General features: G+C 45.2%; 5 protein-coding genes across 9 annotated transcripts in view; 2 read left to right on the top strand and 3 right to left on the bottom strand.

Moving 5' to 3' along the window:
* TTC28 (tetratricopeptide repeat domain 28) overlaps nt 1-15,187 on the bottom strand; it is a 654,492-nt gene extending 639,305 nt beyond the window's left edge. Inside the window, exon 1 of the mRNA XM_056820926.1 lies at nt 14,958-15,187. Within this exon, the coding sequence (XP_056676904.1) occupies nt 14,958-15,035 (78 nt within the window). The 5' untranslated portion in view covers nt 15,036-15,187. The remainder of the gene's footprint in view (nt 1-14,957) is intronic.
* A 12,539-nt stretch (nt 15,188-27,726) lies between these two features.
* On the bottom strand, nt 27,727-66,581 carry CHEK2 (checkpoint kinase 2). 4 transcript variants are annotated; one of them, XM_016432524.2, is made up of 15 exons: nt 66,446-66,581; nt 63,031-63,282; nt 58,685-58,809; nt 58,421-58,568; nt 51,287-51,377; nt 46,027-46,135; nt 44,314-44,367; nt 43,391-43,452; nt 41,932-42,031; nt 39,184-39,270; nt 38,100-38,263; nt 37,754-37,869; nt 36,203-36,288; nt 29,701-29,781; nt 27,727-28,547 (listed from the first exon to the last, which is right to left on the bottom strand). In XM_016432524.2, exons 1-15 carry the CDS (start codon nt 66,450-66,452, stop codon nt 28,422-28,424), a joined length of 1,608 nt encoding a protein of 535 aa, XP_016288010.1. In that variant the 5' UTR covers nt 66,453-66,581; the 3' UTR covers nt 27,727-28,421. The 4 variants fall into 4 exon arrangements, with proteins under 4 accessions (XP_016288010.1, XP_016288014.1, XP_016288012.1 ...); XM_016432528.2 differs by lacking the exon at nt 66,446-66,581 and adding an exon at nt 66,311-66,426; XM_016432526.2 differs by lacking the exon at nt 66,446-66,581 and adding an exon at nt 66,311-66,417 and having other exon boundaries at nt 63,031-63,277.
* A 53-nt stretch (nt 66,582-66,634) lies between these two features.
* On the top strand, nt 66,635-79,372 carry HSCB (HscB mitochondrial iron-sulfur cluster cochaperone). Of its 2 annotated transcripts, XM_001380025.4 has the most exons (6): nt 66,635-66,976; nt 67,630-67,726; nt 68,812-68,901; nt 72,301-72,445; nt 75,273-75,320; nt 79,264-79,372. In XM_001380025.4, exons 1-6 carry the CDS (start codon nt 66,756-66,758, stop codon nt 79,353-79,355), a joined length of 693 nt encoding a protein of 230 aa, XP_001380062.2. In that variant the 5' UTR covers nt 66,635-66,755; the 3' UTR covers nt 79,356-79,372. The 2 variants fall into 2 exon arrangements, with proteins under 2 accessions (XP_001380062.2, XP_007490549.2); XM_007490487.3 differs by lacking the exon at nt 75,273-75,320 and having other exon boundaries at nt 66,661-66,976.
* A 36,159-nt stretch (nt 79,373-115,531) lies between these two features.
* On the top strand, nt 115,532-132,991 carry CCDC117 (coiled-coil domain containing 117). Its single transcript, XM_001380033.5, has 5 exons — nt 115,532-115,914; nt 119,409-119,459; nt 122,908-123,132; nt 123,549-123,686; nt 130,400-132,991. The coding sequence occupies exons 1-5, from the start codon at nt 115,745-115,747 to the stop codon at nt 130,644-130,646; spliced, it is 831 nt and encodes a 276-aa protein (XP_001380070.2). The 5' UTR covers nt 115,532-115,744; the 3' UTR covers nt 130,647-132,991.
* A 4,089-nt stretch (nt 132,992-137,080) lies between these two features.
* On the bottom strand, nt 137,081-141,662 carry XBP1 (X-box binding protein 1). The gene is given in 6 exon segments (XM_056821555.1): nt 137,081-138,064; nt 138,303-138,410; nt 138,413-138,448; nt 138,641-138,772; nt 139,535-139,631; nt 141,271-141,662. Coding segments are annotated over 6 exon segments (1,161 nt in total). The 5' UTR covers nt 141,492-141,662; the 3' UTR covers nt 137,081-137,497.
* Nucleotides 141,663-141,985: the final 323 nt, after the last annotated feature.

Genomic DNA, 141,985 nt, shown 5'->3' with positions numbered 1-141,985 from the left:
GTAATGTTTTTCTGAAACTACCTTGATTTCTCCATAAACAAGTATCCCTCTGTAAAAGTGATTGATGTCAGTCAGCTGGTGAAATGATACAAAAACACCAGTCGCTGAGGGCATGAATGAAGGATAATCCTGCTACTGATTCTGAGAGCACAGAGGAATGGGAGCTAAAGAAATACACTCCCAGACCGTCAGGGCTAACCACAGAACTCGGGGTGGGAGATGTAGTGAGGATGCCCCCAGGATGTAAAAGGCCTGGGTAGATATGAAGTTAGGGACCTTCCATTCAGCACGGCTGTGGAAATAAGCCCAGAACACCCTAGAATGCCAGGGAACCCATCAACTTGGAAGCAATAAGCACGTAGCATTTCCCCTTAGCTTGAACCCAACCTATTCTCTCAAAAAGCCACCAGGGCACAAAACTTCATCAGGAACCTTACTGGGGAGCCACCCACTAAACGACCAAGTCCAGCTGAGCAATCATACATTGACATGTCGATTAATCATATATAGAAAACTCTTGTCTTTAGTCACTGAAGTAACCTATATTCGTCTTTACTCTGTGCATCAGTAGCTATCATTGTTTCTGTATGAAGATTACCTACGTCCTTTACCCTATAAAGTGTAGACCCCAACTCAATAAACTTCCCCTCCACTCTGAGAGCCTGTCTGCATAGTCATTAGACGCTTGGTCCTCCTGTAACGCAGCCCCCCACGCTTCTTGCCCCAACTTGATGACCCACAGAACACAACAGGGGACATAATAGCAATGCACAGAGATCAGATTCAATCCAGCCTCAGATGCTTCCTGTAGCATCCCAAGCATATTCACATCTATGAAATATAAATGACTGTGTGGCGACTGTGTCTCCAAGCATAAGGTTATACCAATGAGGCTTGTGAATGTAACCTTGAACTGGCCATGCGGCCCTTGGCTAAGACAAACTCATTAACATGCTCGGACTCAATTCCCCAGGAAAGCTCACTTTGCAATCTACACGCCCAAAGGTGTTCCCTCTACCTTGCCACCCAATCTTGATTGTCTATACTTTGTGATGTGGTTACTATGTCCTTGGGAGTACCGCCCAAGCAGGACATGAATAAAGTCAGAGGCAAACCGATGAACTTCCTCTTGGCTTTTCTCCCCTTCCATGGAGCTCCACTGGGCTCCTCAATGACTATCTCTCTCTCCTCTTGACCTTCTCCTTCCCAGAGGCTGTAACCATCTCGGCCTGCATTTCCTATCTTAATCTCCTCCTCCACCTCGTGTTCCTTTGTACTCATACTCTCCCATCAAAGGGAGTATCATAGGGATTGCCTGCCCTATCCAACCACTGACTTGTCCGTGTCTTTCATTTCCACCCTGGTTCTCGGTTCCTACCTCTCCTCGGGTCCCATCACAAAGGTGAGCCCCTTCCCTTGTGGGACCCTGCTGGTCAGGGAAGTCCATTAAGGAAAACCCCACACTTCCTAGCCATGTAACCTTGAATAAATTACTTAACCTGTTTGCCTCAGTTTGCACAACTGTAAAATGGGGATAATAATATCATTTACCTTCAAGGGTTGTTATAAGGCTCAAATGAGATATTTGTAAAGCACTTAGCACAGTGCCTGACACATAGTAGATGTTACATAAATGCTAGTTATTATCAATATTATTGTGGCAATTTAATTTTTTAACAAAGAGATTTCAAAGGGTTCAAAGGAAAGTATATATAGGTTCTAAAGACACAATGAAGTCTAATAAGGGAGAAAAAGGTAACTTATCTGAGCTGAGACTTTTGTGGATACTCATGGGATTCATCAATCAATTTCGATCATTAGAAGACATGTAGGATCTTACCAGTCTGGCTGATAAAGTGTCTGCAGGTCTATATCAACCAGCTGGCCTAAAAGCTCTTCTTGGCCAAAGAAGTTCCTGGTTACATTCTTTTCCTTGCTCCTATCCAACCACTCTGAAGTGATCACTGCCAATGGAGGTATGAGATAGGCCCTTCCCTCACCATCCCAAAAAACAGGATACTCAAGTGTCCTGGAAGTCAGCTTGAAGGATCTAACCCGAAATCTTGACAACTACAGGATAAGATCTCCACTTTCTTAGCCAAGGCCTTCACATGAATACCCAAATGACCCAAGGAGCTAACATTACAGTTTATTAAACAGTAGCTTTACTCAGGCATCCCAGGGGTCTATGATGCCAAAATCCAAGAAAATGGAAAAAATACTCAATTTGTAGTCAGAGTCCTTTGATGCCCCTTATGGCTGTTGCAGTGGTAAGTCAGACGAGGTGCCCTCCTGACTGGTGATGAGGAATGGAAGTGGTTATCTTTTTCCCTCGTGCAAAAAGACAAATGCAGACCAGTGTTAGAATTCAATGCCTTTGAATGCTAATGGTCTTCATCTAATGGCAGAAGGAAGTGTTCTGAATGGTAAGGAGCCTCTTCTAAACTTCAGGACATTCAATCTCAATGTGACACAAATGTATCCTGCCCTATGGAGTTAGGGCTTTCCTTCTGAATCCATAAGGCCTCTTGTGTACCCCCATTTAAGCTGGGCCCTTGAGTTCTTCTATATCACTGTACCTCAATGGCATGGAAAGAACTGTTTGGTTTTCAATGGCTTAGGGTAAAGTAAATGCAGCTGAAATTTCTGGTGCCTTTCCTATTAAGATGAAGGAAAAAAATGCTAGGACATATAGAGAAGTTGGAAGCAAAAGCAGTTGATGGTAGAAGGATACAAAATCATAACCCATTCCTATAAGAAGGAAATTCTGTAAGCACGGTATCAGGGTTGGCCCTCACCATTCTGCCTTGGAAACAATATTTAATATTGACTTTAGGGCAGAAGGTAAGGGTTTAAAAAATGGGAGAGCTAAAGCTCAAAATGAATTGAGTATATGATTGTTTTTTTCTTACAATCTTGAACTCAGATCCATTCATTGGGAATGCTACTTAGTTACTGATAGGTGAAACTACTTCAGGCAGCACTAAGACCTCAAGTGAGCTGGCTAAATGATGTTTATCCCACAAATGAGGTGGGGGAGCAGCAGAACTTGTATCACCCTATGCAGTCTTCATCTGCATTCTAAATCCCTCACCTTTGACATTTTTTTGTAAATCTTTGAGTTATCTGGTTTTGTCTGATTTGACTGCATATCTTTGGGGACCTAATTCTCATCGTTACTTATTATTATTTTATTTAATTTGCCTCTCAAGATTGTTGTCAGGATCAAAGTAGATAGTATTTGTGGAAGCTCTTAGCACATAGTAGGTACTTAATAAATGCTCATTTCCTTTGATTCCTTTCTTGTTTCCACATGAAACTTCATAAAGATATTTTGAGAAAAAAAAATGAGTTGTGGCTGGTTATCAGAAGAGCTAAGGACAACAGAAAAGGGAGGGATATGCAGAAAGAAGAGAGAGGATCATTGCTCAGGAGGGATCTGAAGATGGAGTAGGGGAGGATGGAAAGGAAACAGTTACTTATTTTACCTCTGTTTTCCCTGCCAAAGGAAAGTCTTTATATTGGAAAGGACTAAACAAAAATGACTAACAGAGAGCTGATATCCAAGATAAGGAGGTAGGAAGAGAGCCCGGCTTCCTGGAATGAGTTCAATTCTCCAAGTCCAGAGGAAATACCTCCCAGGAAACAGGAAAAAAAAAAAAGATTAATAAGACAACATGTTGAGTCAAGGAAGTCTATAAGAGGAAAAAGGGAAAGTAATAAGCATTTCTATAGCACCTATGTGCCAGGCACTGTGCTAAACACTATGTAAACATTATCTCATTTTATTGTGACAATAACTCTGGGAAGTAAGCGCTGTTATTATCCCCATTGTTGAGGAAACTGAGGCAAACAGAGACTCAGTGACTTGCTCTGAGTCACAGAGCTACTAAGTATCAGAGGCAGGATTTGAACTCGGGTGTCCACCTTCTGTGTACACTCCCAAACTGTTCTTGCACTTTAGTGTCTAGGAGAACAAGAAAGCTTCCATCAGAACAGCCAAGGTCAAATCTTATTCCAAGTTTGATCAAAGGAACGAGAAGGCAGCCCCCAAAATGACAGAAAGATCATTTTCAAGACTCATCATTAAAGGGCCAGTCAGTCCACATGTGGAGAAGGAAGCCGAGATCGCAAAGGGCCACCGTACCCTCCCTGGTTTCAGAGAAATCTGCGGAGATTTATACTGATACGGAGTGAAGTGAGCAGGAGCAGGAGGACGATTCCTGGTACAACTGCACAGTTAAGAGTCCTGAAACCCGGGGCCGACGGAATGAATGACCATCCGCAACTGCAAAGGGCTGATGAGGAAGCAGCTTCCTGTCCAGACACAGCCAATGTGGGAAGCGGTTTTTCTTGACTGTCACCTAAGTCTTCTTATTCTTTTTTCAGTGGTGGGGGAAAGGGGAGGGGAGGCAGGAGGGAAAGAGAACACTGCTCTGGGCTAAAAGAGGGTCACCGAATCACTGGTTCAAAACATATAGAAAAGGTCAGAATGAAACAATCAGGATTAAGTTTACATATACATAAAAGGAAAAGCAAGCACATACTAGAGATGCGCAGTTTCACGTACAACCCTTTCTCTACTCTGTTTTGCATCTGGAAGTGTTCCCTTTAGTGGATGCTTGTTCAATTCAGAGTGAGGGCTGCTAGGCGGCGCTGTGGTAGCCTGGGCCTGGAGTCAGGAAGACTTCTACCCAGTTCAGATGTGACCTCAGACACTAGCTGTGGGACCCCGAGCCAATCACTTAATCCTGCGTGTCTCGGTTTCCTCATCTGGAAAATGGGCCGGAGAAGAAAATCACAAACCACTGCAGGATCTTTGCCAAGAAAATCCTAAATGACTGAAATAAGTGAAAAAGAGCAAAAATCCATTTTTAAAAATACTGAATTCTAAGCGGTCACGTTTGGTTACTTTCTTTCCTTGTTCGGAGGGTTGCCAGAATGGCTGTGCGGCGTCTTCAAGGAGGACAAGCGCCTCTGGCGAGGTCAGAGCTGCGCCTCCACCTTTGCTGCCCGCCTGCCACCCGAAGCTGTAGCATGCCAACGGCCAGCTGCTCTCAGGTAAAGCGTCTCGGCAGACAGGCTAAGGCAGCCCAGGCCTCAGCAGTGAGGCAGGGCAGACTTCTCCCCTAGCAGGACGGGCAGACAAGAACACTTGTCGCAGGGGCCGTGAAGGGGGCTGAGGCAGGCCGTGTCAGCCAGTGAAGACGGCCAGGCCATCCACGGCATCCTGGACCATCGCTAGACCTGACTGGTCCTGCCACGGGTCCTCGAGGACTCGGGAAGAGACAGCGAGGCGGACGGCGGTGCAATCCCCACCTCACCTAAATCCAGCTAGAAGTCAAGCCACTGCCCTGTGACGTCACCAAAGGGGCTAGCCTGGCCGACTAAGAGAATGCTTTCGATGCTAAGCATCCCATGGAGTAGCCAAGGCCAGGCCTCAAGAATGCGGGAGACCAGAGACTGTGGGCCTTTCCTCCTATCCCTAGAGGTCAGCACTGTGCCGGGCACAGAGCACACAGTTAAGAATGCCTCGCCCAGAGGAGTATGTCAGACTCCTCTCACTGTCTAGAGGCTTAGAAAGGAAGCCAATCATACTAAAAGTTATCAAAGTATTTTTGAGTCATCGCCTCTGGGTTCAGATAACCCTCAGGGGGCAGCTGGGTAGCTCAGTGGATGGAGAGCCAGACCCAGAGACAGGAGATCCTGGGTTCCAATCTGGCCTCAGACACTTCCCAGCTGTGTGACCCTGGGCAAGTCCCTTGACCCCCATTGCCTAGCCCTGACCACTCTTCTGCCTTGGAGCCAGTACACAGTATTGACTCCAAGACGGAAGGTGAGGGTTTATTTAAAAAAAAAAAAGATAACCCTTAGATGAAATCTGCTGGCCAATATTAGACCACTGATCCAGTGGGTGGGGAGATTCCAAAATGAACCCAACAGGCTATAATCACAAGGTGGAATGGAAAAAAAATCTAAACTCGTACAGTTCAGCTCAAAAGCCCAGCTTCACAAAGACGGGACTGCGGGAAGAGCCAAAGGGAAGCAGTTTGTCCATAGACAAGGGGGGGAGTTGGGCCAGGGTACAGTACAGGCTCCAAAGGAGTCCAGGGCAAACTATCCCCAAAGTCACTGCGATGGCAGTTAGGAGAGGCCCCTGTCACCAAGCAGAGATGAGAGCTCCACTGCCCTGGGCCTTGGCCACCAGCCATGCCACCCCTAGAAGATGGCTTGCAAGACTGAGTAAGTCTTTAAAAAGACCCTGATGGGAGCAGCTAGGTAGCTCAGTGGATAGAAAGCCAGGCCTAGAAATGGAAGATTCTAGGTTCAAATCTCACCTCAGATGTTTCCTAGCTGTGTTACCCTGAACAAATCACTCAATCACCACTGCCTAGACCTTACTGCTCTTCTGTCTTGAAACCGATACACACTATTAATTCTAAAATGGAAGGGAAGTGTAAAAATAAAAAAGGCACCCTGAGCGGGCGCCAAAACAATCCTGATTTCTGTGTAGTTTACCCAACATTTAAGAGGCCTTTAGGTGCAAGTCTTTTTGAGTGTCACCACTATTAGCTCAATTCCACTGATAATATTTCCTCTTTAAAGCTGGGACTCAGAGAGTTCAAGTGACTTGCCTGTAACAACTCAGCTACTAAAGAATGAGCCAGAAATCAAAGACAGATCTCCAGACTCACCTGAATTCAATGCTCTCTCTAGTCACTACATCACAAGCTTCCAAAAAACATGTCCCATAAGCATCCCTTTCAGGAACATTTACCCGTTACCACCTGGTGCCTTATCATATCTTACTGCACTTCCCACCTAGCTCAGCCAGCCCAAATGGTCCCTTCTCTGGGCCTTTGTACAAACTGGTATCATGTCTGGAACTGATGCCCCCCTCCCCTCTGCCTCTTGGAATCTCTGGTTTCCTTTAAGAGTCAGCTCAAAAACCTTGCACAATCCCCCCAGCTCTGGGTGACTTCCCTGACCCTAAATCACCCTGTACCTATTCTGTATATAACTAAATATGGCTTATTGTCTTCCCCAGTTAGACTACCAGCTTCCAGAAGACAAGAAGTCTTTTGTCTGGGTGCCCCCCTGTGCCTAATGTGGCACTTTAATACAAAGTTCCTTAAATAAATGCTTGTTGGTGGATCAGAAGAGATAAGGGCTATACAACCCACAGCTCAATTAAAAGCACTTATTAAGCACCTGCTGGGGATACAAAGTCAAAAGTGAGACATGTCCTAGCCAAAAGGAGCAAGAGGCAACAACATACACTCAAGAATACATCCTGACTCTGTTACAAAGTCAGTGCAAGCTAGTTTGGGAAAGGAGCTCACAAGCATCTTGTAATCAGGGTGATATAGAAGGGGGCACCTGAGCAGAGGCTTGAAAGAAAACAATGGTTCCAAGAGCAGGAGGTGAGGAATGCATTCCAGACATGGGAGACAGCCAGTGGTGGCAAGAGATAGAGTGGCCTACCGTGTGCAGAATAGCAATGAGGCCAATGGGGATGGAATGGAGTGTGCAGAAGGGAGAGGGAGGGATGTGTGAGAAAACTGAAAAAGTAGAAAGCGAATAATAGCAGCATCCTCCCTCCAGGGTTGTTGTGGGGATCAAATATGATATTTCTGTAATGTGCTACAAAGAAGCTAGCTGCTATTCACTTGCTTTATATTCATGCTACATATCTTTTTGTATGGCTTTGCTGTCTCTTCCATTGGAATGAAAACTTCTGGCAAGCGGAGATGGCTTCATCTTTGTGCTTTTATCCTCAGAGTCCTGCACACAGTGCCTGGCACATAGTAGGTGCTTAAAAATGCCGACTGGATTGGATTGGATCCCCAGTCCCGGGCACAGTACCTGGTACATTGTAGGACCTTAATAAATACTTAAGAGATTGATGGACTGCTAAAACAAAGAGTTCTTTCCAATGCAAATATTGCCTTCAACTAATTACTAAGAAGTAATCAATGTACCTGCACCACCTGTTTAGAGCATCACGCTAGCTACTGTATTTCAGCCTTTTCTTCAAGGGGAAAATGACAGTGAAAATGATAACAGTCTTTTAACCAAAGAGAAATTAGGAAGCTTAAATCCCTATGTAACTCTCACAGGCTGTTTCCTACCCGAATTCCCAAGAAGTTCAAAGATTTTGGTTGAAAGAATCTCAATCAGCAGAAACTTTTTCATGAAATACATCGAGCTGTAATGGAAGCAGAGCAAGTTTAATCCAGAATGTTAGCACACTAAGATATGATAACTATGAAGCAGACGAGTATTATTTTAATTAAGAATTATCCCTTAGTTTAGTTGTGAATTAACTGAGAAGCTGGCAAGTAGATAGGTAGATAGAGAGCTGGGCTCAGAGTCAGGAAGCCCCAGGATCTGACCTAAACTGACTATGTGACCCCCCGCAGGAGAATTAACCTAGCGCCCCCCCACCCCACTCTCTAACGTGACAGCTTCTCTGTAAGTTTCCTCTCCTGTGAGTTCCTAATACTACCAAAATCACTGACCTACTCCCTAACCCCCCCATTAACATAACACCAATATATCAAGCAAGGCTTTTGTATACAGTCTGAATATACTAAGAAAGAGTTTAACAAAGGTCCCAACAAGGTTCTTGTCATTTCTGAAGACTCCCTCCTTTGGGGGATGCTTCAAACATAGCCCAGGGATTATAGAAGAAATATTGATGGTGACACGTGCTGGTGTGTCACCTTCAGAAATGACTCTTCCTGTTACATGTGACACCCAGTGGAATCACACGTCGGCTATGGGGGGTGGGGAGGAGGAAAAGAAAATGATCTTTGTCTTTAATGAATAATGCTTGGAAATGATCAAATAAAATATTATTAAAAAAAAAAGAAATGACTTCCTGTTAAAGAGAGCCTTACAGGGACAACTAGGCTCAGTGGATAAAGAGCCAGGCCTAGAGAGGGGAGGTCCTGGGTTCCAATGTGACCTCAGGCACTTCCTAGCTGTGTGACCCTGGGCAAGTCACTTGACCCCCATTGCCTCGCCCTTGCCGCTCTTCTGCCTTGGAGCCAATACACAGCATTGATTCTAAGACAGAAGGTGAGGGTTTTTAAAAGGAGAGAGAAAGAGTTCTACAACAGGACTGTCAAAGAGAACTTCTCATTTCTTCCAGGACGGGGCTGTCCCATTATCCCAACTCAGAACCCAGGCAAGAATCTTAGCTCTAAACTTGTGTTAAGCCCCATCTCAGCCTCCTCACCTAGAAGAGGGGTATCAAGTCTGTATTCCCTGGCTTCCAAGGTGGTTGTGAGGAAAATCCTTAAGCTTTCATGTTCTTATGTTGTTATTATTTAACACTAAGTATCCACAGCAACTTGGTAACTTTTTCTCAAAATTCATTCAGGTGCCAGATCTTACGCAAGCCTTAGAATAAGCTGTAGAAGGGGGCAGCTCGGTGGCTCAGTGGATAGAGAGCCAGACCCAAAGACAGGAGATCCTGGGTTCAAATCTGGATCTAGATACTTCTGAGATGTGTGATTCTGAGCAAGTCACTTAACTCCCATTGCCTAGCCCTTACCACTCTTCTGCCTTGGAACCAATACACAGTATTGATTCTAAGCTGGAATGGGAGGAAGAGAAGGAAGAGGACGAAGAGGAGAGAGCAGGAGGAGGACAAGGAGGAGGAGGAGGAGGAAGAAGAGAAGGCGCTAACAAAGTGCTGGATGTAGCCAGTTATTGCCAATTTAATTTGTTTTAAAACTCTTACCTTCTGTCAGAGAATACATACTAAGTGTCAGTTCCAAAGCAGAAGAGTGGTAAGGGCTAGGCAATAGGGGTTAAGTGGCTTGCCCAGGGTCACACAACTAGGAAGCATCTGAAGCCACATTTGAACCCAGGGCCTCTTATCTCCAGGTCTGGCTCTCTAGTCATTGAGTGACCTCACTGCCCCTGCTAATGCATTTTAGCACTTACTTTGAACCATACACAACCAAATTCCGAAACATCAGTCATATCTAACAGATATTCAGTTCCTTGTAGCTTGAAATTGGTCAAGAACATATCAATATAAATTCCTGTTTCCTCTAAAAGAACAGAAACACTGCCCTGCCTCAAATGAACAAGTTGCTATTATCCACATTTGTTGGGCATCTCAGTTTTAAGCAACTGCCAGACTATTTGGTAGAACCTGGTGGTTTCTTCCAGTGAACACACTATTTTTACATTACTTATGATCTATAAAGCACTGAAAATGAGAATCATTAACAGCATTAACAACAAAAAATTTTAAATTGACAAGTAGAGAAGAACCATAAGAAATAAACCATTTTCAAAAGATGAGCTTTCAGAAATTAAAGGGTCTTCAAATTCTAAAGATCCCTGATAAGGAGGTTCTCCCAACATTCCATGAAAGGGTCTGTGCTGCCTCTCAGGGCTGTCCTGTCCATCACTGTCAAGCTGAACCAATATCAGCACAAATCATTTTGTTCATGGCCCTTTATTCAAGCCAAAGGGTCTTTGATATTCTGTAATTTCCTACAAATTACTTTATCCTCTCCTCAGTTTCCTCACCTGTAAACAGAAAATATAAAATCCCATTTATCTCTAAATCTTATGATTCTAATGATCTCTTTTATACATAAAATTGAATTTTTTCAATTAAGAAGCATTTACTCTCTCCCTCCCTCCCTCCCACCCCCAATTTAAGAGGAAAAAAAAATCCTTGTGATAAATATTCATAGTCAAACAAACAAATTCTCGTACTGTTCATGTTCCAAAATGTATGTCTCACTCTGCATCTTGAATTCATCACTTCTGTCAGAAGGTGAGGAGCATGATTTATCCCAAGTCCTTTGGAATCATAATTAATTACATGGATCAAAGTACTCAGGTTTTTCAAGGTTGTTTGCTTTAAAATGTTGTTGTGATTGGGTTACTTATTCTCCTGGTTCTGCTCACTTCATTCTGCATCAGTTCATACAAATCTTACCAAGTTTCTCTGAATTCATCCTCTCATAATTTCTTTTTTTTTTTAAACCCTTACCTTCTGTCTAGACAAGACAGAAGTCAATACTTTGTATTGGTTCCAAGGCAGAAGAGCAGTAAGGGCTAAGCAATGGGGGTCAAGTGACTTGCCCAGGGTCACACAGCTAGGAAGTATCTGAGGCCAGTTTTGAACCTAGGACCTCCCGTCTCTAGGCCTAGCTCTCAGTCCACTGAGCTATCCCAGCTGCCCCCTCTCTCATAATTCCTTATAGCAAAGCATTCCATTACATTAAAATTGATTCATTTTTGTTCAACTCTACCCTAGCTGATTGACTCCTTTAGTTTCCAGTTCTTTGCTACCCCAGATATAGATGCTCTAAATATTTTTGTCCACATGGGTCCTTTTCCTCTTTGATTTTTCTGCAATAAAGTCTTAGTAAAAATGTCATCAAAGGCTATGCACACTGCAGTGACTTTTTGAGTTTGGTTCCACACTGCTATCCAGAATGGCTGAACCAACCCACAACTTCATCAAAGGTGCCTTAACATTCCTGTTTTCCTTAAGTCCTTCCAACACTTGTCATTTTCCTTTTTTTTTTGTCACCTTTGCCAATCAGATAAATGTGAGGTAGCTGACACCTCAGAGTTGTACTGGATCCTCTTGGCTACTGAAAGGAGTTGGCATGTTATCCATCTGAGTGGCCAGTTTCTCAAAGCTTCTCACCAGGAAACCTGCTGCTCACCATAAAAACTGCCCAGAATGCAGTCCTACTGAAAAGGATTCAAATCTCAAAAGCCTAATTCCCATGAGAAAACTCAGTGTTCTTCAAGAAATGAGGGGGATTTACATCTTTATCCACAAAAGGGCCTGTGAGAGGAAAAGGTAGTATCACAGGATCCTAAAATCAGCTCCACAAGGGACCATGGCGATCATCATGTAACACACACACAGAGAAAGGGGGGGGGGGCAGAGAGAGAGAGAGAGAGAGGAGAGACAGAGAGAGAGACAGACAGAGAGAGACAGAAAGAGAGACAGAGAGACAGAGACAGACAGAGACAGAGACAGACAGAGACAGAGAGAGGCAGAGACAGAGAGAGGCAGAAAGAGAGAGACAGACAGAGACAGACAGAGAGAGAGAGAGAGAGAGAGAGAGAGAGAGAGAGAGAGAGAGAGAGAGAGAGAGAGAGTAGGGGGGGAGAGAGAAGGAAAAGAATCATAGGATTTCAAACTGGAGACTTCAGAGATCACCCAGACCTAATTCCTTCACATTACAATGGAGAAAACAGACCCAGAGAGTTCATAAGGATTTAAAGTTGCAAGAAGCCTTCAAGATCATATATGTAGGCTTGGAAAGGGTCTTAGAGGCTCTCTAGCCCAAACTCTTCATTTTATAGAAAAAGAAACTGAGACCCAGAGAGAGGGAGGGTCACAAGTGCCCAAGGTCACAAAGGTGCTAAATGGTAGAACAAAAATTCAAACCCAGGTCCTTTGGTTCCCAATGGTTCTTTCCTCTAATCAAGTCCAACTCTCACTTAAAAGTGGAAGAAATTGAGACCTAGAAAGAGATTCTACAACTTAAAGGTGCAGTAAACCTTAAGCATCATCAAGTCTGAGCCTCTCACTTCTTGAAGAAGGAAACTGAGACCCTGAGAGGGTTTCTATAGTCCTTAAAGCTAAAAGAGACAAGAGACCAGAGGTCACTTGGTCCAACCTCTTTACTAGACAAAGTAGGACACAGAGATCCAAAGAGGGCCCAATGGGCTCTGAGAGAGAAGAGACCTTAGAGTTCAAGATAATACTTTACTGGGGAGGAAACTCAGACCTAGAGGCAGACTTACAGATTTAAAATTGCAAGAGAATTTATGAGATTATCAAATCCAAAATCCTAACTTTACAGAAGAGGAAACAGGAAGGGAGAGAAACTACAGATTTAAGGCTGCAAAGACCTTCAAGAAGGAAGGAAGGAAGGAAGGAAGGAAGGAAGGAAGGAAGGAAGGAAGGAAGGAAGGAAGGAAGGAAGGAAGGAAGGAAGGAAGGAAGGAAGGAAGGAAGGAAGGAAGGAAGGAAGGAAGGAAGGAAGGAAGGAAGGAAGGAAGGGAATGAGAGATATCATAGTACTTAAATTTGTAAAAGCTTTTAGAGCTCATCTCATCACTTCACTTTATAGAAGAGGAAACAGACCTGGAAAAATCCCACAGAACTTCAGGCTTGAAGAGCTTATCCCTTTCAGTGGAGGGAGTTGTAACTCTGAGAACTCCCAGGATTTAAAGCTGAAAAAAGCAGAACTCTTGCAAGTCCAGGTCCCTTTTCTTTGTCTTTTTTTTTTTGGTCTTTCTTGGATCCTGGACTTGAGTCAGAGCTCCATGCACGGATTCTCTCTACCAAAGCAGACCATATCAGCTTTATCACTCAGAATCCTGAAGTTTCCTGGAGTCAACAAGATACTTCGTTTCTTGCTTCAAAGGCAGCAGTTGGAACTTGAACTCAAGTCTCCCTGACTTCAAGAGGAGGTCTGCTATTCCATGTTGCCCTTCACCCCTTTCTTCATTTTGGAGAAAAGTTATCAGACAGAAAGAACAAAGGACCTACAATTGGAAAAGCCCTAATACATCATCCAGTCCAGCTTCCTCTCACTTAAGAGAACTGGAAATTGAGGCACTGAGTTATATCTATATCTATATATTGAAGAGCTCTAAGCCTCCATCTAGTGCACCCCATGACACTTTACAGAGGAGTCAACAGATCCAGAGGGAATGGGGGATTACATTGGGAGGAACTGTTAGTCTCACTATCCAGTGCATTCCCTTCACATTTTACAGAGGAAGAAACAGAAAACCTCAGACTGGAATCTGGATCTGCCCTGGGGGGGGGGGGGGGCACCCTCTTGGCTTTTTACAGAGGAAACAATTCATTTGTGACTGTGAAAAACCTACACACACACACACACACACACACACACACACACACACACACACACACCATCCCACATACCTCCCCTCACTCTTTACAGATGAGGATAAATAGAGCACAGGGACTTGGCTCTACAGGTCGGAGCGCCCATCCCGTTAGCTCCCTCACTCTACAGAGAAGGAAAGAGGGAACTCAGAACTTGGTTCTGGAAGAGCTGGAGCCCCCATCCTGGCCTCAACCTCCCACTCTACAGAGGAGGGCACACCGGGAGCCCCTAGTCCTTGCAACCCTTTACAGTTACAAAGAAGTTCTGAAGTCGGAGCTTCCAGCCTGGGGAATCCCCACACACAGTCTTTACACCGAGAGCGCACTGGAACTTGGCTCTACCCCTCACTCTGTACAGAACGGGGCACACGGAGTTCCCGGAGCCCCCATCCGGTGCACCCATCACTCTTTACAGAGAACTTCTGGAGAAACTGGAGCCCCCAGCTCATGCACCCCTCACTCTTACAGAACGGGGCACACAGAACGCTCCCGGAGACCTGATCCCGTGCATCCCCCCGCTCTGTACAGAGTTCTGGAGGAACTAGAGTCCCCATCCCATGCACGCCCTTACTCTGTACAGAGGGGGCCCAAAGAACGGTCCCCAGAGCCCCCATCGCGCACACCCCTTTACTCTGTGCAGAGTTCTGGAGGAGCCGGAACCCCCATCCCGCGCACCCCTTTACTCTGTAGAGAGGGGTATACAGAACGCTCCTAGAGCCCCCATCCCGTGCACCCCCTCACTCTGTGCAGAGTTCTGGAAGAGCCGGAGCCCGCATCCGTGCACCCCCTCACTCTGTACAGTGGGGGGCACATAGAGCGTCCTCGGAGCCCTATCCATGCACACCGGCTGGACCCCCGGCCGCGGCGCCCGCAGGTGGCCGCCCTGAGGACCACACCCCCGACCCCCGCCGGCCCCCGGCCCCCAGCCCCCGGCCCCGGCCCCAGCCCATCCCGGCCCGTCCCGCGCCGGAGTTTCCACAAAGAAGTGCCCGCTGGAGTGGCGGCAGCGGCGGCGGCGGCTCCGCCAACTTACCGGGGGCGGCTCGGACTCCCGCTTCCTGCGGCCCCGGCCCGGGGGGGCGGCCGGCGGCTGCGGCGAAGGCGGCTCCATGGTCCCCGCGCCCGCCCGCGCCCGCGCCCGCTCCCTCCGGGGCTCGCGCCTCGTGCCTGCGCCTCGCGCCCGCGCCCGCCCGTCCGCCGGCCTCGAGATAACGGTCCCGCGGCCGCCCAGCCTAGCGAGCCCCGCGCGCCATGTTCCCGCTGTTCCGCGGGTCGCCCCCTCCCCCCTCCCCGGCCCGGCCCGGCCCGCCCGGCGCGAGCCAGGCCGCTGTTCCCGGGGATGACGCCCCTCCCGCCGCGGGGTCCAGCGAGCCTGCAGGTCCCGCCTCGGCCCCCCTCAAGCTCCGCCTCCTTCCCCTCCCTCCGCCTCCTTCGGGATGCTAAGAGCGATCCACGGATACAGCTACAAAGCTAGACCGGGTGATCGCTGCCGAACAGGAGGAGGTAGACAGGAGGTAGGGAAGAGACTGGTGGAGCTTGGGCCGGAGACTCCTCGGAGTCTATCTGGTGCAGCTTCCTCCCCTCCCATTTGGCAGATGAGAAAACTGAGGTCTGTCCAAAATCGCAGAGGCAGTGTGGGGAGAAGGAATGCTGTCCAGCCATAGGATGAGAATGGGGAGACAAAGAGTAGCGGCCGGGGAGTGAGGTCTAAGAGTATGGGCTAGTTGGAAGGGGCAAGTGATAAAAGCCTTTGAATGCTAGACAAATACGTGTTCTTTACTCCTGCAGGCAATAGGGAGCCACTGGAGTTGATTGAGTAGGGGATGCCGTGGTCAAACGTGCACTTTAGAAAGATCCCTTTAGTAGCTGAGTGGAGGATGGTCTGAAGTGGGGGGAGGGGGGACGAGACAGACGGGACCCCGATGCAGCTGTTGCAGAGGTGATGAGGATCTGTACCAGGGCAGGAACGGAGAGCACTGAGCGCCCATCCAATATGGGGGCCGGTGAGAGTGAGACAAGAAGGCATGACAGGTAGCTAGAGCAGCGCCCAGGGCAGCTTCTCCCCACCCACCATTGCCATAACATGATTCTCTAACTGCTTTATGAATATGATCTCGTTTGATCTGACGATAATCTCAAGAGAGAGTTGCTATCATGATCCCCTTTTTACAGAGGAGCAAACAAACAAACCGGGACTAGGTGACTTTCCCAGGTTCCACAGGCAAGTGTCTAAGGCAGGATTTGAACTCAGGTCTTCCCAACTCCTTGTCCAATGCTTTATTCACTGTGCCAAGGAGTAACTGAGACCTGATTTACCCATAGTCCCATAACTAGCACATGGCAGAACCAGGATTAGAACCCATGTCTCCTGCCTTAAGTATATACATGGAGAAAGATGAGTGGAAAGCATAAAATCATAGACTTTTACTTTGCTACCTGCTGTTCCCTGCCTGTAGACACTTAGTCCATTTGGTAGGAGGCTTAGCTGTTTCACCAAACACAGGACCCAGTTGTCCTCACTGATTTCTAAGGTCCCTTTCTAGCTCTAAGTCCTCTGATCCCCTCCCTTTCAGTGGTGAACCCACAGCCCGGCTCCCAAATTGGGACTGGGCTTCTTCCCAAACCCATCCCAAAGTGGGATGGCACCACTGGGAAAGGGGTATCAAGTTCTCCAAGGCGGTTGGAGGAAGGGAGTTTTGGCTGGGAGTCAGGAGACCTGGGTTTCTCCCAATGACTCACTATGGGATTTGGGGCGATTCCTTCTAAATCAGAGGATGTCCAAGGATACCCTGTTCAGTTCATAGGATTTATAGCTAGAAGGAATCAGAGATATCACTTAGTTCAAGCCCCTCTTTGGCAGATAGGGAAACTGAGGAGCTGTAACTCTGCCAGTTCCTGTTGGTCGCCTGGCGCACTAGGATTCCTGTGGACAAGATGGACAGATGTGTGCTAGCAGAGGAAATAGTCAGAAGACTTCAGAACTGGTTCAAAGACGTTCCCTGGGAAGAAGGTCTAAGGAGGAGTTCCCCAGGCATCTGTGCTTGACCCTGTGCTAGGCTGACCTTCATGTGATCAGTGGTTTAGGAAAAACGCATGCATGTTAAATTTGTAGACATCACAAACGTAGGAGGGAGAGCTGACATACCAGATGACAGGATCCCAAGATCAAGCTCAACACATATTGGGCTGGATGTAATAAGATGAAACGTAACACATTCAATGCCAACCTCCCCTTTACAAGATGAAGAAGACATAGGCAGATAGGAGTTTGTTTGTTTGTTTTAGCCCTTACCTTCCTTCTTGGAATCAATACTGTGTATTGGTTCCAAGGCAGAAGAGTGGTAAGGGCTAGGCAATGGGAGTCAAGTGACTTACCCAGGGTCACCCAGCTAGGAAGTGTCTGAGACCAGATTGGAACCCAGGACCTCCCCTCTCTAGGCCTGGCCTTCTATCCACTGAGCCACCCAGCTGCCCCCTGTTTATCATTTTCTTATAGCCCAACAGTATTGCACCATCAACGTGTACCAGAGCTTGTTCAGTCATTCCCTAATTGATGGACATCCCTCAATTTCCAATTCTTTACCACTAAAAAAATAACTTGAAATATTTTTGAACAAGAAGGTCCTTTCCCTTTTTTATGATCTCTTTGGGATACAGACCCAGTGGGCGTAGTACAGGGCCAAAGGGTATGCACAGTTTTATAGCAATTTTGGCAGTTCCCAAACAGGCAGGGCTTTTTTGTCCCTTTTTATACATCCATCTCTTAGCACAATGCCTAACACATAGTAGGCACTTAGTAAATTTTTATTGACTGACTGACTGACATTGTATTGATCTCATTGTGCTCCAGAATATTGCAGAGCCTTCTGAAGGAGATTGATCACCTCTCAGAGCAGTTCTGTTCATATGAATAGGCCTCTTTCCAATACTCAGTGATGCCTGCCTCACCGTCAAAGATGAATTCACCAACTTTCTTAAAGTGAGACTGAACTTCTTCCCAAATATTGGTGTCATCAAGTTGGGGAAAGAGTTACACAGTCCTCTGAGAAGCCTTGAGCTGGAGCGAGCCAATGACAGCTTGACGTCAGGAAACCTGGGTTTCCAGATCCTTGCTCAGACACTCCAAATTGCTGCGGGATCTTGAGTTAGTCATTGACAGGTCAACATTTTAGAATCAGAAAAGGCCTTAGAGGTCATCATTAATAGGCTTTAGAACTGGAAGGGAGCTTAGAGATTCATCAGTTTAGCATCTTTATTTTACAGAGAGGGAAACTGAGGCCCAGCAAAGCTATGCCCTCCTTTTATGGACAAGAAAACATCTCTGGAAAGGACGACATGAACATGTACCACCTAGTAAAGCCTAACTCCATATCTAGGGTTTTTCTCACTGAAACAATCTGACTTCTCTCTGGATCTCAATTTCTTGGACCTTCTGAACTTTCAGTTTCTTAAGGGGTTGAAATGAATGGCCTAGATCACAGGGTCACAGATTTAGATCTGGACATTAGCCATGTGACCCTGGGCAAGTCACTTAACCTTGATTGCTTAGTCCTTTCCACTCTTCTGCCTTGGAACTGATGCTTAGTATGGAATCTAAGACCGAATGTAGGGATTTTAAAAAGACTTAGAGCTGGATGGAACTTTAGAGATCATCTCCTCCTACCCTTTCATTCTATACTTTGCACATAGTAAGCACTGTATAAATGTTAGTTTATTGTTAGTTGACTATTAACTAATAATGAAAGAAATGTTTCAGGTATTAAAAAATAGTCATAGAATGTTAATGATGATTTTAGATCATCTAATCCAGAGGTGCCAAACTTGCAGCCTACCAGGGGGCTGCAAGCAGCCTACAAAATTCCCTAGTGCTGCCTGAACTGGATTAAAATGTAATTGGGGAATGTTTAACAAAATAAATAAAAATACAGTTCAACAGAGATAGTATATTAAATTGTGGTTTTCTAAATTAATCTGTGACCACTAAGGAAGGCACCCTTCTTTCTTTCATTTTTAAAACCCAGACCTTTTTCTTTTAAACCCTTACCTCCCATCTTAGAATTGTTAAGTACAGATTGTAAGGCAGAAGAGTGATAAGGGTTAGGCGATTGAGGTTTAAGTGACCTGCCCAGGATTACACAGCTAGGAAGTGTCTGAAGTCAGATTTAAACTGAGCTTGGCTCTCTAGCTACTGTGCTACCGAGATGTCCCTAGGGCTCCATTTCTATTTCAGTTTGATTCCACTGCTCTAATCTAATAGTTTCATTGAGGAAAATCTAGCAGCATGGTTCAAGAAGAGAAAAGACCCCTGTCATTTAAAAGTCACATTCCTGGGAGCAGCTGAGTAGCTCAGTGGATTGAGAGCCAGGCCTAGAGGCAGGAGGTCCTGGGTTCAAATCTGGCCTCAGATACTTCCCAGCTGTATGACCCTGGATAAGTCACTTTACCCCCATTGCCTAGCCCTTACTGTTCTTTTGCCTTGGAACCAATACACATTATTGATGCCAAGGCGGAAAGTAAGGGTTTAAAAAAAAAGTCACACTCCTTCTCTGGCCCAGTGAGGGAAAATGACCAGGTGCTTGTCTTGTTTTTGTTGTTTGGACAGCCTCACCCAAGCCAGGGGAGTACAGCATCCACTCACAGGTCTGATCCCAATGCTGAATGGCACAGAAACTCTGACCTACTCCATTTCCAACCCAGGTCAGTTTGCCCTCCTTAGTAAGCAGTCTGGTGGTAACCCCACCTTCTCCCAGGAGCTCACTCTATTGGTGCCAGGCTTAGTGTGGACAGCCTTCATATTAACTTTAACCTTACCACAGCTCAGAACTCCCGAGTTCAAAATTTTAAGCCTCCCCAATAGTAGGGATTACAGGTGTGAGCTGCCGCCACACCTGGCCTAAGAACTACAAAGCTGAGGGCAGCAAGGTAGCATAATGGATAGAGCTCCAGGCCTAGTCAGGTCTTGGGTTCAAAACTGGCCTCAGACACTTCCTAGCTATGTTACCCTGGGTAAGTCACTTAACCCCCATTGCCTAGTCCTTGCCCTTCTGTCTTAAATTTGTAACTAAAACAGAAATTATGGGTTTAAAAACAATTTTTTAAATTGATACTGAGGCAGAAGGTAAGAGTTTAAAAAGGAACACTATAAATCAAGTCAATAAAGGTTTTCTTTGGTGGCCAATGAAGAAATAGGAACTTTTAAAGTGGGTAATGGCCTAAACTCTGGTAAAATTTAGATGAGTTAATTTCTAAATTCTGTAATTTCAGAAACTAGCCAATGAGATGGAAAGGTTTAGGAAGGCTGCATAATAGAAGCAAGCTCTCTGATGGATGGATTGGAGAAAGAGAAGAGAAGAGAAGAGGAGAGGAGAGGAGAGGAGAGGAGAGGAGAGGAGAGGAGAGGAGAGGAGAGGAGAGGAGAGGAGAGGAGAGGAGAGGAGAGGAGAGGAGAGGAGAGGAGAGGAGAGGAGAGGAGAGGAGAGGAGAGGAGAGGAGAGGAGAGGAGAGGAGAGGAGAGGAGAGGAGAGGAGAGGAGAGGAGAGGAGAGGAGAGGAGAGGAGAGGAGAGGAGAGGAGAGGAGAGGAGAGGAGAGGAGAGGAGAGGAGAGGAGAGGAGAGGAGAGGAGAGGAGAGGAGAGGAGAGGAGAGGAGAGGAGAGGAGAGGAGAGGAGAGGAGAGGAGAGGAGAGGAGAGGAGAGGAGAGGAGAGGAGAGGAGAGGAGAGGAGAGGAGAGGAGAGGAGAGGAGAGGAGAGGAGAGGAGAGGAGAGGAGAGGAGAGGAGAGGAGAGGAGAGGAGAGGAGAGGAGAGGAGAGGAGAGGAGAGGAGAGGAGAGGAGAAGAAAAAGCAATATGGGGAAAGAGAGGAGGTAGAAGGAGCAGCAAATAGAAAAGGAGAGAAAGGAGGAAAGGAAATAGAGAAGGGAAGACAAAATGTCAAAGGAGAGGGAAGAGACCAGCGTGGCTGGAGTGGAAGGTCTAGGAAAACGAATAGCTGGGATGAAGCTGGAAAGGTAGATTGGATACAGAGTATGAAAAGCCTCAAATGTCACACATATGTCTTTGGACTTAATCCTATAGGCAATGGGGAGGAAGGGAGCTAAGGTTTAAAATTTTTTTTTTATATTTTCTTTTCATAATTGGAGTCGGATGGATGCGGATTAAGACATACTATCATTTACATCAGTGTATTTACCGTTTTATTTTGAGGTTTGGGTTTTGTATGAGCATGCTCATACAACAATGACCAATAGGGAAGTGTGTTTTGCAGGATAATAAAAATAAAATTAAAATAATAGTAATTTTTAACATGTGTTCTCTGAACCGAATTGTTTCCCTCTCTCCCTTTCTTACTCCCTCCCTGAGATGGTAAGCATTTTGATCTGGATTATACATGTATGTTGATGTAAAACATATCTCCAAGTTTAACCAAAAGTATGTTATTCAAGTTCTATGCTTATAAAAATTGTTCTAGGGAGCAGTAGCCTCCAGGGAGGCTCACTGAATTGAGAGCCAGGTTTAGAGATAGAAGGTCCTGGGTTCAAATCTGTTGCTTCTTAGCTATGTGGCCCTGGGCAAATCATTTAACTTCCATTGCCTAGTTCTTACTGCTCTTCTATTTTAGAACTGATACCAAGGAGGATTGAAAGCCAAGCTTGGAGATGGAAGGTCCTAGGTTCAAATCTGGCCTCAGATACTTCCTAGCTGTGTGATCCTGGCCAAGTCATTTAACCCCCATTGCCCAGCCCTTACTGCTCTTCTGCCTTGAAACCAATATACAGTATTGATTCCAAGATGGAAGGTGAGGTTTTAAAAACAAAAAGAATTGGTACTAAGATAGTAAAGGTTTTATTTTTTAATTGTTCCAAACCATTTTTCTAGCTGGCATTCAGAGAATTATAGGATTTTAGGGTTACCTTAAAGACATCTAATCCAGTCATCTAATTTTACAGTGAAGAAAGGTGAAATAAATTGTTTAAAGTCACCTAGGTTGGAGCAGCTAGGTGGCACAGTGGATAGCGTGTCAGGCTTGGAGTCGAGACTTGGGTTCATATCTGGCTTCAGATACTTCCTAGCTCTGTGACCCTGGGCAAGTCACTTAACCTAAATTGCCTAGTCCTTGCTGCTCTTTTATCTTAGAATTCATACTAACACAGGAGTTGACTGTATTAATTGTATTTGACTATTGATCATGAAAAGCCTTCCTTATTTATTGCTGGATCTGTACTATTTTGTTGCAGTGTATTTGGTTGATCCTTGTACTTGAACAAATTGCCCTTGTAGAACAATACATATATTACCTCAAAAAAAGAAAACCTGTATTAGTGACCTATTTTGACTTTATGTGCCTTTTGTAACATTTTGTACCTTTTGTGGACTATTTTTTTTGTATTTTCTTGAATATATTATTGCTTCTATATCTCCATTGCTTTAACTACCCCATTTGCACTCACACTGTGGATCATGACTAAGTTAAGAAAGGTACTTAAGAATTCAAACATTTAGAAATTTAATCAGCTGGGAATCTGTGCATCTTTTTGATGACAACTTTATTTCAGAAGGTAAGAAAGAGTTCCTACAGACACTGCCCCCTGGGCAGTGCTAGACAATTTGGAAACTGTGGTTGGTTCCAGTGAAGAGGGGGACAAGAAGTCACCATAAAAAGAAAGCCCCGAACTCCTTCAGAGCAGATTGTCTTTGAGAAGATAGTCTGAAGAGATTGGCTTTTGGAGATAGACTTAGATAGTCTTCCAGGGAGCTTTGCTGAAGACTACGGCTTGAATCGTGAGCTTGGAGTTTGGCTTCTACTTGGACTCTGACTCTTGGATTACTTCGTTGGGTGAGTAAAAGGCTGACCCCTTTCCTAGCTTCTAGAGAGATTAGCTTTGATCCCAGAAGAGGCTGCATGGTTACTCACTACCAGCCTTCCTGGTTGAGAGCTAATTAATCTCTGCCTGGATTAAGCAGACCTGGAGCAAACCATTTAGATTGATAGGATAGAAACTTCTCTATCCCGTTCACATTTCTCTTCTTTATTGTTTCCTCTCTATTTGTAAATAAATTTCAGATTCAAGATATAATACTGGCAAGCACATAATTTCATATAATCATCATCCAACCATTAATTTTAACCTTACACCTGGGAATAAAAAGGTTAAACCACCAGGTAGTCCCTGTTCTCACGCCCACGGTGAGTCAATAACTATACATAGACACAAGACATGTACATAGGAAGTGGAAGGAGGAAGGCACCAGCAGTGGAAAGGACCCAGAATAGTCCCTTGCAGAAGGTGGGATTTGCAGCTGAACCTTAAAAGAAAATGGGGGTGTCTGGGTGGTGGGTAAAAGAAAGAACATTCCAGGCATGGTGGAAATCCAGTTAAAAGGAACAGGAAATTAGGAGCAGGAATTCTATGATGTCAATGTCCCTGGTACATGGAGGGGAATAAATGATAGAGTACTGTAAAAATGGAGACTTGAATCCAGGACTTCAATTCTTCAAGTCCTTATTCCTCTTTCCCAGAATGCTTTGTAATCTCACTGAATTCTCACCTGGGCTGAGAGCAAATTATTATTTAAAGGAGTTCTCCGCCTACTGAGGGACTCTTTCCTACTTCCGCTGTAGAGCAGATGCGTCTCTCATGATGTAAGTGAAACTAAATTGGGCATCTTGGCCCACCTAGCGTGTGCCTTTCTTACTTGTATTTTCTTAAATTTTCAACCTTTAATAAACCTCTAAAAATATAATACTCCTTGCAGAGAGAAACTAATTTCTACCTGCCTCAGTTTCCCCTAATTTTAATCTTTACAGTACTAGAGAGGGATGAGCAGCTAGATGGCTCAGTGGATAGAACTCCAGGCCTAAATACATGAGGTCTTGGGTTCAAATTTTCTCAGACAGTTCCTAGTTATGTGATCCTGGAAAAGTCAATTAACCCCCATTGCCTATCTCTTACTGCCCTTCTGCCCTGGAACCAATACTTAAAGCTGATTCTAAAACAGAAGGGAAGGGCTAAAAAAAAGAGAGAAATCCTTGTTAATTTGGGAGATGTTTCAGTTGAGTGATGAGGTTTGAAGTCAGATCACTGAGGATTTAGAAGCAAAGGAGAGAAGAGGTAAAAGCATCGATTATAGTCTCCTTTTTAAGGTCAGCCACAAAAGGAGAGCACTAAAAGGATGCTACCTAGAGGATGACAGAGGAGAGATAAAGGATAGGCGAGTCTGATCAAATGCAACATTATTAGGAATGGGGGACACAGGTCATGCCTGGGGACAGCAGGGAAGTAGCCAGGAGGCAGAAGACAGAAGATAAGTGGAAGAAGATGGGTGACAGAGGAGCTAACCTTTACTACAGGAGAGAATGGAATGGAAACGGAGTGGTACCTGGAGAGGGATTTGCCTTGGCAAGAAGGGCCACCTCTTGGGGAAGACATGGAGGTGATGTGAGATGAGGAGAGAAGAACGAGCTCAGTAAATGATCTCAACTTTTTCAGTGAATTTTGAAGCAGGATTTTCAGCAGAGTAAGGAGAGAGATTGAAGGAAGGAGGAAAAGATTTGGAATAGCCACTGTAGTGGGTGGGACAATGACAATTCCAGCAGGATAAAAGGACCATCTTGCTCCAGTGATGGCCCAGGTGAGATGATGAATGCCATAGTATGTAGTAGATCCAGGCAGAAGACTATCATGACCTTCTCCAGATCTATACAGCTGAATGAATAAGAATGGTTGGAGTGATCCTAGGTTTGGGTTTGGCAAGGCATGATTAGCAATAGAATAAGAGAGGAGGGGGAATTCAGTGAAAAGAAGAATTGAACTTCTTCACCCAGGAGTCTAGATGAGGAAGGGAGGACAATGTAGCTAGTGTCTAGAAGAGCTAAATGGTGGAGGGAAATAAGATTATGAAATGAAGAACAAGGTTAGAAGTCATGAGGAAAGGGACAGCTAGGTGGCTCAGTGGATTGAGAACCAGGCCTGGAGATGGGAGGTCTTGGGTTCAAATTTGACTTCAGACACTTTCACCTGTGATCCTGGGCAAATCTCTTAAGCCCCTCCTGCCTACTGCTCTTGTGTCTTGGAACCAATATGCAGTATTGACTTTAAGAGGGAAGTAAGGGTTAAAAACAAAACAAAACAAAAAGATATCAGTGTAAAGTTGGAATGAAATAGTAAGAAATGGGGCTAAAGTAATCATGAAGTGTCATGAAGTCATCTCTATACTAATGAAGGGTGGGTATCCTCAATGAGGGGAACAGAAGCAGATTTTCTCCAGTGCTATTTAACAATGGACCACATCCCAATTACCTGGAACGTGTAGAGAATAAGATCTCATTGGACTCATTTGTTAATTATGAAACCATATTTGACTTGGTAGAACAGAACACTGATTACGACTCATTCACAATGTCTTTAATCCACAGGTTTCACTTCTTCACAGTTCCTTGGAAGATAAAACAGAAATCACCTCATTCACTGACCATCAAGCAAGACATAAAACAGCGAGACAGACGTAGGTTTGCCAAAGCCATTCACCATAGTGATAGAGGTGGGATCCAGGTTGAAAAGGTATTTGGAGATGCTCCTGCTTACAAATGACATTGGGCTGATCACATCAAGCCACACACATGGGAGAGCATCCTGAAAGACATCCAGAATCCCTCAGAGGACATGGTCATGCCCATCCAAACAAGGAGATCCAGAGGTTTTGTGTTGATTTTGTTATAGGGAGGGTTGTCAGAAAGGTTGATCACTAACAAAATATTTAAAAACAGGTTTATTAGCTGAAGGGACAAGGAATTTGGAAGGGGAATCAGGGAGTGACTTATTTCTAACCCACCCAGATATTAAAATCTTAGCCTTTCTAAATAACCATAACCTAACTAAATAAAAGGGGTAATAATAAAAGATTGTGAAGATTGGATTTAGCTATCTCCTGATTGTAACAATGAAGATACTTAGCTCTTCCTTTATTGGGGAGATTGAATTGTAATCCACAATCTATTTTTAGATTTTGATCCCCAAAAGGTGATAACTCAGTATTTTAAGTAGACCTACAAAAAGGTGTTAAGTAACTACAAAAGGTAAACTAACCAAAAAAAAGTGTTAAGTAACTCAAAAAGGTATAATCTGGAAAGTGTGAACTAAAGATTGGGCAGTCCTGGAGAAAAGTATCTGCTGTGATTGGGAGACGTGAAATTTTGGGGAGGTGACACAAGAGAAAAAGATCTTTAAAAGAGAACCAGAGGCCAGAAGAAGGGAGATTCAAGATTGGTGTTGGATGGAGGATCTCTGACTCAGAATTGGACTGGAGGAACTGGACCCCTGGAGGAACCCATGCCGGAGACCTCAGACTGTTTTTCCTTTTAGATGGTCACCGTTGGCGAGTGAAAGGCTGACTTAGTGACCCTGCCTTTGGGCACTTCTTAGAAAGGCCCATCATCTTGAGATTCTTTTCCCTGATTAGCTGATTAGGGCCTTAGTATTTCTACCTGGCTCAGAGGAAGCCGGAGTTTCCTCTCTCCCCCTTTCTCTCTTCCTTAATATCTTCCCTCTATTGTAAATAAACTACCATAAATTCCATTTAATTTAGTGATTCATTTTGGGATTTAGAAATTAAATCCCTGGCGACCACCTATATAAATATTCAGAGTCCAACCACAATTAAAATTAACAAGATAAAGGGGTTAGTAAAGTCCACAGGGCCCAGATTCTCACAACTCCACAGTCCTTGGTTAGGTCAAACTACAGTATCAAGATGAATATAGCCTCACAGGTTCAGGAAGGGAGGATGAATATAGCCTCACAGGTTCAGGAAGGGAGGAGGTTCACACCCACTCACATTGTCCACCAGTGTGAATAGGAACACTCACTCAACCTGTCCTGTTACAGATGATCCAAGTCTCTAGCAGCTCCAAAGTTGGTTTCCTTCATGGAGACATTTCCACACAGCCTCTCCATCTATATCCCAGATTGAGAGTGCCACTTGCCAGTTCCCCAAATGCCTTAGAATGCTGACCCAGCCAGCTCTGTGGAATCTTGGTTTGAAGGCTGTCAGTCAGTTTTACACAATTCCCTGGCTACAAATTCCATATGCATTTGAATGACCACTTCGGATGTATGCATACATCTCTCTCTCTCACACACACTCACACACACACACACACACACACACATCTGAGACAGATGGTCCAAGTGAACAATGAACTGGACCCAGAGCTGAAAAGGAGATCAAGCTGGATTGCTGTGAGGAAATTGTTTAACTGAAGAAAAAGGTCCATCCTTTCAACCCCAATACAATCTGTGAAGAAATGAAAATGACTCTCCCACAGAGGGCAATGGAGAGATACATGGAGGAGGGAGTAGTCTACATTCTAGAATCATCCTGGAACTCCAAAGAAGAACAGAAGTCATGGAAGTTATGAGAACCAAAGATGAACTGGTCATGTAGGAAGAACGAGGAATAGTGGTAGATGACCAGGACTCTAGGAGTACCCTCATGGCGCAAGGAAAGTGTCAACCTCCATCATGTTGGGTAGACCCCTTTAGTGAATTCTTAGAACAGCCACTCACAAGCAATGGGAATGGAGGGCTGAAGGAAGCTTCTTCCATGGGGATCACAGATACATTCAAGAAGCACCCTATTCTTTCCCTTGATACTGGTGAGGAGAGATGGCTTTTGCCAAGAGTAGAAGGAAGAGAACTGAACTGGGTTTGAGCCTTGCCGTGTCATGGGTCACAACCTCTCCTGAATTTATCTTTTATAAAATGCAGATAATATTTGGAATATTTAACCCATAGAGCTGCTGCTAGGTTCAAACAAGAATATACACAAAGCTTTATTTGTACAAAGGGAGTTGGAGAACAGAAGAGATTTTAGGATCCAGACCTTAGAGACTATCATGGTGAATCTCCTCATTTTATAGATAAAGAAACCTGAGACTAAACGAAGTCAAGTTACTTTTCCAAGGAGACAAAGAAAAAGTAGATTTCAACCCTAAGCCCTTGGTTTCCCCAGCCTGTTCCCTTCTCCAATTCTATTCCTATAGAGTTACATGCTCATCTATAAAATAAGGGGATTTGGTCTAGAGGGCAACCAAGGTTTCCCCCTTAGCTTTAGATGCAGATTACACCTAACACCTATTAAAAAAAAAAAACAACCTTCCCTTCCATCTTAGAATCAATACTGTATTGGTTCCAAGACAGAAGAGTGGTAAAGGCTAGGCAGCAAGGTTCAGTGACTTGCCCAGGGTCACACAGCTAGGAAGTGTCTGAGGTCACATTTGAAACCAAGATCTCTAGGTCTGGCTCTCAATCCACTGAGCTACCCAGCTGCCCCCCCCCTCCCCCCAACACCTATTTTTGATTACACCAACTCATGATTAGACTAATTTTTTATCTGTACATCAATGATTGTGTTAAACCATTTTTCCTTTAAAAAAAAAACCACTTTTTTATAAAAAATAGAAATTGTCCCCAAATGCCTAACAAAAAGGCAAGTTATAAAAGTCACTTTCTTTCCCTTTTTTCTGGTAATTGTGTTGTCGACAGGGAGGTAGAGGCTAGACAATGTCCTGAAGAGCTAGCTTCATCCTCTTCTTCCCCTTCATGGGGACGCTTTCGGCTTGTGGAGAGCTGGAAAAAAAAATTTTTTTTTTAACTTTTAGCTAAGAATTTTGTCTTAAGCATTTGAAAGCAAGTTTGACATTTTATCTGACAAATACAAAGACAAGTACAACTGGGATCCTGAGGGGAAAGCACTATCTCTAGGATCAGAGGCCCCAAATTCAAATTTCACTTCCAACAATTACCATATTTGGGGCAGTTAAGTGGCTCAGAGGATAGAGAGCCAGGCCTAGGTGCAGGAGGACCTGGGGTCAAATCCAGTCTCAGATACTTTCTAGCTGTGTGACCCTGAGCAAGTCACTTAACCCCCACTGCCAACCCTTACTGCTCTTCTGTCTTGGAACCAATATGTAATATTGTTTCTGAGATGGAAGGTGAAGGTGGTTTTTATTAAATGAGAAAAAACCCCACAATTTCCATCTGTGTAACTGAACAAGTCAGTTAACATCCTTGATCCTCAGTTCCCCCATCTGTAAAACAAGAGAGATGAACCCCCCTTTCTCTTTGGTAAAAGGAAGAGACTGGAAGCTCAGAGGCTATGGAGGAGAACCCTGCCAGAGGGCATCTAATGGAGACTTGGTGATCGCCTTTGACCTTCCTCACACTATCCCAGAGAGCTGGCTGTTGTTCTTAGAAAGTGTTGTGAAAGCACTTTACAAGCAACATTTGGCTGACAGTGACTCAACGACTGGAATACCCATTGGCATCCCAACAGCATTCTAACAGTTCCCGAAGCCCTCATTCAAAGCCCTCCAATGAGGGATGTCCTTGGCAATGGATCCAGCCTTTCACATTTTGGATGTGACTTTCAGAGGACCATCAATAAATTCCTTTCCTGGGATTCTCATTAACACTCCCTCCCCAAGTCCTAGTTTTCTCTATTAGATTTTAAATTCTTTGAGGTCAAGGAGCCATCTTCTTTATCTCTGGATCTCCCTCGGGCCCAGCTTTAGTGCCTTCCCTAATGGCTGATGCTGACTATTAGTTGGTAATGTATGAATTGTAAAGCCTGGGAAGAAATATGATGTCAACCTTGAAAAAAGTTCTCTTGATGCTGATTTTAAAGTGGTTTTTTAAGCCACTAAATAGACATTGTGCAAAGATTCAAGATGCCACTAACTAGCTCCTCCAACCCGGTCATTTCTTTGACAAAATGTTATACCTGGGCTGGGGGTGGGGGAAGATGCGGTGGCATAGTTTCTTCCATCAACAGGGCATGGAATTTACTTTTCATCTCTTCATCCTATGAGGAGTTAAAAAAAAAGAAAAGTATGACCTTTGTGGGAGGAAAAGATCCAGTTGTAGGACTGTACGCCTTAAAACAGGCACCCAGAGAAAGAAGGCACACTTCTGGCAACTTGCAACCCCTTCCTGAAGCTTGTTCCTAACTAAGCCAGTGGGCAGGAGTAGAGAGACACGCCCTGAGGTTCTCTGTAAGAGGAAAAATGGGTAGCCAGGAGACAAGTATTTTGCTTTAATGGAAAATCTCTAGAGATCCAAAGAGAACCTTCCCTAAGCAGGCCACCTGTCAAGCATTAAATAATTCCAACATACCTACATATTCATATTCATTCTCATTCTCTTTCTCCCCCTCTCTCTGTCTCTCTCTCTCTCTCCCCCTCTTTGTCTCTGTCTGTTTCTCTCTCCCTCTCTGTCTCTCTCTCTGTCTGTCTCTCTCTCCCTCTCTGTCTTTCTCTCTCCCCTCTGTCATTCTCTTCTGTCTCTGTCTCTCTGTTTCTCTCTCTCTCTCTCCCCTCTCTGTCTCTCTCTCCCTCTTTGTCCCTGTCTTCCTCTCTGTCTCTCCCTCTCTCTCTCCCCTCTCTGTCTCTCTCTCCCTCTTTGTCCCTGTCTTCCTCTCTCTGTCTCTCCCTCTGTCTCTCTCTCTCCCCTCTGTCACTCTCTTCTGTCTTTGTCTCTCTGTTTCTCTCTGTCTCTCCCCCTCTCTGTCTCTTTCTCTCCCCTGTCACTCTTCTGTCTCTTTCTCTCTCTCTCCCCTCTGTCACTCTCTTCTGTCTGTCTGTTTCTCTCTCTCTCCTGTCTCTGCCTCTCTCTCCCCTCTGTCACTCTCTTCTGTCTCTGTCTCTCTGTCTGTTTCTCTCTGTCTCTCTCTCCCTCTCTGCCTCTCTCTCTCTCCCCCTCTCTGTCTCTTTCTCTCCCCTGTCACTCTTCTGTCTCTGTCTCTCTCTCCCTCCCCTCTGTCTCTCTCCCTCTCCCTGTCTGTTTCTCTCTCTCCCTCCTTGCCTCTGTCTCCCTCTCTCTCTCTGTCTTTCTCTCTCTCTCCCCTCTGTCTCTCTCTCCCTCTCTGTCTCTCTCTCTCTGTCTGTCTCTGCCTCTCTGTCTGTTTCTCTCTCTCCCTCTTTGGCTCTGTCTCCCTCTCTCTGTCTTTCTCTCTCTCTCCCCTCTGTCTCTCTCTCCCTCTCTGTCTCTCTCTCTCTGTCTGTCTCTGCCTCTGCCTCTCTGTCTGTTTCTCTCTCTCCCTCTTTGGCTCTGTCTCCCTCTCTCTCTGTCTTTCTCTCTCTCTCCCCTCTGTCTCTCTCTCCCTCTCTGTCTCTCTCTCTCTCTGTCTGTCTCTCTCCCTTTCCCTCTCTCTGTCTGTTTCTCTCTCTCCCTCTTTGTCTCTGTCTCCCTCTCTCTCTCTGGGTCACATAGTTAGGAATATTCCCTGACATTCACAGAAAAATTTGGAAAGGGTAGTTTCCTCCCAGACCACCTGGGAAGAGAGGCCCAGTCCCATGAGCCCAAGAGCCTTGGGAATAACAGTGACCCTGAAACTACCAGATGTGCTTCCAGCCCAGATTCCACAGCTAATGTTGAGGGGGAAAATCATTCTAGAGAAGGGACCCAACTTATCACCACTGGCAACTGCTGACCAACTGCCACCAAGAAGGTGATGGACACAAGAACTGCAGGAGGGGCAGCATCTCCCAGGCTACCTGTACTCCTCCTAGCTCTGTCTTCAGGCCATCATCTGGGGAAGCAGCTCCCATGGGGAATAGCCACCAGCCAACTGACTGCTGCCCACAAGCCAGGGAAGCCAGCCTAGAGGAAGCAGTGGGATGCCCAAAGGAGAGTCAGGAGGCAGCATGAGCCAGGCAGCTTTAAGTCCCACCCCAGCTGTGACCACCATCTTCCCTCAGAACCTAATGGGAACAAGCCAGGACCCTGAACCCAAGAGTCCTGGGCAAAGCCATGCCTTTAGCCCAGTGTCCCAGCCATCCTCCCAGGGAGCTCCTATACCTCCCAGGAAGTGACCTTGGAGAGATGCAGCCTGGACCTGCTCCTGAAGGGGCTGCAGCTCCAGCTACCAAAGACCCAGAGCAGACTGTCCTTGATTGGCGGAATGACATTCGAGAAGAGGCATCACCAGCTCTTTTGCTACTGCTCCCCCAAACCCCGGGGCCTTTCTCCCCGACTTGCAGTGGAAGCCTTCCTTCCGTGGCTGCTGTGTAGAGTGTGAGCTCCCTGAGAGCAGCAAGGGACTTTTACATGTGTATCCTTAGCACTAAGGATCAGGATGAAATGCTTTCATCAGAATCTAATAATGAGACTTGAAAGATGCACTGAGAATGATGAGAAACTCAACTCTTGCACCTTTAGAAAGGTAATGAAGCCAACCATCCTGGAGAGATAACTATTTATTCCTTTCAGAAAAGCCTCCAGGGACAGCTAGATGGTGAAGTGGATTGAGTGCTCATTCGTCTTCCCGAGTTCAAATCCAGCCTCAGACAATTCCTAGCTGTGTGACCTTGGGCAAGTCACTTAGCTTGGTTGGCTTCAGTGTCCTCATCTGTCAAATGAGCTAGAGAAGGAAATGGTAAACCACGCCAGTATCTCTGCCAAGTGTAAGGCCAGAAATGTAGGGGGTTAAAATTAAAGGGTTGGATAAGATATTTAAGAGTGGTTGCCAGGAATCATTACTCAATTCCAAATGATTTTTATGGAAATTTATTTACAAAAGGAGAAAGAATGAAAGTAAGGAAACGAGAGAGAGTAGATATTTACTCTGGCTCGGTCCGAACCAGGCAGGGCTTAAGAGACCCAGCAAAGGGGCCCCAGAGGTAAATTAACAAGGGTTTTAGCCACAAGGCCTCCTCCGAGACGAGGGACCTCTCCAGAACAAGCCAGGGAAAGGAGTCAGCCTTTTTCACTCACCCACGTGTAGTTCAAAGGGAAAATAGGAAGCCGGTCCTAGGTCCTCAGTCAGAGCTCCTCCAGGGTCAAGTTGAAGGCGCAAGACCCTTTCACAGGAAGTTCTTGACACTTTTAAAGACCTTCCTTTCGTCACTTGCTGTGCCTTCCTTCCATTTTACGGGGACCAATCACAGCTAAAGCTTTGCTTAGGACTGCCCGGGGGGCGGGCAGTCGGTTCTGATTGGTCACCCACGTTCACACATGTGGGTCACAGACCTCTCCCACTTAAGGATAAGTGGGGTGCATGTGCTTCTGGGGATTAAATCTAAAAATGGGCAGGGGGGAGGTAATCCCATCTTCACATAGGAAAACCCCAAAAGGGGTCATCAAGAGTCGGATATGACTGAAACAACTGACCAACAAAAGCCTCCAAAAACGTAAGCGAGGCAACCTCCTTGGTAGCCTCCATTCTCTGGTGTTTTATCAATTTTATAATAAAGAAGACCATCATGTCTGATGTGAATCAAGTCTAAACTATCGCATGTAAGGTGAGACAACTAATGGATTCATTTCTTTCTACATTTTCTCCTTCATATTCAGCATGGCACTACGGCTTGGCTGGCTTGGGAGCTAAGGATTCTGAAGACAAAGTTTCCCCTCTGACATAGCCTGGCTGTATGGCCCCAGGTGAGTGTTCTAGGTCACTCTACACAGAATGGACCAACCTGCCCTAGAAGAGGGAATTTCCTCCCCAGGGAGTTCTCTATACCGATGAAGTCACAGGTCCCATCCCGAGCCTCTATTCCCAGGTTCAATCATTTCCCAACTTCTGCTAAAGCTAGCTTCAAATTCGGCCAACTCAATCGCCAGTGTTAACGGGAGACAGGAAATTATGAAATCCAAAACTAGTCCCCAGACTCGACTTATTTCCAATTTCCTGATACCAAAAACTTATGTCTGCTCAGTGGATTTCAATTTCATTTCTTCCTTCCCACATCCTGGTACCATCAATAACATTTAGAATCTATTATGTCTATAGCCTGAGAGGTGGTACGACCAGGGAGGAGGGGAAAAAAGGAAAGGCCCATAATAATGATCCCTCCCACTGTATCCTACAGATTTCTCCTAGAATCAGCGGCAGCCTTGAGGCCCATAAACAGGTGAATCATTTCACCTTGTGCCTACCCTGACTATTCCCATCTGAATATACCAAATCCTCTCCTCTCTGTAAATCGGTCTCACCCATTTCCCTACAGTGGGCCTAGCACATATCTCGCACTCAATTGTTATTCATCCTTCATTTGGAAGAAGGCTGATGACATCACAGGGTGATGTTTTGACTTGCTCGTGAATCAGATTTAAGTGATCCAGAGTTGCCCAAAGTTAATAAGCCTCACTCTCTTTCAGAGCCACAGAAGTCCAGTGGCAAGAAAAAAGTGGCATCAAAGAAATGACCAATAAATATTTGTCAAAAACAGCCCATTTCCTCCCCAAAAAGTCCCCTTGGATTTTCCTACTCCTCATGACCCCATTTGGGATTTTCTTGGCAAAGATACTGGAGTCACTGGCCATTTCCTTCTCCAGCTCATTTTATAGAAAAGGAAACTGAGGCCAACGGGGTAAAGTGACTCATCCAGGGTCACCCAGTCAGTACATGTTTGAAACCAGATTTGAACTCATTAAGATGAAGCTTCCTGACTCTAGGCCCAGCTTTCTGTGTACTGTGGTGCCCCCTAACAGTCCACCTCCCATCCCCATAAGCTCTATTCAGGATTAAGGTGATAAAGGTTATAGCCCATCAGAATGGGGATGAAGCCTACATAGCCAACTTACAACCAGAATAGGATAATTCATCATTAGAAAAGAAAGACTAATTTATCCTAAACCCTAGGGAGGCCCAATGAGGATAATCTGATCACCAAAGAGCATTTTGCTATGATCATGGCCTGACACAGGTCGCAATTGTCCCTGGAGGCAGCGTGAGGCCTTCCTCATCCATGGAATGCTCTGACACAGCTCACCCTCCCATGGACTCGGAATACGATCAAGCGAAGTGGAACAGAAATCTGCCAAGTGATAGGCAGTCAGCGATGGGCTCACATCACCTTCATTTTATCTTAATAACAGGCAGCGGCTAAAAGGAAATGCTTTCAAGGGCAAGAACTGATTTCCATTGTGAAGATTAAATTTAACACTCCCCTGATTATAACAATGAAAATACTTGACTCTCCCCTGAGTGTGAAGATTAAATTGTAACCCCTGTCTATTTTTAGAACACAGTACTTAAAAGTTAAGTATGGAGATCTACCCATTTTTATATTTTTCATCACTAAAAGTGCAAACACCCCAATTTCACACATTGAGTGGGGAAGGTCTGTGACCCACATGTGTGATAGTGGATGATGAATCAGAATTGACTGACTGCCTTCTGGGCAGTCCTAAAACAAAGTGTCAACTGTGATTGGTAGATGTAAAATTAGGGGAAGACACAGGAAGTGATGCAAAAGAAGCATCTTGAAAAGGAGCTGTTACTTCCTGTGAAATGCAGTTCTTCATTTTTTGGAAGTGGAGACTGGGGGAATTCTTCATTCTTTCAAGTTGAGGCTAGTGAAGAGGGGCAGAAAGATCTGCTGATTGAACTGACACATGGTGGGTAAAAAAGCTGATTTCACTGCTGGCTTTTCTCTGAAGAGACTGGCCTCAGGAAAGACCTATTCTTTGCCAAGGCTGGCTGACCTTGGCGACCACACTCTTAAATAATCAAGTCCAACCCTTTAAAAATTAACCCCATTTCCCCCTTACACCGTGCCTTTGATAGAGGCTTACCCCTGCCAACCCATATCCCAATGATGTTCCAAACCAAATCCCAGAAATGATATTTATTTACTCTTAGTAAAGTCTGGAAAAAAATCACCTTCTCTGCGTACTCCTGTCCTCTGAAAACTTGGAGTCTTTGCTGTAATGAAGCATCTTGGCTTATTATAAAATAAAGTACTCACATACTAAGGGGACCCATCTGACATTAAAAATGTGCTCATGTGGGCCATTTCCTTCTCCAGCTCATTTTATAGAAAAGGAAACTGAGGCCAATGGCTCAATGGAATGAGAGCCAGGCTTAGAGATAGGAGGTCCTGGGTTCAAATCTGGCCTCAGACCCTTCCTAGCTATGTGACCCTGGGCGAGTCACTTCATCCCCATTGCCTAGCCCTTACTGATCTTCTGCCTTAGATCCAATACACAGTGTTGATTCTAAGACAGAAGGCAAGGGTTTTTTTTTATTTAAGTATTCACTTAGAAAAAAGTCGTACTATAATTACACATGGCCCTGCACTCTGCCCCCAAGGTAAGCGATCTACTAGCCAACTCCCAGTTCCAGCTCAGCTCAGAGTATGCTGGTGAGTTTATTAAACATCTACCAACGAAAGGATTCATTTGAACACAACTGGGACCACCACTGAGAATGCAGATAATGTCAATAATCAGACAGGAAAAATGTGACAGACATTTTGTTGTAGGATCACCTTAATACCTACCTGAAGCCATGGATGGGCCAAGGCTTCTTCTGTCGTATAGCGTTTTTTTGGATCCACTACCAACAACTTCTTAACGAGGTCCAAAGCTAAAATAAATGATAGGGTAGATTACCCATCCATCCATCCACCCATCCATCCATCCACCCATCCATCCATCCACCCATCCACCCATTCATCCATCCACCCATCTACCCATTCATTCACCCAACCACCTATCCATCCACCTATCTATCCATCCATCCACCCACCCATCCATCAGACAGAATGATAAATGGTCTGGCCATTATTACAATGACAGGTTATAGAATCCCCAAGTTAGAAGAGATAGCAGTCCCCATTTGTTCTAATCTCTGTCTAAACAGGAAGTCCTTCTACAACCCAGCCCCCAATCCAAAGGGGCCCTGGAGCCTTTCCTCTTAAGATCTCCAGGAGAAGAGAGGAAAGCCCATCTCGATTTGGGAATCAAGCCGAAATCTCTCTCTTTGCTCCTGATCCTGGCCTCAGGCCAACCAGAGCAAGACTACACACTCTTGTCCCCCACTAAAGCTGAACACCGGTACTTTCTTCAAGTCATGCTCCTATGGCATGAGTACATAATCATGGTGCTTTAATAGTAAAAGGGACCTTGGAATCCATCTCATCTAGGGGTTTTGAGCCTTTTCCAGTGTCAGACCCTTTTGGCAGTTTGGGAAAGCCTCTCGATGCCTTCTTGGAATCGGGAAGGATTTTTTGCCTTCCTTTTTCAGATTTTGAAATTTCGAAATGCTACATTTCAAGTAGATGTCAGCAAAAATGAAGATGTCATTTTCTTTCCTATACAAATTCTCAGGCCTCTTGAAATCTGTCCACAGACCCCAGGCTCAGAACTCCTGATCTAATCCAACCTCAATTTATTTCACAGATGAGCAAAGTGAATCCCAGGGAGGATAAGTGGATTTTCCCCAAGGCCACACTGTTCATTAATGGCTAAAGAAGGCTTGGAACTCAGGGAGACCTCTGGACTCTCTCAATATCCTATTTAAGTACAGAAATGGTGAATCTCATGACGTACTCCCTTATAATCAATTCAACTTTCCTACTCTTCTCCTCTTGGCACATTCTTCAAAATAGATTAAAATGGGGAGAGCTAGATGGCTCAGTGGATAGAGAAGCAGATCTAGAGATGGGAGATGTTGGGTTCAAATGTGATCCCAGACACTTCCTACCTCGGTGACAGTGGGCAGGTCACTTAACCCCCTTGCCTAGCCCTTACTGCTCTTCTGCTCTACCTCAGAAGATAAGTTTAAAAAATAATATGAAGTCAAGTTTCTCTCTCCTCTTACTTCTTATAATCCTTGCAGTGTATACCGTACATCCTTATGTTGTATTTCGTAGCCAGCTCATTCAAACAAAACTCTGCAAACCACCTAAAACATGAACTTTGTTGATAACGTGGCAGCCTCTTCCACAGAATGACAAGGAAACAAAGGGTTCAAAGCCAGGAGACGGCGACCTCCCACCTCTTCTGGTTAGCCCACACACGTTTCGCCCCCTCAGCATGGCCATCCCTACCCGTGTCCGAGACAGCTTTCCAGACTTCTGGAATGAGTTTGTATTTCCCACTGATGATCTGATCCTTCAAAGGGACCTGAGTCTTATGCTCCGAGAAAGGTGGATATCCACTGAGGCTTGGTGGATACGGAAAGGAGAAAAGAACTGTCACGTTTTCAGAATCAGACGATGACATGCAGTTTCTCTGTATCATCAAAACTCAAAGTGCTATTTTTTTAAAGAGTGTCAAATGTAATATTTAAAAGAAGTTAAACCCTACTTTAGACAGTGTTAAAAAAATGGAATGTGAATTAAATAAAACCTACATGCACCTAACCCAAATCCTGAGGCCCAGAAGGTTGCTTACCAAACAAAGAGAATAACGCCTAAACTCCAGCAATCGACGGCCCGGGTATACCCCGCGGATCCCATGGAAAGGACGACCTCTGGAGCCAAGTAGGTGGGCGTGCCGCACAAGGTTCTCATGAGCGAAGTCTCCCCGAGAATCTTCGACTGCCCAAAATCAGTAATCTAAAATGAAAGGGAAGAGGGGCTAATCCAGTGAGGTACACTACAAAAGCTGCTGGTCACACAAAACTGATTTCATTTACGCAGTGGAAACTTTGTTCTTAAGCCCTTACTTTCTATCTTGGTAACAACTCTTAAGTCAGAAGAGTAGTAACGGTGAGTCAACAGGGCTCGGGGTCAAACTTGCCCAGGGTCACACAGCTAGAAAGTATCTACGATCAAATTTGCTCCCAACTCCAGGCCTGGCTCTCTATCCATTGAAGCACCTTACTTGGCCCTAACTTAAACCAACTGCCCTAAATCCATGGTAATTATAATTCGATTGACTAATGTTTCAATACCAGGGAAAATGGGCGTTCATCTTTAGCCTTTAGCAGGTTGCTATGACCAGCTATGCCATGTCATCTGCATATCAGGAACCCTCGGGAGGAATTTCCCCAACGACTGCAGTCTCTGAGAGGCACAGGGATGCTAAGAACTAAGATGCTTTGCCCTTGGTCACTCAGCCTGGACAGGTCAAGCAGCAAGATGGGAAGCAAAGCCAGCTCCTTATCTGCCCAAGCTATGTAGCCTCTTGGAAAGAGTGGGGAAAAGAGATCAAGGAGACAGTGCAAAAGCAAACCACTAAAAACGCTGTCTTCTCATTTACAAAAAAAGATTTCCCACGTCCCAGCTGGGTGACCCTGGGAAAGTCACTTAAGCCCCATGGCTCAGCCCTTACTGCTCTTTTGTCTTGGAACCAACACACAGGATTAATTCTAAAACAGAAGGCAAGGGCTAAAAAACAAATAAAAAAATCCAAGGATCAAGGAGGTTCCTATTCCGAGATGGTTCAACATTTCAGTTCTGATAAAAAACAATTTAAAGAGGTTTCTGATGAACTCTCCAGAATTCACTGGAAAAGAGGAAATAATATTCCTGACCTTTATTAGACAGTCCTCTTGCTGAGACGACAGAAGCACATTCTCCGGCTTTAAATCCCGATGTATGATACCATTTTCATGAAGGTACTACAGAGGCAGAAACAAATGACATTTAAGAGATTGACAGTTAATCTTTCAAAACAATTGAATATTATTTCAAGGTACATTGTTCAGAATAGAGTCCTAAAAATATACATGTTTGCCAGAGTCAAATTTACTTTTCAAATTCTATTTACAAATCTGGCCTCACTTCCTAGCTTTGTGACCATGGGCAAATCATTTAACCCTCCTCAACTGCCACTCTTCTGCCTTAGAATCAATAAACAATATTGATTTATTTTAAATATATGTATATATTTATAAGACCACCTCAAAGGGACAGATAGGTAGCCTAGTGGATAGAGCACCAGGCTAAGAGATAGGAGGTCCTGGATTCAAATCTGGTCTCAGACACTTCCTGGCTGTATGACCCTGGGCAAGTCACTTAACCTTAATTGCCTAGCCCTTACCACTCTTCTTCATTGGAATCTATACTTAATTTTTATTCCAAGACAGAAGTTAAAGGTAAAAAAAAAAGATTGCCTCAAAAAGCAGAACACCAAAATTATTTCATGCTAATTTATCTGAATTTTCAAGAGAACCACCAAACTCCCATTTCACAAAATCATTTTTCCTTCCTAAATAAAGGGAAACATAACATGCCAAGGCTGAGAAATTCTAGAAGTCCTTTGAAGAGAAAGCAAAAATCAAAACTTCCTAATTTCCCTAGCAGAGGCTCAAAACAACTCACAACAAAGGGAGCATACACTGGGATCGTGGTAATCTGGTTTCTAAAAAGGATACGGTCTTTGAGGTATCTCTTTGTTCTGAGACAAAATTCAGGTTTTCTGCTTTTCATTGATTGTACAGGCCACCCATCTCCCAGGAAACCCAGCTCCCTTACCCAAGACTCCCACTCGGGAATGAACGGGGCAGACTGTCCCAGTTGGGACTCTCATGGATCAAGCTCAGGAAAGGGAGAGTAAAGGTACTTCTTATGCCAGTCCCCAAATTCGGGGAGGTATTTGGCTGCTCCCGAAAGACTTTGGAACACTGGAACAAAATGTTTAAAAGGGGGAAAAACAAGAGGGACAGCTTTCTGCTCTCCAGCGGCAAGTTAGTCCAAGAGGGAAAAGGTTCCTTTTACTAATGAGTAGGTCCCAGGATGCTGTCAATCAATTAATAAATGAACAAATCGCCCAATTTAGTGCCTAATAAAAAGGATGTTCTAAAGGGTCGGCATTTTTCAAGTATAGGAAGAATTAAAGTGAAGAAAACAAGGCTAGGGCTGCAAAAAAGAGAAACAAGGCAAACTGTCCTCATAAAATTCTTTTACTCATTTCAAAAAGAAAGCTTTGCTTGATATCTGCTTCATGTAACATGATGCCATTAAAGGTAAAACAAGACTCAAAGAAGTAATGCCAAAGGCAGTAATTCCTGGGGGCCGCTGGGTGGGCTCAGTGGATTGAAAGCCAGGCCCAGAGACAGGAGGTCCTGGGTTCCAATCTGGCCTCAGACACTTCCTAGCTGGGTGACCCTGGGCCAGTCACTTAACCCCTATTGCCTAGTCCTTACCACTCTTCTGTCTTAGAACCAACACAGTATTGATTCTAAGATGGAAGATGAGGGTTAAAAAAAAGAGTGGCAATTCCAGCCTGAATTTCTTTCTACCCCCGGAGTCAGGCTAGAAGGGTCTAAAGTGATCACAGAGTTCAGCCCTGGAGTATGTGACCACATTCAAACCCAGAGCCTCTTATTCCCAAATTCCCAGTAGCTTTTCTACTCTCCGAGCTCTCTCTTTGTGAGGTTTAAGAAAGTTCCAAAACTGTGGCCAAATTATGAACCTGCCGTGGAATGTCTCTACCAGAGAGAGTCAAACCCCATGAGAGAACTAGAGCTGCCATCTGGGTCTGGTGCCAGCGCTGTACAAAGACAGGAGACCTAATGGGAAGTCAAGAAGCTCCCGGCACGCTAAGGAAGGGTGCTTGCTGGTAGCAGCTAAGTTTCAGATTTGGTCTTTGTAACTTTTCAGGGCTGCTTAGAGCGTTCTGTGCCAGCTTAGAACAGGTCAAGCATTTCTTAGCAGGAAAAGGAGGAATGAGCCAGAGAGCAAAAGGGGGAGCCCCACAACAGGTGGGGTTTGGTATCAGGAGACAACGCTCCTGTCCAAGGGCAGGAAACAAGGGGAGGTGACCAAAGACTTTATGATTGTCAAAGTCCATTTAGACAAAACTGTGGGTGTCTCTTATTCAAAAACAACAAACAGCTGTTCCAAGAGGGCAAGAGACCATCTGTTTTGACCAAGTCCTGGCAGTTTGTTCTATTTTATTTCTCCTTTGGCAGTGGTTGGGGTCTTTGTCTATCAAAATATAACAAAATAAAGGGCAGTTAGATGGCTGGATAATGAGCCAGGTCTGAAGATGGGAGGCCCTGGGTTCAAATCTGGTCTCATATATACTTCCTACCTGTGTGACCCTAGACACTTAACCCCCACTGCCTACCTCTTACCAATCTTCTACTTTGGAACTGGTGCTTACTATTGACTCTAAGACAGATGATATGGGTTTTAAAATAAAAAATTAATTAAAAAAGAAGAAAAAAAAGAGCATCTCTCGAGGTCTTTGTTCATTCAAACTTAATTCATCTCCTGGAAATATGAGAGCGAAACAGAATAGTGAGGCTTTTCCCCAAAACTCAGGTCTCATCTACCTTGACAGCAAGGAGCATCTGATAAAAATACAGCTTACAGGTGGCTTCGTTCAGTCTTTTATTCCCCACGACTCTCTCAAACAACTCTCCTCCTTCCATCCTGAAAGAGAATCAGAGGATGTCCTAAGGGAAAAGGGCCTCAGCCTCAGCTCTCCCACTCCCGATGCCAAATTCCTTCAAGGACATACAAGTAGAACAAAAGGTTCAAGCTTCATCGGTCACACTCACTGCCCAGAAAGTCCACTGAATGCTGGAGGAACCGAATGTCAAACAGGACATTAAAACTACAACAAAGTCGGCGCACTTTTAGACATACCTTATTCAAACCGATGAGTGAGGAACCCAGAATGTTAGCGCTAAGCCAACCCCCTCCTTTCCCAGAGGAGGAAACTGAACCCCCCAAAGGACACACGACTAGCTCAAGGCCATTAGAACCCCCTTCTACGTCTCGGTCCAAAGCCATTCTGAAAACGGCGATGAAAGCAACCATCCACATCACATTCATGACCATTTCAAGATGTAGTAAAAAAAAAAGCAATGAGGAAATACATGAGGACTTCTGCCACAGAGAATGTTTTGGGGGAGACGAGGATGATATTCGTAAGTGAGGTAACACTGAATTCTTCTATTTGTGCCATCTGATATTCCTTCCCTCTGGGCCCCCCAAAACTCTCTGGCTAAGTCATGCTGCCTTTCTGAAAGACATCAGCTAGAAATAACGAGGAGGCTCAGAGGATGGAGAGCCAGGCCTAGAGGCAGGAGGTCCTGGGTTCAGATCTGGCCTCAAACACTTCCCAGCTGTGTGACCCTGGGCAAGTCACTTCGCCCCCCTTGCTTAGCCCTTAGCACTCTTCTTCCTTGGAACCAGCACACAGTATGGATTCCATGGCAGAAGATGAGGGGTTAAGAAAGGAAAAAAAAGGCAAAGTCTCTGGAGAGGTTGTAAACATTCGAAATCACTGGTGTTAACCCTGCCTGTGGTCAGGAAAACCACCTTGTCTGGTTTTACAGCAGAGCTGCTCTCCCCCAGGGCCCGGAAGCCCGGGACCACCGAGGGAAGGCTCTGCCTCGGGCGGGGGGCGGGGGGGAGGCTGGAAGCACCGCCATCCCGGGCGGCAGCGTCTCCGAGCATTCGGGGACTCCGCTAGGGTAACTGCCTCGCATCATTGGGCAGGAGCCCCAGGAACACTCCGAGACAGGATGGAAGGGACAGAATCCATTTCGGAGAGACTAAACTGGCTGCTTGTTAAGAGATGCGATTCCGGAGTAACGCTGGCGCGGTGTCTGGACTGGCCTCCTGAAGGGGATGTTGGGGCGGAGTCTTCGGGCCAAAAGCAACTGCTTGTATAAATACGACATGCACCCCCCCCCCCCGGGGGCTGCACCGTAGGCCAGGGAGCTGCTCCCGGGGCTGAGAATCACGCGTGAAGAGAAACGGAGGGAAAAAGGATTTACTTACAGTTCCAGAACAATAAAGTAATCTTCAGCGTCGAAAAAATTCTTAATCTTGATGATACACGGCTTAAAAAATGAAGAGGAAAAGAAGGCCGTCGTAAGGATCACTTCATCCCCGAGCAGCTAGCAGGGGCCAACCCCAAGCCGAGCGGGCACTGAGAGGGGGGCCCTGGGGCACCAGGACCAGAAAGACCCAAGTGGAATGGTGCCTCCTCCCCTTAAGGAGAGGATGGGCAATTGAGCATTTAAGGGAGACTCTACATGTTCACATGCACATGCACACACGAGACATACGAGGGGATGGCTTAGCAGCAGGAGAAGGCTGAGTCTGAGCTCAGGCTTGAAGGGTCAAGGGATCACGCCATCCTGGGGCAGGAGGCACTTAATGCAAACCCTGGCCTGGATAGAGTAGGAAGGTTGCAGCTGGGTGGCTCAGTGGTTGGAGAGCCAAGCCCAGAGACAGGAAGTCCTGGGTTCAAATCTAACCGCAGACACTTCCTAGCGATGTGACCTTTAACCTCCCATTGCCTAGCCCTTACTGCTCTTCCGCCTTAGAAGCAATTTGTTTGCTTAGTATTGCTTCTAAGTTGAAAGGTAGGGGTTAAAAAAAAAAAAGAGGGGGCAGCTGGGTAGCTCAGTGGATTGAGAGCCAGCCCTAGAGACGGGAGGTCCTAGGTTCAAATCTGGCCTCAGACACTTCCCAGCTGTGTGACCCTGGGCAAGTCACTTGACCCCCATTGCCTAGCCCTTACCACTCTTCTGCCTCGGAGCCAATATCAGCATTGACTCCAAGACGGAAGGTAAGGGCTTAAAAAAAAAAAGACATGACTTAGATTGCTGATAAGGCCAAAATCAATGGCGAGAGGGTTTTCCAAGGAAAGTTTCTGAGGTTAGGATTAAAAATTAAATCTTAAAAGTTCTACTTACATGATTTAATTTCTTCAAAATCTCGATTTCTGTTTCAACATTGAAAGCTGGATCCTTGGAAAAGGAAAGCGCTATTTTCAAATAATGATCAATCTTAAAAGTTCTCATTCTAACTGAATGATAGACTTCTTCAAATACGGTTAATAAGGGGATCCATTAGTATACAGAAATAATATTTCAAAGCAATCTACAACTATACTAAAAGAAGAAAGAAGAGAAAAAGAAAAAGAGAAAATTGAGAATCTAAAACTAGGAATTAATGACAAATTTCAATTTCTAAGAATTTCCGCTTTTATCTCAAATAAAAATTCCTCTTTCTAGAAACTATAAAAATCACTGTCGCTTAACGATGAACTGTGACAAGAGACTAAAAGAGGGTCCAATATATATGGCAGAAGATAATTAAATGTAGTAAAGTGTTTCCTTAAAGCAATAATGATTTTTCCAACCTTCAAAAACAAAACAGAAACTTATGAAGGAAAAATTATAAAACAAAATGTGAACAAAAAAGGAAATTCTTTTCAATGGGAGAAGGGAGTTGTCTAAGAAAAAAATGGAAGCTTAAGGGACAATACCCAGAAACAGCTGTTACTCTCCTCTGTTGGCTCATATGCTTGAAAACTGATAGTATCGATTACTTTAGTTAGTAATTAAATATATCTTGAGGAAGTAGCTAGGTGGCCCAGTTACCTAGGTAGCTAGGTAACATGACACTTCTTAGCTGTATGACCCTGGGCAAGTCATTTAACCCCCATTGCTAATCCTTACCACTCTTATGTTTTGGGAATGACACTTAGTATTGATTTTAAGACAGAAGGTAAGGGGGCAGCTGGGTAGCTCAGTGGATTGAGAGCCAGGCCTAGAGATGGGAGGTCCTGGGTTCGAATTTGGTCTCAGACACTTCCTAGCTGGATGACCCTGGACAAGTCACTCGACCCCCATTGCCTAGCCCTTACCACTCTTCTGCCTTGGAACCAATACATAGTATTGATTCCAAAACAAAATGTAAGGGTTAAAAAAAAAAAGACAGAAGGTAAGGGTTTAAAAAAGGATGTTATACAAGTTTTATAACAAGAGTTATAGAAGTACTTTTGGTAGCACAAACAGAAGCTCAGCTTTAGAGAAGAAGACCTGGGTTCATGTCCTGCCTCTTGATATAGAGTAGCTCTGAGATCTTGGCACAGTCATTTCATTCTCACATGTCTTTGGCAATGTCTAAGAGCTGAAGCAGATCTATTTGCATTGGTGAAGGGAGTTTCCACATTGGGAACTCCCTATACTGTCAAATCACCCCCCCCACCACCACCCCACCACCCCTGCGCACCAAACAGGCCAAAAGAAAAAAGCTCTTTGCAAGGAACAGAAGAGGGCCAGAGCTCGCCTCAAAATAACAGCTGGCCTCTGTCCAGACGGAAGGGCCATCAGCCCTGGGAGAGGCAGGCCTCGGAGGACGAGCAGGGCTTCTCCCCCTTTTCTGTGTGCAGACCTTTAGCCATGGGGAGAAGGCCCCTTCTCAGGCTCAGGTTTCCAGCCAACTCCAGCAAGACTCATTTCAGTCGGTGTTAACAAAAGCAAAAAGACGTGCTTTTCCTCCCATCCACGTTCAAGGACCCCCAGAAATCCAGGCGGCCCCAGGTTAAGAAGTCCAGCTGGGGGAGGGTGGGGAGGAGGACGGAGAGCCAGGCCAGCCACACACCAACAGGCGGTACTTACGGCCTCTCGGGTGGCACAGATGGAAAATTTCCTCTTACTGATGATCTTCACGGCCACTTTCTTACACGTTTTCCGCTCAAAGGCCAGCTTCACCTCTCCACAAGCACCACTGGGGGGAAAGAGGGGGTTGGTACGGATTACTCGGCTATCCCAGGGCTTTGCCCACGCCTAAGAGCGGGGGAGACCGTCGCCCCCATTTCCAAACCGTCCCGGGAGAGGAGAACCTCCCCGAAATGAAGTGGAGGGGATCGGGAGGAAACGCTGGGCAAAGGGGCAGTCCAGGAACCAGAAGAGCCTGCCAGCTTCAGAGCACCCCTGAACTGAGCGCTCCCAACCCAGTGAGGTCCATCATGGCGACCCCGAGCCACGTCTCCAAACATGTCTTCCAATCCCTCTTTTAGCGGTGTCGCCATCAATGGATCCACAAATACTTATTAAGCACCTACTGTGTGCCGGGCACTACAACGTTCTGGGGTCGATGATCCCGATACAGAAATACTGTTGAGCAGGGCAGGTGGACAACTCATCTGGAACTCAGAGATTCCTAGAGGGCTGCCTGGGACACTGAGAGGTGACATGACTTATTCTGAGTCACAGAGTCAGGATGAAGAGGAGGACCTTGAATCCAGGTCCTCCAAGGCCAGCCCTCTCAATCCAGGAGGCAGAAAGGTTGGCTACAAGGCTGCTGGACACACACTTGGCTCTATTCAACTCAATAAATGCTTATTAAGAGCCTGGGCAGGGGGCAGCTGGGTGGCTCAGCAGATAGAGAGCCAGGCCTGGAAAGGGGAGGTCCTGGGTTCAAATCCACCCCATAGACATCCTAGCTATGTGAGTCTAAGCAAATCACTTAGCCCCCATTGCCTAGCTTTTACCGCTCTTTTGCCTTGGAGCCAATGCACAGTATTGATTCTAAGGCAGAAGGAAAGGGTTAAAAAAAAAAAAGAGCCTGAGTGTCAGGCACTAATGAGATACAAAGACAGAAATGGAACAATCCCCGCTGGCTAACATCCACAAGCGGTCTCTATTCTCCCGAAGGGCAAACATTGGGATCGCTCATGAATATTGAGCATCTAAAGACTCTACAATGACTTCAATTTGTGTATTCTGAGACTCAGGGGCTGTCCGAGTGGTAAGAGACCTGTAGGAAATCCTGTAGGCCAAACACCTTATTTACAGGGGACCAAAATGAGGGCCGAACGTATCCCTTAACTCCCCCGACATCAAAGAACCCACGTCTGTCTGTCTGTCTCTCTCTTTTTAAAGACCCTCACCTTCCATCTTAGGGTCAATACTGCATCTTGGTTCCAAGGCAGACGAGTGGTAAATGACTTGCCCAAGGTAGTATCTGAGGCCAAATTTGAACCCAGGACCTCCCATCTCTGGATCTGGCTCTCAATCCATAGAACCAGCCAGCTGCCCCCTTAAATTGCAGTGCTGATTTTTTTTTTTAAGGGAAATAGGGTTAAGTGAATTGTCCAGGGTCATACTGGTAGGCTGAATTTGAACTCATGCAGATGAGTCTTTTTGATTCTAAGCCCAGCACTCTATCCACTGCGCTGCCTAGCTGCCCCTCTTTGTAGACTTTTAATATGAAAAGTCACCACAAAGACTTCACCGGATTGAATTGTCCTGTTTTCATCTTGCAAATTGAAATCTCTAAAGACTAAATGAATGAGAGTCATTATGCAGAAATAACGGCTCTCCCAAAGATCTACAGCGGTTTCGCTTCAAATGAAAGGGTTCCTGGGAGAGGAGAGTGTGAATCGAGGAATTCCTGGCAAAAGCACTCTCTCTGGAGCGGGGACCTTTCCACGGGCTCCTTAAACTACGTTTATTTGAGATGGTGGCCGGGGAAAGAAGCTCAAAGGAACACCTGTGTGTTTACTCGTTCCAGGCTTGGCCTGGCCACCTGAGCCTCCTTTACTCTCAGGAGAAGATAAAACGCCACCCATGCTCTCCTCCTGAGCCAGAGAAAAGCCAAGATGCTTCCTCAAAGCAAACACTCAGGTAGAAGCCTTGCCTCGGGCCAGTGCCTCCCTTTCTGTGCTGATGGAAAGACGGTAGGATCCCCCACGATGCCATTCGGCAGCTGGCTCTAGAGATGGCTACCTGTCTACGCTGCGGGAAGGCTCGAGGAAGAAAGCCACTGAAGAAACAAGCTTTAGGCCAGCTCACCAAGAGAACAGACCCTGCAGGGCGTTCACAGGGGAGCACCGGCCGCCACAGGGCCACTTCCAGATCAGCAACAAGAAAAGGACACCAAGCCGCTGATCCTGGAGGATGAAGGGCAGAAGCGGGCAATGCGAGGCAGGCAGACATGCACAGCTGGTTGTCACTGGCAGAAGCGGTGTCGTTGGTCCCAGTCTCCAGAGGAAGCGGGGATGCCCTCCCCGCACTGGGGTAAAAGGAGTCAGTCAATAAACATTCATTAAGCGCCAACTGTGTGCCAGGACACAATGCTAACTGCTAGGGATGGCAAGAGACAGGAATCGGGCCTTCCCCTCAAGGAGCTTATAATCCACTAGAGGAGAAAAGCTAACACATATGCACAAACAAGATGTACACAGGAAAAAGAGGAAATCATTCAAAGAGGGAAGGCACTGGAATGAAGAGGGGTTGGGGAAGACTTCCTGCAGAAGGTGGCTTGTGTTATATTAGTTTACCTAAGTTAAGTTTAAGCCTCAACCTAGGCAAAGATGATGCTCAAGACTCTTGGGGGTGAGGGAGAGCAGTTGGGTGGTTCAGTGGATAGAGAAGTCCTGGGTTCAAATCTGGCCTCAGACACTTCCTAACTATATGACCCTAAGCAAGTCACTTGAACCCTTATTGCCTAGCCCTTACCACTCTTTTGCCTTGGAACTGACATTTAATGTCGATTCTAAGACGAAAGGTAAGGATTCAAAAAAAGAAACCAGATCTGTAGTGGCGGGGAAGGGTGATACCTAGGTGGCTCAGTGGATAGAGAGCCAGGCCTGGAGATGGGAAGTCCTGGCTTCATATCTGGCCTCTGACACTTCCTGGGCAAGTCACTTAACCTCAGTAGTCCAACTCTTACCACTCTTCTGCCTTGGAACTAAATACTTAGTTTTAGTTTTAAGACAGAAGTTAAGGGTTTAAAAAAAATCTAGCCCGGTAATTGCCAACTTATGGACCAAAGACCTGGTTGTGGACTTGACTGAAAATGGGCCACAAATGCATTCTTATCTTCATCTTGACAACTCCAGAAAAATGTTCAGTGGCTCCATATAATCAGATACCTGCAGAAGACAGGAGAATCTCCTGCACACGGGTAATTACAATGGCTCAAGGATTAGTAGATGCTACCGTGTTGGACAAATTACACATTCGTTTCAAAGCATTACTGAATTTATAGGAGCTTTCTCTCATGTATTTCCTCAAGTCAACACAATGACAGTCCTACTGCTCGAATGTGGGAGGTCTGAGATTGTCCTTTTACTCAAAGGCAACATTTTTGAGCATGAAAGGCATCTCCACAGATGAGGAAACTGAGGTCCAGAGTAAAAAGTCAAACAGGTGACAGAGCACAGTTAGAATTCTTCTATATAGGAATCTATTTGAATGTAAACATGTTTGATAAAATTTAATTTTCCAAAGATGGAAGACAACTACCAAAAATATCTAGATGAAAAAGAAAAAAATTCTAGATAGAGGAGAATAGAAGTGACTGAAGAAGGGCAAACGTCTCAATGGCTGAAAAAGAAACAAAGGAAGAGAATGAAATGAGCGAACTATAAGCTTGGATTTCTGGCAGAATTCAACAACCTATTAAAGGGATGGCTAGTGAACAGAGAGAAAAGGCAGCAGCGAATACAAAGAATCAGCATAGAACAGACTTGGCCACACTAACCTTATTTCTTTTTTTTTTTAACAAGAATCTCATTAAATCCATAAATCAAGATAATTCTTCAGGGATAATTTACCTAGACTTTAATTTTGGCAAAGCCTTATTCATTAGTCATTCTCATTATCCTTGCCAACAAGAGATGAATACAGGCTGGACAATTAGGTGGCAATGGAATTGGTTACAAACAAGATCCAAAAAGTTAGTACCTGATGATTCAAAGTCAGCTTGGCAGACAGATTCTCCAAGTGGGCGTCCCAGGCAGGGGTTGTGGCATGGAACATATATATCAGAAACTCAAATGAAAGGCATGTGTAGCATATTTATCAGTGTACAGATGGTGCAAAGCTAAAAGAAAGAACTTGTACACAAGGTGCCCAAATCAGGATCCCAAAGGACTGTGACAGATTGGAACAGGACTGAGTCTGAGAAGATAAAATTCCACAGGAATAAATGTGGGATGCAAAAAAAAAAGGGGGAAAAAATCAACCTCTCAAACATAAGGCATTGCACGTAGCCTGAAAAAAAAAAGACGCTGGGGACTCGACCCAAGTTAAGAACACAACTGAGTAGCTGATGTAACCTTGGGCTATACTGGGAGATAGGATTCCAAGAATATAAGGAGATAAGAGTCCCTTTGACATCTGCATTGGTCAGACTGCATCTGGAGTACTGGGATCACTTCTGGGGAACATATCTTAGGAAGGACATTGATAACCCCAGAAAATACTCAGGGGAGAACAACCAAGATATTCATATGATTGAGTTCCTGTCCTAAGAGATCAGAATTAGGGTCAGAAAAAAGCCTTAAGGAAACATGTTAGTTTTTTTTAAGATGATGGAAGAGAGGACTTTGTTTGATCCCAGAGGGCAGACTTGGGAACAAATGGCAGAAGGGCCAAAGAGGGAGACTTAAGCTTGATATCAGCAAAAACCTAGGTTATATGAGGGGGCTTTCAGAGGTGGGGGACTCCCCTCCTTTGGGGCCTTTAAACCCAGGCTGGATGTGACCCCCTTCTCAAGTACATAGTAGAGAAGATTCTTTACTTAAGTAAGATGGGTGTGGGGAAGGAAACAAGATGGCTCCACGGGCCGCTTTCCAACTCAGAAATGTGATATGCCAACTCTAGCCACTTTCCACAATGGCTCCTCTTAAAGATGATAACTTACTGAAAAAATCCCCAAATTATAAAGCATTTCCCTTAGACATAACCATTCACTGGGAAGGAGATTGTGATAGGGGGATACGGCCCTACAAGTGAACATTTAAACTTCTCATTTACAATGTTTAGCACGTCAGTTCCATTGGAAAAACCAGGAGGGACTAGCCCTCCAACCTAAGTTTACAACAAAATAAAACAAAGTGGAATTGCTAAAATAAGAAAAAGCATTTACCTTCCAAGTGTTTTTGACATGATGTATTTTTCTCTTAATTCACTAGGATAAATAGATTGATCATCTACAGTCAGATCAAAAAACACAAAAACTAGAAAGAAAAAAGACAGAAATTAGGCACATTAATTTTGCTCTGAAATCAAAATAACCAATCCTGTCTTTCAATAATCCAGTTGGTGAACATCCTGTTAAAAAGGACTTCACTTAAATATTTCCTAAAGGAATAAATATTGAAACTAAAGGAAGCACATGCAATAAAGTACTTGGGCAAGAAAGTGAATCCACTTGTGTTTTGCAGAGCTCATATAGTACTTCCACCTCTAAGCCTAGCCCAAATGTGACCTTATTTCTTTGGTCTCTACAGTAAGGCCACAAAAATCGGCACCAGACTAGAATTTAAAAATGGATTATTATTGTTTTTTGAGCTGTGTCCAACTCTTTATGAACCCTTTGGGGGTTTTCTTGGCAAAGATACTGCAGTGGCATGTCATTTCCTCCTCCAGCTCATTTGAGCGATGGGGAAATTGAGGCCAACAGGGTGAAGTGACTTATCCAGGGTCACAGAGCTAATAAATGTCTGAGACCAGATTGGAACTCAAGAAAATGAGTCTTCCTGACTCTAGATCCAACACTCCATACAGTACCATCTGGCTGCCCTCCCTCCCAACTGATTAGGTTGAAACTAAACATCAGGGTTTAGTAACACAAGAATTTCAATGAATATCAAAAGAAGGTGGGGTACTTTCGGATGCTCACGGTCATGGGAAGCACTGGGAAATGTGAGGGACCAAAAAGATCCCAAACTTTTTAAGCTGGGAGAAATCCTGCTTTCCTAACAAATCTCTTTCATTGGTATTACTCAGCCTCAATAGTTCATATTTAGCACAACAGGGTTAACAAAATTAAGAGTGATTTACCTGGCTAAAAATGTTTGTCCAAGTGGATAACGCAACTCCAATACCATCTTGCAGTCAGTTACACAGCTTTCGATTGTTAGCCTGACTAGTGGGACTCTGCATCTATCAAAATCCTTTCAAATATCATATGAAAAGGAAGCAGCTGGGTAGCTCAGTGGATTGAGGGAGGTCCTGGGTTCAAATGTGACCTCTGACACTTCCCAGCTGTGTGACCCTGGGCAAGTCATTTAATCCCTATTGCCTAGCCTTTCCCACTCTTCTGCCTTGCAGTATCAATTCTAAGACAAGGCATGGGTTAAAAAAAATAGAATCAATACTAAGTATCAGTTCCAGAGCAGAAGAGCGGTCAGGTAATGGGGGTTAAGTGACTTGTTCAGGATCATCCAGCTAGGAAATATATGGATTTGAACACAGGACCTCCCATCTCTAGGTCTGACTATCCACTCACTGAGTTACCTAGCTGCCCCAATAAGGACTTTTTTTTTAAGAAAAGAAAATATATATAACTGTCTTGGCATTTGTGAAATAGCATTAGTAACTCCATTTTTCCCTTATCTACCATTTTTGTGAAGTTCCAACTTCCTGTAAGTCTCCTGATCATGGGAAAGCCATAAAACTTCTCCCTGCCCCTCCCATCTCCTACCCCGGTGCCTCTCAATTCTCTCCACCAATAAGGAACAAAGCGGCTCAATCCTACATCCTGTTTTTTCCCTGCTTTTCACTGTATATTAGCTGTAAACCAAGGTTTGAGGTCCTTGACCTCATGACCGGGGGCCATGGACCCGATTTGTTTTTTGCCGTCCTCTGGATGAGTCTCAGAATCTTTATTCCTCCGTAACACAAATAAACCTGTGTCCACTTTTTCCCAAGTTTGAGCCACTATGCCCTATTGTAGATTTCATGATTAGATATCCAGGAAGGAAGACACTTTGTAAGTGAAGCACACATTAACGTGTACACTTGGAGATTTCTCAAATATTGTTTGCCTTTTTGGGAAACTTCTCAACTTGTCCTTAAAGAAGAATGATTGAGGATAGCGTGATCAGAGGAGCACAGACTCAGGAGGGCTTCAAAGGAAGCTCAGAAGGCCTTGCCTAATCCAGTCTCTTCATTTAACAGATGAGGAAGCTGAGGCCCAGAGGGTGAACCGGCTTGTCCCCGTCACTCGAGGAGGAGGACACTGAGTGACGATTAGAACTCAGATCAGGCTTCAACTCCAAAGGTCTTCTCACTGCCCCTTGCTGCTCACCCATGGCTAGATCACTTACCCAAAAACCTGAACGACAGAAGCACAGAACTCAGGTTTTGAAAGCGCCAAAAGAAAACCAAACCCCAGATAACTGTAATAACCAATGTTGGTGTTGGCCAGTAATGAATGAAGCCAATAACACCCTCGTGCCAGCAGGTAAACACTACAACAGCTGCATGTCCTGTACGGTCAGATGGATCATGGCATCGGTTTTGTTATCAGAGGCCTCAGAGATGCTGACCTTGCTTTCATCGACTTGGCCCCTCTCCCATTTTACAGATGGGGCGTGTAAGTTTCAGAAAGGAGAAGAGACTTGTTCAAGGTCATACGGATAAGAGCTTAAACTTGGGTTGTTATCTAACTCCAAAGTCCAACCTCTCTTTACCTCACAGGGCTCCTGATGGTACTCTGGCGAGTCAAGCTGAGTTAAATTAATAACACTTTTCCTAGGCTAAAAATAAATTTGCCTTAAATGGCAACTGGACTTAGCAAAAATAGTATTGAGCTTAGAATGAAAGAAGTAAGAAACTTACTGACTTGTGACTTACAAGAACCCTCCAGCCAAGCAAGAGGCCAACTTTCTTTCCCAGTTTCAATACGTAGTAGGATGAAGCAGTGTCTCCACTATTCCCTTAAACCATAAATTATCACATGGGTATAAAAATGTCCATCTTTCTATTTCAGTTGTAAATCTTTAAATTTCTCAGACTTGTGAATGTTTAAAATTTCCACATTGAGGAATCCTCCATTGGAACAAATTCCCTACTGGGAAACATTCCCCATTTTGATGTGAGAACTCGCCAGGATCAGAAATGGGAGGACCTCTACTCCACCCGTACTTAAGACTGCTTTAGGGGAGAAAACTCCTTGCTAAACAATGAAAGTACTTGGACCCATGCTTATAATAAGGCAAGGAGTTCTTTGAGCCATGCCTGTTTTTTAGAATTGATACAATGAGATGCTAGGTACCTAAAAGGGTCGGGCAAGTTTTCTCTTAATGAGATTAATCGACTCAGCTGTGTTTTCACTGGTTCAGACTTACTGAGGAGATTAGTCGACTTAGCAGGAATTCAGATGGGCAGTCCTTTGGAAAACGTCTACAGTGATTGGTAGATGTAAGGACTTAGGGGAGGTGACATAGGAGAAAAACCCCTATATAAGAAAAAGCAGAATCTCTTGAGAAGAAAATCCTTTTGGAGGATCTCTGATGAGGATCGCTTGGGAAGAATCTCTTGAGAGGCTCTGGAGAAGGGAAGCTCTTGGAGTACAATCTCTAAGGAGGTCTCGCTGGAGCTCCTCTGAGGGGACTCTGTCCCTCTGGAGGCTCTGGAGAGAGGCCCTTTGGAACAGTCTCTGGTTGGAAGGCTCTTTAAGGAGGACTCTGGCTGGAACTCTCTCTGGTGAAGTCAGCTGAGATGGAGCTGGCCTGGTGTCACTATAATCCTTGCTTAGACAGACCTTGTGGTGAGTGTTAAAAGACTGACTGACTGATCTCTCTCTCTTAAGACTCAGGTCTAGGCCATGTTGGCTTAAGGCCCTTCATACTTATTTCCTTTTTCTCTCTCTCTTTTCTTTAATTCCACATTTGTATTAATTAAAATCTCTATAAAACCCAGTTGACTTGGGTATTTGAATAATTGGGAATATTTCCCTGGCGACCACCTTATATTTGATTTAAAAACCAAGACATTGTAGTGAAACATTTTCTGCGGTCAAATTTACTCACCCTCTCTTATATCTATCACAATTTATATCTTCCACCATTTTAACTCACTACAGTTTACAACATCACTCTTTTAACTGTTACAGTTTAAGGCCTTCAACCATTTTAAATCTAACACAGTTAGGAAGCAATCAGCATCTATCAAACATTCAAGGAGCAATTAACACCACTATTTCACAAATGGCTGGCAAAAATAAAGAAGGCCACCAACCCCCAAACTCCTCTGAGAAAATCATGGACCTCTGATTTCTAACGGCGAATTTAAAAATTGGCCAAGAGATGGAATCACTATAGTAAAAAGAGTACACAATTTTAAGAATACAGAGGTAAAGTCAGCATATAAACACTTTATCAATAATCAAAAAAAGTATTTAAATCATACTTGGGCAAAAAATGCTGAAAAAATATAAAATATATATTTATGTTAAAAAAGTTAAGTATTTCAGCTAAGATGGCTTCCAGAAAGGGAGGCAGGTCACCCCAATTCCACGTATATCCTTTGGCAAAACCCAGAGTTTGCACTAAACCAAAGAACAGTCAAGAAATCCAACAAGGGGGTAATGAAATGGTTCAGTGGATTGAGAGCCAGGCCTAGAGATGAGAGGTCCTGGTTCAAATCTAGTCTCAGGCACTTTGTAGCTGTGAAATCCTGAGTAATTCACTTAAGCCCATTTGCTTAGTCTTTGTCTTAGAACTGTTACTAAGACAGAAAGAGAGGGAGACAGGGAGGGAAGGAAAGAGGGAAGGAGGAAGAGAGGAAGGAAGGAAGGAAGGAAGGAAGGAAGGAAGGAAGGAAGGAAGGAAGGAAGGAAGGAAGGAAGGAAGGAAGGAAGGAAGGAAGGAAGGAAGGAAGGAAGGAAGGAAGGAAGGAAGGAAGGAAGGAAGGAAGGAAGGAAGGAAGGAAGGAAGGAAGGAAGGAAGGAAGGAAGGAAGGAAGGAAGGAAGGAAGGAAGGGAGGGAGGGAGGGAGGGAGGGAGGGAGGGAGGGAGGGAGGAAGGAAGGAAGGGAGGGAGGGAGGGAGGGAGGGAGGGAGGGAGGGAGGGAGGGAGGGAGGGAGATATGGAACAAACTATAATGCCTTCAGGCCCTTTGACCCAATGCAAATTTGGGGAATACACTGTAAAGAAAAAGAAAAATTTGTACAAAGAGGTCCCCAACAACATTACTGACAGTAGCAAAAAAGGAGAAACCACCTAAGTGGGGCCCACAATAGCGTAATGGGCTAAATCAACAGAAGTCCATTTGAGCACAACGGAATACTATTACTACAAAAAATGCCAACTTCTGTGCTCTATCTGGAAACCTGAAGGATCTATGATTTCCCCAGGGTGGGGGCACCACCCCACTAAGCTCCTCTAGGCTCACCTTCCTACAACATGTCAACAAGAAAAGGAATGTTTCCTGTAGGCCTACTATGTGCTGAGTCCTGAGGAAAGACAGGGAGGCCTCTCTTGTTTCTATGCCCCTCTCTGAAGCCTTTCTCACTTGATAGTGGCCAGAGCTGGCTCTTCTTCCCTGCATGAGCCTTAGAAAGCCCGGGTCATCTCCATGGCAGCCCTTGAGTGGCTGCACTTCGAGGCGGCCGTCTCCCAGCAGGCCTCCCCCTCCTTCTCTCTTAACTCTCCATCAGGCTTCTGACCTCTTCTCTCCATCCAAACTGTTCTCTCCAAGTGATCTGGGATCTCTTAATTGCAGAATCCAACAGCCTTTCCTCAATCTTCTTCCCCTTGACTTCCCTGATGTGTCAGTCACCCTCTGGTCCGGGACACTCTTCTTTCTAGGTTCCTCTTTGTCCAATCTTCATCCAAGTCATAGTGGGTGTCCCCCAAGGCTCAGTGGTGGGGCCTCCCGTCTTTTCCACATGCCATTCGGCTGGGTGATCTCATGGGCTCCCATGGGCTCTCTCATCCCTGTGCTGTTATCAGATGTATGTCCGACCTTTCTGTTGACCTCCAACCTCCCATTTCCAAATGCCTAGTGGACCTCTGGGACTTACCTGGAACATCTTAAGACAGCCAATAGACACATAACTCTTCATGTCCAAAACAAACCTTCCCCTTCCTACCTTGCCTATCACTGTGAAGGGCAGCACCATCTCCCAGGCCCTCAGGCTCCCAGCCTTGGAGCCTCCTGGCCTCTTCCCTGTCCCCTGTGGACATCACTTCTGCACCATCTCTCTGAGACACCCCCTTCTCTCTCCTCTGCCCCTGCCCCCTCCCTGGTTCAGACCCTCATCACGCTGGACCATTATAGTAGCTGCTGGCCTCTCAGCACTCTGGTCCATCCTCCAGTGACCACAGTGACGCTCCTAAGTTTTGGTTGGACCATGTCACCACCCCTCTCCATTCCATAAACTGCCCCTGGGATCAAACACAAAATGCTGTTTAGCTTTCAGAGCCCCTCCTAACCTGGCCCCCTCCTGCCTTTCCAGGCTTCTTACACCTTACTCCCCACTATGTTCTCTCTGATTCTCCCGGATGTCCCATGAACAAGACCCCCCATCTCTGGGCTCCGGGCATCCTCTCAGGCCGTCCCGCATGGCTGAAGGCCCTCCCTCCTCATCCCTACCTCAAGGGCCAGCTAAAAGCCCACCTTCTAAAGGAAGCTTTCATGATCCCCTTTAAAGCTGGTGCCTTCCTGTGGCGGATTATTCCCAGTTCAGGCTATTTCTTGTTTGTCCGCAGCCGTCTGCATGCTGTCTCCCCCCATAGCCTGGAGGCTACTTAAGGGCAGGGACTGTCTTCCACCTTTCTTTGCTTCCCCAGCACTTGGCCCAGTGCCCGGCACATAGTAGAGGCTTAAGAAATGGTGACTAGAATCACTGCCTTTAGACCGTGTTAAATTGGGGGGAAGCGGGGCATTAAATAAACCATTTCCAGTCGTGTCTGACTATGACATCTTCTTGGATTTTCTTGGCCAAAATTTTGAAGTGATTTGCCATTTCCTTCTGCAGCGCATGAGAGATGGGGAAACTGAAGCCAACAGGGTAAAGTGACTTGCCCAGAGTCACACCACCAATAAGTGCCAGAGGTCAAATTTGAACTCAGGGCTTCCTGAACGACAGGCCCAGTGGTCTGTCCACTGAGCCACCCACCAAAGATACCTCTAGGAACATGAAGATTAAAAAAACAAACCGAACCAAAAAGAGGAGTCCGTGACAATAGCAGCCAGTAGATTCTCATTCTTCTCTTAGTAACAGTAAGTCTGGGATGTCAAAGGGCTTTAAGGCACGGCTCCAGAATTACCTTTATTCGTGGGCACAGACAGTGCAATCTCACAGTTGTTACTTAAGGGCAGGCGCTTTTCTTTCCCAACGAGCTCGCGGTTGACGAAGGTCCCGTTCCCACTGTGATCTTCAATATAGGCGATATAAGAGTTCTTGGGGCCTTTTTCCTAAAAAAAGGAAAAGAAGAACGGGATGCGAGGGGGAACAATACAGCTGACCCGCGGGAGGATTTCCCAGACAGGCAGCGGGCTCTTGGCCAGAAGCCCAGATGCCAGGATCCTACCCTAAAAATCCGAAAGTGCTTCTTGCTGTACGTTCGGTACTTGTCGGTTTTTTTAAGGCCCGGCTTGTCAAAGCTGTACTCACACCTCCGATCTCTCCCGAACCAGTAGTCGTTCTCCACACAATCTAGAACACAAAGAAAGTGAAGAGCAGGAGGGCAAGTTCAGTTAGGACGGTTGTTTTTAAATATCCAGCGAAAGATTGTTTCAATTTACTCGGAAAAACTACAGTGTTACTCCGATAAGTATCAAAGGACCATCTTTTAGGCCAGCCAATGTTCTTAACCCGGGGCCTGTGAACTTGTTTTTTAATTAAGGTTTTAAAAACTATAGATTTCGGCATAATTTATTTCCTTTGTAATTCTATGTATTTTATTATATACTTACCTATTTTTAATCCTTACCTTCTGTCTTAGTATCAATTCTAAGATAGAAGACCAACAGGGGCTAGGCAAAGTGAAGTGGCCTGCCCACGATCCCATAGCTAGGAAGTGTCTGAGGACAGATTTGAACCCAGGACCTCCAGGTCTGGTGCTCTATCAGACATTTTAAGACATTCAAAGAAGTGGTCCCTGGGCTTTGCAAGTTCACATTCTTTCATGCCTAACGTGCAAGTATGTTTTTAAGAAAAGAAAACATCATAAAAAATGTCTTTAAGATGTATAGCCAAGTCAAACAAATCGGTACGTTCGTCCATACATTATCTGCCTTTACTGGGCTCGCTGGGAGACGGCCTTGAGGACGGCTGTGCTTCCATGCCCAAAGCTGGCCAGTCTCACCACGGGTTTTCTTTTTAATTCCTCAATGTGAAATGCTCTCATGGAACCCGTCACTCCCTGATGAGACTGCTGGCCCTGCCTTCCCCTTTCCTGCTAAAAGGTTCAGTTGTTTGGAAGGCATTTCACTGTTCCCCTCCCAACTCTTTGGTTGCAATAGAAGTTTGTCAAAAAAACTTGGTACCAGGGGGCAGCTGGGTGGCTCAGTGGATGGAGAGTCAGGCCTACAGAGGGGAGGTCCTGGGTTCCAATTTGACCTCAGACACTTCCCAGCGGGGTGACCCTGGGCAAGTCACTTAACCCCCATTGCCTAGCCCTTACCGCTCTTCTGTCTTGGAGCCAATACACAGTATTGATTCCAAGACAGGTGATGGTTTTTATTTAAAAAACAAAACAAAACAAAAAAACTAAGTACCAAGAACCTAAAGGCCTCTTCTTGGTTGCCAAAAGGCAAATAACAAAGCTGATCCTTTTGCCAGTCACAGGGCCTTCCTGTCCAACATCTCTGACCCGGAGAGCTGGCTGCCTTTAAGAACCAAGTCATTTAAAGAAGCACAGCTAGGCCTGGGACACCACCCCCTCTCAAGTCTGCAGAGCCAAAACTAAGGGGAGGCAAGGAGGGCGGAGGGCATAACCCATGGGGGTACCACAGTGGCAGCCCCGAGACGGAGAACTACAGGGCATCCTAATGACCACTGAGCCATCCCTCATTTTACAAGTGAGGAAACTGAGGCTCTGAGCTTTAGCTGAAGGGACTAAGTCAGAGAGGAAGCAGACAAGAAGCTAAAGCCAAGGTGCAGAGGGCAAGGTGAGGGACACTTCTTTAATATTTATTTTCCCAGAAGGCTCTTTTTTAGGCTGGAAAGCTCCATTTCCCCTGGCAGCCATTTCTCCCATGCGTGGAGGAAGGACTAAGCCAGAATGTCCCACTTCTACCATTTGCTAGCTAGGAGACCTTAGACAAGCTGCACCCTGATTCCCCAATGCTCAGGGGACTCTCAGGAATTTTAACCTGTAGTCTCTCCATGAAAGCAGCCCCCCCTGGGACGGCATCCAAAGTCTTCAAAGCAATGGCATAAGCCAAGGAAAGATAGCCAGAGGCCCGCTGGGCAATAAAGCTCAAGGGATGGGGATAAATACCTGGTCCTCTCTCTGGGGGTGCCCTCACCCCTGCTCCCCCCAATCTCTGCCTTCAGACATACACAAGCCTGAAAAAAAATGCCTTTACTCCGTCCCAAAGGCCCCATTAGCTCCTGCCCTACTTCTCTTCTCCTTTATAGTTCTATCATCACATATCTAAGCCACGGGCTAACATTTATTTAGCACCTATTGTATACCAGGCACTACACAATCATGATCTCATCTGATCCTCACAATCACCTTGTGGCTATGCCCATTTTTATAGGTAGGGAAACTGAGGCAATATTAGGCAGCTTCCCCAGGGTCACACAGCTAGTGTCTGCTGGATTTTAACTCCAGGGCCAGCGCTCTCTCCCCCATACCATCTCACCAGTACAAGTATAACCCTCTAGACCCCTTCGCTGCCTCCCTGAAGGTCTGACAACTGGGCCCTTTCAACGGCCACCCCTCCTCCTTGGCTTCCAAGACAAAATACTTCTTTCCCCCAAAGCTCCAGGCCTTTTCGACGTCTACACTTTCTCTTCCAGCCTCCAAACTGTGGGAAATCCCCCCATGGCTCGGTCTCCTAGCCCCCCCCCATTCCCCCCCACATCCCCTCTCCTCTCCCTGCTCCGCGGCCCCCCCACATACCCATCCCCCTTTTAAGGGGACTCTTGGTGCTAATGTGCATCTGCCATCTCCTCTGAGGTCCAGACACAAGGGAAGGCCTCCTTGAAGGCCTTCCCCAAGTCCCAGCTCTCCATGCCTCCTCGCTAAACCTTGCCTTCCTCACATGGGAAACATCACTGCCCATCCGTCCTACAGGGAGTTCTGGGAAAAGCCCTGGACAATCGTCTGGGTCGGGAGGGTTCCTGTTACTGAGAGGCGGCAGGCGGAAGGAATGAGGAACAGGCGTGTAAGTAAGCCTCAGGGCGGCCCAGGCCTGGCCGAGCAGGGAGCGGCACTTCATCTGTCTGAGGCTCAGGTGACCAAGACGGACCATCCGGGGAAGGGGGTTAACAGTCACAACATCCCGGACCATCTCATCAGCCCATCTAAAAGAGAAACACCATTCATCCGCCGCCCTCCCCCCAAGAGGAAGGAAATGGCTCCCCTGGGCCAGACGCTGAGCTAAGCTCTTTTGGCAACTATTGTTGCATTTGAGACTCACAACAACCCTGGAGGCAGGGCTCTTATCAGCCCCATTCTACAGAATAGGAAACTGAGGCAAGCAGAGATTAAATTGACTTGCCCAGCTAGTAATGGCTGAAGCTGGATTTCAACCCAGGCCCAGTGTTCTATCCACTGTGCTACCTCACTGCTCTCATGACAAGCACGCAGTGGTGATACTCATCGTTCCCTCTTTATCCCCTTCACCATTAGGCAAGATGGCTGGCAGGCCTCCTTCCTTTTCATCACTTTTGGCCTCCCTGACTTCAGGCTCTGCCCCTCTACTCTATCCAGCCCAGCTTCGCCCAACACTCTTCTCCACACATCACTCTCCTGGTCTGAAGTTTTCCGTGGCTCTCTCTTCCTGAGAGAACAAAACAATAACTGTGTACCTTAAGTCACATCATGGACATCCCGGCCCAGATCCTTTCCAGAACCTCCCAAGTGGGACCAAAACAATCTGTGTCTTTCTCATAAGAAGTATTTTAAGACTTTTCTTTTAAGTTTTTCCTTTAAGCCTGCACCCCAAAAACTTTAAGAACCCAGCTAGCAGTTAGAGGTTAGGCTTTCCCCTTAAACCCTCACTCACTACACCCCACTTCCTCCCCTTCCTAAACAAACCTTCTATCAATCCCTTTGGCCTGCCCAATTTAAATTCCAAAAGCGCTTTGAATACCAAAGTACAGAAGATCAGGCCCCAAAAGGTGGTAACAAAAAGGAACCTTTTCCCAGGAGAATGTATAACTTAAGGAACTCCCTCTCTCCCTTAGTACCAAGAGGGTCAAGAAAGACGTTCTTGTTTTCTATGCATCTTAACACCTCTGACCTGACATGAACAAAAGGAGAGGGAGGGAAGATAATGGGAAAGGCTGGTCATTGTAAATTCTAGAAAGCAGGGGTCTCAAGCCTAATACTGTGGCATTCCTATGGGGAATGTCCCTTTCCATCTAAAGCAATAAAGCCACCATCTTTGCATCTTTTCCTCTGGCTCCATGCATTTTGTGCTGGGGGGAGAGGGGGAAAGGAGGGTCCACTGTTAAGAGACCTCCAGCATCCACAGTCTTTTGAATAAAGTCACAACAGGAAGTCTGACAGTCCTCCCACACTGGGGTTACAGACAACTTGCATTCTGCTCAACAGGCTCATGATTTCATCTCTAAAGCAATAGGGCCCCTAGCACAGAGTTGTAAAGCAGATTTCATTCATTCATTCATTAAAAAAAAAAAGATTCTCTATTAAATAAACATTTTGTTCTGCCCCACAGTTAGGCTTTCCAGTCTTACCGAGGTTGGAGAATCCATCATCCAGGGCCCACAGACGACCCCACGGCTGGGGGTCCAGTTCTTCTGGCTCTTCATCCTCAGGAATAGAAGGAAGGTCCTGAGTAGGAACAGTGTCTAAGGAACTGATCGTCCCTGAACTGGAGTGGGAGGACTGGCTGTGGGAGGCCCCAGACGAGGAGCTGGAAGCGTTCTGGGACTGAGAGGTACTTTGCGACTGCTGGGAGTCACCTCCTGTCTCCCGGGACATCTTTGCTTCAAAAGAAATGGAAAGGCAGAAAATATGAGTTTGGGTGCACAAGACTTGGATATTTACTAACCTAAAGTTTCTGTAGGCAGCCAGGTGGTACAGAAAAAGCCAGGCCTGGAGTCTGGCAGATTCATATCCTGAGTTCAAATCTGGCCCCAAACACTTACTGGCTATGTGATCCTGAACTTGTCACTTAACCCTGTTAGCCTCAGTTTCCTCATCTGTGAAATGAGCTGGAGAAGGAAATGGCAAACCATTCCAGCATCTCTGTTATACCACCAGAAATTTGTCCAATCTATAATAAAACTGAGGCAGAATTCCAAGCCAGTAACTATTTATTACCACGACCTGGCTCCCTCCAACAAATAGGATTCCAGACTTTCCTCAGGGTCCAAGACCCCTACTTTCTCCAGAGTGCAGCTTTTATACCCTTCAGAGCCCAACCCAGTCTTCATGTGCCAGAACAGTCCAGGTAGAGTTAGTACAAAGTATGCAATTTCATTGGTGGATTCCAAACTCTTGGCGCGACCCTAAGTCACGTTGCTACAAAACATCAGGGCAGGCATGTGGCAAGCAGCCCATCTTCACCTCATCTGCATGAGGACGTCAGACTAGCAACAGGCTCTGGGCTGATATGGTTGAGTGGGGTTGCTAGGCCTTGGGTCCATTCCCTTGTCTAGGCCTGCCTAGAATGAATGGGTCACGAAGGAAGTGGCACAGGATGGAGGGATTATTAATATCTCTCAAGGCTCTTCACTGAAGCTTATGACATCCCTATCATACAGTGCCTAAATGTGCAGGCCTACGGTGAGGGCTTCCTTCTCTAATCTTTGCAAGTCATGCTGACAAGTGAAACTATAAGTTTAATATGAGAGGAAAGAAACCATGACTTAGATCTAATTACTCCCAATTTTATTATAAGATTAGATGATTATTCTTAAAAGAAATATCTAGGAATTAATCATTACTCCTATGGAATCACATTAAACCGGATAACACTGATAAAATCATTGATCTAGGATGGGCAGGGGTCAAATTATTTCTCACAGTCAAAAAAAAAGGCAAATGAGGTCCGAAGAGTCAGACATGGCTAAACAACAACAAAATTTCTTTAGGGAAGAAGAGACACAACTGTCAAAGTCTAGTGTCCAAATCCAGACAAAAGGGAAACTATTCAAACAAAGTAAGTCATAAAATAAATTCCTTAGAACTTGAAGCTAGGTTAGAAATGTAGTTAAGGGGGGCAGCTAGGTAGTTCAGTGGATAAATAGCAGGCCTGGAGACAGGTCCTGGGTCGAAATCTGATCTCGACATTTGCTAGTTGTATGGCCCTGGGCAAGTCACTCAACCCCCCATATCCTAGTCCTTAACCACTCCTTTGCCTTAGAACCAATACATAATAATGATTCTAAGAAGGAAGATGAGGGTTAAAAAAATGTAATTAAGATTAGGACTAGTACCATAAGAACAATAAATAAATAAATGTTACATTTCTAAAATATTTTACGGTTTACAAAGTACCTTACAGATATTCATTTTAACTTCAAAACAATTATGGGAGTTTGATGCTATTATTATCCCCATTTAACAGATGAAGAAACTGAGGTTGACAGATGAAGTAAATTGACCACAAAGCTAGTATCTGAGGTTAGATTTGAACTCAGGTTTTCCTGAATCCAGACTGTCCCTCTATTTGCTGACCTACCACACCTCTACAGCCTATCCAAATTGGCAGATTCATCCTTCTCCATCTTCACAATTTAATTTCCCACCTCTAGACTTGGTCCCAGGATATCTCCCACACCTGGAATGTTCTACTTCCAAGGTCTTTCCAGTGGCTAAAATCCTACCCCCACCCCTCACTTTGCAAATCTTTTGTTATTTCACTGGAGGTGGGCATATTGTTCAGGCCAGGAGAAGCCCCTGGAGGGCAGACTGCTTTGCTTATCACCCCAACCTGAATGCAGAGAATCCTTCTTGCATTGAATTTCCTTCTGGCATGGTCATATAATTTTTTATAGGTGAAGTAAATACAAGCAGTTCCATCAGGCTCTCAAAGTCTTTAGAAAACATACAAAGATTCAGCAGGAAGGGATCTTTCCAAGAGATCACTTAGTCAAAATCCTTTTTAAATCCTAAAGTGCAATGAAGTTGCAAGTTATCAAGAGGCTCCTATTGCCCCTGTTTGCTAGTCACAAACTCATCTTCCAAATACATGATCCAGTGCAGCTTCATAAAACGATTCAGTTGCACTTGGTTTACATTCATCAAGCTCAGTTTTGAAAAAGGTCACTTTTAAAAACAGTCAAGAAAAGACAGACAGGTGGTCCTTCCTGTTCCAAGTGACAGAATTCCTTCAGAACAAAATTCTCTCCTAGTGTGCACAAGAGTGCTTTCTCTCCTATTTCTCTCCTATTTCTGCGTCTCTCCCTCCCGTCTCTATCTATCTCTCATCCCCGTCTGTCTATCTCTCCGTCTTTCCTTCCTCCCATCTCTTTCCCAACTTTGTCTCCCTTTCTTCTATCTCTCTACCTCTCTCTTATGCTCTATCTCGCTGCTCCTCCCAGTTCTCTCCTCTTCAGCCCACTCAGTCTCCCCACACCCCACCCCCGGCCCTTAAAGCCCAATTGGCACCCTCTGGGCACCAAGGCAGTTTTCTCAGCACGTGCCCGCCCCGCTTGCCTTCCGGAAGTGTCTCCCATGCTCAGCCAGCAGCCTAGCTCCTGGGCATTGATTCCAGTCCTAGCTCAGTGCCGGGTCAAGAGCCACCCTTCAGTGTGGTCCTCCAGGAAGTGGGGGCAGAGTTTGGGGATACAGATTGCGGCCCCACATCAGGGAAAGAGGGAACGAAGCCAATGCCCTGGGCGCCCCGAGAGCCTATTGCACAGATGGTTAGATTGATCGGGGCCTCACTCCCAAGGAGGAGGCAGCTTTCGCCGCTCAGCTATACCCAGGGACAGAGAGTTTGGATTTGAGCCTCGCAGGAGGTCCAGGGAAAGAGGAACGCCGTCCCCGGTACGCCCCCAGGCTCACCCGGGAGAAGAAAGGCCAGCTCCAGGTTCCAGCAGCAGGAGTCAGACTCACTCCAATCGCAGATGCGCCAAACCTGCGCTGTGCTCCGAAGCACTAGGCATAGGCTCGCGCGAAAGGCTCAGATACAAAACTCACCAATCATTGACCCGCAAGAGACAGATGACAACTCCTCGACCAATTGGGAGCTTTCAGGATAAGGAAAGGTCTGACAGCAAAGTCTACTGGAACTTGTAGTTCGAGAAGGTCTCCCTGCCCAGGGACAAGGACTCCAGGCTTCCGCCCTCCGCCTACTTCTAGCCCCGCCCACTCTCTTCGACTTGAGTTGAGGCTCCGCCCCCGAGACTTGGTGACCAATCAATGAGCTCTATTGGCCCGAGAGCAGCCCACAGCCCACAGCCCGGAGCCGGTCACTGGGTGACCGTGGCAGGTGCCGGTCGTGGGCCAGATGTGGCGAGGCGCGGCTGGGTCCCTACGCAGGGTGTGGGGGGTCCCGGGGAGGCCCTGGAGCAGCGGCGGCAACGCAGCGTCAGAGTCTCGGGGCACCCCCAGCTGCTGGAACTGTGGCAGCCAGGGGGCACCCGTGGGCGGAGACGTACTCTTCTGTTCGGCCTGTCGCGCGCTGCAACCGCCCAGCCCCGAGCCGGACTTCTTCCGCCTCATGGACTGGTGAGAACTTCATTGGGAGGGGAGACAAGACCGATTCCTGGGGGAGGGGAGGGGCCTGAACAGGGGGCAGAGTCTGTATGGGGGCGGGGACTGGAGAGCGTGAGCGAACCCTGGAGCTTCCGGGATCCATTGTAGGACGGGACCTGAATGTAAAGTTGACCCGACGGGGGCGGGGCTTTCGGGGGCGGGGCCTGGAGCGTCCGGGACCTAAGGCGGGGCGGGGCCTGGGCAGGGGGCGGCACACCGCGGCTGCCTGGGACTTGGTGAAAGCAATGTACCTTGCAAAATCCCCACTACTTTCCGAGCTCCGGGCTCTTGCTGGGCTGTTGCCCAGGACAGAACCGTCCGGAAGGGAGGCACATACCGGAGAGACACGGAATGAACCCCAAGGAAAGCCTAGAAATGGAGGAGGAGGGAACAAGTCGGAACCCGCCCCCCAGTGACGGGGCGGGGCTGGTACTGGAGGCCAGGACCTCTGTTCTACACACGCTGACCAATTCGATCGTCTTCTTTAAGTGACAACTAAATGCCAGGCACGGTCCGTGTTTGCCCATAAGAGTAGTGTTGGCATAGAGAAATGTCACTCTGGGCCCCCGAGGGAATGCTCTCAGTGCTCCCCACTCAGCCCTGCCCCCTCCCCCCTTTCTCTCTAGTGGCCGGTCCTTCACCGTGGATGTCCGGAAGCTGCAGCGTCGGTACCAGCAGCTCCAGCGCCAGGTCCACCCCGATAACTTCAGCCAGAAGTCTCAGGTAGCAAGGCAGGCCTTTCTCTTTCTCCAGCACTCACCTGGGGGGCTCATGGGATCATAGCAGTTAAAGCTGGAAGGGACATTAGGGATCACCTAGGCTAGTGCCATAATTTTACCTTATAATTCTTCATTTCTGTCTTAGAATCAATCAATGTTGTATTTTGGATCTAAGGCCGAAGAACAGTAAGGGCTAGACAGTGGGGGTTAGGTGGCTTACCCAGGGTCACACAGCTGGAAATTGTCTGAGGGCAGATTTGAACCCAGGACCTCCTATCTCTGGGCCTGGTGCTCTATCCACTGAACCGCCCAGTTGTCCCCAGTACCATCATTTTACAGGTAAGGAGGCAAGCCTGGAGACAGGTAGTAATTGACTTCAAATCCCTTAGTCAGCAGGCTTCCTTCAGCCTATGGCCTTTGGCCTAACTTTGGGCGCCAGAGCAGCCCCCAGCTAAGGTCTCACCCCTTGCCAATAAACTTTCTTTTACATCTTCGAAGGTGACCTCAAATTACTTTTCTTCCCCTCCATACACTTAAGCTATATCCGGGCTTGGGCTTTGTACAGCAATGACAGCTCACCCACCCTCCCTGGGTACCACCACACAATAATTAAGGGGAGAGAAAGCATGAGATTATTGCTGGCTCTGACAGAGAGAATCAGTGTAGGGAACTCCCAGTGGAGAAACTCCTTCCTCAATGACATATCCATATCAATCACTGATAGAAGCTGACATTTCCCAAAACTCAGTCTTATACTGTGACTTATCCAGGGTCATCCAGCCAGTCTGTGTCTAACACAAGACCTGAACCCAGGTAATCCTTACTCCAAAGCTGACACTTTCTACAATAATAGGGAGCCCAGAATTGAGGTTTGGAATGGGAAAGCTGCTTTTTGCTTTTGAAGACAAACTTCAGAGCTCATGCCTAGTATCTCTCTTATAGTGAGCAAACTTCTTAAGGCCAGTGATTACACTATGCACATAGTGGGCCCTCAATAAATGTTTATTGAATTAACTTGTTATTGTTTTTGAAGGTGTTACTGCTCATTGGGGGCTAATAACAACAGCTTCCTTCCTCTCCTGCTGACAGACTGAAAGAGACTTCTCCGAACAGCATTCCACACTGGTCAATGAGGCCTACAGGACCCTGCTCACCCCGATAAGTCGGGGGTTATATCTGGTAAGTTGTTTTCTATCCCAGCCCCTGACTAATCCATAGTGCAGCTGACATCAACAGGCTCCTTTTTGGAATGGTTTTGCAGAGCACTCTAGACATATTATTGCACTGAATGTTCACAATCACCCTATAAACAACATCCTAAAAGTATTTTAATTCCTTTTAGAAGGATAAAAAACCAAAGGTCAGTTGACTTGCCCAGGACCCCAGGCTCTAGGAAGCAACTGAGGCAGTTTCCACCCCAAGTCTTCCAGATGCCAAATCTAGAGCTCATCGATCTGGATAGACTTAGATCTGTCTTTAAGAATTTGAAGGTGGTGCAGCTGGTTGGCTCAGTAGATTGAGAGATTGAGAGCCAGGCCCAGATCTGGCCTCAAGCACTTCCTAACTGTGTGACTCTGGGCAAGTCATTTAACCCCCATTGCCCAGCCCTTACAGCTCTTCTGCCTTAGAAACAATACACAGGACAGCTAGATGGCACAGTAGATAGAGTACCGGGCCTGGAGTTGAGAGAACCTAGATTCAAATCTGTGTCACTCTGGGCAGGTTACTTCTTCTATCTGCCTCAATTTCCCTTTATATCAAATGGGGAAAACCTGAAAGTTCTAGCTTTTGATGATTCCAGTTGTTAAATTTCTTTGTGGTTGAACTCTGAATATATAATATGTGGTTGCCAGGGATTTAAATTTCTAAATCCCAAATGAATTACTAAAGTAAAATGAATTTATGGTAGTTTATTTACAACAGAGGGAAGATATTAAGGAATGAGAGAGAGAGAGAGAGAGAGAGAGAGAGAGAGAGAGAGAGAGAGAGAGAGAGAGAGAGAGAAGACTCTGGCTTCCTCTGAGCCACTTAGAAATTTCTAAGCCCCAGCCAGGGAAAGAGAGTTTCAAGAGGATGGGAATTTCCTGGAGGCTTCAGGCCTCCAGAAAGGCAGGGTCACTAAGTCAGCCTTTCACTCACCAATGATGACTGTCTAAATGAAAAGAAGTCTGGGTGTCTGTCTTCCGGTCTCTCAAGCGTCTGTCTCCAGTCTCTTCTCCGAGTCCAGCTCTGAGTCAAAGATCCTTCATCCAACTAGAAACTCAAATCAAATACCTCTTTCCCGCCTTTTGTCCTCTTTTTAAAGAATCTTTTTCTCTTGTGTCACCTTACCAAAATTTCACATCTACCAATCACAGCAGACACTTTTCTCCAGGACTGCCTACTCTTTAGTTCTCACTTTCTTTGGTTAGATTATATCTTTTGGGGTTACTTAACACCTTTTTTGGTAAGTTCACCTTTTGAAATTACTTAACACCTTTTTTGTGATTAAAATGGGTAGATGTACTTAAAATACTGAATTATCACCTTTTTGTAGATTAAAATCTAAAAATAGATTGTGGATTACAATTCTAGCTTCACTGTAAGTACCTTCATTGTTACAATCAGGAGATTACAATTTTATCTTTACAATAAAGGAAGAGCTAAGTATCTTCATTGTTACAATTAGGAGATAGCTAAATTCAATCTTCACAATCCCCCCTGATGGTCATTGGGAGACTAGACTCCCCATTGATCATTTAACATAATCATCGTTTAGTCCTAAAACCTTTCTAACCACAGAGGTATACAATATTTCACTTTCTAAGAGGAAATTACAATGTTAGACAAAAATAGAAAAGAGAGAAAGCAAAACCAATGTTTTGCTAGATGCACTGACAAAAAGCCAAATTAGGGGGCAGTCCCCTTTGGCATAAAAATGTACATTTACAATAAATGTTCAGTCCCCTTTTTGTTCAATAGATTGCACCTAAAAGCTCATTCTGGATCTTCCTGATGCAGTGTAGGTTTATGCAAGCATTTTTCTTCAAGAGTTCATTCTTCTGAATTCAAGGAGTTAGCAAACTTCTTTTCCTGAAATTCTTCTCAAATAAAATTTTAAATCTTGGATTTTTTATAAAAATACAATACAATCCCCCCTGAAGAGGGTGCTTATCAACAAGATCAGCTCAAAATGGTTGTTATGGATGTATGAGTTAATTGTCAAAAGAAAAAATCAAAAACAAAAGAAAAATAAATAAATGGAAGAAAAATTTAAACTTTGAGAGAAAAACAATTCAAAATTCAGAATCAAAATATCAAAAACTATTTATATAAAATTGATACTTAGCTCTTCCTTGATTATAAAGATAAAATTGTAATCTCCTGATTGTAACAATGAAGATACTTAGCTCTTACTTTATAGTGAAGCTAGAAGTGTAGTGGATTACAATTTTATCATTACAATAAAGGAAGAGCTAAGTATCTTCATTGTTACAGTCAGGAGATAGCTAAATCTAATCTTCACACAGTGCAACAAGGCTCTCATCTCTTTCTTCACCCCTCACCTGTCTTTATGAAGTCCAAGATTAAAAGAGTTTTCTTAACAGTCGAATCCCATTGGCATCTCATGATGCTTGCCTTCTGCTAAAACCCAAAATCCTTTCTAGCTCCTGACATCTAGCTAGGCCACTGCCCTCCCAATTGTAGCTCATGCATTTTTCTTTTTTAATTTCAGGTAGTGTGGCTTAATGGATCTTGGCCTGGATTAGATTAGATTTAATTTAAAGACCTGAATTCAAATCCTGCCTCAGATACTTCCCCTGCTATGTGACTCTGGGCAAAAACCTTAGCTTCTATGGGATGAGGTTCTTCATCTTTAAAATGAGAAGGTTGGACTCAGTGACTTCTCAGGATCCTTCTGGCTTGCAATCTATGATCTAATGGTCTTTATTATCTCATTAGATTTATATTGATGCTTCTGCAGGTTTTCTTGACTCCCGATTGTCGTCCGCTGGGTGAACTCTCTCTCCCAGTTTTGTGTCCCTCAAAGATCTAATGAGCATGTTCTCGGTGCCTTTAACCATGTCACAGATAAAAATGTTAAACAGCACAGGACCAAGCTCAGATGCCTGGAGCACTCCACTGGAGATTTGCCAGATTGCCATCAAACTGTTCATTTAATTATTTTTAACCTTCTATCTTGGAGTCAATGTTAAGTATTGATTCCAAGGAAGAAGAATGTATCTGAAGTGTCTGAAGCCAGGCTTGAACCCAGGACCTCCCATCTCCAGGCCTGACTCTCAATCCACTGAGCCACCTAGCTGCCTTCTTTGCTTAGCTTTAAGATACTGCCAAAAAAGATAATCTCCTCTGAAAAGAATACCTCACCCCCACTGCCTTTTTAAACAATTTCTGTTCATTTCAGAGATGCCAAGGAGAGAAGGAATTGGGCTGCCTTAACGAGATATGGAATTGGATTTAACAGGAATTTGACCTGCTGGGGGTCAGGCCCAGCTCTGTGGGCCCCACACCGAGGCCCCGGTTTCCGAAGCTGGCCCATGTGGCTCATGTCCTGATTCTGCCTTTGCCTCCCCACAGCTGAAGCTCCATGGAATGGAGATCCCCGAAGGCACAGACAGTGGCATGGACATGGAGTTTCTTGGAGAAATCATGGAGGTCAATGAGAAGCTTGCTGAAGCTCACAGTGAGGCGGCAACCAAAGAGATTGGAGCCTTCGTTAGAGGTAAACGTTTTCAAGGATGATGGGTCTCAGGGATGGCACAGCAGGGGCTTTATGGCCTCTCTGAGGGCAGGTTGGGAAGCACAATAATAATAATAATAACTGACAGGGACTGAGGGCTAAGGAGCTGGCTGCCACCAATAGACGCCCAGGGACAGAGGGACTCGGGGCCTTGTCCTTCCCCTCTTATAGATGGGGAAACTGGGGCATGGTGGCAAAATGACTCACTTGATGTTGCATAGTTAATGTATATTTGAGGCAAGATTTGAACCCAGATCTCCCTGACTCCAGACCCAATGCTCTCTTCACTACATCATTTTTTAAAAGTAAAACAAAACCATGTGTTTTTATTTTCTATTCCAAAAGCCAATGAGAGAGAAAAACAAAAATACAGACAAAAAACAAAAATACAGACAAAATACAGACAGCTGCAGTTTAGAAATGAGAAGTTGTGTTTTTTTAATAAGGGAAGCTGTGAAGGGATATAAAGCACTTTGCATGTGTTGGGCTCCTCTGAGACATACCTGAATCTTTGGGGGTTGGACCAGAAGACCTTTGATGGCTTCCTGGGGGGTTTTATGATGGAGCAGGATGTCAGCGGGCAGAGGGATGACCAGAGTCTGCGCCCAGCCGTCCCAGTGTGTACACAGTGGGAGCTTGGGAGCCCAGTCACCCCAATTGCCTAGACCCCAACAGCCTGATAGAAGTAGGGACTCAAGTGCTACAAAGGCCAGAAAATAGATCTCTGGTTCCTACTCCATCATTTTCCAGCTGCACAGCCCTCAGCAAGGTGCTTCATTCTCTGGACCTCAGTTTCCTCATCTGTAAAACGGGGCTTGTGATACCTGCCTTGACTACCTCAGGGAGTTGTTGTGAGGGGCAGCCAAGATTAGATAGAAACCTCAAAGTGCCATAAAATTTAAGGGATCACCTTCCCTAAGCTACACCTCCTCTTCAGTGAATACATGGTCAGAGGGTCTGCTGTGCCTGCTCCTCTGACCCTCTCTGCTGCCCTTGTGTTGATGCCATAGAGCCCACTGTCCTAGAATCCAAGCCCAAGACCACCACCAGATGACCGATTGCCTCTCAGTTAGGGTTTGAGTAGTGAAAAGGGCAGAGCCACCTTTCCTCCTGCCTCCTGGTCAGCTCTGCCTAACTCCTTGCCTGTCTAGAATGACCATACTGAGGGACTGACTCCACCACGGACAGCCCACTCTGGGCTTTTCTAATCCCCTTTGTTTCTCTTCTGTGGCCCATCAGGCTGATTTCCTAGGTCTTCATTGGAAGGGGGGGTCTTAGCTCTTCTGGGACACCATGTCACCCCCAAATTCAGGTATCAGGAAGGACTCCCCTCTTCTGTGTGGGTCGCCATCAGTGAACACCATCAGCTAGCCCACATTCCCTGGGTCGCTTCTCTCATTTATCACAGTACTCTGTGGATGATTGGACCCAGTCAAAGGATTTCCTGCCATCTTAGCAATGGCAGCCTCTGCCTGTGGCTCCTCTGCCGAGTCGGGGCCTCATGGATTTCTCTGTAAAACTTGCAGGCTCCTGGGCCCGCTGGGGCTCTCGGTTGGCTGTGAGACCTCAAAGGTGGGGTCAGAGGCAGGAAATGAGGAGAAGGTTACTTCCCCTTGGTTCTAGTTCCCTGCGCAGGAGCCAGAATGAGGGGGTCAGACCCTCCGGCTCCTGCAGTCCCTTGTGCTCCTATCTCTAAGCTTCCTTTTCAGTCATCACCATGTCCAGTAGACACTTTAAGCTCAATATGTCTGAAACAGAATTCATTACCTTTTTCCTAAATCCTCCCCACTCCTGCTGGACTCCTTTCCATCTCACCCTACCCCCTTCCTAATTTCCAAGGGATTGCCAAAGCCTGTGGACTTCAAAATGCACCCCCTCCTCTCTTCTGATACTGGCCCCACACCTCCCATCTCATCTCCGACAGTAGCTTCTGGGGCAGGCCTGCTGCTTTGAGGCTCTCCCCACCCCAGTCCATCCCCTATTCAGCCAATAAAGTGATCTTCGTAAAGGGAAAATTTGATCATGGCTCCCCTCTATTCAGTAAACTGCTGTGGCTCCCCATTGCCTCCAAGATCAAACCCACAACACTGTTTGGCATTCAGAGCCCTCCAGAACCTGCTCCCTCCTTCCTTCCCAGTCTCCTTATGTCTTACTCTTCTGTCCAGTGATACTGGCCTGCTGGCTGTTACATGAACAAGACCCTCCATCTTTCTGACTGTCCTTTGTGCCTGGGCTGTGACTCCTGCCCTCGCTGGCTTCCTTTAGATCTGATTTCTCCAGGAAGCCAAGTCCAAGACACTTAGTGGCAGAGTCTTCTCCCTGTTAGTTATTCCCTCTTTGTCCTGTCCAGAGCTTGTGATGTTGGCCCTGGAAGCAGGGACTGCCTTGGACTTCTTTTGGTATTTTCAGCACTTAGCGCAGTGCCTGGCACACAGTAGGTGCTTCATAAATGTTTATTGATTGATATGTAAAATGAGCCTCAAAACCAGGTCTTCCTGACTCCAGTCCAGCTCTACCCACCGTGCCACATTGTCACTTCTGGCTTCCATGACTGTTAAAAATGGCTTAAATGAGTGGCAAGCTCTGGAAAGGGCAGCTCTCCTGTGATGAGGGGAAAGTCCTACCCATTGTTCTCCCTGCCAGCCCTGAGCCCACGTTTCTAATTGCATTGGACTCGGACTAGCCCGACGTCCTCACAGATTGATAGTGCCATCGTTTGGGCTGTTGCCGGTGTAATAAAGCATTGCCATTCAAGTTTATCCCGGGCCTTTCTAAATGGGAAATCCCAAATCATGTTTTTCTTTTCCAGCTAAGCAGAAAGAATTGACTGAAGATTTGGCCAAAGCTTTTGAACAAGGTACCGTCCATATTTCCAAGTTCCCTGCCCCCATGGGAGCATAGTACTAGTAATGGGGTCAAAACAGTCATTCAGTAAAGAACCTAAAGCTTTGATGGGTTCCCAGCTTTGTGCTAAGTACTGCCAGAGAGATAGACCCCCTCCAAGGGCAAGAGAGAGAGGAAGGGAGGAAGGGAGAGACAGAGATAGAGAGACAGGCCCCCTCCGAGGGCGAGAGGGAAAGACAGACAGACAGAAAGACAGAGAGAGGGGGAGAGAGAGAGACAGAGGGGTGGGGGAGAGAGAGAGAGAGAGAGGGAGAGAGAGAGAGAGAAAGGGAGGGAGAGAGAGAGAGAGAAACAGACAGAGGGGGGGAGAGAGACAGAGAGAGACAGAGGCAGAGAGACACAGAGAGAGAGAGAGAGAGAGAGAGAGAGAGAGAGAGAGAGAGAGAGAGAGAGAGAGAGAGAGAGAGAGAGACAGATGGGGGAGAGAGAGACAGAGAGAGAGAAAGGGAGGGAGAGAGAGAGAGAGAAATGGAGGGAGAGAGAGACACAGAGAGAGAGAGGAGGGGGAGAGAGAGAGACAGGGGTGGGGGAGAGAGAGAGAGAGAGAGAGAGAGAGAGAGAAGGAGAGGAAGAGAGAGAGAGAGAGAGAGAGAGAGAGAGAGAGAGAGAGAGAGAGAGAGAGAGAGAGAGACTCCCTCCGAGGGAGAGAGAGACAGAAAGACAGAGAGAGGGGGAGAGACAGAGAGAGGAGGGGGAGGGGGAAAGAGAGACAGAGAGAGGAGGGGGAGAGAGAGAGACAGAGGGGGGAAGAGAGAGACAGAGAGAGGAGGTGGAGAGAGAGACAGAGAGAGAGTGCAAGTTCTGGGCAAATGTGGTTAAGACTGATTGTGTGATTTGAACTTATAGCCTCGTTGTGCAGAGCTTAGAGTTCAGAGGCAGGAGGGGCCTTATAGCTCATCTGGTCCAACTCCCTCATTTTTCAGTTAGGGAAACTGAGGCCCAGAGAGAAGCAGAAACTTCTCCAGGACCATTTACTTCCAACAACTGAGAGGACCCATAGTGTGGATTCTCAGTGCAGCCTTCTTACTCTGGGCACCTCTTGCCCATATCCTCCTAAAATCCCACTGTGGCAAGACCCTCCTCTGGACCTCTGAAAAAGAAGTTGGTAACAGGACATCCTTTGGGCTGCTCATCTCACCTTTCACAGTTACTGTGTGACAGGTGGGCAGCTAAGTGACATAAGTGGATGTAGTTCTGGGTTTGGGGTCAGGAAGTCTTACCTTTCTGGGTTCATGTCCTTGCTGTATGACCCTGGCCAAGTCACTTAACCCTGTTGGCCTCAGTTTCCTCATCTGTAAAATGAGCTGAAGGAGGAAGTGGCAACCCACTCCAGTATCTTTGCCAAAAGAATCCCAAATAGGGTCACAAAGAGTCAGACACTACTGAAATGACTGAACAACAACAGAGGCAAGCACACCTCTTTTCTGACCATCCCTGGCCTGGGTAATCAATGTGTAACAAGGAAATCACTTTAAAAGACTGATATATATTAATTTAAGGTCACCAAGGAATTCAGCTATGTAATTCCTTAATGAAAACTCAAGTCAGCAGTCAACCTTTTATGGAGTTTAATTACAAACAGGAGGAAGAAAGGTATTAGAGAGAGAGAGAGAGAGAGAAAGAGAGAGAGAGAGAGAGAGAGAGAGAGAGAGAGAGAGAGAGAGAGAGAGAGAGAGAGAAGGGAATAGGGCTTAAATACCCCCTCTGTTTAGGCTGGGCCAAAAGGCCCAAGCCCTTAGATAGCTGAGGCAAAGAAAAGAGATCAGTCCCTATCACTCACGTGACCAAAATGGAGAAACAGTCTCAGGGGCCTCCACCTCCAGCTTCCTTCAGAGCAAGCTTCTCAGAGCACAACCTCTCGGAGCAAAACCTCTCCAACCACCTCTCAGTCCTCAGACCCCGCTATCTTTAAGGAAACCATCCAAGTTCCCTCCCCTCAGTTCTCACATCTACCAATCACTGTCCATGTCTTCCCTGTGCCAATGGTGGCTCTAGCTTAACCCAGGACTGCCCAGAGGTCTGTGGCTTTGCACATGTCTGTTGAAGGTCATATTCTCAAATAATTAAATCTTGATCCTTTGCTGCAGCCCTTCCTAAATCCTGTTACCCTGAGCAGGGTGGAGATTGGAAGTTCCAAGACCTGGTTCTGTCATTCCAAGTATCTCTATTGTATCAATTCTAAAATCAATCATGACTCAAAGAACTTCCTGTTCTATGCTTAAGCATAGGTCAAAGCCCTTTCCATTGTTCAGCAAAAGGTTTCTGTCCTAAAGTAGTCTTAAGTAGGGAGGAGAAGGAACCTCCCATGCCAATGGGGTTCACATTCCAATAGAGTTCCCACTCTCAATAGGAAATTTTTCAAGTATGAAATTTCCCAATGGTGAAATTTCCAACATTTATAAGTCTAAGAAATTTTAAGGTTTACAAATGTCATTTGCACCATTCTCCTTAAAGAGTTGTGGCCGGTCATTTGCTGTAGCATGCCCAGATACTATGTCTCTGCATCTCCCTGTGGGTCACCTAGGGTGGACTGTGGTTCTTCAAAATGCTGGTAGTCTAGGGGTGGCTAGGTAGCTCAGTTATAGAGTGTTGGACCTGGAGACTGGAGGTCCTGGGTTCAAATTTGGCCTCAGAACCTTCCTAGCTGTGTGACCCTGGGCAAGTCACTTAGCCCCAATTTCCTAGCCCTTCCCGCTCTTCTGTCTTAGAATAGGTACTTAGTATTGATTCTAAGATAAAAGGTGAGGATTTTTTAAAAAAACTGGTGGTCCATAGTTACAGTGATAGACTATCAACCAGAAATATTTGGATGAAAAAGACAGGATTTTGCTTGAGAAAACAATGAATTGAATGCTCTGCCCGGTGTCCCACTGGACTCCCCAGTCCAGCCCACCCACTTCATTGTCTGTTCAACATAGAGGTCCCAATGGACTTCCCTTCCTGGACCCTTCTCAGAACTGTGATTGTGAATGCATAAAATGAAGCCCATAGTGGTACCCAGGAAATGAAGTATAGGGAAACACAATGAGCAAAATACTTTTTTTGAAAACTAGTTTGTGGACGCCAGATAGAGAACTCAGTGTAGACAGTCATCTGTCTTTGCTCACTTGGTTTTTTCTGTGTCTATTGTGAACCCGAACTCTTTAGAGTAGTGGAGGCTCTCAAGGATGCTTGGGGGATAGAGGGGTGCTCCCTGAGGCCAGGCCTGGGTCTCTGGTGAGCAAAGCCCCCTGGAAGATCCAGGCTCTGGACCTGGGAGGGGCCTCTGCCGCCTTTGAGTCCAGTGAGGAAACTGAGGCTCACGGGGGCTGGTCCATGCTCACAGATGTAGCAGCCAGGCCAGGATTTGAACCCAAGTCCCCTGACTCCCCATCTGGCTCTCTTTCCACACCACCACACAGGCTCCCTTTGAGTCTTGTGTGAACCTTTTTTTGGTCCCAGGAGGTCTTTGTACAAAGCCTTGTTGGAGAAGGACCCTGAAGGCTGCCAGACCGTGAGCCCAGAGACAGAGACAAAGGCAGGCAGACAAGCCGGGGATTTAGAGGGCCCAAACCAGGGAGGACCCCTCTGGAGGGGTACAGCCACTAACGTGGCCTCCTCATACCTGTGCCACGTAACTCATCCCCCCCACACTTCAGAGCCCCGTTTCCCTTGGCCCGAGGAATTCTGAGCCAGACTCGCATCTCTCCCAGCCCTTGGCCTTGAGCCGGGCCTCCCTGAAGGAGCAAGAGACAAATGCCACGAGCGGTCTATGGACAAAGAAGGCAGGGGAGAACCTGGGCCTGCGGCGCTGGGACTTTGGGCCCAGATCCTCGCTGTACTGGCTCACTGACCTGCCCAGGAACAAGGGGAAAATGAAGCCTTGGCCTCACGGCCACGTTTCTGTTTCATTTCAGGTGACCTTCAGAAAGCCAAGAAACTTTTAGGGAAAATGAAATACTTTTCAAATTTAGATGAAAAGGTGAAAATAAAGACGACACCAACCTAACTGGGGATGGACCCCAATTCCACGCTCTCTTTGTTTCCACCCACTTCTCGGCCAGATCCTTTTCTTTATGTGTTTCGGTAAATTGGGAATATGTATGCCAAACACCTGATTTTGGCATAACTGTGTAATGCTAATACAGAAACATAGTAAAGGTGGGAGGGGCTTAGAACTGGGGTGTCAGGGCTGGGAGGGGCTTAGAACTGGGGTGTCAGGGCTGGGAGGGGCTTAGAACTGGGGTGTCAGGACTGGGAGGGGCTTAAAACTGGGGTGTCAGGGCTGGGAGGGGCTTAGAACTGGGGTGTCAGGGCTGGGAGGGGGCTTAGAACTGGGGTGTCGGGGCTGGGAGGGGCTTTAGAGCAGAGGATATCACCTAAAAGATTTTAAATGTCTTCGAATCCCACTGAGAGTCAGAGATGCAGCCCCTCATCTTGTGGCTGGTCAGGGGCCAAGCTGGGCCTAGAACAGGCCTCCCAAGAGCTCGGTGTTCTGTGCCCCTCATGGTGCTGCCTCGTGTAGAGCCTGTGGTAGGTATTCACCAGCCTTAGGATGGCAGGGATCGGGCACAAGCCAGTCTCTGCTCACCAGACTACCAAGACCATAAGACAGCAGCCCGAGCCTGTGAGGTGCCGCCCCACGAGCTTAGTAGCCCGAGAGTGGGAAGGCGAAGGCAGAGAAATGGAGGAACAGGGCCCGGGCACTGGCGTCCCTGGTCCCTCGGCACAGTTAAGCATTAGATTTGAGTATTGTGAGAATTAAAATTAGTACACAATAACTCAAGTATTATAAGATTTATTAAAGTAAAAACAACTAGAGTTGAAGGGGAGCTCACCAACTTAAGCCATGAGACAGAGAGAGGAGCCAGAAGAGTCACAGAAAGTTCTAGACAAATGTGACCTTGTGGTGGAGAGAGGAGAGGAATTCTGGGAAACACTGAAGGACTTCCGGGGGATGAAGTCCAAGGGTTCAAAATTCTAATTAATACAACATGGACTCAGGGATTCCAGTATCAACCGAAAAGGACCCCGCCGGCTGACTAGTCCAACCCTCTCATGTTACAGAGGAGGAAACTGAGGCAGACGGGGTCACATCGCTAGTAAGCATCTGAAGCCAGATTTGAACTGGGGAAGGCAGAGTATTCCTGACTCCAGCCTGGCCCTCTCTGAGGAGCAGCCACCTAGCTGGATGGGGGAGTGGAGCATGAATGATGCATGGTCAGCCCCGATTCATCTCTAGAATTAGGTCCTGAAAGGTTCACGAATGAGTTAGAAAGGGGTTGGCATGGCGAGGGGATGTCCCGGCTGAGAAGGCAACAGAGTCATGGTGGCAAAGGCTGGAGGGTCAGAGGAGCCCTCAGGAGGGGATGGAAGGGGAATAAATCATGAATAATGGGAAAGGCTTCTGGCAAAAAAGATTTCAGCTGAGACTGGAAGGAAGCTGGGAGACAGAGAGCCTTCCAGGAGGAGAGCACAGCGGTGACCAGTCATGGCGTCCGGGGATGGAGGGTCTCAGGGGTGGGTTTTTCCCAGGGACTTAGGGCAGTTGATGGTAATAGCAGTACTTTCTGCCAACATCTCCCTGGGCTCCATCTTCCCGGGCATTTTTCACCTGGATCCTTTCTGACTGGAACCCTCCTGCCTTGTCTCTCAATGCAAACATTAGCCACGTTTCCTCGGCCCCCGCCTTGTGGAAGGCTTTTCTGTGTCTCCTGCATTCAGGAGGGCCTCCACCCTGCAGGGAGACCTCCACTCAGCCTGTAATTCAGCAACCAGCAGCTTCCTCTCATTCTGTTCCATTTCCCATTCTTTGGTGCTTCTGAGACTTGATGCAATTTCTTGATTGATTTCCAGAAAAGATTTATTCTGGGGTCTCTGGACTAATGAAGAATATAAAACAAAGCATGGAAGGAAAAAACACCAGGGAGTCCTAAGAGCCTGGGATATTCCGCCAGTCCCAGGGAAGGAGGCTTTCTAGATCTGCTATTCCTTCCCCAGCTGGGACACCCTGGACAAGTCATTGGCCTTATATGGCAAGTTCGTGACTTAGCCTAGACTGATAGGAAGCAGCAAAGTAGTGCAGCCTTAAAGTCCGGAGTCTGGAGTCACAATGACCGGGGTGCCTATCCGGCCTCAGACACTCACTAGCTGTGTGACCCTGGGAAAGTCATTTAACCTCTGTCTTTTTTTTTTAACGCTTACTTTCTGTCTTAGTAACAACTCCAAATACAGAAGGGTAAGTACTAGGCAATGAGGTTAAATGACTTGCTTAGGGTCATACAGCTAGCACGCTTCTGGGGCCAGAGTTGAACCCCGGTCCCCTTGACTCCTGGCCTGGCTCTCTATGCACTGTGCCACCCACCTGCCCTCTTTGTCTTAGTCCACTGGAGAAGGAAATGGCCAGCCACTCCAGTATCTCTGCCAGGAAAACCCCAAAAGGGGCCACCAAGAGTCGGACACGATTGAACCACAAGGGTTCAGAAAAGGACAGTGTAGAAGCTGCCACAAGCCGAGTTATGAAGCAAACAGTGATTCTGTTCAAGTCCTGGTTTCGACTCCTGGTGAAAAGGATCCCTCAGAGCTCAAGGATCCAGATAAAAGAATCCCTTTAATTGGAACATGCCCAGCAAGCCCCAGGTAAAATCTCCCAAGGCTCGGGAGGGCCCCCCAAATCCTAAAAAGACTTTTCTCTCCTTGCCCAAAGGACCCACTGCTAGTACCAGAACAATCCACCAGAGGGCAAAGTTAACTAAAACTGCCCCAGGTCACCCTCAAGTGTTATTTACCTCGAAGAAGAGTAGGGAGGCTAGGGTTGTGCTAAAGCCAGAAAGCTGATTGTTAAATTTTCAGGGTGAAAACCAAGGCTTGGCTTATTATTTTGTCGACTGCCTAAACTTAAGAAAAGGATGAAGAAAATATGAATAATGCCAATTAAATTTCAAAAGTGTGTGTCTATGTTTTGGGAGAGCCCATTGTTAAATATTTGCCAGCAAACCTCTGAGATGAAGTCAAGTCTCCTATTTCCACTAACATCTGAGATTATAATAGATTCAAAGAGAAACAGGAGTTGTCGCTGAAGAGCAACATTGCATAACAAATACAATTATTCTGCAAACCGGATGGACAATGAAAAATCCCAATACATGTGGAATCACACACTGAGGGATGTTTGGAGCGACCTCGTCGAGTCTACCCATCACATTTTTAAAAAGAAAGTTTTATTCATTCCTTCTGGGATTTTGACATCAGACATTTCCAAAGGAACTGATCCAACACAGCCCACTCGCCTGGTTCACTCTTTCCTTTTGATGGAGAAAAAAGGAAAGAAAAGTATCAAAATCTGATGAGGTACCCAACATTCCTCACCTCCAGACGCCCACCTTCCAAAGAAAGGAGAAGGAGTGGGTCCATTTCCTCAACTTCTGTGAAAACGAAACTGCTCATCGATGACTCCGCTTTGGCTTTGCATCACTTTGCTTTCATTGTCATTATTGGGGTCCCCACGCCCAGTTTCCCGGAGCCTTTCCAGTCTTTCGTTGAATTCCTCACAATTGTCGTTTCTCACATTTCCCCAGTATTCTGTCATATTCACGTTCAACAGTCCGTCTAGCCATTCCCCAAGCCGTGGGTAGCTGCTGTGTTTCTCTCCAGGACTCGTTGTTCCATCTCTCCTGCCCCTGCCATGTTGGTCCATGTGGCCAACAGTGTCAAAGGCTGAATTCAGAGGGTTCAAGAAGGGTGAGTTTTGAGAAAAGGCCAATAGATCAGTGGCTAGGTGACTCAGTGGATTAGAGAGCCACTTCTGGGGATGGGAGGTCCTGGGTTCAAATGTGGCCTCAGACTAGTTTAGCCCCAAATGCCCATCCTTACCGCTCTTCTGCCTTGGAACCAAACCACAGTGTTGATTCTTAGAGAGAAGGTGAGGGTTTAAAACAATTTGTAAAGGCCGACAGAGCTGCGAAATAAGATGGCTGGTAATTTTGGAGAGAACGGTGTGAGTCCAGTGATGAGATCAGAGAGCAGAACACAGAAGGTTTGGAAGAGAAGGAGACGATGTGGAGGCACCGACAGCAGAGAGCCTTCTCCAGGGAAGGAGAGGAAGAGAGCCAGTGGGGACCACTGAGTCAAGTTGGGGAGAGGGGGGCAGTAGGGGAAACTCATGAATGAACACATCTGTGGGCAGAAAGGAAGGAGCCAGTAGATAGGAAGAGACTGAAGATTAGGAACAGAATGGAGGTGACAGAGAGGGCCACTTGCTAGGGAAGTCAGGAGCGGACAGGATCAAGGGCACAAGCAAAGGAGTTTGACTTGACAGAGAAGGGGCTACTTCTGCATGTGACACTGGAATCAGTCAGTGAGTATTATTAAGCACCTACTGTGTGCCAGGCACTGTGCTAAGGGCTGGGGATCCAGGTACAAAAACAAAAGATAAGCTCTCAAGAACAATACAACCTCATTGGGGAAGACATCACATAAAAGGAAGCTGAAAAGCAAAGGATTGGGACAGCTAGGTAACAGTAGATAGGGCTCCAGACCCAGAGATGGGAGGACCTGGGTTCAAATTTGACCTCAGATATGTCTTACCTGTGTGACCCTGGGCAAGTCACTTAACCTCCATTGCCTAGCTATTGTCATTCTTCTGTCTTGAAACCAAAACACAGTACTGATTCTAAGATGGAAGGTAAGGGTTTTAAAAAAAGAAGAATGTACTACAGGGGCAGCTAGATGGCTCAATGGAGCCAGAGCCAGGCTTAAAGTTGGGAGGATCTGAGTTCAAATCTGACTCCATGGCCAAGAAATGGATATTAAAGGGTTGTCCATCAATTGGGGAATGACTGAACCAACTGTGGTATATGATGGTAATGGAATATTATTGTGCTGTAAGGAATGATGAACAGGATTATTTCAGAAAGAGCTAGAAGGGGCAGTGAGGTGACTCAGTGGATAGAGTGCCAGGCCAAGAGATGGGAGGTCCTGGATTAAAATCTGACCTGAGACACTTCCTAGCTGTGTGACCCTAGACAAGTCACTTAACCATGATTGCCTATCCCTAACTATTCTTCTGCCTTGGAATTGATACTAAGATGAAAGGCAAGGGTTTTAATAAAATTACCCAAAAAATGGTAAAGAGTTATAGGGGAAGAAGAAGGTAACCAACAAGGTGGCATGATGAAGAAGTTAAAGAAGACCCAAATAAATGAAGCAGGACAAGAAATGAGAAGTGAAAAAAGAAATAGTAGAAGAAAAAGTTTGAGATTAGAAGAAAGGGAGAGGGAGAAACTGAGTGAATGACCTCCGTGCCTGGTATACAATTAACATGCAATAAATGATTTGAGTCATTTCTAGTCTTTTGCCACTACCAAAAGTTCTGCTATGGATATTTTGTTACATACATGACCTTTCTTTCCAAGTATGTGGAAAACCAAGATTTGAATCCAGGTCCTCTGACTCCAACTCCAATCTTCCCAATACACCATGATGCTCCTGGGTATTTGCCCCACAGTGAGATCTCTCCATTAAAGAGTATAAATAATCTAGAGACTTCTCTTGTTTTATTCCCAGCTACTTTTAAGAACATTTAAACTAATTTGCTATTCTTCCAGTCTTGGTTAGTAGTATCCCTGCCTTCCTCCAGAATAATACAACATTTGACTATTATTCCATTTTGTCTCATCTTTGCTAATTTGTTGCCAGTGTCTTTACCTTACAGACAAGAAAACTAAGGCTAAGGGAAGTTATGTGACTGTCCAATGTTGTAAATAGTGCTGAAAGGGGAAAGAAATACGTTTATTTGTATCCATATCTGAACGTATATCTGTATCCTTATCTATGTCTGTATCTATATCTGTATCTCATATACTATTGCCATTTCTGCCCATGTCTAGATGGACAGATAGACAAATAATAGGTGGGAAGAAAGATGGGTAGATAGATAAACTAATAGATAAATATTCTAGTCACACTATCAGCTTATAACCTTAGGCAGTATCTAGCCCCGGACATGCCATCTGACCTATTAAAATGATGTGAAACAAATTAAAAGTTTGAAAAAAATTAAAAAACAAATTAAATTTACCAACCTGTCCTTAGTGTCAATTCTAAGACAGAAAAGTGGCAAGGGATAGGCAGTTGGGGTGAAGTGACTTGCCCAGGGTCACCGTGTGAATTTCCTGCCCTGAAACAAATAAAGTCTTAATCTATTTTTCTAAAATGCAAGGTGTCTCTGCTTGAACCTTAAAAGAAGACTTGTTACAATGACCTAACCTTGCATATCAGAAATAGACTCTAGAAAGCCCAGCCAGTGGAAGCAATAGAGAAGGCCCTTAGCAATCTGACTTCCCCCCTTCATCTTCCTTGAACCATTCTTAACTATTTTATCTGGCTTAATGGTTGTTTTGGCTTGTCAGCACAATCACCTCTTACTTCTGACATGAAGTCTAGAGACACACCAGGAGTCCTTTTAAGTAAACAATTATAATCTAGGCGAAGGTTCTGAATAAACAGTGCAGGAGAACTAAAAGAGAAGGAGATGAAAGGAAAGTTAGAAATGTCTCCCAGAGCAGACAATATCCATTCCTTCCTTAGAACAATGGGCAGAACCAAAACAACTTGACCACCAAAGGAAACCTAATAAACATCTGGATAGCTCTAAAACAGCATCTTTGGAAGGCACTCAAAGGAAAGGAGTAACCTTTGGCAAAGCAAGAGTAACCCAATGATGAGAGTCATTTCAGAGCCTCAGAATGATGAGAGCTTTTTCCTGAGCCACTGTTGTCAGTGGGATTACTCTGTTTATCCTTTCCCAAATCCTCTTTGCATTAGCCCAATGCCCAGGGTCCTCTCTGAGTTCTCAGATTTAGAGCTGGAAGGGATCTTAAAGGCCTCTCAATGGGTGTGCTTTAAAATCAGTACGCTTTCCCAGGACTAGGCTGCTAAGAGCTCCAAAGACAAGCATTTGGTGCTGCTTTATTGCTCATTAATTCAGTCACGTCCAACTTTTTGTGACCCCGTGGACCATAGCATGCCAGGTCCTTCTCTACTCCACTTTCTCTTGAAGTCTGTCCAAGTTTATGTTCATTGATTCCATGACACTATCTATCCATCTCAACCTTTGCCTTTTGTCTTCGCTCTCTCCCAATATCAGGGTCTTTTCCAATAAGCCCGATCTTCTCATGTGGCCAAAGACTTTAAGATGCAGCTTCAGTATTTGCCCTTTCAATGAATAGTCTGAATTAATTTAAGTATTGACAATCTCAGAGACTAATGATGAAAAACATCATCCACCTTCGGAGAAAGAACTGATGAAATCTGAATATTGACCAGAACATACTATCTTTTTTTTCCTTCCTTCCTTTCTTCCTTCCTTCCTTTCTTTCTTTCTTTCTTTCTTCCTTCCTTCCTTCCTTCCTTCCTTCCTTCCTTCCTTCCTTCCTTCCTTCCTTCCTTCCTTCCTCCCTCCCTCCCTCCCTCCTTCCTTCCTTCCCTCCTTCCCTCCTTCCTTCCCTCCTTCCCTCCTTCCTTCCCTCCTTCCTTACTTCCTTCCCTCCTTCCCTCCTTCCCTCCTTCCTTCCTTCCTCCCTTTCTTCCTTCCTTCCTTTCTTGTTTCCTTCCTTCCTTGTTTCCTTCCTTCCTTTCTTCCTTCCTTCCTTCCTTTATTTTAAATTTGAGACCTCTTCCACAAATTAACTAATATGGAAAAACATTTTACAGGATTGGGTATGAAAAATCGATACTAGATTTCTCTTCCCTATATTAGGGAGGAGGAATGAGAGGTAGGGAGAGAGGGAGAGAATTTAGAACTTAAAAAAATTTTAAATGAATGTTTAAAATTATTTTTACATGTAATTGGGAGAAAGAAAAAATAAAATGCTTTTTAAAAATATTTTCATGGCTGCAATCACTGTCTGCAGTGATCTTTGAGCAGAAGAATATAAAATCTGATGCTGCTTCCATTTCTTCTCTGTCTTTTCTTCTGTCAGGAAGTGATGGGACTAGTTGTGAAGATCTTAGGTTTGGATTTTTTGTGTGTGTTAAGTTTCAAGCCAACTTTTAGTCTTCCTTTGCACCCTCATCAAGAGGCTTAATCCTTTTCCATTTTCTGCCATCAGACATCAGTCTGGTTAGTTGAGATTGTTGATATTTCTCCCAGCAACCTTAATTCTGGCTTTTGATTCATCCAGCTTGACATCTCACATAATATAATCTACATATAAGTTAAATAAAGTGACATTATACTGCTTTATCATACTCCTCTCCAAATTTTGAACCAATCAGGTGTTCACCATGTTCAGTTCTAACTATTACTTCTTGACCTACATATAAGTTCCTTAGGAGACAGATCTGGTCCTCTTATTTGTTTGAGGACTTGCCACACATTTTGTTGTGATCCCCACATTCAGAGACTCAAATGTAGTCAATGAAGCAAAAGTAGATGTTTTTTTTCTGGAACTCCCTTGCTTTCTCCATAATCCAGTGAATGTTGGCAATTTGGTCTCTGATTCTTCTGCCTCTTCAAAAATCAGCCTGCTCTTCTGTAATTCTCTGTGCTGAAGCCCACTTTCCATAATCTTAAGTATAACCTTGCTGATATCTGAAATGAGCACAATTGTTCAGTAATTTGAACATTCCTTGGCATTGCCCTTCTTTAGAATATTTTTTAGGGCTGCTGAGTTTTCTAAATTTCCTGGCATATTGAGTATGCCAAAAGGAATTCTTAATTCTGTTTTTAATTTAACAGGAGACCTGTACGTCCTCTTACCATAGAGATGTGTAGGGATTAACCAGCCCACAGTGACAGGAAGGAGGAATCATAGAGATAGGAAGTGAGATAGAAGGGTATAAAAGAGGTCAGTTGCTGATAGTTGGGATTGGGAGTTGTGGGGAAAGTTGGCTGCTGGGTATGAGTTGGTCTTTGGGGGCTGGTTGCTGGTGGTATGGGTTAGTGATTAGTTGGTGGTTGGGATATATATATATATATATATATATATATATATATATATATATATATATATATATACATACTGCCTGCTGAGCTGAGCTGAAGGGTGATCAGTTGGACTTTCTCTAACGGTTGTTATTAGCAGTAGTTATAGGCAGTTATAGATAAATATAGGCAGTTTAGGTAGTAATTATAGGTAGTTATAGGATAACTAGTATAGACATTGGGAAATGTTCTTTCTTTACCTCTTAACTATATTTTTCTCCTTTACTATATTATTTTACTATCTCTATTTTAATTAAACTAAATTGTTAATTGTTAAAAGCTGCTAGAAGTTTTCTTTTCTCTGGCTTGAAGAGATAATATTAATTTACAACTCTACTATATTCTCATTAAAACTTAAATTATTAAAAGCTGCTCTTATTTTGTCAAAACTCCTAATTTAACCCTTATTAAGTACAGTACTTTAACAGCATCATCTTTTAGGATTTTAAATAACTCAGCTGGAATTCTATCACTTCCACTACCTTTACTATTAGTAATGCTTAGAGTTCATTCTCCAGGATAACTGGCTCTAGATCAGTAACCAATCATTGTGGTTATCAGTGATATTAAGATCTTTCCTGTATAGTTGTTCTGTGTATTCTGGTCCCTTCTTCTATTTCAATTAACTCCCTAGCATTTTTTTCTTTTATCATACTTATGCATGAAACATTCCCTTGAAATCTCTCATTTTCTTGAAGAGATCTTGTCTTTCCCATTCTAATGCTTTCTTTTCAATTTTTTTGCATTGTTTGTTTAAGAAAGATTTTTATCTCTTCTTGATGGAATTCTGTGTTCACATGGGCATATTTCCCCTTTCTTATTTCCCCTTATTTTTTCTTCTTTCCTCAGCTATTTGTAATGCCTCATCAGACAGCCATTTTGCTTTCTTGCTCTTTTTCTTTGGAATGTTTTTCCGTTGCTGCCTCCTGCACAGTACTGTGAACCTTTGTCAATAGTTTTCAGGCACTCTATCTATCAGATCTAATCCCTTAAGTCTATTCATCACTTCCATTTCATATCATCAGGGATGCTGCATAACTGGTCTGATTTTGATATTGATCAGCTGGTGATATCCATGTGTAGAGTCCTCTCTGGGTTGTTGGAAAAGAGTGTTTGCTATGACTGACAACTATCTTGACAAAACTGTCTTAGTCTCTGTCCTGCTTCAGTTTGTAGTCCAAGGCTAAACATTTTTAAATTTTTTATTATTTAATTAATTTAGAATATTTTTCCATAGTTACATTATTCATATTCTTTCTCTCCCCCCTCCCATAGCCAATGAGCAATTCCACTGGATTTTACCCGTATCATTGATTAAGGCCTATTTCCATATTATTAATATTTGCAATAGAATGATCATTTAGAGTCTATATTCCCAATCATATTCCCATTGAACCATGTGATTAAGCAGTTGTTTTTCCTTCTGTTTCCGCTCCCACAGTTCTTTCTCTGGATGTGGATAGCTTCTTTCTCATAAGTCCCTCAGAATTGTCCTGCGTCATTGCTTTCCTGTTAGTAGAGAAGTCCATTACATTCAATTGTACCACAGTGTATCAGTCTCTGTGTACAATGTTCTCCTGGTTCTGCTCCTTTCACTCTGTATCACTTCCTGGAGGTTGTTTCAGTCTCCATTGAATTCCTCCACTTTATTATTCCTTTGAGCACAATAGGATTCCATCACCAACATATACCACAATTTCTTCAGCCATTCCCCAAATGAAGGGCATCCCCTCGTTTTCCAGTTTTTTGCCACCACAAAGAGCACAGCTATGAATATTCTTGTACATGTCTTTTTCCCCATTTTCTCTTTGGGGTATAAACCCAGCAGTGTTCCTTAAAGTCCTTTGGGCATAATTCTAAATTGCCATCCAGACTGGTTGGATCAATTCACAACTCTACCAGCAATGCATTAATGTCCCAATTTTACCACATCCCCTCCAGCATTCATTACTTTCCTTTGCTGTCATGTTAGCAATCTGCTAGGTGTGAGGTGCTACCTCAGAGTTGTTTTGATTTGCATTTCTCTAATTATAAGAGATATAGAGCACTTTTTCATGTGCTTATTAATAGTTTTGATTTCTTCATCTGAAAACTGCCTATTCATGTCCCTTGCCCATTTATCAATTGGGGAATAACTTGATTTTTTATGTAATTGATTTAGTTCCTTATATATTTGAGAAATTAGGTGTTTGTCAGAAATTTTTGTTATTTTTTTCCCCAATTTGTTGCTTCCCTTCTATTTTTGGTTGCATTGGTTTTGTTTGAATGAAAATTTTAAATTTTTTTTATTTTATTATGAAAACTTTTTAATTTAATGCAATCAAAATTATTCTTGCTTTGTCTTAAATTCTTTCCTTTCCCATAGATCTGACATGTATACTATTCTATGTTCACCTATAGTTTCCTTCTTTATATTTAAATCATTTACCCATTCTGAATTTATCTTGGTTCAGGGTATGAGATATTGATCTAGACCTAATCTCTCCCATGCTGTCTTCCAATTTTCCCAGCAGTTTTTGTCAAACATTGGATTCTGGTCCCAAAAGCTGGGATCTTTGGGTTTATCATATACTATCTTGCTGAGGACATTTACCCCTAAATCTATTCCATTGATCCTCCTTTCTGTCTCTTAGCCAGTACCATATTGTTTTGATGATATAGTACAGTTTAAGATCTAGTACTGCTAGGCCGACATCCTTCACATTTTTTTTTTCATTATTTCCCTTGATATTCTTGATCTTTTGTTCTTCCAAATGAACTTTGTTTATTTTTTCTTATTCACTAAAAAAGCTTTTTGGTAGTTCAATGGGTATGGCACTGAATAAGTAGATTAATTTGGTTAGGATTGTCATTTTTATTATGTTAGCTCATCCTACCCATGAGTAATTAATTTGTTTCCAATTATTTAGATCTAGTTTTAATTGGTAAGTGTTTTTGTAGTTGTGTTCATATAATTCCTGTGTTTGTCTCGGGAGATAGATTCCTAAGTATTTTATATTGTCTAGGGTGATTTTGAATGGGATTTCTCTTTCTAATTCTTGCTGCTAAGATGTGTTGGAAATATAGAGAAATGCTGATGATTTATGTGGGTTTATTTTGTATCCTACAACTTTGCTAAAGTTATTGATTATTTCCACAAGCTTTTTAGTTGCTTCTCTAAGATTCTTTAAGTAGACCATCATGTCATCTGCAAAGAGTGATAGCTTGGTCTCCTCATTGCCTATTTTAATACCTTCAAATTCTTTTTCTTCTCTAATTGCTACAGCTAGTGTTTCTAGTACAGTGTTAAATAATAGAGGTGATAATGGGCATCCCTGTTTCACTCCTGATCTTATTGGGAATGCATCTAGTTTATCCCCATTGCAGATGATATTAGCTGATGGTTTTAGATAAATACTGCTTATTATTTTTAGGAAAGGCCCTTCTATTCCTATACTTTCTAGTGTTTTCAATAGGAATGGGTGTTGTATTTTATCAAAGGCTTTTTCTGCATCTATTGAGATAATCATGTGATTTTTGTCAGCTTGCTTGTTAATATGGTCAATTATGTGGATGGTTTTCCTAATATTGAACCATCCTTGCATTCCTGGTATAAATCCCACCTGATCATAGTGAATAATCCTTGTGATCACTTGCTGGAGTCTTTTGCTAGTGTTCTATTTAAGATTTTTGCATATATGTTCATTAGGGAGATTGGTCTGTAGTTTTCTTTCTGTTTTTGGTCTACCTGGCTTTGGAATCAGTACCATGTTTGTGTCATAAAAGGAATTTGGTAAAACTCCTTCTTTGCTTGTTTTGTCACATTTGTATAGGATTGGGATTAGTTCTCTGAATGTTTGATAGAATTGACTTGTGAATCCATCTGGCTCTGGGGATTTTTTCTTAGGGAGTTCTTTGATGACTTGTTCAAATTCTTTTTCTGAGATGGGATTATTTAAGTATTCTATTTCCTCTTCTGTTAATCTAGGCAATTTATATTTTTGTAAACATTGATCCATTTCACCTAGATTGCTGTATTTATTGCCATATAATTGAGCAAAATAGCTCTTAATAATTACCTTAATTTCCTCTTCATTAGAGGTGAGGTCACCCTTTTCATCTTTGATACTATTGATTTTCTTCTTTCCTTTTTTTATTAGATTAACCAGTACTTTGTCTATTTTATTTGTTTTGTTTTTTTTCCTAAGGCCAAGCTTGCCTGTTATCTCACTTATCTTGATTTCCTACTTTAAGTGTTCCAATCCCCTATTATGAATGTAACATACTTTTGTAATGTTATTTCTAGAAGATGTTGTAGATCTTCAAAGAACTGATAAACTTTGGCCTCTTCACTATCAGTGATGGGAGCTTAGACTTGTCTTGGTTGTTGTCCTCTGTACTCAAAGAAGACCAAAGTGATATCACTATGTCAGGCTCAATGTACAGGGTCTGAGTGAGGCTGTTCAGACCAATATAAGCTCAGAAGATTCTACATAGCTTGAGCACAAATAGCCTATATGAATACTTGGGATGGAGATGATATCCCCTTTTTATTTACTATGATGGCTGGTCCATTTCTTCTAAGGGATTCTTAATGTGAGAATTTAACATAAAGTTATACTCCTCTTTCCTTTTTAAAAAGAAAGTTCTGGCAAAGGAAAGTAATGAATGCTGGAGGGGATGTGGCAAAGTTGGGACATTAATTCATTGCTGGTGGAGTTGTGAATTGATCCAACCATTCTGGAGGGCAATTTGTAACCATGCCCAAAGGGAGCTTAAAAAATGCCTTCCTTAAAAAGAAAGTTTTGAAAACCCATTTAGGTCTCACCCCCCCATGCTCTGATTGAATTAAAAACAAAACCTGAAGCTCTGGATAAGTTGGGGGGGGGGGCACATGTGTACTATGGGAGGACACCAGAAGTTTCTTGGCTCCCTGACATCCTAGAAGACACTTGCCTCTTGTCCCATATGACTCCTGTCATCTGGAAGACTGGCCTCTGACCTGGACTGAGGTCAAGTCAAACAGAAGTTTGCAGCCTCTTTCCTGGTAAGGCAGCTGGCACTCTCTTCTAGCCAAGCAGAGGGCGAGCTAGGGTTAGCTAGGTGGCCAGCCCTGTGATTAAGTGCCTTTTTTTTCCTCTGACTTGCTTTTGACTAATAAATAATTATAAATTAATATATGGGCTCCAGAGAATTTTAATCTTAACATTATCCTCTGTATATGGAATGATCACCTTGTGTGAGATAGAATTGAGTGTGCTATTCTGAGAATGGGCAATCAGCTTACAAAGGCTAGTTTGTTACCTTTTGTTGATTGAGGACTCTAGGACAAGTTTGGGAGGGAGCCTGAAAGGGCACAAAACAACTCGGTTGCGCCCCTATCCTTGCCTGAACTGGGTGGGAAACACAGGTGTTTTGGATCCAGGGCCTGACAGGGAAGTGGGGAGGAGCCTTTGGTTGGGAACTTGTATATATTGCCTTTTTGCTGCCTGGTCAGTTGGCACTTCTTAGCCCATCATCAAAGGGTTCTCTTTCATGAAGAGAATAAACAACTGCCTCTTTTTACTCCTACCTTCTGATTCCAGGTTTTGTTTATATGAATCAGTGGGGCACATGTGCTCATTTTTGAGCAGGGCACTCGTCAGCATTTTTTATCTCACACAACCTGAATTCAATTCACCCATCTCCATCTCCATCCATTTAAGTTAAATGACACCCAAGAGGTCAACTTTTAATCTTTCCATCTCCGTTTGATCACATCCAGCTTATCTTGGTTCCTGACATTCCAGGTTCCTATGCTATGTTGCTATGATCTTTACAGCATCAGATTTTCCTTTCATCATCAAACACATCTGTAACTAAACTTTTTTTAATTTTTAAATTAACTTTTATTATTTATTTATTATTTTTATTTATTATTTTAGTATGTTTTAATTATATTTTATTTATTCATTTATTATTATTATATATAACATATACTATATATTGTATTTATTATCATATGTTATTATGTATTATATATTATTATCTATATTTTATTATTTAATTTAAAAATTTAAAAATATTTAATTTTAATTAATTAATTAATTTAGAAGATTTTGCTATGGTTACAAGATTCATGTTCTTTCCCTCCCCTACCCTCACCTCCCTCCCATTGCCGACGTGCAATTCCACTGGCTTTTACATGTATTATTGAACAAGATCTGTTTCCATATTGTTGATAATAATTGCACTAGGGTGATGGTTTAGAGTCTACATCCCCAATCATATCCCCATCAACCCATGTGATTGAGCAGTTGTTTTTCTTCTGCATTTCCGCTCCCACAGTTCTTTCTCTGGATGTGGATAGTGTTTTTTCTTATAAGGCCCTCAGAATTGTTTTGGATCACTGCATTGCTGCTAGTAGAGAAGTCCATTAAAATCGATTGTACCACAGTGTATCCATCTAACTGAGCTTCTTTCTAGCTTTGACCCAGTCACTTCATTAGTATTGGAGCTACTTATAGTTGTCCTCTGCCCTTCCCGGGTAACTTTCTGGACCTCTTCTGACCTGAGGGCTTACCTTCCAGTGTAGGAACTTTTATTATTTTAGTGTTGTCCATGGGATTTTCTTGACAGAGATATTGGAGTGGTTTGCCATTTCCTTCTCCACTGGATCACTTTTTGTCAAAATCCTCTATCCATCGGGGTGACCCTGCATAGCTTAGCTCATAGTTTCATTGAGCTGCACAAGCCCCTCCGCCATGACAAGGCAGTGATCCAGGAGGGGTTGGTGCTGCTAGTGGAACTAAATAGTTGGAGAATGAATGAATTTCCCAGAGGTAGCATTTGGGCCTAGAGTAAAAGTTTCTGCAAAGTCTGCCTTTCTTTTTTAATTGTTAAGATTAAGGTTCTCTTGAGAATGTGTCTTAGTTTATATATATATTTATTCAATAATTTTTATAAGTGGATCAGAGAAAGAAAGGGTATCGGCCACATACGACTAGCTTATTCCCTTCACAAGCCTCCTCCTCCAGCTGGCTGTACCAACTTCTGGGCAGCCCCAAACACTACTGTGTGTGCACCAGGGCTTCCTTAGCCAGGGCTCTACACTGTGGCTGCCCCAGAGCTCTGCTAGCCACCTCTTCTAGGCCTTTCCTAAATTCCATTCATACTGCATGTGATGTCCCTTTTCTGAGTCGCTCTGGTTTGGCAGACTCCTACCTCAGTCTGGATCAGAGACGTGTCTTCCAGATCCCAGAAGTCATGAGGGGCAAGAGGCAAGAGTCTTCTGAATACCAGGAAGCCAGGAGTCCTCCAGGGTCCCCATGCCTGCCTGCCTGCTCTTCTCCTCCCCCAAGCTCTTGATTTGACCAGAGGGTGGGATAGGTTACAGCTTAATCCAATTAAGATCAGTTTAATCCAATCAAACTTGATGTCAAAACCCAAGGCTGGTCTTAGAGGACCAAAGAGGAAAAAAGGGGTGCAGGCTAGTGACAGACCTTAGGCAAAACGCCCCAGCAACACCTGGCAGAACACCAGGACTCGACCTAGACAAAAGTGTAACTTGACCATGTCCTGCCCACATCCATTCCTGAGAACCACCCTCTCCCAGAAACAGCCAATGAAATTGATCCACGTTGCCTTGTTCCCTCCATCCCTTCCTTCCCCAATCCTATAAGACCCTCTATCTTCCCCAACTCAGACAGGACTCCATAGCCATCTACTGGCATTGGGCTCCTCATTGCCACTCCTCCATTCCCCCCACCATGGGACTCCCCAACCAATTCTCTTGGCATCAGGCCCCCCTTGCTGCCTCTTCCCTCCATTCCTCCCCCTACTTCCTTCCTCCACTTAAGGTTTGCTATATTACCTTACTCAGGTCTCGTTGTCTCTTGGGTCGAACCCATCAGTCAGACTGGCAGCTAGTGTTACATTTTCACAGAGCTAGACCATATGAACCTAAAGGGGCCATCCTAGATATCCTATCCCCAGAGCTTTCCTAGACACTTCTGAAGACATGATGGATGACTCATTGCCTGGACCTTCTGGGGATGACAAACTTTCTGGTGGCTTCCAGCCATGTGGTGGTCCAGGACTAAAAGGACTTGACATTTTAGAATAGTGAGGAAAATGCTAAATAGTCCCTTGGTCCTTCCCTTCTCCTTTGTGAACTCCAGAGTTGCAGTATCTATTCAAATAAAAATAGCTTCTGGCTCAGATCCTCCTGGTTCTGGATTTCCTGCATGGCAGATAGTATGTTCTCCACTTTGAATTTCCAGTACAAGAAAAATGTAGATGATTCGGGCTTTCCCCTCGCACCCTGCCACTGGCTCTTGACTTTCTTTACCTTTTCTGTGTTTCTTTTTCCCTGATCTTAGCCCAATAAGCAACCTGAGAGAGATCTGTCACACACTTTACAGTTTTGAAAGGTTTGGACATCCCATTGTGGTCAGAGCTAAATGGGATAGGAGAGGAATCCTGGGAATGGTGGTAGTTGTGGGAAAGCAAAACTTCTTCCTTGTAGAGGATGGCCACAGACAAGAGGATTAGCTACAGATTGGCCCAAAATATCAGCAGACAAGAGCTAGGTGCAGTAAAGAGCTGCCCTGATCAGTGGAGTCCCCTGAGGTGCTGGGAGGTTGTCTTTCAAGTCCTATATAGCTTGGGAGCCCCCATGGGTGTGATTATCAATTGTTAAACATTTAGTCAGTGAAGTTTAAGTAGTTTTAAGAAAGGATTAATTAATATAATTGGCATGAAATATCCCACAAGACATTAGTGATACACTTTCTTGCACGAATATTGAGAGACCAGGGGAGAGTGGATTCAAACTTAGAGAGTACATGTGGTAATTCATAGCTACTAGTTTATTTGTTTTGTATTAAAATCCTCTCCTTCCATTTTAAAATTAATACTGTGTAATGGTTCCAAGGCAGAAGAATGGTAAGGAATAGGCAATAGGGGGTAAAGTGATTTGCCCAGGGTCACACAGCTAAGAAGTATCTAAAGCTAGATTTGAACCCTGGACCTCCCATCTCTAGGCCTGGTTCTCAATTTACTGTGCTACCTAGCTGCCTCCCATAACACCTTATTTTTGTCAATTCTTATTTCTCTTTTGTAAGGTGCTTGAAAATTCCCTTTAGGACTGGTTCTTTGCTTGACTCTTAAAAGATCTATGAATCTGCCTCCAATAGGTCTATGGCTCTCAATGCAGATACTGCCACCAGCTGCTACTGACCCAGTGGATAATACTAGAATACCAATGGCAAATGTTGCAGCCCTATGAAGTTCAGAAGGTCTTGCTCTGGTTGGGGTTGGAACCGGGGGAATGAGGATATCAAGACCAAAGCCAAAGTACTCCAGGAATAAGCCATAACTTTATCATTATCTTTGGATTGGCAAGAGTTTGTTAACAAGTAAATAAATTCAAAAATAAGGAGTCTTACCCCTCTAATAAAAAATCAGGCTTCCCCAGGACTGAATCTGTTCCACAAATTATAATGGCTGGGTTTAGGACAAGGAGGCCTAAGTGCTCAGCCCCTGTGGGCTTAGTTGGGCAATTGATCACTGCTAAATTCCATAACTAAACTTATAATTATAGTTATAAATAATCTGGGAGGGTAATGCTTCCTCAGATCACAAGGTGCTCTTTCAAGACTGTTAATCAGAGATTTTCAATTTCACCTCAACATTGCACTGTCCAACCACTCCTGGTACTTGTTTACTGGTTACTTGGTTGGTGGCCATCCTATGTGCTTCAGAGCTTCCCCCATCAGTATCATCAATCACTATTTTTCTGGACATACCAGAAAGCTTCCCAAGCGCTATGGAATTCACAAGGTCACTGCCATGTGTAAGTGTAAACCTCAAAATTTCTTAGACTTATAAATGTTGGAAATTTCACCATTGGGAAATTTCATACTTGAAAAATTTCCTATTGATAGTGAGTCTTGACTATTGGAATGTGTAAACCTCAAAATTCCTTAGACTTATAAATGTTGGAAATTTCACCATTGGGATATTTCATACTTGGAAAATTTCTTACTGATAGTCTATTGGAATGGGAACTCCATTGGCATGGGAGGTTCCTTCTCTTCCCTTCTTAAGATTACTTTAGGACAGAAACCCTTTGCTGAACAATGGAAAGGACTTTGACCTATGCTTAAGCATAGAACAGGAATTTCTTTGAGTCTTGATTGATTTAGAATTGATACAATGGAGATACTTGGAATAAATCTCCACCCTATTCAGTCCTAATAGGATTGAGTAAGGGCTGCAGCCTAGATCAAAATTTAATTATTCCAATCTCTACCATACTCAAGTTAACAGGATTTAGAAAGGGCTGTAGCAAAGGAGTATAGATTTAATCATTTGAAAATATGACCTTCAACAGACATGTGCAAAAGCCAGAAACCTCTGGGCGGTCCTGGGTTAAGCGAGAGCCTCCATTGACAGGGAAATTGATGAAGAGTGATTGGTAGATGTGAGGACTGAGGGGAGGCAACTTGGATGGTGTCCTTAAAGATAGGAGGGTCTGGAGACTCAAGGGAGAGAGTGGAGTTTTTTGGTCCGTGTGGTTCCTGGGCTCTGAGGAAGGTTGCTCTGAAGGAAGCTGAAGGTGGGGGCCTCTGAGACTGTTTCTCCATTTTGGACACGTGAGTGAAAGGGACTGATCTCTTTTCTTTGCCCCAGCTATCTAAGGGCTTGGGCCTTTTGGCCCAGCCTAAACAGAAGGGGTATTTAAGCCCTATTCCCTTCTCTCCCCTTTCTCTCTCTATATATATCTCTAATTCCTTTCTTACTCCTATTGTAATTAAACTCCAAAAAAGGCTGACGGCTGACTTGAGTTTTTCATTTAGGAATTACATAGCTGATTCCTTGGCGACCTTAAATTAATATATATCAGTCTTTTAAAGTGATTCCCTTGTAACAAATGTGAATCCCATTGGCATGGGAGGTTCCTTCTCCTTCCCTTCTTAAGATTACTTTAGGACAGAAACCCTGTGCCAATGGAGGCTCTAGCTTAACCCAGGACCGCCCAGAGGCTTTGCACATGTCTGTTGAAGGTCATATTTTCAAATAATTAAATCTTTGATCCTTTGCTACAGCCCTTTCTAAATCTTGTTAACCTGAGTAGGGTAGAGATTGGAATAATTAAATTTTGATCTAGGCTGTAGCCCTTACTCAATCCTGTTAGGACTGAATAGGGTGGAGATTGATTCCAAGTATCTCCATTGTATCAATTCTAAAATCAATCATGACTCAAAGAAATTCCTGTTCTATGCTTAAGCATAGGTCAAAGTCCTTTCCATTGTTCAGCAAAGGGTTTCTGTCCTAAAGTAATCTTTAGTGTTTTGACTTAAATCTAAATAATTTGGTCGTCAGGGAAAATTCCCAAATAATAAAATACCCAAGTCAGCTGGGAATTGTGGTAATTTTTAATTAATATAAATGAAAGGATTAAGGAAAGGAGAGAGAGAGAGAGAGAGAGAGAGAGAGAGAGAGAGAGAGAGAGAGAGAGAGAGAGAGAGAGAGAGAGAGAGAGAGAGAGAATTAATTTAAACTGCTCTGGCTCAGGCTGAGCCAGGCAGTATTTAAAGGCCTTGGCCAAAGTGACCTTCCTCAGTCTAAAGGAAAGGGATTCAGACTTATCACTCACTACGAGACCATCTCCAAGGAAGCTCCAGTCCTCCACTGAACTCAATCTCCTGAACTGAGTTCAGAATCCAATTCCACTCCAAACTGAATTTCCTCACCTGACTTTTTACCTCTACTTTTAAAAGAAATTTTCTCTTATGTCACCTCCCCTAAATTTTCATGCCTACCAATCACAGTAGATGCTTTTTTTTCCAGGACTGCCCATTCTTAGTTCTCACCACTCTTTAGTTCTCACCTTCTCTGGTTATATCTTATGAGTACTTCATACTTCTTTGTTAAGCTTGCCTTTTGTGAGTTACTTGACCTTTTTGTGATTAATTTAACCTTTACTTAACACCTTTTTGTATTAGATCTAAAAATAGACTTAGTTTAAGTTCTAGCTTCACTATAAGGTCTGAGTTAAGTACCTTCATTGTTCAATCAGGAGTTTACAACTTTATCTTCCCCTAAAGTATGTCTAATTATGGGTGGAGTAATTTTAAAAGTTCCCAATACATTCCTGATTCTTGTTAGACCAAGTATCTCCATTGTTACAATAAGGAAATAGCTAAATCAAATCTTCTAAAGTACAGTCTGAGTAGTTTTTAAGATTCACACATGTCAACCATGGGATATCCATTGGCAATACAGTGGATAGAACACTGTTCCTCCTGCATATCCCTTTATATCTTCCAGTGAAGCAGTCTATTAGGGGACTCTTCATTATCTCACATGACCATCCATGACCATCTATGAGTCACATATATACAAAGTGGATACCCCCCAAACTTCTATCTGATCACCTGGAAGCAGGCACAGAATATCTGTACATGCCATATATCATCTACATTAGTAAAAATAATACCTAGCACTCATATAGTGCTTCAGGGTTTATACATATTATCTCATTTGATCCTCACAATAATCCTGGAAGATGGGTGTCATTATTTCCATTTTACAGAGAAGGAAATTGAGGCTGAGGGAGGTTAAATGACTTAACCAACAAAATATAGCTAATAAATGTCTAAGAATGGATTTGAACTCAGGTCTTACAGACACTACATCCAGCACTCCACACACTGTGCCATAGCTATCTCATATCTGAAGACCAAGTAAATAGCTTGACTGTTACAAAGGAAAGCTCTTGGCAAACTCCTTTCAAACACTCATTGTACAAAGGAACTCATCTTGGAAGAACAGTAATGAATGACTTTAAAGCACCTATAATCACAGATACAAGTTCTTCTAGGAATAAGGAGAACCCAGAATCCTGTCAGTCAGGTACTGTGAAGAGAGAATCAAACTTTCTTTGTCTATCAATCAGCAACTTTTAAATTAATCAATCAAAAACCTAAGCACCCTTACTTAACACTAAGTAGGGGAGGTTCACAAGTCACTAGCTAAAGTGGGTGACAACTCCAGAGGTCACTGCCCTGCCCCTGGGCAGTGCTAAGCAAATTGAAAGACTGCAATTGGTTCCTGTAAAGTGGAAGAAGGGACAGGAAGTGACATGGAAAAAGGACTATAAAAAGTCCTGAACTTCCTGTCTGGGGTGCTTCCCCTTTGGGACTTCATCTTGTGACTTGCCTTGTACTTCACCTTTTAGACTTTGCCTTTTGGACTTGGCCTTCAGTCTTCTCCTTTGGACTTAATCTTGGGAGATTCTGTATTGGGTGAGCTGGACTGAAGGAAGAGAATTTCCCTGGATCCTGCATCAGCTTGCTGGGGAAGTAGCTGGCCTTCCTTTCCTGGCTTCATGAGAGATTGGTTCTGGAGAGGCCTTCCTTTCCTGGAGGAGGCTGCATGGTGGAACCCTTGCTGAAGATACCACTGGGTCCACTGGCTGAAGGTTATCAAGCCCTGCTGGGGCTGAGCCAGACACCAGAGCAACATTTAGGGTGATAGGCTAGACATTTCTCTAACCTCTTTTTACATTTCTCCACTTTCACTCTTTCCACCTCTTTGTAAATAAAGCTACTAAAAGTCATTTTGGGGGCAGCTGGGTGGCTAAGTGGATTGAGAGCCAGGCCTAGAGATGGGAGGTCCTAGGTTCAAATCTGGCCTCAGACACTTCCCAGCTGTGTGACCCTGGGCAAGTCACTTAACCTCCATTGCCTACCCTTGCAACTCTTTGACCCTGGGCAAGTCACTTGACCCCCATTGCCTAGCCCTTACCACTCTTCTGCCTTGGAGCCAATACACAGTATTGACTCCTAGATGGAAGGTAAGGGTTTAAAAAAAAAAGTCATTTTGACTTAAGCTATAATATTTTTAATTGCTGATCACAATTTTACTTTAGAACTTTCATATTAGCATGAAAACCTAAAATTTTAAAGTCTATACTCTCTGTCCCTTTCCATAGTGGCTTTCCCACAAATCTTTTGGTTGCAAAGATGCAGAATGATGATGATGTGACTCAAATAGAATTTTTTGGGGAGAAGGGGTTTATTTCCAGAAAATAAGACATCACTGTATGGCTTACACCAGCCACAGGAATTGATACTATCTAATGGAAATAGCCCTGGATGGAGTAGCAGAAGTTTAGTCATTTTTCAGTTGTGTCCAACCCCTTGTGACCTAATTAAGATTTTCTTGGCATAAATACTGGAATAGTTTGTCATTTCCTTCTCCAGCTCATTTGACAGATTAGGAAACTGAGACCAGAAGGGTTAAGCTAATAAGTATCTGAGGCCCGATTTGAACTTGGGAAGAGAAGTCTTCCTGACTCCAGACCTGGCACTCTATCCACTGAACCCCTTAGCTGCCTAGTAGGAGTTGGAGAATTGTATTCAAATCCTGGATCTGTTTTTTCAGAACAATGTGATCTCAATAAAGACAAAGAACAACATCATCTGAGAAAGGGAACTCAGAAGTATCTGCTCTATTTTGAACAAGAAATTATCAATAAGCAATAAACATGAAGGCTGCTATATAGCACAATGCATAAAGTGTCATGCCTGGAGTCGGGAGGACCAGGGCTCAAATCTGACCTTAGACACTGTCTAGTTGTGTGACCCTGGGCAAGTCACTTAACTCAACTGCCTAGCCCTTACCCTTCTGTCTTGGAGTTATTACTAAAACAGAAAGTAAGATTTTTTTTTTAAACCCTCACCTTCCATCTTGGAATCAATACTGTGTATTGGTTCCAAGGCAGAAGAGTGGTAAGGGCTAGCCAATAGGGGTGAAATGACTTGCCCAGGGTCACACAGCTAGGAAGTGTCTGAGGTCATATTTGAACCTAGGACCTCCCATAAGATTTTTTTTAATCCAGCCTTTTTTAATCTCAGACACTTCCTAACTGTGTGACCCTGAGCAAGTCATTTAACCCCAACTGCCTAGCCCTTGCCATTCTTCTGTCTTAGAATTGATACTAAGACAGAAAATAAGGGTTATTTTAAAAATAATAATCAATAAACATTTATAAAGCACCTAGCATGTGGCAAGAACTGCTGCTAAGCACTGGTTAGTCTTTCTATTGCCTACCTGACAAGGGGTGACAAGCCTTTGCTTGAAGACCACCCCTGACTGTGAAACCTCTCCCACTGGAGCGATGGATGGAGCTCATTAGCAGGAGTTTTTTTTCTCACATCAAGATAAATCCTTCCTTCTTCCATCTCATGCCATCCCTGGCGGGCAGCTCTACCGTCTGGGGCCAAGCAGAGCACACCTCGTCTCTCCTTCTGCCAGGTCTGAAAATAAATAAAGACAGTTTTCCCATCATCCCTCAGTCTCCTCTTTTCCAGCCTAAGCAGCTCTAGATCCTTCAGCCAGTCCTCAAATAGAACAGTCGGTCTTGAGGCTGTTCCCCAGTCCAGTTACCCTTCTCTGCACTCTCTAGTTTATCACTGTATTCTCTGGACCTCAGTTTCTTCCTCTATAAAATTGGGAGGAAGATGTTAGTCTCAATGATCTCATAGTCATTCCGGCTCGGAATTCTATGGTGCTCTAAGTGGCCTTCTTTCCGGGACAAGGAGAGATCAGGGAGAAATCAAACTGTCCTGCAAGCGAGGGATGGGGAGACAGATTTCTGCATGAAACCGGAAGGAAGGAAGGATCAGGGTCTTGGGACCAGAATCCCTTGGGACAGGAAAGTAACAAAGACAGTAAAACCTCTTTAATTCCACCCCAATTGTGGGTAAGGTCAGATTGACTCCCTGAAAAAATCCCTCTTAAGCAGAATTATGAATAAACAAAGTTTTACTGCTTTCAGGTACATCCAATAATCCCCACAAGGGCAAGAACATTGCCTTCAGGACTCAGGAAATCTCTTTAGGTACAGTAGCCGAATAAATACATAAGGATCCCTTATAATTAGGACATTCATTGTTCAACAGGAGCCAGGAAAGCATTAGAAATGCTCCTGCTGGGTCAAATCAATTAGCCCAGGAATTGTGCCCCAGGTCATGCCACCAAGAGAAATTTTATCTGAGGACATATTCAACAGCTATAAAAGTAGTTCTTGGGGGCAGCTGGATTGAGAGCCAGGCCTAGAGACAAGAGATCTTGATTTCAAATCTGGCCTCAGATACTTCCTAGCTGTGTGACCTTGGCCAAGTCACTTGACTCCCATATTGCCTAGCCCTTACCACTCTTCTGCCTTGGAACCAATACACAGATATGAAAGGTAAGGATTTTTTCCAATAATAATAATAATAATTCATTGACATGCACCTATATCTCTTTTGAACCTAGTATTTTTCACACCATAACCCTGTGAAGTAGGTAGTATAAGTACTATTATGTACATTTCTCACTAGGAGACGGAGGCTCTGTGGAGCCAGGAGGGCATTGTACACAGTCACAGCAATATTGTTCGGTGATCAACTGTGAACAACTTGGCTATTCTCGGCGGTCCAATGATCCGGGACAATTCCAAAGACTCAGGATGACAAATGCTTTCCATCTCCATGCAGGAAGAGAACTGCAGGACCCTGAATGCAGATCATCGAAGCAGACCGTTTTTCGCTTTCTTTTGTGTGTGTGTGTGTGTGTGTGTGTCTTCCTTCACTATCATGGCTAAGATGGAAATATGTTTTGCATGACTGCACATGTATAATCTATATCAAATTACTTATTATCTCAGGGAGGGCAGAGGAGAGGGAAGGAGAACACTTGGAACCTGAATTTAAAAAAAAAGAATGTTAAATATTTTTTACATTCAAGTAGAAAAAATAAAATGTTATTAAAAGTTAAGAAAGAAAGAAAAGGAAACTGAGGCTCTGATCATAGTTTGTCCACTAATAAGTTTCCAAGGTAGAATTAGAACCAAGCTGTCCTTGATTCAAATCCACCACTCTCTGCTATACAGAATCACAGAATTTTAAAGAACAGAATTTTAAAGAAGGCAGGGGCCCCAGCAGCCACCTTGTCTAACCCATACAAAGAAAGGAATCTAACAAGGAGTCATGCAACTTCTGCTGGAAGACACCCAATGAGAAGGAGCCCACCATTTTTTTTTAAACCCTTACCTTCTGTCTTGGAATCAATACTGTGCATTGGCTCCAAGGTGGAAGAGTGCTGAGGGCTAGGCAATGGGGGTCAAGTGACTTACCCAGGGTCACACAGCTAGGAAGTGTCTGAGGCCAGATTTGAACCAAGGACCTCCCATCTCTGGGCCTGGCTCTCCATCCACTGAGCCACCCAACTGTCCCATCCCACCATTTCTTGAGGTAGCCCATTCTACTTTTGGATAGCTCTAATTGTTAGGAGGGTGGCTAGGTGGCTTAGTTGGTGGCACAGTGGCTAGAGTGTCAGGCTTGGTGTCAAGAAGACCCATCTTTGTGAGATCAAATCCAGTCTCAGACACTAGCTGTGTGACTCTGGGAAAGTCACTTCACCCTGTTTACTTCGGTTTCCTCATATGTAAAATGAGCTGGGGAAGGAACTAACAAACTATTTCAGTATCTTTGCCAAGAGACCTCCAAATGGGATCATGAAGAGTCAGAGAAGTCTGAAATGACTGAATAAAAAACAATTATAGTTAGGAACTTATCATCAAAATCAATTTTCCAATTCACAACTTTAATCCATTTTTGCTAGTTTTGCCTTCTCTAGGCAAACAGATTCTCCTGCTTAAAGAGAGTCATTATGTCTGCCCCTGAATCTTCTCTTTTCCAAAGGAAATCCACTCCAAGTTCCTTCCATAGAGGGCAGTGTCAAGATGGCGGCTTAGTAGCAGCAAAAGTTGAAACCACTCTGACAGTCCTTCTAAACCAATCTTCAGAAAGCACCTCAAAAACAACAAGAATAAAAAACCAAGAGTAACGTTATGGGCACGGAAGGATACCCTTTGGGGTTCCGGAAGGATGCCTTTTGCAAGCATGCAATGACTCCGAAACTTAGCTTAAAAACAAAAAGAGATTTATTAATTTAGAAAGTAATGTTGAGAGTGGCCAGGAGGATAACAAGGTGGAACAGCAAGATGGGGAGCAGTTCCTGGGAGGACAGCATGAAAGGAAAGGCTGTTCCCCCAAGAGGACAGCATGGATGGAGAGGCTGTCCCCCCGACGACATCAGTTCTGGGGACTTTATACATTCTTCACAACAGTTAGTCACTCAGGCATGAGGTGGGGTGATCATACTGGGTCTGCCTGGGGACATAAAGATTCCTTAGTTTTAGGGGACAAACAGATGTCTGATAGGATCGAGGTGTGGCCTGAAGGTGCATCTTTCTGTCTATCTAGAGGATGATCAAAGGAAGATAGTCATCTCAGGACCCTAGGTGGGGTCATTGGGTGTTTTTAGGCTCAGAGTCAGGAAAAAACAAGGAGTTCCCCTGATAATAGTTCGCCTGGGTTTCTGGGGTACAGTGCCCATGTCAAGTAAGATTAAGGAAGGGGGCTCTCCTGCTGAATGCAACTTTAAGGTAGGTAGAAATAGTTGATTTTCACAGGATAAGGGGGGAAACCAGAAGCAAACTGAATACAGAGGAGTATTGGTCAATCCCCCCACCTTCACCCCCACTTCTCCAGGTTCTAAGCCTGAGCATAAGCCAACTTCACTATCCTTGGAACCTGCTTATTACACCAACAACAATAGAGTATCCCAGATCCCAGATCCACCCCTTGAAGTCCTAGGGCCTGATACCAGTCCAGTGAGGCCTGGAAATGCATAGTGCTTGGTCCTTTCAAGCCTATGCTATGGTGAAACCCTTGGTCCCAGGGCAAAATAGCTATGAGGGTTGAGACCTATAAACCATTAGCAGAGGAGACAGAATCAGCAACTTTCAAAACTCCCAGTCAACAGGCAAAAAAAGGCTAGGAAAATGAGCAAATAGCAAAAGAAACACTTAACTCTAGCAAATTTCTACGGCAACAAAGAACAAAACTAAAATCAACAGGGGACAGTGAGATCCAAGCAACCACATACAAAACTTCAAAGAAAAATGGAATTGGAAGGAAGGAAGGAAGGGAAGGAAGGAAGGAAGGAAGGAAGGAAGGAAGGAAGGAAGGAAGGGAGAGAGGGAGAGAGGGGTAGAGGGAGAGATGGGGGAGGAAGAAAAGAAAGAAAGAAAGAAAGAAAGAAAGAAAGAAAGAAAGAGAAAGAAAGAAAGAAAGAAAGAAAGAAAGAAAGAAAGAAAGAAAGAAAAGAAAGAAAGAAAGAAAGAAAGAAAGAAAGAAAGAAAGAAAGAAGGAAGGAAGGAAGGAAGGAAAGAAGGAAAGAAGGAAAGAAAGAAAGAAGAAGAAAGAAAGAAAGAAAGAAAGAAAGAAGAAGAAAGAAAAGAAAGAAAGAAGAAAGAAAGAAAGAAAGAAAGAAAGAAAGAAAGAAAGAAAGAAAGAAAGAAAGAAAGAAAGAAAAGTAGGGGTTAGAAAGACTATATAACCTCCAAAGTTCTTTCTTTTGTTTAAACCTTTACTTTCTCAATACTAAATTCTGTTTCCAAGCAGAAGAGTGGTAAGGGCTAGGGAGTGGGGGTTAATGGTCACATAGCTAGGAAGTATCTGGGCCCCCCTTGAACCTAGGACTTCATTTCTCCAGGCCTGACTCTCTAGCCACTGAGACACCTAGCTTCCCCCATAGAATCTTTGGTATTTGTCCAGACCTGTAATTTCATTAATCTGGAGGGATTTCCAGTGTGGAATTTCTTTCACTGATGCAAACGGGCAATTCAGCTGAAGCTCATAGTCCTAGACAGCCTGCTTAGGGCAGAATTGTCAGACACCAAGCTGACTTGGTCCTTAGTGCTCCCAAGTGTGACTGAACCAGATTAAAATGTGTTTTTTTATCCAATTTTAATGTTAATGTTTTAATTAAAAAAACAAATATCAAAGAAATTAAGAAAAGCATGTATGGTTTTCTAAGTCAACATGAGGCCTGCAGAGAGCCTCATATAGTTGAGTGGTCCCTGTTTCTATTTGAATTCGACACCACTGGCTTGGCCACAGTCCCAGAGCCATTATGTATCAAAAGAAGGATTTGAACCTACGTCTTCTTAACTCTGTTAGGAATAAAAAGGGTCTGGCCAGAGTTATAAGCATTTGTTAATAAAGTGAGAGAGAGATGAGAGAGAGATTTCCCTTAAAGAAATATTAGCCCAAATAGAATCGATTCTGCATTTAGACTGGCTGAGGCCCTATACCTGAGTTGGCAAACTTATGGCATTGGAGCTGGAGGGAACTCATGCCTGAGGGCATTTCTCATATCACCTGCCCCTCTGCCCAGCAGCCCAATGGGAGCACTTCCTCCTTCCCCTGTCTGGGCAAGATCGGGTGCTCACATGCGGTGAGAGGGTTGAAATTTGGGCACTCTGTCTCTAACAGGTTCGCCATCACTGCCCTATACCCCTTGCAGCAGCAGCACTGCTGTCATATCTCAATTGTGGAAGTGAAGAGAGAGACCAGTGCATTCCTACCTGGGTTATAAAAACCTTTCCCAGCCCACTAGCTTTCACACATCGTGCCAGTCGTGGTGACATTCTCCTGTCCTTCCTTTCTCTGCCACACTCTGCCATGCTTAATTGTTGATTCTCATGTTGACCCCAAGGGGGACCAGAGCTTAGACCTCTGCCCCAGGGATCAAGGTCTCCTAAATAACTTCCTTCAACAATTCCAAGGACAGACATGCTATCCATTATACCACATGATTGCCATTTGCTCATAGTTAGTATTTAATAAACACTTCTTCACCTGAACCAAAACGTTGTTGTTCAGACTTTTTCAGCCTCTTTATGATCCTATTTGGGGTTTTTCTCTGCAAAGATACTAGAGTAGTTTGTCAATTCCTTATTTGACAGATGAGGAAACTGAGGCAAATATTGTTGGGATTTGCCCAGAGTTGCACAGCTAGTAAGTGTCTGAGGCTGGATTTGAACTCAGTAAAAGGTGTTTTCCGAACTCAAAGCATAGTACTCTAGTCCACTGTGTCACCTAGCTGCCCTAAACTAAATTGAATTCCATATAAAATACATATAAACATGAAATTAAGGAAATAAAAGGACACAAGGTACTCACTAGGCCCAGGATGGTTTGGGAAAGTTTTGTCAGGAAGATTTTACAGGAGTGGTGTGGACTTGTTATGACTTTTTAGTCAAAATGCCCCATCTCCATGGGCAAAACAGTAGGTCTCCATGGCAACCCCTGTATCCCTCTGCCAAGTCTTTTCCCCCTCCACTCCCTTAAACATTCCACAATAATCTAAAAGTCCCATCCTTAGGGGAATAGTTATCATTAAGTCTGCATATTATTTCTTGTTTGGGGAAGATTTCATGGAAATAGAATGATCTTGTAGCTCCTGTGAAAACCCCAGGAAGCAAACTTCTCACCCGCCATTCAGGGTTAAGAAGCACCTTGTGTTTCCTAAAATTAGGCAAGACAAGCAGTGTAGACTTTGCTTTTCTCATATCTATAGCATTTACAGACAAGGGGGATTCCACAAGTTACCTTGACCCATGAGATGTGGTCCCCTTCCTGGCTGTAAATTGTGCCGTAAAGTAACTATGTATATACATAGACATCATGGCTAACATGTTCTGGGAACTGAGCCATGCAGCTCCCTTGGTGGCCTTGGAGTTGGGGAGAAAGAAGGGAAGCCTATCAGTGACTGAATGGGAGAGGAGGACTGTTTCCTTACATAGAATCAGCAAGTTCAAGGGTCTAGCCCTTCTTTCTTTCTCTTTCTTTCTTTCTTTCTTTCTTTCTTTCTTTCTTTCTTTCTTTCTTTCTTTCTTTCTTTCTTTCTTTTTTCCTTCCTTCCTTCCTTCCTTCCTTCCTTCCTTCCTTCCTTCCTTCCTTCCTTCCTTCCTTCCTTCCTTCCTTCCTTCCTTCCTTCCTTCCTTCCTTTCCTCCTCCTCCTCCTTCTTCTTCTTTTCTCTCTCTCAGCTGCCTCAAGAGTGGTATAGCTTTCAGAAATGAGGTTCCCTAGAATCCTTCTTGTCCTCTGCCCTAGTCATGCTTCATCTGGAGTATTGTGCTCCATTTCCCCCACAACCCTGGAATGCACTTCCTCCTCTCCACCTCTGGGTCTCTTCCTTTAAGAAGCAACTAACTCAAGGGCAGGTAGGTGATTTGGTGGATTGAGAGCCAGGTTTGGATATAGAGGGTTCTGAGTTCAAATGTGATTCAGGCAATGAGAAAGTCACTTAACTCCCATTTCCTAGTCCTTAGTGATCTTCTGCCTTGTCAAAAGGCAAAAGTTTTTTGTTTTGTTTTGTTTTTTAAAAGAGGCAGCTCAAGTGCCATCTTTTTCATAAAGCCTTTCTAGATTTCCCCAACTGTTAGTGCTCTCCCTCCCTCCCCAACCTCCTGGTACAGCATATATGTGTAAGGAGATGTATGGAATCTTTTATGCCAGATACTGTTTTATCTGAACTGTGGTCTCCCCTATTAGAATCACCAAAAGGGATTTATTTATTTCTACTTGTATCTCAGGCTCCTGGCACAATGCTGAAATAAATATTTGTTGAGTGAGTGATCTGATTCTGGACATCACATTTAAGAAAGACATTGATGGAAGGAAGGAAGGAAGGAAGGAAGGAAGGAAGGAAGGAAGGAAGGAAGGAAGGAAGGAAGGAAGGAAGGAAGGAAGGAAGGAAGGAAGGAAGGAAGGAAGGAAGGAAGGGAGAGAGGGAGGGAGGGAGGGAGGGAGGGAGAGAGGAAAAGAGGGAAGAAGAGAGGAAAAGAGGGAAGGCGGGAAGAAGGGAAGGAGAAAGGGAGGGAAAAAAGGGAAGGAGGGAGGGAAAAAGGAAGGAGAGTTTATTAACTATAGTTGTCTGTCCTTCATTTTGGATAGAGTGAAGGTTAAACACTTACAAAGTAGCTGGTTCCTTTAGAAGAGAACCAATTGCATCACAAGGTGATCTCTTTTGACTCGCACATAAATTGGATTTAAGTGAGGCACAGTAGCACAAAGTCCCATCTAGCCTCACTATCTCTTCCAGAATCATTAAAATCCAATGGCAAGACAAGAATCAGGATGACTGATGATGGCCTGCAGCATCTTCCATGGCTAGCCAAGCTTTTAGCACTCCACAGCTCCTGCTTCTGCTGCCTTCATGGCCTTTGGAGTAAACATCCCTCCAATTCGCCAGCATGTTTTGGGGGTCTATCTGTTAGCCTATCTGCCAGGGTGTGACTGCTGGCCTCACTACAGCTCCTTGGAGCCACAGAAGAGTAACCCAGACAGAAGATGCCCTGGAATAAGGAGAGCCATATAAGGATCAGCTGAAGAAACTAGAAGTCTTTAACCTGGAGATGAGAAGACTGAAGGACAGGATGGTTGGTAGTGAAGTGCAGTGGTACCTTGACACACAAGTTTAATTCGTTCCATGGCCAAGCTTGTGACTCAGTTTGCTTGTGTGCCGTAAGGGTTAAAAATATCTGAGGCCAAATTTGAACCCAGGACCTACCTTCTCCAGGCCTGGTTGTCTATCCACTGAGTTACCTAGCTTCCTCAAGCCAGTGATCTTTCCAAGGTCCTCATTTTGCCCATAAAGCCCAAAGAGATTAAATCTGACAGAAAGGTCCTTACCATGATACAAGTACTTGTTAGAGTAATTAAAATGTTGAAAAACCATTCAGGAGTTCATCTGCTTTCATTTATTCCTCAGAGCCGCAAGGAGACTCATTCTGGAGTGCTACTACAGGGGCAGTTGGGAACTAGCAGCTGTAGCCCATTACCCAGATGCAGATTGAGGGCAAAATGAGAAGGAGACTTCAACCTCTCCATAATATTCCATCTTAGGGGGGTTGGAGGCCCTAGGTAGTGAACCAAGAAAGGAGGAAATTTAGAAGGGGGTTGCAGCAGCAGTGTGGCTCAAAATTCAAGCTCAGAACAAGGCCTCACTTCTAGGATCTAGCCCAGCCTTCAGAGGAATAACTAAAGCAGGAATCCTAGACTAAAGAGAATCTACAGTTCTGCCACTCTGAACCAACAGATCTTTCCATCTGGAAGATAGAGGAAAACCCAGTAGCATCTACCCTTGCTTAGACCTTAGACTTTGCCCTGGATCAAGCCACTTTGGGAGCACAGAAAGCTTGCAGGTCTCCAATCTGTCCCTGTGATCCCAAAATAACAAAATATCCAATACTCCAAGAAAGCAGCAACAGGACCATTCCAGACCTTTCCTCCAGAAGTGTACAGAGCCCAGCCCTAACATCAAGTCCAAAGTCAGGAAATAGGCTAGAAGATTGGGGAGGAAAAAAACAAACCCAACACCAGAAAGTTATTATGACGGCACTAATGTTCAAAACACAAACACAGAAGAGAATGACTCCAAAACATCTGTAAACACTTTTTCAGAGGAAGATTTAACTTGGGCAGAAATTCAACTAGAATTCCTAGAAGAAATGAAGCAAGAGGGTGTTTGTGTGTGTGTGTTGGGGTTTTTTTTTTAGTTAAAAATGCTTTTATAAATGGAATAAGAGTACTTGAGGGGAAAAGTGGAGAAGAAATGAAAACTATAGAAGACAGAATTATAAAAGTATTTAATAGCTTGGCATCAGAGATGTAAAACCTTGCTGAAAGAACAAATGCTCTGAAAATGAGGATGGACCAAATGGAAGCCAAAGACTTCATGAGACAACAAGAAATATAAAAACAAAGTAAGAAAAGAAAATATAAGGTATCTCATAGTAAAAACAGTTAACCTAGAAAATGAGCCAAGGGGGGTAAATTTTAATATTCATTGGATTATCTGAACCCCATGACCAAAAAAAAAGTAGATAGAATATTAAAAGGAATTCTTTTTTTTAAAACCCTTACCTTCTATCTCAGAATCAATAGTGTGTATTGGTTCCAAGGCAGAAGAGTAATATGGGTTAAGCAATGGAGATTAAATGATCTGCCCAGGATTATACAGCTAGAAGTGACAGGCCAGAGGGGAACTCAGAACCTCTCATTTCTAGGCCTGGCTCCCAACCCACTGAGCCATTTAGAAATCTTCAAGAAATCTCAGGATTCTTTCAAGCTTTTGAGTAGTTTTGTTGTACTTTTCTTTCAATAAAGTTGTTGCATTCCCAAAAAAGAAATTTTCAAGAAATCTTAAGAAAAACTGCCCACATAGATCTCTTAGAATTTGAGGGCAAAGTAGAAATGGAAAGAATCCACTGTTCATCTTCAGAAAGAAAAATCTTAAAGGAAAAGTCCTAAAAACATTATAGCCAAAATTCAGAGCTTCCAGGTCAGAGAAAAAACATTCAGAAAGAAATATCCAGAAATAAAGAATTCAAGTACCAAAAAGCCACAGTTAGAATCATATGTGATTTAGCAGTCACTACTATAAAGAAATAGAGAACATGAAACACAATATTCCAGAAGGTAAAGGATATGGGTTTACAACCTGCTTATCCAACAAAACTAAAACTAAAACTCATAAAAATATGGGAGGGAGGGGGCGGGATCCTTAGTGAAATAGAGAAATTCCAAGCATTCCTAATGAGAAGACCAGAGCTGCAAAGAAATTTGAAGTTCAAATACAGTAATGAATAGAAACATAAAAAGGTAACCATGAATAAACAATGATAAAGAACAAAAGGAAAACAAACTGCTTCATTCAAATATAGGGAAATGATACATGCACATATCCTTTCTGAACCCTATCAGCATTAGGATTCAGAGAGGGAATCCAATCAGATAAAACCTGGGACTGGTTCTGTTTTGTTTTTAAGAGCTTAAAAAGGGAAAGAGAGGAGAAGAGAGGCACATAGTGGGAGCAGAAGGGAAAGGAAAGTTAGGGGAAATTATCTCACATAATTGGAGTGTGCACAGAGACATCAATACAAACAAGGTGGAGGGGATGAGAGGTGCAGCTGACACAGAAACCTCATTCTTATCTAAACTAGTCAAAAAAAGGGAGAATACACTCACTGAGAGTTAGGTAAAAAATTTACTTAACAGGGAAATAGGAGGAAGAGGGGAGAAAGGGAAGGGGGAATTAGATTAAGGGAAGAATTAGTCCCAAGGAAAATAAACTCCAATAAATTACAAAAATGTTTATAGTTCTTTATGAGGTGGGAAAAAATAGGAATCTGATGGGATGCACATAAATTGTAGAATGGATGACCAAGAAATGGCATATAAATGAGATAGAATATAATCAATGTAAAGATCAACCAAGACTCCAGAGGACAGATGATGAAACATGCTACCCACCTCCAGATAGAAAAATGGGCATGTAAAACACCATTTAAATTATATATATTTTTTTAATTTGCAGAGCCTCACAGTGTACATTATATATGACCTTGTGAGGGAAGTGCTGTTGTTAGCTCCATTTTACAGATGAGGAAACTGAAGCTAGTTAAGTAACTCCTTGGTCACACAGGTAGTAACGAGTCCAACCCAGATCTTCCTGTATCGTTCGACTACGAACTCCTTGAGAGCAGGGACTGTTTTGCCATTTTTGGGGGGTGGGGTGGGGGTGGCATTGCTTAGCATTAGCATCTGGCAAGTACTAAGTGCTTAATCAATGCTCCGTGAGGGGCTGACACAGAGTAGGTGCGCAATAAATGCTTTTGGTTGGCTAGCACCTAGTTGGTGTCTTACCAATGCTTATTGGCTGGCTGTCACACAGTAGCTGTCTAATCAATGCTTATTGGCTGGTTGTCACACAGTAGGTGCCTAATCAATGCTTACTCTCCCCCTGGCCTGACAAGGCCGCTTAGGGTTACCAGCTCCCAAGATTATGGGTCCTAGAGCTAGAATCCGAGAAGGAGATGACAGGATGATTTATTGGTATTATTTTTACGTGGCCGGCGGGCCTCGCCCTGGGGCCATGGGGGAGGGGGTGTTGACTATGCCAAATCCCTTGACCTCTCGGTGACCCATGCCTCTTCGCAGCATCTCTCCGGGGACACGGGAATCTCCTCCGCCAAAGAAATCAGAGACCCCTGAGTCCCTCGTTCTTCCCCTTTTTATGGCGGCCGCTGCCCCGAAAACCTAACCCCTCTGAGCCTATGCACGCTCCCTGCAGAGCGGCGGCCATCTTGGCAGTCCTCCTCTTGGGCTCCGGGGTTCCGACTACATCTCCCAGCACCCCCTGGGGGCGCCGGCGGCGGGGACGACGCATCCCGGCGTGCCCCGGGAGAGCCCCAAGCGGAGACTTCTAGAAGTCGTGACGCGCGGGGGGCGGGGGCCGCTCGGGGCTGCGCCCGCGCTCGTGTCCGCGCCTGCGCTCGTGCCCATCGCGCGCCTCTGAGGGGTCGGGGTCGACCGGGGCCGGGGGCGGGAGCGCGCCTGAGAGGAGGAGGAGGAGGAGGTGGAGGTGGAGGTGGAGGAGGAAGAAGAAGAAGAGGACGTCGAGGACCGAGAGGAGGAGGAGAAAGAGAAGGAAGGAGGAGGGGGAGAAGGAGACTCTGGTAGCCGGGGCCTGACCGCCCGCCATGGCCGCGCTTGGCCGGCCCTTCCCGGGGCTGCCCCTCAGCCTGCAGGCGCCCCCGCAGCCTGCCTTCCACGGCCGCCCCTTCCCGAGCCCGGGGGCCCCCGGCCCCGCTGCCCCGGGCCTCGTCGCCCCTGGCCCCGCCGGCCTGCGGAGCCCCGCACCCCGGGGCCGGTGAGTGGGGGGGCGGCCGGGGGGGTCTGGTCGCCAGGGGGAGGGAGTGCCAGAGGGTGAGGGTCTGGCTGCCGGCCCCCCCCCCCCCCCCCGCCTCGTGTCCCGGAGTTGCCGTCCCTCCTTTTCCTTTTGCTCCCTGTCCCGGGAACGGGTCCGTCTCCTGCCCCGAGGGGGTCCCCCTTTTATTTGTGTCAGCGGGGGGTCTTTCCCCCGGACCCTATTCCTTTCTGTCCTTCTTTTCCTTCCGCCCTGTCTCTCTTCCCCTTGTGCTTCCGCACCGCGGAGTGGTCGTCTGCTCAGCCGTCTATATATCTTTCAGTCCGGGAGTCTCCCTGGCCCCTCTCCTCCAGACTTGAACAGTCGCCGGGCTAGTGCCCCCTTCTAGCAGTGTAGACGGGCGATAACCCCTCTAGCAGTTATCGCCCGTCTGTCTACACTGCCAGTACCTTGTGTGTATATGGCTGTCGGCATGTTGTTCCCCCCTCCCCCCTTAGACGGTGAGTTCCTTGAGAACAGAGACTGCCAGGCACATAGTAGGGATTTACTGCTGGTTGACCTACTGACCTCTTCCTCCCCCTCCGTCCTCGTTTCTTTAAATTCCCATGGAAGGTCCGGCTGGCCCTTTCCCCTTTCTCATACTGGGGGGGGGCATCGAGGCCTCCCCCCACCTTCTATTCCCCCAGAGCCTGTTTCCCTCCCACCTTTACTCCACCCTTTCCTTCTGCCTCCCCCAGTCTTCCTCCCTGGGTTGTGAAGAGCACTCTGCTTTGATTTAAGCAGCTACTGTTGGGCTTTGGGCTGGGAATACCAGAATCAGTCAAGCAGGCAAAACAAGCCCTGCCCACAAGGAGCTTTTCTACCCCATGGAGTTCCCCCACTCCGTCTTGTGTCTCTCTCAGGTTCTAACCTGCAGATGCCCTTGCACCTAATCTCTGGATGAGCACCTAATGCAGGCTCTTCCCCTTGGGCCTCTCCTTAGAGGCCATGTTGGGGGGAATGGGAGGATATGTTTCCAAAGACCTTCTCTTCTCTCTGCTATGTCCCCCAACTTCCCACCTCCATAGGCCTGAGGTGGGGCTCTGATTTCCCACTTTTCAGCTTCTCAGGGATGAAGGAAGGCTGAGTTGAGGTCATCAATACCTGCTTTAAGATGGGCATCAAGGCAAAGGTTGTTTGGCTTGATCCTGGAGTACAGGTTGGCAGAGCATCCAACTTGTTCCTTTGAGATCACCCCTCCTCCCTCCCCATCCCTCACCCAACAGCCCTGACCCTCTTAGAAAAACTACTCCAGAAGGATCTTGAAGTTGGAGTCCTAGGACTTGGATTGTGGAAATAACAGACTTTAAGTGTATAGCATTTATAAATACAAATATTTATAAAATTACTTATAAATAAAAAATTCCCCACAATATCCCTGTGAGATTCTAGAATAATAACAGTTAATATTTGTAAAACACATTTTACAAATAGAACCCTCCTAACATCCTGGGAGGTAAATTATATTATCCTCATTGCAGATGAGGAGACTGAGCTTAAGTGACTTGCCCACAGTCACCCAGTTGGATTTGAACTTTCCACTGCTCACCTGTGGCCTGTCCACATTATTCCTTTTTTAATGATGATCTCTAAGGTCCTTCTCAATCCTAAGTCTGTGATGCTCTTCTAAGTTTCTTTCAGGCTTATCTCTGCTCCCTTTCTCTGTCCTTCACAGCCTCCATGGGGTTGTGGGGCTAACCCTTTGCCCAGGCCCTGTTCTGCCACATCATTTCTCATTGCTGCTCTGCTCCAGTCTCACTGGGGCAGTTACCTTCTCATCACCTGCCTTGTTTCTGCCTTCTCTTTCCCTTAGAATTATAAGACCAGAAGAGGGACCTTGGATAGAGGCTTCCATGTTTGACAGACAAGGGGGAAGTAACTTATCCAAGGTCACAGGGGGTCAGCTAGTTAGGATCAGAGTGTTCTGTTATCAAAATGGGAATCCATTTCACAGGACTGACCATGTATGTCACTCCCTTAATTAAAATGTTCAGAGAAAGATTATAAACTTCTTAGCCTGGCCTGGCATTCAAGGCTTCATTTCATATTGCTTTAGCCAAACTGCACAATCCCCTGTTTCCAGACCTTTGCTTCTGGCCTTCTACCCTCACACCATCATTTGTGGGTAGTTTTCTTTCAAGCCCAGTGCAGGTTTCCCTTCAATAATGTCTTCCCTGATTTCCCACTTCTGCTCTGACTCTCTCCTAGAAGTCCTTTTTCCTTCCCGGGATCTCCCAGCCTTCTGTTATCAGCATTTAGCAACTTGTAGACTAGTGTGTACCAGATACAAGATAATCTTCTAAGTACTGGGCAGATTCAGAGATGGAAAGTGATCATTTACTCCCCTCAGAGTTTGTCAGAGATAGAAGGAAGTGGATAGATAAATAATAAGAATATCTAGCACCTATAGATGCCCCAATGTTTGCAGAGTGCTTTTGACATATCTCATTTTAATGTTTGGCATGATAATAATATGTAACCCAGATCAAATCACTTGCCAGTACCAGGAGAGGTTAGGGAAGAGAGGGATGGAGATAAATTTGGTCACTTAACTTAGTTAAACTTGTGTGGAAATTTGTTATTACATGTAATTGATATATATAATTTTAGCCTCTCACAACCACCTTGCTGGGTGGGTGCTACGGTAATTCTCATTTTACAAAATAGGATACAGACAACCCCTGCCTGTTCCCTCGTGTAAAATAGAGAATAATTGCAGTACCTACCTCCCAAGGTGGTTGTGAGGGTAAAGTGAGATAATGTTTGTAAAGTGCTTTGCAAATCTTAAAGTGCTCTATAAATTCTGGCTATTACCATTATTACCTAGGATCATGCAGCTAGTAAGTGCCTGAGGGAGGATTTGAACTTGGGTTTTTCTGACTCCAGGGTCATCTCTTATCTACTGTACCGCCTTACTACTTCTGCATCTGTCACACATAAATAGGCATAGACAGAGTGTGTTGGTTGATTAGATAAATACAATTCAGGGTAGAGTGTGATAAGGGCATTAAAGAAGAAACACTTATTGCTATTTGATTTAACTTTTTCTAGTTACTCATGTGCCTGTTGTGTTAGACTGTTAATTTTTTTGAGAATAGAGCCCATCATTATCTTACCTCCCAGCTTCTTAGCAGGGCCTTCCCCAAACTGGGACCTGGATAAATGCTCATGGATTGACCCAAAGGTTCCCAAGTGACCCACAGAGACCTCCACCAGGGAGGATTCTAATAATGTGGAGACAGATGAAATAAATGCATGTCTCAGCCCATGGGAAGGGAAGGAGCAAGAACAGTATGAAATATAAAAGAAGACTGGATGCTTAAACCTTTTCTCGTCTTTTGTGTAGATGCCCTTACGTCTATGAGAGTTCAGACACTCAGTGAAAAGCTGTCACACATTTAATTTGCTGCAACTTGTGAAAGATTATTTAACTAAGAGAATTTTTCTTCTCTTGACAGAATCTCAGTCCACTATAGAAAGAAACACAAACGAGAAGAGGAGGATGATAGGTGAGTGGTTCCTCTGGGCTGCAACTGAATATAATTTTTTTTTTTAAACCCTTACCTTCCATCTTGGAGTCAATACTGTGTATGGGCTCCAAGGCAGAAGAGTGGTAAGGGCTAGGCAATGGGGGTCAAGTGACTTGCCCAGGGTCACACAGCTGGGAAGTGTCTGAGGCCAGATTTGAACCTAGGACCTCCCGTCTGTAGGCCTGGCTCTCAATCCACTGAGCCACCCAGCTGCCCCCCTGAATATAAATTTAAAATGTATTTTCTTCCCTCTGGGTTGATAGGCCTTTAAAGCATTTCTGTTTCTACTTGAGATTCTTAATTACAGAACTTTAGAGCTGTGTTTTCTAAATAGCCCAATCCCCTCATTTTTCAGGTGAAGAAATTGAATTATAGAGGTAAAGTGATATTTCCTAGAACTCAGGCTGAACTCTAGTCTTTTGCTCTTTCCGCTAACTTCATAGAGTTCATACATCCTTGTATCGTCTTTGTGAGATAAAGATAATTGTAGCCTTTCTAGTTTAGAGGGATCAGAATGGACACAAAGATGCAAGAATACAGTTAAAAACCATGGGGTGAGAGGCTGGATATGGCACCGGACTCTGTTTTTCACCTAGCAGTAGGCAATTGCTCCTCTGACTTATCTCCTGAGGCCCAGAGAAGGTAAGAAGGACTAGTTCAAAGACGTGTGGCTGTTAAGTATCAGAAGCCCCTGGGAAGCCTGGTTTTCCTGGTGCCAAGTGCAGCAATCTGTCCACTCACCATGTTGCCTGTACTTTAATATATTATAGCAAATAGACTATACTTTGCTTTAAGCTTAAAGGTAAGCTTGTTCTTACGTTTCCAACTTAAAATAAAAATAAACAAATAAACCATTATTCTTTTCCAAAACTAGGCAGCGGGGTGTAGTGGATAGATCTTTGGACTTGTAGTCTGGATTCATATTCTGCCTTAAACCCTTACTAGTTATATGATGCTGAGCAAGTCACTTAACCATTCTCTGCCTCAGTTTCTTCATCTGTAAAATGAAAGTGCTGCTTGCCTTGGTAAAGTCTTAACTACAGTAGAAGCAGTGTAATAGTATTTATTTAGTGCTTTAAATATTTGCAACAGTAATTCTAGCCTTCAAAGATAGGAGCTATAATTGTCCTCAGGGTGTAAATGAGGAAACTGAGACTGAGGGAGGCTAAATACTCTCTTGCCCTTGAGTCATATGGCTAGTAAGGAACTGAGTCAGAACTTGAACTCAGGACTTCTAGATTTCAAATACAGTGCTGCTGTTATGATTTAGGTAAGAATGTCTTTCCTGTCAAATTTGTTCAATTCCTGAATGATGATCGCTAGTGATCTGTTAGCCTTCTCAATCTTGGTCAAAGAGCAGGAATTTTCCCTAGGAAAACTTGATGTTGCTTTGTCAGTATCATTAGATCTAGGAACAGGGCAGCAATACAAGCCAAGAATGTGTGTATGTCTGGCCTAGAGGGCTGATCCTGCATCTTTTAAACTGGATACTAGCTGTGCCGGTCTGTGAAATGGGAAACCCCATTTCTTTTTTTTTTTTAATCCTCACCTTCCATCTTGGAGTCAATACTGTGTATTGGCTCCAAGGCAGAAGAGTAGTCAGGGCTAGGCAATGGGGGTCAAGTGACTTGCCCAGGAAGTGTCTGAGGCCAGATTTGAACTCAGGATCTTTTGACTCTAGGCTTGGCTGTCAATCCACTGAGCTACCCAGCTGCCCCTGGGAAACAACATTTCTTAATGTTGCACAAGTCCTGATTGAACATTATGTCTCTGGCTTTTGTAAATACCAACTTAGGATAATGTCTTGGCCCAAGACAGAGACCGGAGAATTCTTTTAGATTGGAAAGGTGATGTGCCCTGAGGCGGAGAAAAAAGTGACACCAAGAATTAGGGACCAATTGGTATAGGCCCAAATGGCAGCCTTTTGACATCTGAAAGAAATAATAAAGTGACCTTACTAACACCTGAAAGGTTTGGAACATGAGACGTCCTGAAGAATCTGCCCTCAGAGAGCAGGAACAGGCTCTGGTCTTGTGTCTCCCCATCCGGCAGGACGGTTGGTAGGCTTTTGTGCAGCCGTGGTCAGAGAATGCCAGGGGCTCCCAGCACAAGTTAGCGACGAGCCACGTCAGTAAGACAGGGAGCCTGCTCCCTTTGTGATCGTTACTAACTGGTCGGTGAGGGAGATGCGCCAGTTTTCAAAGCGTTAATCAAGCATTTGACAACGTATCCCGTGCTGTTGTTGTGGAGAAAATGGAGGATATAGGCTAAACGGTGATAGATCCAGTAGTGTGAGGGCTAAGTTCAGAACCTAATCCAGCAGGGGAGGGGTCTCCGCTAGGGACTGTGCTGGGCCTGCGAGGCTGCTCAGTCATCAAGGCCTGGCAACATAATCATGTAACCTGGGGAAACTTTTGTGTGGATTTGTTATTGGAATAAAGAACTTTTTTTTAATGATCAAGATTTGGGACATGGTAGAAATGGCATATTCGTCACATTAGCAAGTGACACCAAACTGGATGCTAGGGCATGGCACTGACCATGAAATCCAGTAGAGGTAAATGTAAGGTTTTACATTGGGGTACAGAAAACCCACTTCATACATACAAGATCAGACTGTCCTGGTTAGACAGCAGTTTGTCTGAAAAAGATCTGGGGGTTAGGGAGTTCACACTGTAGGGTGGCAGCCCAAAAAGCCAAATCTAACGTAATATTGGGCTGCATTAAGGGAGGCAGAGTTTCTAGGAATGAGGCAGGGGATAGAGTCCATCTGTACTCCGTCCTGGCCAGATGACATCTCTCAAGTATTGTATCCTGTTTTGGACACCATAGTTTAGAAAGGATACTGCATATAAATTGGAGTGTGTCCAGAGGAAGGCACAAGGGAATGAGGGAGGGCCTTTAGTCTCTGCCACGGGAGAGTGAGTTAAAGGAATTGGGGCTATGCCGTTTGGAGAAGTGTCAGGAGGGGCATGGTGTCTTTTCATGAGGAAGACTTCCTCTGCTCGGCTGACAAGGCAGAGCCTCAAGGGGAACCATCAGGCTTGAGATCAGAAAAAGCTCCCTGCCAGTGGGGGCTGCCCAGAGGCAGCTTCAGGAGTGATTCTTCCAGCACAGCTCTACCTAGAGTGGGGCATCCTTTAGAGATCAACATTGGGGGATCCTGGAACCCAGCCAGCTCAGGACTCTTGATGCCCTCAATGCTTTTGAGAACACTTAGGATTACAAATGGGGATGCTCTTCCTCTGGCCTTGTAGAATGAAATCACACAAAGGGTGTCCGAATGACAGAAGATGTTGAGCTGTTTTTCACTTTGTCTTAATGTTGACAAGATACTTCTGTTTCAATTTCAAATCTGAGAAGTTTCTATCATTTGCAACAAGCTTTAAAATATTCTAGTATTTATTGAATAACTTTATTTTTCCAGTTGTCCCCTAAGGAAGAAGAGACTGACAGAAGCCGTGCTCTGTGCCAGTCCCAGTGATTGGCTCCTGTGTGGCCATCAGAGCATTGAGGGCCCCGGGGCACATGAGTGCCGTGGTGGCCTTTCTGCATCAAGCATGTTCGATATTCTCTGTGAGGAGATGGATCAGACAACAGGAGAGCAGCAGTGTGAGGCTGCCCGAAGGAAGCTTCAGGAGATCGAAGACAGGTAAAGATGGTGTGTGATGCTGCTAGCTGGGCAGCAAGACTGCTGAGCCATAAGGGCTCATTCCCACTTTACAGATTTGGGGAACTTCTGAGAACTTATGAAATAGGAAGCTCATTAATTTTTATAACTAAGCTAAAATGGCATGATTTGCTCTTTACCCTTAATCAGCAATAGTATTTTACTACTATAATATATGAGAAACTAAGAGATACACAGAATTTACAGTTGAATAGGAAAGAATACAGATTTTTTTTTCCTAAGCTTTCTGAAATACCCTTTGAATGATGTTTTTTGTATGTGTTCCCTTCTCCCTCCAGTGGGTCTTTCTTGTACATGAGAATTGCCATAAGGCTTTCCAAGCTTTGCAGATTCATCATTTTGTCTTGTAATGAAATGTCCTTCCTTGATCCCTTCAGGATAATTGATGAAGATGAAGAAGTGGAAGCTGACAGACGCATCAGTGACCTGCCCAGTCTTGTTCTTTCAGACACTCTGAAGACAGGCTTGAAGAGGGGGTTTGATGAAGTCCTTACAAAGAAAATAATTGAGTCCATGTAAGTTCACTCTCAAGGCTTCCATTTAGCTCTCACCTGTAGGATTACAGGAGTCTTGGATCTTGTCTTCACTTTGTCTCCAGTCTTTCAGTGATTTCCCTGCTCTTTTCTTGAGCCTTGGGCCATGCCTACCTGAGTAACAGTGAGTAAGCTGGCATCTTGGTTGTTAGTAGCAGTTGATGCCTACCATTCAGGAAACTAGTTAATGCTCTTGTCCTTCTGACACCTTTTCTACTTCTAATCAGATAGGAAGATACCATGTACACACAACCCTCATATAAAAGCTATCCTGAACGCAGGTCAGAAACAGAAACATGGCGCATCTTTGGGATTACTGTACATAGTAACATCCTATCCATTTGGAAGAGAGCAGCTCTTCTGAGTTGCTTCTCGATTGTTTCATTCTCTCTCTTAATATTGCAAGCATATAATACAGTGCCTGGCAAATAGTAAGTCCTTAATCAGTGCTTATTGATTGGTTCAGTTTGCTTCAGATCTCATTAAAATCTTTTAAGAAACATTTTCCATCTTTTAGTAATTGCAAGAAACATTATTTCTAATATATATTGTTTTTGACAGGTTCTCAGACTCTTCATGAAATTTTCTTTGTTTCTTTTTAGTTAAAAGTTAAAATATAGTTAAAATAGTTCTGAAAAGGAAGAAATTTGACCTTACCTCCTTCCTCTGTGCAGAAGACACAAGTTATTTTTAAAATTAATTTTTTCTAATCAGCAAAATTCTACATTCTTTCCCTCCAACTCCCTCTACGACTATTGAAGAAGAATTAAAAATAAAACCCTTGTTGGCAAATGTATAATAGTCAAGCAAAACAAATTTTGGCATTGCCTCCAAAATATATCTCTCTCTATTCTCTGAGTATCTCGCCTCTCTGTAAGGAGGTGGCAACTGGTTTCATCATTAGTTCTTTGGAACCATAGGCTATTACACTGATTAGAAATTGTAAGTCTTTCAAAGCCCTTTGTCTTTAAAGTGCTGTTGTTATTATATAAATTCTGGCCCTGTTCTCTTCACTCTGTGGCAGTTCATACTCTGAAACCATCCCTTTACGTCACACTTACTTTATACTGTAACTTCTTCAGGCATTCCCTAATTGATGGGCATTCATACAGATTGCCATTCTTTGCCAACTCAAAAAGAGCCATAAAGATCTATAAAGATCCATAGAATTTATTTTGCTTAGGCCCAATTCTTCCCTTAATCTATTTTCCTTTTAATTTTCCTTCCCCCACTTTTCATCTGTTGAGTGAATTATGTTTCTGTACCCAGCTGTGTATATATTCATTTTTACCTTCTTTGACCAGTTTAGATAAAAGTGAGGTACAAGAAAGTGTCAGTCACTCTCCACCCCTTTTTCCTTGCTCCTGTAGACAAATTTGCACACCTCAGTTATTCAAAATAATTTTCCCTAACCTTCCTTTCCTCCAGTGTATTACTCTTTTCCCTTTCCATTCTTCTCTTAAGATCAGGGCATAACGGAACTACTCCCAGGTCTGCCTAAAAAGATACTGTATGTTTCTGTATGACCTCTTGACATTTCAGAAGGGACACATGCATCCTGTCCTCATGAGAACATAAGCAGTTGATCCTTGGTTGATCTCTTTGTTCAAGTTTATCTTTTTATTTTTTTTTTATTTCTGTGTTTACACTTCCTAGTTTCTGCAGAGCTCTGGTCTTTTCATTAGAAATGGTTGGAAGTCCTGTGTTCCATTAAAGTCCAATTTTTCCCCCATGTAGAATGATAACCAGTTTTGCTGTACAAGTTATTCTTGCTAATAAACCTTTATCCTTTGCTTTCTGGACTATTTGTATTTTAAGATTTACTCTCTTTTATAGTGCTAACTGCTTAAGTGGGTGTGATTCTGACCATGATTCTCCAATATTTGTCCATTCTGCTTTTGAGGACATTTATTGCTTGGGCAAGGTTTTATACCTGTTGGGTCATTTTTCATTTTTTTTCCAGTTTCTTCCATAGCTCTCATTTTTTCTCAAAAATTTTCCTTTAGTGATTTTATTTATAAACACTTAAAAATTCTTTTTAACTCCTACTTCATCTCTTCCAGTAATTCTAGCTGAATTTGTGTCCAAGCTGTGTTTTTCTTTGAAGTTTTTAAGATGTTTGGAAGTCATTCTCTTCTTCTGGGTTTGTTTCTTTGCATCCCTTTCACCATAATACTTTTTTTTTTAAACCCTTACCTTCCGTCTTGGAGTCAATACTATGTGTTGGCTCCAAGGCAGAAGAGTAGTAAGGGCTAGGCAATGGGGGTCAAGTGACTTGCCTAGGGTCACACAACTCGGAAGGGTCTGAGGCCAAATTTGAATATAGGACCTCCCGTCTCTAGGCCTGGCTTTCAATCCACTGAGCTACCCAGCTGCCCCCATCATTATACTTTTTATGAGAAGATTAGTTTATTTGCTTATTATTCTTCCAGCCTATTTCCTGTTTTTAGATTTTATGTTAGAGCCTGGCTCTGCATAGTCCTGGAAGAAAAGTCTGTCTGACTTTTCCTACTATTCCTTCCATGGAATATTGAATGTTATTCTAGGCTCTCAGGGACAGCTTAGGTTGGGGACTTTGAGATTTTAGTCTTTAGGTGATCTGATCACTGCTCCTTGGTCTGAGTTCTGTAAGTTGCCAACCTGTTCTTGAGTCTGAGCAAGGGCTCACTCTGAAGTTTCGTTGTACTTGGCCATTGTTGGCCAGCTGGGAAACTCTGCTCCCTCAGAAGGACAGAACTGCAGGCTTACCTTTTGCTTTGGAATTCCTGTCTTGGTTATTAGGCTGAGGTCCCATTCTGCTCCTGGGCTCGGAGCCATACTGATAATGCTTGCTTCTACACTGGATCCTATTCAAGACCCTGGAAGCTACCTTCTAGCCTTAGGTCCCCTCTTCAGTCTATCCCAGATCTGTACCTGGCTACAAGCAACAGAATTGCTCCTTGGCACCTGTTTCCATACCGTGCTTAAACTCTTCTGTGAGATATCTGGGATGCTTCTTGCCCTTCCAGTGCTGGAATGCCCCTCCATGTACGCTACTAGCCAGATCCTGTACCAAGTGTCCACAGACCTCTGTCTCCCTCTGCTGATCTTAGCTAGGAAAATGAATGCTGTGATTTCTTTTTCTTCTTTGGATTTCCTGATGAGGATTTGGCTTGGTGTGTTTTCTAGATATATTTGGAAATTTGGGGGGGTGGATCTCCCTGTAGCTTTCCTACTTCCCTACCACCTTAGTTCTGCCCTCCTCTGGAACACAATTCTGACAGGATTAGGGGGCCTTTTCCAGTGAATCCAAGATCAAAGAAAGGAGTGTGGGTATTGAGGGGAAGGCTAGAAGCAGGCTTGACAGCACAGAAGCTGTTAGCTGACAGCATGGATACCCGAACGGAAACATATTAAATGTCAGCAATCTGGGGTCCTGGAGTACAGAAGCCAGTGGTCATACACTCTAGGCTAGTTAAACCCAAGACAGCCTAAGGCTTTGGGGACACACTCAGGAATACAGTGATAAGTGTTTGGTGTAGTCACTCAAGAGGAATCACACTATTGTGGCTAGAGAGCTAGCCTCAGATGAGGAAGACCTGACTCAGAATCTGGCTGGGCAGCTGGGGCAAGTCAGATCACCATGAATTCTCTTTCCCCTATAGTAATGTTGTGATAACCCTTCCCTGTCTCTGGCCATATCTACTCCAGGGTTCTATAAATGTTATGAAAGCACAGAATGGAAAATGAAGGACCTATCCCTAAACCCAACACAAGTCTTCTCCCTGCATGTCCGTGTCTCTTAATGCAGTCTAAAATCTCAGTAGCTTTTCTGGCTGTGATAACTCCCTGTTGACTTACTGATCTTGCAGTCCACCAGCAGCCTGAGGTCTTTAGACAAACTGCTGCCTCTTTCTCCATCCTGTGTGGTTTTTTTTAAAACCCTTCCCTTCTGTCTTAGAATCAATGCTGTGTACTGATTCCAAGGCAGAAGAGTGATAAGGGCTAGGCCATGGGGGCCAAGTGACTTGCCCAGGGTCACACAGCTAGGACACATCTAAGTCCCATCTCCTGGCCTGGCTCTTAATCTACTGAGCTACCTAAATGTCCCCATCCCACCACATCTTGTTGATTTTTGAATTCAAATACTAGACTTTATGTTTATCTGTATTCAATTTAATCTGGTTAAATCTAGTGTGGTTTGGATCTAAATAATCAAGATCTTATGGTGGCAGGCCTACCTGTAATTGGATGTGCAAGCTGGCCCAACGGGATGTTTATGGCCAGTTATTATTTAAAAATGTTCAACAGCACAGGATCACATAGTTCCCTGAGGTACTGTACTGGAGATGTCTCTAGTGAAGATGGTCTTGGACCATTCTTGACTACAGTGGGGGCATATAGCCTTTCAAACAGTTTTGCACCCACTGAATTGTATTATGCAGCCTACATTTCTTCATATTTTCTACAAAAATACTTTATCAAGCACATTCCTAAAATCTAGATAAACTGTTAACTGCATCATTCAGAGCCCTGATCTACTCATTTAGTAACCATGTTAAAATAATAAGAAAATAAGTTTAGTTTGGCCTGACCTGTCAATTAATAATACTATCCTTCTTTCTACCCAGTAGTCACTAAAACATCTCTTTAATAAAATATATTCTATGCTATTCATTATATGGGACGGTTTTCTAGAAGGGGTAGGGAAAGGGACACTTGGAATAACTGATGACAAGAAAAGTCAATAAAAACTTATATACAAAAAATACATTCTAGAATACACATTTTTTATTTTAATAACAAATTTCCACTTGATTTTTCTTAAGTGATATAATCCAAATTGTCCTCCTCACTTCTTCCCTACCCCCCATCCTGGAGTTTGCAAGCAATTCCATTTGGGTTATACATGTATTATCGTGCAAAACATTATTCATTTTTGTAAGTGACATTCTAGAATTTTGCAAGGGTTTAAAGTCAAGTTCACTGAATTCTTCTCCCTTTAGGGGAGTCCTGCCCTTCTGTGGTCACACAAAACATTTCCTGTTTTCTTTCTTTGTACTGATATCTGTAAACCTGGTTCAATCATCCCATCTGCTCTTTCATTGGTCTGGTCACATGAATCCAGCCAGACCAGCTAAGGGCTCTCTTGTATATGAGAGATATTAGCATCCTATTAGCTGTCTTAATTTGTTCTTTCCAGTGTGGAGGAGAAATTGGGGAGCTCTGCTTTTTTTTTTAATATTCAAAGATTTTTTTATTTTCTCAATCACATGTAATGATTTTTAACATATGTTTTCTAAAATCATAAGATCCAAATTGTGTCCCTTCTCTCCCTGCTCTCACAGATGGTAAGCAATTTGATCTGGGTTATACATGTATTATCATGTAAAACATGTTTCCATATTGGTCATTATTGTAAGAGCACTTGTACAAAACCCAAACCCCCAAGTAAAATTATAAATAAATTAATATGAAAGATAGTATGCTTTGATCTGCATCTGACTCCAACAGTTTTTTCTCTGAAGTGATTCTTTGACCCAAGTCCTTCAGAATTGTCCCAGATCATTGCATTGCTGAGAGTAGCTAGGGCTTTCATAGTCGATCATCAGACAATATTGCTGTTACTGTGTACCATGTTCTCCCAGTTCTACTTATTTCACTCTGCATCAATTCAGATGTATGTTTCCAGCTTTTTCTGAAATAATTCTGCTCATCATTTCTTATAACACAATAATATTCTGTTTCCAACAAATATCACAATTTGTTCAGCCATTCCCCAATTGGTGGACATCCCCTCAATTTCTAATTCGTTGCCACCACACAAAAAAAATTGGTAACATTGCCTCCGATATATAAAATACATGTTATGTTAAAATAATTTATATAAGAATTTTTTTTAATTAAATCCACACCTTCTTCTGTCTTAGAATCTGTATTAAGTATCACTTCCAAGGCAGAAGAGTGATAAGGGCTAGGCATTGGAGGTTGTGACACAGCTGGGAAGTGTCTAAGGACTTCCTTAACCCAGGACTTCCTGTCTCCTTAAGATATATGAAATTTTCAGATGAACCCATTTTTGTGTTGACTTTCCTTGCCCAGACATAATTCATTCTTAGCCCTGAAGGCTTAGAAGAAAGTGTGAGCCTGTTCCTAGAGGATTTTGCTGCTCTGTTGCCTTCCTTTTCCTCCATCTTCTTTGTATACATCTTTTAAAAATCCAAGGAGTAGGTGAAGACTATGCCTTCCACTGGTCTCTTTTGACAACTCGTGTTTTTCCTCTGCACTGGGAATTGTTTCTTTGTGCGCAGTCTCTACTCGGATATCTCATATGTAAAGCCTTTCCTGAGCCTCTAGCTCCCTCCCTTCCTCTTTCACTCCTTCCCTCCTAGATGGCCTCTTAGTTTTCCAGCTTGCATGTATTTTATATTTCTTCTTTATGTACTTAGATATGTTGTCTTCTCTGATAAAATGTCAGCTTCTTAAGGGCAGGCAGAGATTGTCCCATCTTTGTATCTTCAGCCCCCGTGCATAGTGCATGACACATAGGTGCTCTTAATAAATGCTTGTTGATTAATTGTTCTAGCTAGCCATTCCCCCTTCTGAAGCAGTTCTGTTTCCAAGCTTAAGCTACAGGGAGCAGAGCAAACATTAGCATTTGTCCTGTGGCTCCATTTGTCATAAGCTTTCATTAAAAACCACATTTCTTTTCTTAGGAGCCGTCCTTCCATGGAGTTGGTGCTCTGGAAACCTCTCCCAGAACTCCTGCCCGACAAGCCAAAGCCTTTACCTTGTGTTAAGAACTACACAGAAGAGCCTGGAGGGGACCAGAGTAAGCCTCCAAGAGCTGCAAATACCTTCTGCCAACAGACTGAGGTCTTCTCTGAGCCCCACCAAATAGGGGTGCCTCTCTACAGTGTTCTGGACACAACTGGCTGCACAGAGGAAGAGATGGAACTTTAGAAAACCAGGTTTAAACCTTGTGTCCAATTCTGGAAGGCCCTTTTGTTGGTTGTATAACCCTCTTAGCCTAAGGACTTGAAAGTTGTATCAAATGTGGGGGATAGATAATATCTCTACCTGTGATTTATAAACAAAATCTTAATTTGGGCAGCTTCTTGCTGAGGTCACATCTTACCAAGGAAGCTTCTCTTTGAAGCAAGCAGTCTTCTAGGAGGCTTATTTGGAATGTCAAATCACTGCCTGTGGGAAGGGTGAGAGGAGTGGGATGTCAGGGATTTGGAGTTACCCATCCTATCATCTTCTGAACATGGAAAGACTTTTGAAAGGTGCTCTCCTCTCCTCGAGATGTTCAGAAACCAGGGGACGAGGGTTTTGGCTAGTAAGGCGCAGTCTTAACAGAAGGGCGCTCAATTGACATCCTTGACATTTCCCTTGAGTTGGTGGAAGAAAGGTCAGATGTTTGTCTGAGCCTCGGGGGGGGTTGGGGAGCTTGTGTGCTGCTCCCAGTGCACTCAGCTCACTAGTGTTCGGCTTCTCTGTAGGGGCTCAGCCTTTTGCCTCTGAAGAGCAATGCAGGGCAGGGAAGGCCCAGGAAAGCTCCACACCTTGTACTACTGTCCTGCCTTGGTTCACTGTAGCTGACTGTTCAAGCTTGGTGTTTCAGCGACGCTTCCAACCTACATGGTCCGAGTTGGACTTGGATGATCAAGAGTGTCGCTCGTGTCTCTTTGGGGTAGAGTGGCCTCCTCTAGGCAGTTCTGAGAAAGCCTTTTCATTCCGCTGCATCCAGAGTGGGTGCTGCCCACAAAGGTACAGCTGCTTCATCCAGAGGAGTTTTATCCTGATGGATTAGAAGACACGCAGGGATGGCAGGATGGACAGCCTTGGCTCGGGGCTCAGGCTGTCACGGTGGCCGCACTTGAGCGCTTGGCTGCAGCATTTCTCTCCGGAGCAGCTGTGCCAGGTAGTGGTTCACTAGAGGCGCAGTGTGGAGCAGGTCTGCGGTCCCTTGGTTACCAAACCCCTTGTGCAGTGGTCTTTCTGGGCCACCAGTTGGGACTGATTTGGCAGAAGGCCAGATAATCCAGACGGGTGTCCACTAGAGCACTTTCTAGAAATGGGCTCCGTGTGTTGTTGAAACTCTTGCTTAGTCCCTGGCCTTGGTGCAAGTGACTGTAGAGAAGCCTGGTCTGCTCTCACCATTGTTGCTTTGGCTTTCACTATTTCTGCCTGTATAGTCAGGAAAAATAAATGTCATGTTTAATATTTAAACTATTGAATGTCTATACAGGAAAAAGCTATTCACATTTCAAACCAGTATTGAAGCCAGATGGAAACCAGCTAATCATTTCTTCATCTTGGACTTGGAGCCGAACGTAAAGTGTCCTTAGAAATGTGCCCCTTCCTGTTCCTCTCTTGTGGAGGCTGGTTGGCGTTCTCAGTCACCTGAACTGGCCAACTCCAGCCTCAATGTCATTCTTTCCTGGGACCAACTTGCAAATGATGTAGCTGAGAAGATGGTTGGAGTACAAAGACTCTGGGGATGAGGGGGCTGGGGGCAGACAACGGATGGGGCGACTCACCAGTATGAGGGAGGGCAGAAATGCCACGATGCTGCCCCAGGTGGAAATGCACTGGTGTGGGGATGGTTCTGGCAGTCCCCGCGCTGCCTCAGTGGACAAGGGGGTCTGTTTACTTTTGCAGAAAAGCAAGTATTTCATGTTCCTTTTTGGGCTCTCATTCTCTTGCTTGTGTTGAGAGCAAATAGTTCCTTCTTCAACCCCCTTTGGTGCTGACTCCTCTGAGCCATCCCCTCAGCCCTCATTTTGCCTTGGCTTTTTTTTCCCTTTCGTAGCTTCAAGCTTCTGCTTTTTGAAAGGCCTTGGGAGTTTGCTAGTGAGTTAACGTGTCTATTTTGTTTCATCCGGATCCTGCAGCATGGACCAGGGGTCGGATGGGTGTTGGATTTGGGAAGCGGGGACTTTTACCTAACAAACGGATCGCTAAGATGCAAATGTAGATTTTTCTGTGAGTTCTGAAGGAAGGGGAAGGAGTTTGGAGGCCAATTCTCTCAAACTTGGTTGACGATAAGAAATAATTGCTTTTCCATTCTTAAAAATGGCTGGGGGCGGGAAGTACGGGGGGAGGTGTGAAGATGAATGTTGATCACAAGCTTCATTTGTTCATTTGGTTCTGGAACTAATGGCTTTGTTAATAACTGGCAACAAGAATGACATACTACCAGGGAAATACTGGAAGTTGTTGGCTGTTTTATTTCAAGTGAAAATCTGGTCTGTCTGTATGTCATAGTTTTCAATAAATCTTACGTGTTTTGGATTCTTTAAGATGACTGTGTCACATTTCTGTAAGCTCCGAAGTCAGTCTCAACTTGGAAAAACTTGGCTTCCTGGGAATCTTTCCAACGCTTAACATTCCCAGCACTGGACAAAGAGACCTGTTTTAAATCTCCCATTAAGTGACGTAACACAACTCTTTTTGGGGGTTGGTGGTAGACTTCGTGTTCATAAGGAAAATATTTCTGAAGGATTTGAATCGGTTTTTAAAAGTTCCATTGCTTTAAAAAACACCCAGGTTTAAGATAACCATCCCTCATGGCTACGCCTCCATTAAAAATACAGACATCGTCCCAGACACTCCTACATGGATGACCCTAAGCAAGTCACTTAACCTCAAGTGCTCTTGGAACCAGTACTAAGACAGACGGTACAGGTTAGGACAGAGAAAGGCGAGCGAGAACTTCTGTTCCAACTGTGATCCCCTCACGATACGTATCTACTCTAGAGCACCATCCCCTTCTTCCTTTGCCCATCGTCCGTTCACTGGTCTTTGGATGGTACCCTGGCTGGTGCGGGCCCTGAGCTCAGCGAACGAATGAATGGAGTGTGACTAAGGGCTCGTTACGTGCAGAGAGAAACAGAAGACGGCTCCTACTGTAGTGGGGATCGCTGCTACAAGGCAGATGGGTAGGATTTCACGGGTGCCCAGAGGCCGGCGACAAAGCAAGTGGATTGAGGGCTTTCCCAGGGCTCTGGCGTTCAGAGTCTCAGGCTGCCCCCTCGGGATCTTGAGGGGAAATGGGGGTCAAGGGAGCAGCGGTTGGTTCCCGTCTTGCCCTCAGGGAGCCTTGCTGTTTCAGCCAGGTTGGGGTGCCTGTAACCGTTGGGAGGGACAGCTGGCACTTCCTCCGCAGTTGTCGATTCCCTGGATGAGGGCTGTGAAGGCCGACCTTAAAGCAGCACTGGCTTCTGGGAGGGCTGGCCTCTCCGGCTCCTGGCCTCTGCCCTCGAGGCTTCGGGGGCTCATCTGGTGGTCTGAGGGACACGGACACCCCCAGGGCTCTGGGCTTCTCCCCACCAGACTGAGGAAGAGGGTCAAGGTGGGCAGCGGTGGGGGGCTTGGCTTCTGGCAACAGGCTCCCTCCTGTCTCCGGTGGGACGCCGGCTTGCCTGCTCTGGGAGTGACATTTGGTTCTGATGAGGTCGGGATGACTTCAAATCCCGCCTCACATCCCGGCTCTGACCTTGGGTGAATCGCTGACCCTCTGCCTCAGTGGCCTCCTCTGTAACAGGAAGAATCTACCAGCCGCTTCCTCTCTGCTTATGAAGAGGCTCCACTGAGAGATTCACAGGAGGCTTCACAAACCAGAAAACAGCTTCTAAATGCCGATACTGTGGACCCGAGGCCCTTTTTACCGCCTGTGGGGGAGAGTTTCCCTGAGGGTCAAGGAAGGAGTCACTCCTCCATCCAGGGGCTCTGCCACGTTCTGGTGCCCAGGACCCTGCAAGTCGGCCCTCTCCGAATCATTATACACGAACCCAGGGAAATGGGTCCGGCTAAAGAGAGGCTGATTTTACTGAAGGAAGGAAGGAAGCCCTTTGGGCTGCCCGGTCTGTGAAGTCGTGCAGGGCACTGCCACTAGGTGGTAGTGTGGCCAGCTGGCACGAGGGCTTGGTCACAGTAACAGGATTGGCCCTTGGGAGAGCGATGGCGCCTCTGCTAACCTGGCCCCTCACCTCCATCATTCCTCCCATAAAACGGAGCCCCAGAGAGGTCCATGGATTTGGTCAGAGGCCACGCAAAGGCCAGGCCTGGACCGATCTTTCTATTCTCTTCATCCCACATTCTCCATGTTCCTCCTCATCTCTGCCTCCTAGAACCCCCAGCTTCTTCCCCAAGCCCTCCTTTTCCCTCTCTCGGGCCCCCTGGTGGGGAGAGCTATCTCCTTCCTGAAACGACTTACACCCATGTTTCCCAGGAGGAGGCATGCTCACAGAAGGCAGAGGCACCATTTTTATCATTAGGTGATGCCCAGCCATGAAGTCCTGAGTTCAAATCCAACCCCACACACTTCCTAGCTTTTGTGACTCGAGGCAAGTTCTTAAACTTTTGCCTGCCTTGTTTTCTCCATCTGCAAAATAACAGCACTCATCTAATAATAATAGAATAGCATCTCTCTTCTAGAGTTCTTGTGAGGATTTGTAACTGCTAAGAGAGCGTGACCCTCTCGTCCACCCCATACCTGAACCCCGGTTTCCTGTGCAGCAGCATCTCAGCAAGGCGGTCAGTCCGGCCTCCTGCCCATCCCATTTCCAGGAAGCTCTGACTGAATTGGAACCCACTCCCCGTAGCTCCTCCCTCTCTTCTGGAATCAGTCTTTCAGCTCCTGAAAGGCGGGATCACATCCTTCCCTTCCCTCCCCTTCCACGGCCTGAACTCAGGTCGCAGCAGAGCCTCCTTCCTGAAATGTGGCTTCTGAGAGTCAGCCTTCAGTGTCCTCCCCTCGTCCCTCCTGGGAACGTTGGCCATTTCTATTTCAGACCAGCCCTGAAATAAGCAGGTGTCCCAATGTGAAACCTTTCTTAGGAAAATAGGGCTTCTCACACACCTGGGCAGGAAATCAAAGCCCTCCTGTGGTTGGGCCGCAGCCACAGGCTCTCCGATTTTGAATTTGGGCTCCAAATGACATCATCTTTGTCGATTTCAAACAAACATCTGAAAAGCCATCCTTATCGGGTCACTGGGAGAGATCCTGCCTTTAAGCCTAGGCAGCCTCCACCTCGCCCGTGTTTTGGCAACAGCGATGGAATTCTAGACATCCCCCCAGCCCATACAAGTGAATTTGGGGCAGCCCCTCCCTGGGCCTCAGGAGGAAAAGGCCCTGTATCTTAGCTCCTCATTGGTGCTTGGATTCTTAAAAAAAAAGGTAGCCACTACATTAAGGGTGATTATTCCCCCTCCTGTTAGCTTCTCCAGGGTTGGACCTGAAAGCTTGATCTCTTGGAAGAGTCTTTACGCCAGCTCCATTTGGACCAATAATTCACTGGAGAAGTATTCCTAGAATCAAAGATTTCCAGCTGGAAGGATGAAGGAAGAAGCACAAAAGATAGCAGGAAGTCATTTGCCCCCTCCTACGTGGATCTCAATAAAACATCACTCCCATCCGCTGGGCCCAGACCTGAGAAATGACCTGAAACCTGTCCAGTGCATGGCAAGATCAAACAATATTAGAACGTGTTCATTGGATTTTCCTCTTTTATGGGATTTTTGTCCAAGTCACTGTCATCATGGGATCTCTTTGACCCTCCTCTCTGTCACTTTGCTTGGTGAGCTTTTCAGCTCAAGAATTTATTCACTTTAAGCAGATGATTCCATCTCTGGCCTTGCTTTGCCTCCTGGCATTATAAAACAACAAATCACCCCCCTTTCTAGTGGTCAGGCCAAAACAGAAGGGCCCGGGAGAGACAAAGGGAGGCCACACACCTCAGAAGTTCTGATCCCAGGCTGGCTTCACTACCCCCTGGACCACCCAGCCAGCCCCTTCCCCAGCCAGCTTCAGACTCGATTAGGGGCTATACCCGGATCTTTCCCCACAAGCCCTCCCCCTTCTTGCTGTCCAGGGTACATCTTGGTCATCCAGGACTCTAAACTGCCCCCCACACAGCCCGTCTGTTGCCGTCCTGTCTTTTCCACCTGCTCAGAATCTCTCCTATACCGGAGTGTCCGTCTGCCCACTCAGACACTGTTGGCTCCCAGCAGGCTCCTGGCTTCTCAGGGTCTATAAAGCCTTGCCTTGTCTTGGCATCTATACAACCTGTCATTCCCAAGACAGAAGGGTGAGGGCTGAGCAGTGAAGGTTAAGTGACTTGGCCAGGGCCACCCAGCTGGTCACATTTGCACCTAGGAGCCACTGAGGCACCCGGCTGCTCCCGGCTCCTCCTTTCTTGCAATGGGCTTTTCCCACTTTCCCTCCCTCATCTCCCCTGCACGTAGTTTGCATCTATGTATGTAACCGAGTGCCAGGAAGCCCCCAATTTCCCCCAGATAAAGCCGGGCCAGTGACCCCGCGGGGGGCTTCCTCCAGGTTCTTCCTCACATCAAGTCTATGAAAAGAGGCACAAGGACCAGACAGAGGCTGCATTGCACGTTTTTAATTGCACGGGTAGTTTAAATAATAAAATGGAGAAAGTGCCTCCCTGAAGCCAAGCTCCCGTGAAAGAGTTCACCTTGCAAGCACTTACAGTCAATCTCGGTAACTTTACAAGATTCCTCCTATGTTCACGTTCTCCAACTGGACATACTGGACAAACGCCCCCCAGCCGTTAGCTTATACGAGCAAACTAGAGGACTCCCCCCAAAGGGGCGACACGGAGCCAAGTGGGAAGGGGAGAGAAGCCGGGGATCCCGTTCGGGGCTCGGACTACAGGAGCTAGCTGCTAAGGACTACTGGAGGCGCTCTACGGAGCGCGGCCACCTCCACCACCACTCCCGGGCCGCGGCCCTCTAGACTGCAGGGGTGCTACGATGATCGGGCAGGAGGACGCAAGACTATTTCAGACGCTGATCAACTGAGGGAAGAGTTCGTTGGCAAAGGTGTCCTCCCAGGAGGGGCCCGCGCCCAGCGGGGAGGACAGCTCGTTGAAAGGGGAAGGAGAACCCTCGTAGCCAGAGTCACTGCAAGCATCCAGCAGGTAGGGGGAGGCCTTGAGGCCGTGGCTGGAGCAGAGCAGGTTTTCCATTCCCAGCTCCGGGATCAGATCTTCGTCGAGCAGTTCTTCTTTCACAGCCACGGTGAGCGGCTCCGGGGGCTCCGGCTTCAGACTGGGGCTCAGAGGGACTTCCTCAATTTTCACTACCACGCTGCCGCCTGGACCATCTGCTTCCGAGGGAAGCTCCAGGACGAGCGGCTTGGTGTACACGTGGTCGAAACGGATCAGTTCATTAATGGCTTCCAGCTTGGCTGATGGGGGCCCCACCAGAGGAGAGGGGGAGGCTGGTACGGAGCTGGGCTCTTGGGCAGCTCCCACCTCTCGAGGCTCCTCCAGGCCGCCCTCTGCCGTGACGTATCTGAAGAACATGTCTGGGTCCAGGTTGTCCAGAATGCCCAACAGGATATCAGACTGGAAGACAAGACCATTCATGGATAAGGCAAAGGTGGCGGCACCTACTGCCTCCGAGAGGACGAGGCGCCCAGCACGGGCCGGAAGTCTGGAGAGAACTTCCTGAATTCATGGGATGGGTCTACTCTGCACTGGGGCCGCCTGGGCAGAGGACGAGGGCAGGGAGGGAGAAGGGGAGCAGCGGGCCCGCGGGAAGGGGCAGCGCCCGGCCAACAGGCAGGGACCGGGGGGCAATTACCTCAGAGTCTGAAGAGTCAAGGCCGTCAGAATCCACAGGGACGTGTTCGGGAAGGGTGACAGCTGGGCCTGCACCTGCTGCAGAGGCGCACATAGTCTGAGTGCTGCGGACTCAGCAGACCCGGCCACCGCGCGGACGTCGTTCACCTAGAGGAGACGCGGGCAGAGGTAAGGGAGAATGGAGGCCCACAAGCGGACTCTGGCACTGAGGTCGGGGCTGGAGCGGCCCGGCCTTCATCCCTCATGGCCAAGGGTACCGCGCCCCCAGCCTGCTCAGAGGCCCCGACCCGACGGCACAACGCTCGGAGCCAGGCACGCGATGGGGAAAGAAGACGCTACCTTGGACTCCGTTTCCTCCTCTTCAGGCATGAGGGCATCCATCCCCAAGCGCTGTCTTAACTCTTGATTCTCAATCACAAGCCCATGAGTTCTCTCACGCAAAAGCTGATTTTCAATCAAAAGTTTTTGATTCTAGAAAAGAAAAGACTATCGGCTAAGAGACCGCCAAAGTACTGAAACTCTTCTGGATCCCGGGGACCTTTCCCTAACCCCCGAGTTCGGGGAAATCCCTTTGATATGGCGCCTGCTTCTTCCCCAATGTAGCAGAGCTCCAAAGAGGTGCAAGCAAGTCAAAGATTCCAAGTCCAGAGGATGTTGGCCTACTCCTAGGTTGGCTGTTCCCAAGTGACCAATTTAAGGCCTCTGGGTCTTCAGGCAAGGTCACCGTGGCAAAGAAAACAACGGGCCTAACTCCCATGTATTCTTCAGGGAAAGCCTCACAAGAAGTTTATTCTGTAATCTAAGTTACCCACCCACCCGCCAGTGGACTCTAAAAATGCAGGAAGTGTGCAGGCATCCCGAGGGTCTTCACCGATTCAGAAAGGCAGGCGGGAGGGTACTTTGAGGGTTCCTGCTTGGGCCAACCCACCGAGGCCTCACAGCAACCAGGGACAACCGTTCAGGTTTGCCCCAAATAATGGTGCTGCCTGCTCCACTGTGTCACATGAGTCATCCCTGCCCTGTCCCTTAGCCTCACCTGCTTCCTCCCCCTCAGAGAGGAAGACAACCTCCTAACACAGGTGGAAGCTTATCAGGAGCTGGTCCTTGCCCTGGGGCACACTTGGCCAATGGGTGCTGATAACACAGAAATGCTTCAGCACCCTCGGGCCACAGGCTAGCCAACGTGCAGAGCCAGGCCCCACCTCCTGGCTACTCAGTTCAGGCTGCTCTTACCTCTTCTTCCAAGTCTACCACTTGTTGCTCCAGTTCACTCATTCGGGCTTTTTTTCTGTCTCGAGCTGTCTGTGCTGCTACTCTGTTCTTCAGCTTCCTGGGAAAGGAAAAATGTGTCTTTACCATCCGGAGATCATTGTACTGTGGAGGCTCTAGTGTGCAGTTATCATGCCAGGTTTTTACACATGACCCCTTCTTTTGCTTAGAAATCTATCTCGTAGGGGGCAGTTAGGTGGCCCAGGAGAGCCTCCAGATGGGGGATTCTGGGTTCAAATCTGACCTCAAGACACTTCCTAGCTGAGCTGTGTGACCCTGGACAAGTCACTTAACCCCTAGCCTAGCCCTTACTGCTCTTCTGCTTTGGAACCAATACACAGTATTGATTCTAGGATGGGAGGGAAGGTTGGGGGGAAAAAAAAGCAATCCATGTCCTGCTTTTTGGCCAAGTTACCTGGTCAGAGTGTGGCTGGCCTTGTCACTTTTTTAGATCAGCTCCCCAGAAAGAGAGCTGCTGCTGAGCTGACAGATGGGAAACTCTTTATCATTCCAAGATGGTAAACTCCGAAAGTTAAAAAAAAAAAGCATCAGAGTTCCAAATAAATTCCTCAGCATGGAGGTATCTCGGTGCTCTGGAACCTAGCCAAGAGCCCTTTATTTATTCAGTCAGCTTCCTGACAGTCTTCAGCTCAGGCCTCTATTGCATCATTCAGGGCCCACGCCAGGACAGACAAACAGGGACTGTTTCTTGCATCAGAAAAAAGATGTCCTCCTAGGTCGGAATTGCATGATCCCCCCGCCGAGAGACACGGTATCGGGAACACTCTGGCCTGACTCATACAAGGGAAGGAGAAAGGGGCCCCAAAGCCCAACAACTGGGACAAAGACTCCTCGGAACTCTAGCAGCCTTCCATCTGGAGAATGGGAACTGTGTCAGTGTGGAAACGCTCAGGCCAATTCGTCTGGGAGCATGAATGATGCTACAAATTAATTAGAGCCCCCGTGATTCATGGAGACCAATTAAAGGTCCAAATGTTTGATGGTGCATCTGGAGGGGAGCAGAGGTCAGGGGCTCTATTTGGCCAAATCTAAAGATGGTTCAGTCCCAGAAGGCAGAGGCTGGTCCCTGGGAAGCTGGGGGAGGGGGGGCTGCCTGTGGAGACCTGTGCAGGGGGCCCCCCAAAGCCTTCCTACATTCTTCTGGTCAATCATCAGGTCACTAAGCTCCTGGGCTCTTAGGGAATTCTGGGAGCTTGGTATGACAAGACCTCTTCAGTGTAACTCGGGTGTGTGGGGTCTGGCACCCCTGAACTCCAGCGCCCCAAGGTGCAAGAAGGAAATACTGGCTGCTTGACTGATGGGGTAAACTGAGGCTCAGCTGTGCCCAGCTGGCTTCACCAGGAGCTGCTGCCCTCCCTGGCCCGGGGCACCCCAAGGTTTGCCAATGGCTTTAATACACATTTCCTTTGCTCTAAGCCCGTGGGGGTGAGGGGTGAGAAGGAAGCGCTTTGGAAGGCACTGGGGGGCGGAGGGGACATTTCCCCAAGATCTGGCATGGGACTGGACATACACGGTGGACACCGGTTGACCGGGGGAGAGGTTGCCCGGAGATTGAGGACGTGGCCGGGCTTGGCGGGGTGGGGGGTGCGCCTTCCTCCCTCCCCTTTCTCCTCCTCTTCCCCCGGCCCCTCCTTCCTCCCTCCGTACCCGGCGCCACGCAGGCACGGCCCCCGGCTCACCTGCGCAGCGCCTTCTCCTCCGGGCTCAGGTGCGTGAGGCGCTGCCGCTTGCGGGCCGGGCTCTGGCCGGGGCCCGGGCCGGGCGCCCCGCTCGTCGCCTCCGGGCTCGGGGGCAGCATGAGGGGCAGGGTGGGGGCGGCGCCAGGCGCGGGGGGCTTCCCGGAGGACAGGAGCAGCACCTTAGGCGCGGCCGAGGCCGGGGTCGGGGCCACCACCACCATGGCGGTGCGGACAGAGCGGGGAAAGGAACGCGGCGCGGCGGTCCGGACACTCTGTGCCTCAGGGGCGGGAGGACACCTCCCGCGTGGATTCGGTCCGGACCTGCCCCGTCCCGGCCCCGTCACCGCCGCCGACGCCGCTCCGACTGACGGGCCAGCCGCGCCCGCCCTCCCGTATAACCGTCGTGTCCGCCGCCCATTGGCCCAAAGAGAGTGACGAACGGCGCAGAGCGCCGCCAATTGGCTCCCCTCGACGCGGGGACGGGAGGAAGAGAGGGAGGCGGGGGCGAGTGCTGTCAACAGTAGGAGAACCTGGCGGCCGCGCGCAAGAGGGCGGGGCGGAGGAGCACCGGGATGGGGGAGGGGAAGGAGGCGAAGCTGAAACCGTATCACGTGACTATCCCGGGCGCCTAGTCCATGTCAAACAGCAGCAGCTCCGGATGTGGGGTCAGAAGGGGTAGGGACCTTAGGAGTCGTCCTTCCAGCGTCTTCTTTTA

This window comes from Monodelphis domestica, chromosome 3, assembly GCF_027887165.1.
Source record: "Monodelphis domestica isolate mMonDom1 chromosome 3, mMonDom1.pri, whole genome shotgun sequence".
Classification (NCBI taxonomy): domain Eukaryota; kingdom Metazoa; phylum Chordata; class Mammalia; order Didelphimorphia; family Didelphidae; genus Monodelphis; species Monodelphis domestica.
This window is presented reverse-complemented; position numbering and strand designations above follow the sequence as displayed.

Excerpts from the sequence above, each read along its gene's own strand:
- CHEK2 (XM_016432524.2), bottom strand. Across the intron at positions 36,289-37,753 it reads GAAAGCTGTCTCGGACACGG|CTTTGGACCTCGTTAAGAAG; the intron begins GTAGGGATGGCC and ends CATTTATTTTAG. Across the intron at positions 29,782-36,202 it reads TGGCCCATCCATGGCTTCAG|GATGAAGAGATGAAAAGTAA; the intron begins GTAGGTATTAAG and ends AACTCCTCATAG.
- CCDC117 (XM_001380033.5), top strand. The coding sequence starts at position 115,745 with ATGGCCGCGCTTGGCCGGCCCTTCCCGGGGCTGCCCCTCAGCCTGCAG. Across the intron at positions 119,460-122,907 it reads CGAGAAGAGGAGGATGATAG|TTGTCCCCTAAGGAAGAAGA; the intron begins GTGAGTGGTTCC and ends TTATTTTTCCAG. Across the intron at positions 123,133-123,548 it reads CTTCAGGAGATCGAAGACAG|GATAATTGATGAAGATGAAG; the intron begins GTAAAGATGGTG and ends TGATCCCTTCAG.
- HSCB (XM_001380025.4), top strand. The coding sequence starts at position 66,756 with ATGTGGCGAGGCGCGGCTGGGTCCCTACGCAGGGTGTGGGGGGTCCCG. Across the intron at positions 68,902-72,300 it reads TAAGTCGGGGGTTATATCTG|CTGAAGCTCCATGGAATGGA; the intron begins GTAAGTTGTTTT and ends GCCTCCCCACAG. Across the intron at positions 75,321-79,263 it reads GGCCAAAGCTTTTGAACAAG|GTGACCTTCAGAAAGCCAAG; the intron begins GTACCGTCCATA and ends GTTTCATTTCAG.